General features: G+C 43.3%; 3 protein-coding genes and 1 pseudogene across 8 annotated transcripts in view; 2 read left to right on the forward strand and 2 right to left on the reverse strand.

The window, feature by feature from the left end:
- LOC118395416 (uncharacterized) overlaps window positions 1–4,015 on the forward strand; it is a 5,695-nt gene extending 1,680 nt beyond the window's left edge. Inside the window, exon 2 of the mRNA XM_035789216.2 lies at window positions 1–4,015. This exon is cut by the window's left edge and continues 143 nt beyond it. Coding sequence (XP_035645109.1) covers window positions 1–912 — 912 coding nt within the window. The 3' untranslated portion in view covers window positions 913–4,015.
- A 12,945-nt stretch (window positions 4,016–16,960) lies between these two features.
- LOC118395528 (pericentriolar material 1 protein-like) lies at window positions 16,961–53,151 on the forward strand. Of its 6 annotated transcripts, none has more exons than XM_052464578.1 (40): window positions 16,961–17,071; window positions 21,365–21,488; window positions 22,290–22,541; window positions 24,359–24,682; window positions 25,332–25,502; window positions 26,242–26,361; window positions 26,704–26,884; window positions 27,017–27,126; window positions 27,509–27,797; window positions 28,077–28,269; window positions 31,739–31,945; window positions 32,067–32,233; window positions 32,339–32,565; window positions 34,882–35,018; window positions 35,208–35,337; window positions 35,538–35,723; window positions 35,985–36,166; window positions 36,362–36,568; window positions 37,513–37,780; window positions 38,644–38,789; window positions 39,356–39,585; window positions 40,614–40,785; window positions 42,832–43,151; window positions 43,525–43,689; window positions 43,852–43,908; window positions 44,446–44,618; window positions 44,894–45,022; window positions 45,764–45,899; window positions 46,070–46,222; window positions 46,581–46,684; window positions 47,046–47,180; window positions 49,547–49,777; window positions 49,894–49,950; window positions 50,357–50,459; window positions 50,755–50,900; window positions 50,980–51,055; window positions 51,355–51,557; window positions 51,754–51,846; window positions 51,992–52,115; window positions 52,345–53,151. In XM_052464578.1, the coding sequence occupies exons 2-40, from the start codon at window positions 21,384–21,386 to the stop codon at window positions 52,368–52,370; spliced, it is 6,435 nt and encodes a 2,144-aa protein (XP_052320538.1). In that variant the 5' UTR covers window positions 16,961–17,071; window positions 21,365–21,383; the 3' UTR covers window positions 52,371–53,151. The 6 variants fall into 6 exon arrangements, with proteins under 6 accessions (XP_052320538.1, XP_052320539.1, XP_052320537.1 ...); XM_052464579.1 differs by lacking the exon at window positions 16,961–17,071 and adding an exon at window positions 17,598–17,622; XM_052464577.1 differs by lacking the exon at window positions 16,961–17,071 and adding an exon at window positions 18,036–18,210.
- Window positions 53,152–53,408: 257 nt separating this feature from the next.
- Window positions 53,409–59,001, reverse strand: LOC118395418 (acid ceramidase-like). Its single transcript, XM_035789218.2, has 14 exons — window positions 58,840–59,001; window positions 58,665–58,711; window positions 58,281–58,371; window positions 58,098–58,184; window positions 57,894–57,972; window positions 57,696–57,770; window positions 57,512–57,557; window positions 57,157–57,301; window positions 56,934–56,988; window positions 56,756–56,837; window positions 55,191–55,322; window positions 54,370–54,493; window positions 54,204–54,260; window positions 53,409–54,035 (listed from the first exon to the last, which is right to left on the reverse strand). The coding sequence occupies exons 1-14, from the start codon at window positions 58,903–58,905 to the stop codon at window positions 53,946–53,948; spliced, it is 1,176 nt and encodes a 391-aa protein (XP_035645111.1). The 5' UTR covers window positions 58,906–59,001; the 3' UTR covers window positions 53,409–53,945.
- A 56-nt stretch (window positions 59,002–59,057) lies between these two features.
- On the reverse strand, window positions 59,058–99,422 carry LOC118395420 (protein FRG1-like; annotated as a pseudogene).
- Between the last annotated feature and the right edge of the window lie 44,757 nt (window positions 99,423–144,179).

Below are 144,179 nucleotides of genomic sequence, written 5' to 3' on the forward strand. Positions count from 1 at the left end.
GTGACAGTGCGCAACCCTAAGAAGAAGGCGTTTGGCTTCCACCGCTTCTTTGACAACATAGAGGAGCATGATGGCCAATGTAACCAACTGCTACCAGACCAGGACTTACCATACTACGAAGTGGGCAATCTGAATGCTGCAAAGTCTGAGAACCTACCGCATGATGTCCGCAAAAACCACACAGGACACAATAACGAAAGCAACATAGACCGGATCATTATCAGCCTCCAGTCAGACCGTGTGTTGGACAGAATCTACGTGACCCAACATGATCATCACAGAGGTGCTTTTGACCCCCAGCACACCTATCGCATCAGTAAGGGGTTGATCAGTATCATCCGTAATCTGGACCTGGATGATCTCCTGGAGCAGACTGGATACTCACTTCCTTGTCCTTCCTCCATGGACACACTTAACGAAATGAGACAGCTCGAGTCATCTGGCTTTGGTACACCTCCACCTAGACACGGCCTCCATCTCCTTCACTGGTTCGCCCACAACTACATCAAATTCAACAAAAAGGGTGAAATGATGACAGTGAGCAACCCTGAGAAGAAGGTGTTTGGCTTCCACCGCTTCTTCGACAAAATAGAGGAGCATGATGGCCTATGTAACCAACTGCTACCAGACCAGGGATTACCATACTACGAAGTGGGCAATCTCCATGCCCCTGGGTCTAGGAACATACCGCGTTATGTCCGCAAAAACTACACAGGACACAATGACGACAGCAACATCGACCGGATCATTATCAGCATGCAGTCAGACTGTGTGTTGGGCAGAATCTACGTGACCCAACATGATCATCACAGAGATGCTTTTGACCCCCAGCACACCTATCGCATCAGTAAGGGGTTGATCAGTATCATCCGTAATCTGGAGCTGGATGAGCTCCTGGAGCAGACTGGATAGTCTTAAGACGTTTCCCACCTGGCCAACGCGCATTTCGACAGAGGCATCGTACACATAATTATTCTTTAACCTCATTTCTAATGGTCAAATCCAAGATCTCTAACCGAATGATTTATTTTCTTACAAATGTATACTAGGCATGGGTATGACATCGTGTCTTCGATATTCCCCATACATTATATATTGTAGGAAATTATGAATGTTTTTATTTAGATAAAGGGCCTTGTTTTCAGATGTTTCACATCCTGCCACGTTTATTTTGTTATTTTTCCCCAACCATTTCACCTGTGTGGTGGAATTGCTACCTTTAACTAATAATGAGGAGAGGAAAAGTCAACAATCAATCAAGGTATTACTTTGATTAAAAACGTATTATAATCAGGAGGCTGGTCACACCACCCACGCAGGTGAAATGGAGTGGGAGCCTCCTGTACAGAGTACAGGAACATTTATATATTCAAACTACCCTGAGCAAGCATCTGCAAAACACGTGATCCTATGTATGTGTTTGTGTGTGTGAGGGGAGGAAACCGGGTGAAAAGGTTGCCTCAGTCTTTCGCAACTGAGAGAGGACAACAGGAGCCAGAATGACAGGGAGTCACTCCAGATATACTTCCTCTATGTATGGTCGTACTGGCCACACACACAGAACACACACACACACACAAAACATGAATATTTTGCCCAGAAACAGGCTCCAAATAGATGAATAGCTTTATTACTGGTGTGCAGAATATAACACGTTCCTCTGTCTCCAGTTAAGATAAAAGGAACCAGTGCGTTTCTGTCAGATCTTGGCTGAGCGCCCAGGTATCATGGGGTCATTCTACACACACAGAACAGCTCGATCGGGCCGCTTATTAATACACACACACACTTTTCTATCTTATATGAGTTACTTTCTTTCATCTCAAGCCCAATGCCTAGGCTTAAAGAATGATATTTTAGTACACAAGCATTAGTAAGGTTCAACAGAAAATGCCCTCACACCTGCAATAGTTATTGCCACACTAGTCGGAACTAGGAAACTGTAGTTATACACGTGCTGCCAGTAGTCATTGTAAATCTTAGTGGGGAAAACAAAAAATGTTTTCGTAGATGCATGCCAGCAAAGCCACTACACAACACTAAACAATACATTAATTGCACTATAACGGTGAAAACGGTGACCGCAACTGTTTGGGCCCTACATAAATCTGTCTCACCAGCAGTCCCAACACAATACCACTGCTACACCTGGCTATCAGCGGAGCCTTGTCTGGCAGCAAAACAGTTAATTCAGCCTCATTTACTGACTTAAAAAAAACATAGCTGATATGGCTGACTTGCTTAAACAAATGTGGTTTCTACAGACAATTAAGATGTACAAACTATGGCATAAGAGGACGACAAGCGGATGAAAGGGAATCTGTAACTTCGATTCAGACATTAATGAGCGAGCAAGGATGGACGTAGTCAATACAACTATTTGTTCAGCACTTTTGAAATGTACAGCGACATAATCCAGAACATGGGCACTTATTGCAGTAATCTCCCTGTACACCAAGTCAGAACCGTAGGATAAATAAAGACAGCTTATAAGCAGACAATGAAAGCTCTTACAATATTTTATGATGACATTTTTCAAAAACAGGCTATAGGCTACGTGTGCACCAACAAGTCAGAACAGTAGGCTAAATTATGAACAGCTTACTACACAACATACACTTAGTATTACTTTCTTAGCTGCAGGATACATATCTCCCTGTCATATTACATAATTTATGCAGCAGCATACAATACATTTTTTGACTCACCCTGTTCTACTGTGATCACTGGAACAGGAAGGTGGCGGGGTGGTCCTTCGTGGGTAAATTTTGTCATCAAAGTCTGGCATTCTCTGAATGTATGGTGCTTTCAGACAACTGGGGGAAAAACAAATCTGAATCATTACGCCAGCCAGTGATCTTCAGGTTGGAGCTCTCTAAAGAGGCCCAAGTTCCCGACTTGGAATTCCGAGTTTAATGACTGTTCAAAACGTATTTTCCCTGTTGGAGCTCGTTTTCCCAGTTGTATTGAACTCACTGAAGTCTGACATTTCCCAGTTCTGAATTTCCAGTTGTTTGATTGCGGCAGACGTCATGCTGGACAGCAAGGCCCATATTGAATGTTTATCCTTTTAAGCTTGGAAAATAAACCCTTAAACTGAGACTTGGACTACCCACCCACTACACTGAGTAGCAGGCTTGTGATTGCTTCGCAGTTAGCCACTGATTCCTTCCAAACCACTTATTGTTGAATTTGTCTAATTCCAACTTGTTGTGTAATGTTAATGTCCAATGGCCGATGAGCACCGTTGAGTTTTATCTATAATTTCTCTTCATAATTTCTTTTCATATGACAAGGATTGAAAAGGATTTGCAAGTCGATTATTGACTTGATTCATGATGATGACTGCTAGCTTGCTACTAAGATCTTGAAAGTATGATGTTGTCATGATCAGTCCAATCAAAGCTATGGTAGAGATAACGTGATTTGACGTCATTTTATCTGTGGCCCATGACCTTGAGCCTTCTTGGATGGGCACCTATAATGTAACTCTATGGCAGCATCGAAGGGGCTTGAATTTTCAAGCTCTCCCCGTAGATTTTGCTGTGATGTGTTGTCCCCATGAGTGACAGAACACTGAGCTAATCAAGGCCGAAACTAGAGAACATTTTCCGCTGGCTGCCCCACCACCACAGACTGCACTGAGCTAGGCTGAAACACCTGCATTTTGGAGCTGCCTTGCTCAAGAAAGCAAAAAAAGAGACCATTTTTGTATGCGGATTTATTAACAATTAATTTTATTTACATTGTTTGCAAACTGATATGTGACACATATCAATGCCAAAATAACATGCAAAACAGCATGTTATCACATGCATGCTAAACAGGTGAGTCTCAAAACAGGTGGTTCTCTGCACCACCTGCCCTGAATGACAGGTTGCCACTGCGTGCTGCATTCAAACAATTAGCAAGTCAGAAATGTCTGAGTTTCCTAGTTCCGACAAGCACGTGAACACGGCATAAGTGTGTGTGTGTGGAGAGATAAATGTTTATAATAAAATAATTGATTAGTTAATGAGTTGTTTTTTATTTCAAATGTTTAGTACAAAATGTTGAATGTATCAATAACAGTCTCAAAACATTCCAAAAGCAATGACCGGGAAATTCTGGTTTCTAACGTGAAAACATCAACACCACACTTTGAACAACAGCCTATACTGTATTGTTTGACCATTATATCATTATTCAAATTAAATAAAAACTTATTTACATAGAATAATGTTTTACAAAAGTAAATAAATGATCAATTTATCTGAAACCTGGGTAGTTCCCACCAATTAGGTGCCTTTTAAGTAGTGTAAATCTAATTTGATAACTCACATGTTCAACTTAACTCCTTAAAGTCTAAGGGGCCCCGGTGGAAGTCACACAACCAGTGCTGGACATGGAGCCAACATGGAGAACCTAACTTGCTATTTATCGAACTTTTCTATCTCTGCAATTTTGTGTTTGCCAAACTCACGGAAGCTTCTTGCTTACCAAGATCTGTTTTATTTCAGTAACTGTAACTAAAGTCTAAGGGCCCGGGACTGGGTTTCTACTAAGCTAACATATGGAATTCTTTTAAGATGTTCATACCAAGGATCATTTAGCTATTTCATTTTTATGTATCAAAATATATTTCGGAAATTATTTAATGAAACATTGAATTTGGCCTAACTGCTATTAGCCCATATAAACACATGATTTAACAGATTCTGACATGGAAAAACAGTCAAAAATAAATCTAAAGGAGTTATGTATTTGAAGTGTCTGTGCAATATCTGAGAGAGATAAGAAAATTCATTAAAAAAAAACAATAATTAGTGTAATTACCCATATACCTTTCACATGGAAATGCCTTATTCACTTCCATTAAGTTTTTCGTCCCGGTACAGGGACACATTCAGATGAGTCCCATGACGCCTTGTGGGGTTGTAGAGCAAAACACCATCATGCTCATGAGAGTCTTATCTTTCCAAACAGGGATCATATGAGTTGGGACGCTACAGATGTTTTCGTGAGAAGAAAGATTTCTGGGATGTTTCCTGGTCTGATAAACCCCGCCGAAGCTCTGCCACCTTCCACCACAGACGTGGAAGGCCGACATCGGAGGATGGGATAGATTGAGACGCAGCCCGTACCAAAAAAATACACATCACATGCTGACAGACATGCTGACAGACAGATTTTGATGGGGATGAAAAAATAACAATAACACTTTTCCCATCTCAAGATGTTAAATAAAAAACAATATGATAGTGACTATTAAGTGCCAAATAAGGTAACAGGGGTGACACATTCATCTTAAATCAGCCATAAATCCCCTTGTGATGCTTTTACACTATGATTTGACTATTAGATGTTAATTTGACTATTAGATGAAATATAGAAAAATATAGTTACACCATATTAAAACAAGAGTTCAGCTCACGTAACAGGGTTGACCTTAAAATGAGGGTTCCTTAGAGTGAATCACTAATAAAAAATAACTTCTGAAATAACTTTGTCAAAGCAACCAAATAAATAGGGCTTTACAATGATGGTGAAAACTTGGAGAAATATTGGGGTTAAGTGGGTTCAAATCTTCCTAGAAGTCACACATGATGCACAGAGGGACATACAGTTGAAGTCGGACGTTTACGTAGACAAATACATTTAAACTCAGTTTTTCACAATTCCTGACATTTAATCCGAGTAAAAATTCCCTGTCTTACGTCAGTTAGGATCACCACCTTATTTTAAGAATGTGAAATGTCAGAATAATAGTAGAGAGAATTATTTATTTCAGCTTTAATTTATTTCATAACAATCCCAGTGGGTCAGAAGTTCACATACACTCAATTAGTATTTGGTAGGATTGCCTTTAAATTGTTTAACTTGGGTCAAACGTTTCGGGTCGTCTTCCACAAACTTCCCACAATAAGTTGGGTGAATTTTGGCTCATTCCTCCTGACAGAGCTGGTGTAACTGAGTCAGGTTTGTAGGCCACTTTTTCAGTTCTGCCCACAAATTGTCTATAGTTGAGGTCAGGGCTTTGTGATGGCCACTCCAATACCTTGACTTTGTTGTCCATAAGTCATTTTGTCACAACTTTGGAAGTATGCTTGGGGTCACTGTCCATTTGGAAGACCCATTTACGACCAAGCTTTAACTTCCTGACTGATGTCATGAGATGTTGCTTCAATATATCCACAACTGTACGTAAACATCTGACTTCAACTGTATGTCAAAATGCTGAATTCTCGCAATGTAGCAAGTCTTTCTCCATATTAAAAAATCAGATTTATTGAATTTTCCATGTGATCTATGATATATTACAGGGCACGTAATTTAATGTAACAGGCTTAACAATTCAATATTCATGCACAAAATCTACTTAAAATATCAAAGGGATGCAAAAGGCACTAATTTCATGGAACGACACACCTACAAGATGAATGATCCAGAGTTGATTTGCTTTCTTAACAGTCTTGTCCATATCCTGCTTCTTATTCTCATCTCCTGACAGAAGATCTGTGTCTTAATTGTCTTTCTTCTTTCCACCATCTTCCTGTTTTCTTTCTTTGTGGATGAACAGCATATGCCTGTTGAGGTTAACCTTGTAATTGAAGCTTTTTCCACATTCTCCACATTTAAATGGTTTCTCTTCCATGTGAATCATTATATGTTTGGTTAAGTCACTCTTTTGCTTGAAGCTTTTCCCACAGTCACCACAGGTAAATGGTTTCTCTTCCGTGTGAGTCAGTAAATGAGAAGTTAGGTTCCTCTTCCTGTTGAAGCTTTTCCCGCAGTCAACACAGCTAAATGGTTTTTCTCCTGTATGATTCTGGATATGATCAATGAGGGTCTCCTTGCGATTGAAGCCTTTCCCACAAAATCCACAATGAAATGGTTTTTCTCCTGTGTGAATCATTTTGTGTCTGTTCAGGGTCTGCCTGCGAGTGAAACTTTTCCCGCAGTCACCACAACAAAATGGTTTCTCCCCTTTCATCTTTCCATTTTCATTCTGTTTTCTTTCTTTGTGGACAAGCAGTATATGCCTGTTAAGGCCAACCTTGTGATTGAAGTTTTTTCCACAGTCACCACAATTAAAAAGTTTATCTTCTGTGTGAATCACTATATGTTTGGTTAGTTCTCCCTTCAGCTGAAATCGGTTCCCACAGTCTCCACAGCTAAATGGTTTCGCCTCTGAATGAATCCTCAAGTGCATCTTCAGTCGGCCAACCTGAGTGAAGCATTTGCCACAGTCAAGGCAGCAATGAGGTTTTTTAGACGTGGTGCTGATTTTTTTAGATTTCCTCAAAGGTTTGAGATCCAACAGTTTAGAGTCACTCCCTCTGTCCTCCACAGTCTGGGTCTGGGGAATATCACATTCACTATTCACACAAGGAGGAGCGAATATGAACTGTATGATGTCAGCCTCCTGTTCCTTCTGCTGCCCTACCTCGTGACTGGTCCTGATTTCCTTCTGCTCCTCTTTAATCTGTGTGGGCGCTGTGCCCTCCTGTCCCAGACTGGGGCTCCAATCCTGCGCACAGTGCTGCTGCTCAGGTGTAACGTCCTCATCGGAGACAGCGAGAGAGAACTGGAGGGAGTTTATTTTACGTAGTTTTATCTCCGGTGTGATCCGCAGCAGTCTCTGAAGCCGGTAATTCTCCTGTTTAGAACGGGAAATCTCCTCCTTGTACCCCTCTACCATTTTCTCTACTACGTCAAAAATCTCCACTGCAGCCACCATTAAACGCTCACTAACAAACACACTCAATGACTGTAGTTTAGACATGTTTATAAAACTGAGAGTTCGGTATTCAGTTCACTGCATCTAAACCCACGCAAAAAATATGCCTGGTGCAAAATCGAAACAATCTTCCCCCTAATTCTACTTCCGTGTTGTTTTCTTCTTTTGTGTTTGTCAGCGGTTGGCTTGTCCCAAAAAAGACAACAGCGCCCCTAGCTGTTATATAATAATGGAATTTATACAATGGGGGGTTCTAATTCTGAATGCTGGTTAAAACCGCATTCCAGCCGGTGTCTATTCCACAAAAGAAATATATGATGTTAAAATGCCTATGTACTCTGTTCCATCTAATTGAGCAATCCACTGTTTCATCAGCCCAGCTAAGCAATTTATAAACTTGATCTCCACTATAAAAAGCATCTAGACATTATCTCACATTTCTTTTAGACTAACATTTTGTTTTAAACTGCAGAGATTTGTATAAACCTTTCTGTCTGTCTCTCCGACATTTGCAACATTGAATATTGAAACAAATTCGATCTCCAGCTGTCTTATAGTAATGCATGTGTTGGGAGTCGGGACAAGACAGACAGGAAGCGTTTCTCAGCCAGTCGAAATCATGAATCAGCTGTTATCATTTTTATGGATTTACACAAAGAAATGTCAATTGAAAAAAGGTCAAATGATACGAATGTCATCTAGTTTTAACCGAACCGATAGAATGATTGACCAGCCGGCTTCGATAGCAACCCTAGATTTGTGTCGGGACTATATCTCGTGGAAGGATCAAATAGTATGAATAAATTAATCAAAATAATATTGTTAATGAAAATATGTCAATCATTATTTTAATATGTTGGTAACCTGTTGTTTGGAGGATATATTGGAACGGTTGGCCGGACCTCGACTTCATCCCGTGCCTAACAACACCAGTGCCAATATATCCTCCAAACACCGGCTTCGAGGGCAATATCACTTAAATATCCAGTATGCAGTAACAGATAAGATGAAACATTATGAGGCTGTAGAGATGCCGTTGAAATACAAACTATTGGGAATAAAAAGTCTGTACGTCAAACCAGATGGGTTATTGAGATGAGAATTAACATCCTTTCAGGAAATGCACTGGGGTAATAATAACCAGAGTTGATTATCTTGAGATATTGAAGAATCCTAGTACCTGGCTCTGCAACGTTCCACTCATTGTACTCCGTCTTTGGCATATTACATAGGGTACAAGGATAGCCGAACAGAGAATGGCAAGCAAGCTAGAAAAATCTCACACATGCTGGTGAAAAACAAAATAATTATGACTTATGATCATTATGATGTTAGATTAAGAAAGCAACGGTTACACCTACGTGCCACAGAACCATAAGGAGATCTTGTCTGCTTCATGGTTAGCCCATTTCTTTGTAAATCAACAGATACTGTGGAAAACAATGGGTCATTAAAATGACTGGTTTGATCAAAGTAAAGGAATTAAATCTGGAAAGGAGTGTGGATTGTTGGTACATGAGTGCACATTTTTAGCTCTGCACTATCACACATGTTTCTAATCAAGTACATGATACGTGGTTAATTAGTTGATTTTATTCGCAACATCAGTTATTAATAACATCAGTTCAACATTCTCTCATCACCCATGAGATATATTCCAAAACCAATGACCATGAATTTTCGTTTCTAAAAACGTGAAAATATCAACATAACAGCTGCGTGACATTCCTCAGAGCAGGACTGGTTTCCCACAATACTCTGCACTGTTTGATAATTACAGTGCCTTGCGAAAGTATTCGGCCACCTTGAACTTTGCGACCTTTTGCCACATTTCAGGCTTCAAACATAAAGATATAAAACTGTATTTTTTTGTGAAGAATCAACAACAAGTGGGACACAATCATGAAGTGGAACGACATTTATTGGATATTTCAAACTTTTTTAACAAATCAAAAACTGAAAAATTGGGCGTGCAAAATTATTCAGCCCCCTTAAGTTAATACTTTGTAGCGCCACCTTTTGCTGCGATTACAGCTGTAAGTTGCTTGGGGTATGTCTCTATCAGTTTTGCACATCGAGAGACTGAGATTTTTTCCCATTCCTCCTTGCAAAACAGCTCGAGCTCAGTGAGGTTGGATGGAGAGCATTTGTGAACAGCAGTTTTCAGTTCTTTCCACAGATTCTCGATTGGATTCAGGTCTGGACTTTGACTTGGCCATTCTAACACCTGGATATGTTTATTTTTGAACCATTCCATTGTATATTTTGCTTTATGTTTTGGATCATTGTCTTGTTGGAAGACAAATCTCCGTCCCAGTCTCAGGTCTTTTGCAGACTCCATCAGGTTTTCTTCCAGAATGGTCCTGTATTTGGCTCCATCCATCTTCCCATCAATTTTAACCATCTTCCCTGTCCCTGCTGAAGAAAAGCAGGCCCAAACCATGATGCTGCCACCACCATGTTTGACAGTGGGGATGGTGTGTTCAGGGTGATAATATAATAATATATGCCATTTAGCTGACGCTTTTATCCAAAGCGACTTACAGTCATGTGTGCATACATTCTACGTATGGGTGGTCCCGGGAATCGAACCCACTACCCTGGCATTACAAGTGCCATGCTCTACCAACTGAGCCACAGAAGGACCACATGAGCTGTGTTGCTTTTACCCCAAACATAACGTTTTGCATTGTTGCCAAAAAGTTCAATTTTGGTTTCATCTGACCAGAGCACCTTCTTCCACATGTTTGGTGTGTCTCCCAGGTGGCTTGTGGCAAACTTTAAACAACACTTTTTATGGATATCTTTAAGAAATGGCTTTCTTCTTGCCACTCTTCCATAAAGGCCAGATTTGTGCAATAAACGACTGATTGTTGTCCTATGGACAGAGTCTCCCACCTCAGCTGTAGATCTCTGCAGTTCATCCAGAGTGATCATGGGCCTCTTGGCTGCATCTCTGATCAGTCTTCTTCTTGTATGAGCTGAAAGTTTAGAGGGACGGCCAGGTCTTGGTATATTTGCAGTGGTCTGATACTCCTTCCATTTCAATATTATCGCTTGCACAGTGCTCCTTGCGATGTTTAAAGCTTGGGAAATCTTTTTGTATCCAAATCCGGCTTTAAACTTCTTCACAACAGTATCTCGGACCTGCCTGGTGTGTTCCTTGTTCTTCATGATGCTCTCTGCGCTTTTAACGGACCTCTGAGACTATCACAGTGCAGGTGCATTTATACGGAGACTTGATTACACACAGGTGGATTGTATTTATCATCATTAGTCATTTAGGTCAACATTGGATCATTCAGAGATCCTCACTGAACTTCTGGAGAGAGTTTGCTGCACTGAAAGTAAAGGGGCTGAATAATTTTGCACGCCCAATTTTTCAGTTTTTGATTTGTAAAAAAAGTTTGAAATATCCAATAAATGTCGCTCAACTTCATGATTGTGTCCCACTTGTTGTCGATTCTTCACAAAAAAATACAGTTTTATATCTTTATGTTTGAAGCCTGAAATGTGGCAAAAGGTCGCAAAGTTCAAGGGGGCCGAATACTTTCGCAAGGCACTGTATATTGTCATTCAAATCAAATAATACTTTATTTACATAGAACGTTTTACAAAAGTAAATATCTGAAACCTACATGAAGGATGTGGAGTTCATTTGCTTTCCTAATAGTGTTGTCCATATCCTGCCTTCTTATTCTTAAACCTATTCCCCCTCAGGAGACTGAAAAGATTTGGCATGGGTCCTCAGATCCTCAAAAGGTTCTACAAGTGCACCACCGAGAGTATGGTTGCATCACCGCCTGGTATGGCTACTGCTCGGCCTCTGATTGCAAGAATCTACAGAGGGTAGTTAGTACGGCACAGTACATCATTGGGACCAAGCTTCCTGCCATCCAGGACCTCTATACCAGTATACCAAAAATTGGCAAAGACTCCAGTCACCCTAGTCATAGACTGTTCTCTATGCTACCGCATGGTACCGGAGCACCAAGTCTAGGTCCAAGAAGCTTCTAAACAGCTTCTACCCCCAAGCCATAAGATTACGGAACATCTAATCAAATGGCTACCCAGACTATTTGCATTGCCCCCCCCACACCTCTTCTACACGGCTGCTACTCTCTGTTATTATCTATGCACAAGTCACTTTAATAACTCAACCCACATGTAAATATATTACCTCAATTACCTCGACTAACCGGTGCCCCCGCACATTGACCCTGTACCGGTACCCCTGTATATAGCCTCGCTCTTGTTATTTTACTGCTGATCTTTAATTATTTGTTACTTTTATTTTTGATATTTTTTATTAAAACTGCATTGTTGGTTAAGGGATTGTAAGTAAGCATTTCACTGTGAGGTCTACTACACCTGTTGTGTTCGGGGCATGTGACAAAATGTGATTTGATTTGATCTCGGCGATTCTATAGTAACGTCAACCTGAGTTAAAAGGAAATTTGACATTTCCAAATAAAACCATGGTTTCACCCGTGAAAGTTCAGATCCTTTCCTTGACACTCCCACCCAAGGTGTTCTATAGAAACAGCAATCAAAAGTTGCATTGATGTTATTTGTCCATTCTGTGAGACATTTTTGTTTCTGATCTTGTGTGCAAATGTCACATCCATAACACTGGAATTGCTCCTCTGTCTCAACTGTCTTTCTTCTTTCCATTTTTGTCCAGGTTTTCTTTCTTTGTAGATGTTCATGGTCTTGGCTCAATTTGTTTCTAAAGCTTTTCCTGCAGTTACTCTCCTGTGTGTTAAGAATAACCTTGGCCTGTTAAGAGTAACCTTTTCACTTAAGCTTGTCTCACAGTCACCACAGCTAAAGGGTTTCTCTCCTGTATGAGTCCATATAGGCCTCTTCAGGGCGCCCCTTAAGATTGACATTTTTCCCCCCACTGAGGTTTCTTTTAGACGTGGTGCTGGGTTTAGTGCTGGGTTTTTCTTCAATGGAGGGTTTGGAACCCAACGGTGGGCTGATGTCAAGTCCTACTGGGTCGCTGCTTGCGGCTGATCTGTGGCTGGAGGCACAAGAAAACATGAGCAATGTTCAGAGAATGTCATTTAAAAACATACTCGTTCCGTTCTCAGGATGAACAAAACTCTCTCTATCTCGTTAAAGTGCCCACTAATTGGCCACACCTGATCTAGAAGTGCTTGTTTCCTTTGAAATGGGGTTTGTGTGAATCGACTGAAATGAACAGCTTTGTATGAGTTACAAAGACGTGGCAGGCAAGCTCCATCCTGACGGCGCAGTGGACTATAGAGAAGAGAAGATCATACTGATCTCACTGATGCCGTGTCACAATTCAAAAATGTATGTTTGTATGACTAATGCCTAAGCAAATTAAATTCCGTGTGTACTATCTTTGCTTGTTATTACATGTTTTGTTGAAACATGTTCTCAGAATGTTAATTATTTTCAAATAACTTATAATTTCCATTCTCAGAACGTTACTGAAACCTCACAGGAAAAAAACTTTCCGGGAACCACAGTAAAAAGTTCTCAGAACCTCCCTGTTTTACTTCCATTCTAAGAATGTTTAAAACATGTTTTTTTTTTTACCGGTCAGGAAACGTATGGTTTTGTTCTCAGAACCAATAGGAAACCAAAAAAAGGAACCAAATGTGATAGGTGGGTAGTAGCTGTTTAAGAAAACTGAACCATGGATTACAGCTTCTCTTGGCCCATAGACCACTTTCAGGGTGAGGAACAGTCTAACATCAAGTTGTAAAATACCGAACTACTTATTTAACATCCTTTCAGAGAACTTACTGGGGTAATAATAACCAGAGTTGATTATCTTGTGATGGAAAAAAATTCCACTCAAGTGAATATTGATGCAAAACAAAACAAACACCAATTAAATTAAGAAAGCAACATTCACACCTATCATCCACAGCACAATGAGGAGAAAAATTATGTTCTATGTGATAAAACATGTTCTATGGTTATTTATTTGTAAATTAACGAAGATAATATATTGTGGAGTTTTGGTGCGTACATAAGTTCTAGGGAGATTCTCAATTGGGCTTCTCAAGTCCGTCCTCTCCTCGACTCATCCATCCTCCTCTCCTCTGTGACCCAGAAACTGAGGGGATTCGATTAATGCCCCAGGTGAACCCGGGATAGCGTTGATTGCATGCCTCATGACGCACAAGTGGAGACACCTCTCCTCGCTTACCTTTTTCAAAAGGAGGCGAGGAGAGGACGGAGGTGAGGACGCGAGGAGTCAAGCACCCAATTGAGATTCTCCCGTTGTTTGCATCCCAATTCTCCATACTTCTCTCAAAGTGTGCACTTGAACACTCCCCATAAAGGATTTCAAAGCATTGAGTTGTTGAAAGCATTGGCTGGAAGGAGTTTCCATCATTATCAAATCCATCAGGACTCTGGACTCTAGAGAACATAACAGAACAGTGTTCCTCAATACATTCCCGGGGGATCCCCAGGGAGTGCACATTTATGTTTCAGCCCAGCACTACCACAGCTGTTTCTAATGAGGGACTTGAGTCAATGATTGGTTCATTAGTTCACCCCCCCCCTCCTTTCCCCTGAACATTATAACATGTTTAATATATTGATTACATCAGTCTTGCCATTCTCTCACAGCCCTGAGAGACATAAAAAAAAAACATCCAGGAATTCCTGTTTCTAATAGGGTGAAAACATCAATGTACTTTGAACAACAGACGTGTGAGTTTCCTCACAGACCAGGACTGGTTTCCTACAATACTCTGTACTCTTTGACCGTGAAATTAAATCAAAATAATTTGACAAAAGTATATGAATCACACATACAGTACATTTATCTTAAACCAACAACATGAATGGTCCAGAGTTGCTTTGCTATCCTAACAGAGTTGTCCATATCCTGCCTTCTAATTTCCATCCCCTGATCTCTGTCTTCCTTGTCTTTATTTTATCCAATTTTGTCCTGTTTTCTTTCTTTGTGGATGTTCTATATAGTACTGTCCCGGTTAAGTTAGTGTCTGAAGCTCATCCCACAGTCAACACAGCGAAATGGTTTCTCCCCTGTACCTTTGCGAGTCTGCATATGCACAGGTGGGTTTTCCTTGAGTCTGAAGCTCATCCCACAGTCAACACAGCGAAATGGTTTCTCCCCTGTACCTTTGCGAGTCTGCATATGCACAGGTGGGTTTTCCTTGAGTCTGAAACTTTTCTCGCAGTCAACACAGTTAAATGTTTTTTTCTCTCTCCTGTGTGTGTCAGTAAATGAACAGTTAGGTTCCCCTTCTTGTTGAAGGGGCTTCTCTCCTGTGTGAATCAGTGCATGTTTGGTTAGGTCTCCCTTATGCTTGAAGCTTTTCCCACAGTCGCAACAGCTAAATGGTTTCTCTCCTGTATGAGCCCATATATGCCTGTTAAGGGTAACCTTCTGTCTGAAGCTTTTCCCGCTGTCGCCACAGCTAAATGGTTTCTCTCCTGAGTACAAGCCTTTTAAGAGAAACCTTTCGATTGAAGCTTATCCCAGAGTCACCACAGCTAAACGGTTTCACTCCGGTGTGACTCCGGATATGCTCAGTTAGGTTCTTCTTGTGTCTGAAGCTCTTCCCACCAACATCACAGCTAAATGGTTTCTCTCCTGTATGAGTCTTTATATGCTCATTTAGGGTCCCCTTGAGATTGAAGCTTTTCTCACAGGAACCACAGCTAAAGGGTTTCTCTCCTGTATGAGTCTGTGTCCCCATGCGATTCAATATTTTCCCGGTGAGAGTTTTTGTTAGACATGGTGCTGGGTTGGGATCCAATGGTGGGCTGCTGTCAAGTTCTACTGGATTGCTGCTTGCGGCTGATCTGTGGCAGGAGACATTGTCTTGGTTATCTGGAGGGTCACAGGGATTGTCAAGGTGGGTCACAGTGACAAAAGGTTTGAGATTCACTGGTTTAGAGTCAGTCCCTCTGTACCCCAACGTTTGGTGAAGAGTCAAGGACTGAAGGCGATCCTCCTGATCACATTCATTTTTTCACACAGGGAGGAGTGAATATGAACTCTATGTCAGCCTTCAGTCCCTGAAGCTGTCCTACATCCTGACTGGTCCCGATTTCCTCCTGTTCTTCTTTAATCTGTGTGGGCTCTGTGTCCTCCTGCCCCACACTGGAGCTCCACACCTGCTCACAGTGCTGTTGCTCGGGGGGGGGGGTCCTCTTCCTCAGGGACAGCGAGAGAGAACTGGAGAGGGTCTATTCTATATTGTTTTATTCCAGGTGTGATCCGCAGCAGTCTCCCTAGCCGATCATTCTCCTCTTCAAATTGGGAAATCTCCACCTGGTACTCCTCTACCACTTTCTCCATTACTCCCAAAATCTCTACTGCAGTCACAGTTAAACGCTCACTAGCAAACACACTCAAAGACTGTAGTTTAGACATCTTCAGTGGATTGACAATCCCTGGTTTAGGGTCACTCTCTCTGTGCTTCCCCATTTGGGGAAGAGTCAAGGACTGAAGTTGATCCTCCTGATCACATTCACTTTTCACACAGGGAGGAGTGTATATGAACTCTACGAGGTCAGCCTCTAGCCCTTGAATCTTCCCAACCCCCTGACTGGTCCTGAGATTCTCCTGTTCCTTTTTAATCTGGATGGGAGCTGCTGCTCAGGGATAACCTCCTCCTCAGAGTCAGCGAGAGAGGAGTGGAGGGAGTCTATTCTACGTTGTTTTTTTATGGTGTGATCTGCAGAAGTCTCCGTAGCCGGTCATTCTCCTCTTCAGATCTGGGAATCTCCTCCTGTTACTCGGCGAAGACTTTCTCTACAACGTCTAAAATCTCCACTGCAGCCACTGTTAAACGTTTATTGACAAACACAATCAAAGACTGTAGTTTAGCCATTTTCAAAGGACGGGTAGTTCGGCATTCAGTCGAAAACAAACTCGCCTCGATTTGCAGATTTGCTTGCGTTGCCGTCTTCTTTTGAGGTTTATGCGGGTGGCGAGCCCAGAAATAGACAACAACGCCACCCGCTGGATGGTGTTTTGAGCTGGGCTAGATCAAATAATAAAAAAAGCAAATTGGAAGGGTGATATTGTGAGTGTGATGTAAACGGAATCAATATAATAATCTCCCGTATATAGTAATAGTTCAGGTGAACGATAAGGCTGTACAGATATCGTTGAAATAGAAACAATTATATTGGGCATAAAATAACAGACTTAGCAGGAGAGAAGATGTTACCGTGTCATTCTGTTTTCACTATTTTACAACTTGATGTTAGACTGTTCCTCGCCCTGAAAAAGGTCTATGGGCCAAAATAAACTGTAATCCATGGTTCAGTTTTCTTTAAACAGCCACGACAAACTTCAGCTAACCTTAGCAGTGGTGTAAAGTAAGTCGTTTTTTGGGGGTCTCTGTACCTTACTTTACCTTTAACTTCACTACATTCGTTACATTTTGAATGCTTAGCATTACAGGAAAATGGTCTAATTCACACACGAATCAAGAGAACATCTCTTGTCATCCCTGCTGCCACTGATTTGGCGGACTCACTGAACACATGCTTCCTTTGTAAATGATGTCTGGGTGTTGGAGCATACCACATGGCTATCCGTAAATAAAATAAAAACAAGTAAATGATGTCGTCTGGTTTGCTTTAGTCCCAATCAAAACTCGCCTACACCGATGTATGCTCGCCTCCAATTCTACTTTTGCGCTGTCGTCTTATTTTGTGTTTTTCATCGGATGGCGAGCATCTGGCTTGATGGAGTTGTAGAAAAGTTGTAAATTGGTGGTCGGACACATTATTCTGTAAACTTAAGCAGATCTTGCGGTGTTTTTTTTATACTTCTCTACAGTCTCAATGTATTATTAATATAGATTTTAGGGATAAAAAAAAGTTATGTGTATGTGCGTGGCAAACTTTCAGCTCAGATGATAAGGGTAGGTTCTATTGATTCACAAAGGGGTCTGTTTGGTTATCATATAATTACAGCTAGTAACAGTTTGAATATGTACACGCTTCAATGACACTAGTGTGAGTGAATACTGTAAGTCATTGGCCAATTTGATTAAATTGAATGAAACTTGATCTGTTCAAAATTAAACTTTTAGGCTAAACACTGACATTCTTGCAACGTAACGTACCAATAATGAACCATCCGAGAGGCCAAATAGTACCTTATTCAATAGGGGTGCCATTGCCTATACATTTGTCCAACAATATTGTACATACGATTACAGTCACTTTGATATACTCATTACATATCTGTGTGTGTGCATTTGAGGAAAAACATAACCGTATTGATGAGGTTCTCTTGTGCAAGTAGCACTACTGTTTTATATCACTCCGCCTCCTTGAACAGGGAATATAATGGCTGACACTGGACCGATAATGTACATTGACTGAGGGGATTCATCAACAACACCGAAACGACATTTATATTAATTGAGAAACCAGCCTTCTCATGTCTCTTAGAATGAGCCGTTGACCATAACGTGTTACGATAATTTCTCAAAAAACTCACTGAGGTAATTCATTTATTTCCACTACTTTTATTAGCCAAGGCAAGTGGCTAGTTCACCACCAGCTAGCTAACTTAGCATCATCACGCAGCTCGCTATCAAGTTAGCTACCCCCTTACCCAAAACAAAACTAGGTTGGTGCTGTATTTTCGAGGAGTCATGATAAGCTAAATGTATTTAACCAGCTACGTGTACTCATTTTGAAACCGCTATAGACAACAATAACTAAGTAGGTAGCTAGCTATCTTGTCAGGCCGTGAAATCTTGTTTGTTTTTAGTTGGCCAGCTAGCTAACGTTACCTAGAAAGGTCACGTTAGCTTCTAACAAGTTGACGTTACCTACGCCAGTGCCAGCAAGGTATTGTAATTCCTAACTAACTGTAATTCCTACTAGCAAGTGACAGTACCCCCCCCCCCCGAATTGAACATCAGCTTTTGTTTTGAATATCAATTGTTCAAACTTTCCAAGGGCAGTGAATGCAACAATTAACGTTAGTCAGACTTCAACGTATTTTCCATTATCGGAATTTCACTCCCCGTTTTCGCCGGGGAAGGTAGGGGAGTGGGGGGGTTCAAGTGTTACCATGGCGTTAAACTTCATGTTGCCAAACCGTGACAAAGCAAAATGTAAAATAGTCTAGAATTGCATAGCTACATTTTGTATCCCAAATGATGAATAGGCTGCATCGATTTGTCCCCATACTTTGTTACGTTAGACGTTCTCAGAGGGGGGCTAGTTGTTGCTAGTGACAGTTGGCTCCTGCGAACTCACAGAAGTGGAGGGAATTTCGTAAACTTGACCGGGAATTCTACACCGCAGAGGTCTACACCGCAGAGGTTTAACGCAAATCCATCTAGACTAAACCGCGCCTTTTGTCGTGAAGTTGGCTAACTACTGTTAGTCATCAAGAAACCCTAACTCAATCCGCTACCTCTCCAATAGCAAACCAACCAATTAATAGTGGGTGACTGAATACACCGCACAGGTACGTAATCGATAGGTAAGGTAACGTTATTGAAATCGGTAATGTTTATTACTATTAGCTATGTCATAAATAAGTCATACACTGGTTTGTGGCAAGCTAGTGGCGGTGTGTTGGATTGTTAACGTTATGCTTCACATGTTATGGTTTAGTTGACTCTAATACTTGTCCTATGGGAAAGGTCTGTGAATGTTGACTGTTGCTTAGTTGCAGGAACATTCCTCCGAACAAGGCACGGTTTCGGACTGGAGGCTGTTTCTGAAAGCAACAAACACCTCTACATTCATGCACTCTGTTAATGTCATAACGAATGTCATAACGATGTAGATAATAAGGAAACACACCTCTGTATATTTTCCATTTGGAAAATGTGTCCCAGACAACGTGACCTGATATGTTTTAATTTGCTGTCAATTTGAGAAATGTTCCTGAGCTATAATGTTATGCATTGTGTGTATAACCCATTAGGACGTCCACTCACGGTGCTCAGAATGACAAACATTTTGATGAAGGTATTCATCTTAACAGAACATCCAACTCCTTTAATGAAGCAGACACTAAAGCATTATTTTCAAAAATGTGCTAAAATGCAATTTTTGGGAAAACAACACTGTTACTAACAGCGATCTCTGTTAGAAACTTAGGTTGCTAATATAACTGGGATTTGATATGAAACCCAACGGGAGAGATGCTGGTTTAAATGGCATATGAGGAATTATTTTTATAAAAATAATTGCTTCCAAGTTTCTTATGGTCAGATTTTTTTTCTAGGCTGCTTTGTAGCAAGGTAAAACATGCCACATAATATGAATAAAAAGTTTCAGGTTTCAGACAATTATGTATGTTTTACAAATGCATACTGCCACCAGCTCACATTGCCAAGTGGTGGGTGACGCAGTATTAATATGCCTACTGTTACCTTTATACTTAAATGGGAGGTGCGTTGCAATTGCCAGTTGAGAAATAAAAATGTTAGATATTTTTAATTGTGGCAATCAAAACCGTTTTGAACGGGTGACTGCGTTAGAATTGTTGCCCAATGACTGGTCTTATTAAAGGACATGTTTTACTCCAGCAACAACGAGCTGAGGAGCTGCTGCAGCTCTAGTGTTGTCTGACAAGCGTTATTTTGCTCAAAATAGGCTCTGTGTGCAGGTAAGAAATGATACATTACAACCAATGTTCCCTCGTTTTCTTCGTCACTGAGCAAATTTCAGGTCTGCTGAGAACAAAGTTTGAAAGTTGTGAAAATTTTGTGCAACTTCCAACACGCTGTTACTCTGAGCACTGAGGTTGTATCTGCTGTAAGTTAGTTTTAACAGTGGCCATGTGTGTAGGTATCTGTGGCTATTTGATCATAATGTAGGCCTGCCCGAGTGGCCTAGCATAAAAAACAATGACACAAATGCGTCCAAAAACATTTTAACATGCAAATAGCTGTTCTCTCTCAGCCTACAGTAGCAGCCAATGTGTGGTATTCAGTGTAGGATTCCATGAGACTTTTGGGGGAAAAAACATGCAGGGCTTGACAATAACCTCTTTTATCTACTTGTCCTTCAGACAAAGTGACTGAAAATGCTATTTGATGCAAGAAAAGACTTTACAAAATAAAATGCGTTATTGTCATACCATTTTTACAGAGAATCAGAAATGATGATACCCTCTGCCTATAGGCTTGAATAAGCTAAGTAGCCAGTCTCAATTTTCTTTTTATACACACGTTCATGTTGTTACTCTTGTGGACAGAGTACATTGGAGGTCGATCATGATTGACCGGTTGGTGACCACTGCTCTGGAAGGTTGAGTGACGTTATCTGTGAGCTGATATTTCTGTGCCACAGTCCCGGGGGAGCAGACCCCAATTTTATTTCCACTAAATGTAACAAAATAACCTAATAGACGATTAGCATGACCGTGAAATGTATTTCCATCAATTAATATAAAGCATTATTTTTGCACTGGGAGGATTTTATTTTATTCTCCTGCTCAATTTGGCTGGCAACAATTTTTATCTGCTTCATTTTGTTAATTGTCCTAAATCCAACAATTACCAGCTAATGGAAAACCTGGTGAGTGTGTGAGTAAATTAGTTGTTTACAGTATGCCAGTATGAAAGAGTCTCCAGTCCAAATCCGTTCTATAGTGTTGACTGACGATGCATGTCAACGACCCAACAGGTGCGGAGCGGAGGAGGACATGGCAACAGGGGGCTCCCCCTTTGACGACTGCGCAGACGAGCAGGAGCTTCATAACTGGACCGTTACCAACGGCAGCAGCCTGGAGGACAGGCTCAACAACATGGTACAGAGGAGACAACGGCTGTGTCCCAAATGGAACCCTATTCCCGACGAAGTGCACTACCTTTGACCAGGGCCCTATGGGTCCTGGTTGAACGTAGGGTACTGCTGAATAGGGTGGCATTTGGGACCATTGAGAATGGACACTAAAAGGCTAAATCCTAACTGGAGATGTGCGAAAGTAACAAAAATCTTTGGTTGCATAAGTAGTTTGTGGATATATAGCCCCACAGTGGAGGTGTCATAATACCCGTAAAGCCTAGAGGCCAAACGGGGAAATGGTTCCAATCATTTTTCCACCATTCATCTACATAAAACAGTCCTTATTTGACGTGTTTCTAAAAACCCTTCTGTGGAAAAAATGAACGGCGCAAAAACAGTTGGAACTATTTCCCTGTTTGTCCGCTAGGTTTTACGGGTATTATGACTCGCACTGTGGTATCTACAGCTTTAGTAAGGATTCATCCCTTCACTGACTAGCTTTAGAGTCTTTCAATCTACCTACAATGCTGGCCAAAGCAAGACATGGATTTGAAATGGTGTATTACATGTAGTGTGTCCTCTTTGGGCAACCATGATGTGCAGTACATGGTATTACATAAAACACATGTATATGTCGATATGAGCTTCTGTCCTTTTCAACTCCAGGTTGAAGTTTCCCCTAGGTAAATGTCAAAGATCAGCTTCCCCCTCCCTCAATCCTAACCTGAACCATTTGTGGGGAGGAAATGCAAAACTGACCCAAGATCAGTGTTTAGGGATAACTTCACCCTACACCCCTTTTGAGCTCCCTGTCCCCCCTCAGGACTGGGGCATCCAGCAGAAGAAGGCCAACCGCTCGACGGAGAAGAACAGGAAGAAATTCTCAGCCGGCGGCGTGGCGGAGAGCCGATTGACCAATGACATCTCCCCGGAGTCCACACCTGGCACGGGGCGGAGAAGGACGAACACCCCTCACACCTTCCCCCATGTCAAGTACACCACCCAGATGTCGGTGCCCGATCAGGCCGAGCTGGAACGTCTCCGGCAGAGGATCAACTTTACTGACCTCGATGAGGTGAGAGGATTCTCCCTAGAGTTTTCTGAACTATGCATTTCTTAGTGGATTCATCTGTGATTGTTGGTGTCTGGAAGGGGGGGTAATAGTTAATCCGGAAATGTGTAGAGTAGTGATGCACCGATATGACATTTTTGGCCAATACCGATATCCAATATTTTCCTTGCTAAAAGAAAACTGATCCCGATAATAAAAAAAGAAAAAAAAGTTTATTTAACTAGGCACGTCTATTAACTAGGCACGTCTATTAAGAACAAATTCTTATTTACAATGACAACCCACTGTTCCTAGGTCAACTGCCTTGTTCAGGGGCAGAAGGACAGATTTTTACCTTGTCAGCTCCGGGATTCGATCTTGCAACCTTTCGGTTACTGGCCCAACGCTCTAACCACTAGGCTTCCTGACCGATAACTAGGGTTGCAAAATTCTGGTAAATTTCTCAATTCTCAGGTTTTCCTGGTTGGAAAACTCCAGGAATAAGCAGTAAATCCAGGAATCTTCCAACTGGGATTTCTGGAAAACTTGGAATTTGATTTTGCAACCCTACCGATAACTGATATTTTAAATGTTTGTGGCATTTTAAGCAGTCTAGTTAAATAGTTATCACACACACGGACCCATCGGTCTAAGGCACTGCATCTCAGTGCAAGAGGCATCACTACAGTCCATGGTTGGAATCCAGGCTGTATCACATCCAGCAGGTATATTTCACTGGTCATCCCCAAAGCCAACACTTCCTTTGGCCCCCTTTCCTTCCAGTTCTCTGCTGCCAATGACTGGAACGAATTTCAATCTCCCTTATATCTATCTCCCTCTCTAACTTTTAAGCATCAGCTGTCAGGGCAGCTTACCGATCACTGTACCTGTACGCAGCCAATTTGTAAATGGCACACCCAACTACCTCATCCACATGTTATTACTTACCCTCTTGGTCTTTTGCACCCCAGTATCTCTACTTGCACATCTATCACTCCAGTATTAATGCTAAATTGTAATTATTTCGCCCCTGGACTATTTATTGATCACCTCCCTTCTCTTCTACATTTGCACACACTGTATATAGATTTTTCATTTGTTTTTCTATTGTGTTATTAACTGTACGTTTGTTTGTAACTCTGTTGTTTTTGTCGCACTGCCTTGCTTTATCTTGGCCAGGTCGCAGTTGTAAATGAGAACTTGTTCTCAACTGGCCTATCTGGTTAAACAAAGGTGAAATAAAAATCATAATAAACATCTGGCTGTGGTTGGGAGTCCTACAGGGCAGCGCACAATTGACCCAGCGTCGTCCGGGTTTGGATTTTACCTTTTGAGTTGTCTCGCTGAACTTCTCTTACTCTTTCAAATGACTGCTTGACTTGTTGACTGCTCGATCCACACAGCAGACGTTTTGTGGGCTAGGTTAGGAATGCTGTGTTGCACGTGTAGCGCAAAATTTTACATAGCGTCAGTATGTCATGTATCTACATTATATAGGTATGCACGTCAGCTTTGACATCGGCGGTGAACTAGACATCGGGCCGATACCGACGTTGGCATTTTTAGCTAATATTGGCCGATTCAGATATATCGTGCATCCCTTGGGTCAATTTCACCAAAGATGTTGTGGAAGGGTACTGTTCTTGATAATAACGTGCACTTGTTGTCTTTAGGAATGTGAATAGTTAAACTTTCTGGTTAAAGGTTCTGCTGCGTTCTGTTTCATAGTACTGGAATTTCGTCTGGAAGCCAGGTTACTGGAATATAGACTGGAAGCCAGGTTACTGTAATATAGACTGGATTCCAGGTTATGACACATTCCTCGCTCTCTGTCTTCTCAGAGGAGCGTCGGCAGTGACTCCCAGGGCCGTGTAACAGCAGCCAACAACCAGCGAGAGCTGGCGGCGGAAAACAAAAAGCCCTTCAAATTCCTGCCGCTTCACGTGAACACCAACAAGAGCCGGGAGGCGCCCTCAGCCTCGGCCCCCACAACCCCCTCCGTCGCCGCCACAGCCAAAAAGCAGAGCCCTGGCCTGGGTCTCAGGGACGCGTTCACCCCCTCCCAGCCCAGCAATGACACCCCCAGGCTAGGTAGAGGGGCCGAGAGAGGGCTCCTTCCCCCTAGGGAGGATGGGAGAGGAGAGCTCAGCATCGACAGTAGCCAGGTAGGCAACGTCTAGGCACTTGGGATTACTGAAGGATTAGGGCTTTTCAGGACGTATTTTAGACTACACATAGACAGTGTATGTTTTGTTTGATCAACTACATATTGCACAATGCAAATGATTGAAGTTTGTAGTTTCAATACTTAGTTAAAATAGAACAGACATAGGACAATGCATACGATCACGGTAGTTTAGTTGTGGGTAAATTTGTTCTACTCAGTAACCCATTTTGGACAAATCTATATAAATAGCATACCTTGGAACAGCATTTTCACCATTTAGTATGCTTGCACTGAACTGATCGTCCTGTACTGGCTGCAAACGATCACATGGCGTGCTGTGTTCTCGCTCCTGTAAAAAAATAAATGGTATAACAAGGATGGGAGCCTAGGTGAGCAAGATGACGATGAAAGCAGTGTGTATTGAGGGCAATTTTAAAAATATGCCACCACCGCAGGTTCCCAAGTGAGTTCTACCCTCGTTTAGCTCAGTCTGCAGTGAGCGGCCTGGTATCTGCACTCTCACACCATTTCTCTGTCTTGCTCTCTCTATCATTTACACTCACACATGCTCTTTCTCTCTGTTGTCACACTATCTCATACACACCCTGTCCCTCACACACCCTCACATTCTCTGGTGTCCCTGTCAGGTGGTGAGCAAGCTGGTTCAGATCCGGGAGTACATCGGCAAGGCCAGCTCCATGAGGGATGACCTGGTGGAGAAGAAGGACATCCCGGCCAACGTGGAGCGCCTCACCCACCTCATCGCCCACCTCAAGGAGCAGGAGAGGTCCTACCTCCGCTTCCTGCAGAAGATGCTGGTCAGTACAGTACGCTGGCTTATCCCGGCTTTCTCACAGTCTCTCTGTCTCGTTGTTTTTCTCCTTTTCTCTCGCTTTGGCTTGATCTGTCTCATTATTTACATTTAAAAACATCTCTTTTGGCCCATCTCTCTTTCCATCCTGTCATTTAAGGATGAAAGGGGCTGTTTTCGGAAGACTTTTAGTTTCAATTCACTTTTTCTATGGTATTGATAGTAAAAACAAGCTAAGCTAGCCTTCTTGGGCTTTTGCCTGTTAAAGAAGCCTGCAGTCCACTGCTTCTTTCTCACATTGCTGTTGATAGTTCAAGATGTTGTGTTTGGGAACTTTTCACTGCACCCTGGTCATGTATTTTTTTTATTTTTATGCCAAGTTGGCTGAAACACGCCGACAAGACAATCATGTATCTTGTTCCATTTGGCAGACAAATCTAGGACATGACACGCATTGCTTCTGAACTGCTGGATGGCACGTGTCATTTGATCTTGCTATCAATATTAAATGGGTTTACCCCTCCTCTGGCATTTGTGAGTAATTATCAGCAGTCCTTCTATTTTCATTATTGTATACTCATTTTATCACTCCAACCACTGTTCAAGTATTACATTGAAAGGGAAGGAAATGCTTGAGGAGACCTGGTTTCCATAGCCACTAAAAAGTCAGTATAGGTCAGGCCAAAGAGGGGGCCCGTGCTTGCAGTACATGCCTACTATTTTACTGACCGCCCCCTCTTCTGTAGGCGAGGGAGAACGAGGAGGACGAGGCAGGAACACTGGACTCTGCCGTGGGTTCAGGCTCATTGCCAGAGAGCGCCTCCCTCAACATGGAGGTGCGCTCCTCGGACGTCTCCAACGCCACTGTGAGTAGCCTATCCTTTAGTTCTGACAGCCCCTTCTGCTTCAGCTATTTTTTTTCATTTTTTTTGTTCAATTATTTATTATTATTATTTGTTTTTGTAGTAGAGGAGTTTGGGGATTTGCATTACAATCTCTACCAGATAGTAAGACGCTGCTTCTAGAAGTAGACACCCAAGCAGACTGAGGCTAATCGTATTGCCCACCATCCCTCACTCTCGTCATTCCTTGCTCTCCCTCCCCCTCCCATTGCCGGTGTAACACCAGGAAGTCTGCGCGGTCAGCTTCTGACGCACAACCAGTTTTGCTTGTGCTGGCGATTTTTCTAATGTGTGTGTCTCCAACAGGGCCGTGTTGCAGGCCGCAGTGAACAGAAGGAGGAGCTGGAGAACTTGAGGAAGCAGCACGAGCTCCTGAAGAAGATGCTGGAGCAGCAGGAGCAGCTCAGGGCTCTACAGGGCCGCCAGGCAGCACTACTGACCATGCAGCACAGCTCTCAGCACGCCTCCCACACCATGGCTGACACCGGTGAGTCACGGGCCATATAGAGAGGGCGCATGCAAAGGAGCACATACACTGACTGGACACACAGCGCATATACGGAGCAGGTAGCTACACACACACACATACTTAACCTTTTTCATTTGGTGTGTGTTCCAGTGCCGACAGAGACCACAGGCAGTGTGTCAGGGCTGAGCATCACCTCGGAGCTGAACGATGAGCTGAACGACCTCATTCAGCGCTTCCACAACCAGCTGCACGACTCCCAGGTACCAGCATCATAGAATACTGGCTCGTATTAATTAGGGCACACTGTAGCCAAAAGTATTAGCGTTTTCTTCTGTCTGATGCCTAATGAATACAACCCTGGCAAACATCAAAAGGTAGCACTTTACGCCACAGGCTGATGTGGTAAGAACAAGGTATTGTTACCCCTCTATTACAGACGTGGTGTATAACCCTGTAACTAGAATGATTACATGAAGGGATAACTGTGCAAAATGAAGTCTTCATGTTGAGTAATTAGAACTTGTTACCATGTTATTGTCACTTTATCCCGTGTGGTAATGTGAAGTGCTACCCATCAAAGTAATATATGCTGAGTTTATGGTCATTCACCTACTAACATCCTGTGTGCCTTTCCTTCCTCAGACCAAGGCAGCAGTCCCAGACAACCGCAGACAAGCCGCGAGCCTCTCCCTCTCCCGGGAGGTCTGCCGCTCTCGCTCCTCCCAGCCGTCCCCTCCTCCCCGCTCTGCCGCCTCCTCTTTCCTCCGCCCCCCCCCTCTCACCTCCCTGACCTCCATCAGCCTTACATCGGCCTCGGCGGCGAGCGCCAAGCTGACCAAGCTGCAGGAACTGCAGGACAAGAAGCAGACCATGGACAAGATCCTGCAGGAGCTGCACTCGCTCCGTGACCAGACCCTCAACAACAACTCCTGTAAGTTATGGTTTGTCTCTGTAACTGACTAGGAGAGTGTTAACACCGTCAGGGATGGAGGGGGGTATTTTATTATTTTGCTTACTTGAACACCTGCAACTGCCATTTCCTGCAATCTAGAGCAAAACATTGCCTTCAATCATAACAAACTTATGTTTTCTTTTTTTTTGTGGCGCAGCTCCCATCTTACATTCTTTGGGGAGAACCCTGGTGCATATGATAGGAGCTTGTAAGTTTGCTGTCGTGCATGTGTGAGTAATGTGTGGGTTGGTCCCTCAGGTCGCAGCGCCAGTATGCCCCTGTCCTCTCAGCATAGCCTGGCTCTGGGCGCGGACCCCTCCTCGGACCGCCCGTCTGCCCTGTACAGAGAGCCCAACGGGGCCTCAGCCATAAGACGGGATGCCTCCACCTACCACCCCTCCACACACACCCAGCAACCCCAACATGAGGACGCCCCAGCTGACAAACTCCGGTACTAAACTCAAACTATTATTATGAAGAGTGCACATCACACCACAGTTGTATTCATGGGGCAACAAAAGGAAGAACTGACAAACGCAGAGGGACTTCCTAGACTTGCCCAAATCAAGTTTTATTGGTTGCATACAAATATTTTGCAGATGTTTTTGCGGATGTAGCGAAATGCTTGTGCTCCAACAGTGCAGTAACATAAAAAAATTCACAACAATACACACAAATCTCTAAAAGAATGGACATGTATAAATATATGGACGAGCAATGTCCGGAGTATGTATGTACACTACCGTTCAAAAGTTTGGGGTCACTTATACATTTCCTTGTTTAAAGAAAAGCATATATTTTTTTGTCCATTAAAATAATGTCAAATTGATCAGAAATAGTGTTGACATTAGTCATTTACAACATTAACATTGTAGCTGGAAACAGCTTTAGTCCATTTTTTATAATTTTTTTATCTACAGAGGTCCATTATCAGCAACCGTCATTCCTGTGTTCCAATGGCATGTTGTGTTAACTAATCCAAGTTGATCATTTTAAAAGGCTAATTGATCATTAGAAAACCCTTTCGCAATTATGTCAGCACAGCTGAAAACTGAAGATTTCGTACAACGCCGTGTACTATACCTTTCACAGAACAGCGCAAACTGTCTCAAACCAGAATAGACAGAGTGGGATGCCCCGTTGCACAACTGAGCAAAGAAGACAAGTACATTAGTGTCTAGTTTGAGAAACGGACGCCTCACAAGTCCTCAACTGGCAGCTTCATTAAATAGTACCTGCAAAACACCAGTCTCAAGGTCAACAGTGAAGAGGTGACACCGGGATGCTGGCCTTCTAGGCAGAGTTGCAAAGAAAAAGAAAAGGGGTTTTCTAATTAAACAATTATAAACTTGGATTAGCTAACACAACATGCCATTGGAACACTGGAGTGATGGTTGCTGATAATGGGCCTATGTAGATATTCCATTAAAAATCAGCCCTTTCCAGCTATAATGATCATTTACAACAACAATGTCAACACTGTATTTCTGAGCAATTTGATGTTACTTTAATGGACAAAAAATGTGCCTTTCAGAAACAAGAGAATTTAGAAGTGAACCCAAACTTTTGAATGGTGATATGTGTACAGTGCATTCGGAAAGTGTTCAGACCCCTTTTCCACAATTTGCTACCTTACAGCCTTATTGTAAAAGGGATTAAATAGTCCCCCCCCCCCTTAATCTACACAGAATACCGCATAATTCATTACAAAGGAATTATTATTTTTTTGTTGACATTTTGCAAGTGTATTAAAAATAATGAAAATATTACATATACTTAAGTATTCAGACCTTTTAGTCAGTACTTTGTAATCGCTGCCAAATCTCCTTCAACAGCCTCGAGTCTTCTTGGGTATGACGCTACAAGCTTGGCACGCCTGTTTTTGGCGAGTTTCTCACATTCTTCTCTGCAAATCATCTCAAGCTCTGTCAGGTTGGATGGGAAGTGTCGCTGCACAGCTCTTTTCAGGTCTCTCCAGAGATCATTGAGCGGGTTCATGTCCGGGCACTGACTGGGCCACTCCAAGACATTCAGAGACTTGTCTCAAAGCCACTCCTGTGTTGTCTTGGCTGTGTGCTTAGGGTTGTTGTCCTGTTGGAAAGTGAACCTTCGCCTCAGTCTGAGGTCTTGAGCACTCTGGAGCTGGTTTTCATCCAGCTTCTCTCTGTACTTTGCTCTGTTCAGCTTACCCTCGATCTTGACTAGTCTCCCAGTCCCTGCCTCTGAAAAACATCCCCTACAGCGTGATGCTGCCACCACCATGCTTCACCGTAGGGATGGTGCCAGGTTTCCTCCAGACATGAAGCTTGGCATTCAGGCCAAAGAGTTCAAGCTTGGTTTTATCAGACCAGAGAATCTTGTTTCTCATGGTCTGAGAGTATTTAGGTGCCTTTTGGCAAACTCCAAGCGTGCTGTCATGTGCCTTTTTTACTGAGGAGTGGCTTCCGACTGGCCACTCTACCATAAATGCCTGATTGGTGGATTGCTGCAGAGATTGTTGTCCTTCTGACAGGCTCTCACCATCTTCACAAAGGAACTCTAGAGAGCTCAGACTTGTTGGTCACCTCCCTGACCAAGGCCCTTCTCCCCCGATTGCTCAGTTTGGCCGGGGGGCCAGCTCTAGGAAGAGTCTTGGTGGTTCCTAGCTTCTTCCATTTTTAAGAATGATGGAGGCCACTGTGTTCTTGGGGACCTTCAATGCTGCAGATACTTTTTGTACCCTTCCCCAGATCTCCGCCTCAACATAATCCTGTCTCGGAGCTCTACTGGCAATTCCTTCGACCTAATTACTTGCTTTTTGCTCTGACAACTGTGGGACCTTATATAGACAGGTGTGCGCCTTTCCAAATCATGTCCAATCAATTGAATTTACCACAAATGGACTCCAAGTTGTAGAAACATCTCAAGGATGATCAATGGAAACAGGATGCACCTGAGCTCAATTTTGAGTCTCAGCAAAAGGTCTGAATACTTATGTAAATTATGTATTGCGTGTAGACTGAGTAATATTGTTGTATTTAGTAAATTTTACAATTGGGGTAGCAGGGTAGCCTAGTGGTTAGAGCGTTGGACTAGTAGCCGGAAGGTTGCAAGTTCAAATCCCCGAGCTGACAAGGTACAAATCTGTTGTTCTGCCCCTGAACAGGCAGTTAACCCACTGTTCCTAGGCCGTCATTGAAAATAAGAATTTGTTCTTAACTGACTTGCCTAGTTAAATAAAGGTAAAAATATATATAAAAAAATAGGACTGTAACGTTTCAAAATGTGGAAAGTCAAGTGGTCTGAGTACTTTCCGAATGCACTGTATGTGATGGGATGTATAGACATTGCAGATTGTATAATATTCTATCCACATACTTTCTGCAATAGTTGAATAGGATGGCATTGACTAGAATACAGTATATACATCTGAAATGAGTAAAACAGTATGGAAACATGATTAAAGTGACCAGTGTTCCATGTCTATTGGGACTACCTGGACTTGTGTGCCGGAATGAATACAACTCAGTGCCGATGAAGCAAAGGAGACTAGTAGAGGGAACCAACTCAGACTATTAGCATGCACCCTTTCTTTCTATCTCTCTGGTACCGGCAGCTGAAGATCCATACTGCACTGTTCTTTCAGACAAACTCTACCATCCATCACCCTTATCCCTCTTATTCATTCATCAGTTGGCGCAGCAATAGATCCAATTAGTCAAGTGTCTCTCCTTCATTGATTTCAGTTGTCCGTGTATCAACCTTGGTCTCTCTCCCACATTCCATTTCTCCCTATTCATTCCCCCACATTCTCTCTGAAAGTTTGAAATTTGACTCAAAAGAAAGACTTGGGGGGTGCACACTTTGGGCAGAAGGCCAATCCAATGCTTTTAAATCCTTGAGGTGGAGACATTTAAAACAGAATCCCCCTCCCACCACAGGAAGCTGAAGGAGGTGCACAAGCGTTTGAATGAGCTGCGCGAGCTGGTACAGTACTACGAGCAGACATCGGACATGATTGTGGACACGGTCAACGAGAACGTGAAGGAGGAGGAGGAGGAGGTGGAGACTGAGGAGGACGGCTCCATGCTGGAGACCATGTTCGACTCTGAGCAGGAGAACCGCCGGCCCCCCATCACAAACATCAGGTACTTAAGGGACACAGAGTTGGGTGAAGTCATTATTACTCATTAGAGCTGTTTATTAGTGGGCCTTGTACATTTCTGTTACTAAGCATCATTCGAATCCATCTCTCTTTCCCCTGGTCAGAAACCCACAGCATTCTGGGAACTGGACAGAAATGAACAGTCTGACCAACGGCCGAGGAGGAGGCAGCACCAACAACCATGCTGACGGCAGGCTCAACACAGAGTGTGAGATCAACAACCGCTCTGCAGCAGCCAACCTCCGCAGCCTCAACATCCCCTCAGCCATAGGTAGAGCAACGCACATTACATTCTGTACACCCCCCCCCCCTGCTGTTTTCACACATACACACAACCCACTCATCTCACTAACCCTGATTTCTCTGGCTCCACAAGAGTGCCAGTACAACCGGCCCTACAACCAGGTCAATGACGACGATGATGACGATGCCCTGGAGGATGAAGAGGTGCGGGGGGCCAGGGGCCGGGACAGCGAGGGCTCAGGGTCGAGCAGGAGGAGCAGCCTGGGGAACGATGACGCAGACTTTGCCCACAAAGTTCACCGGCTGCAGACGGCCAAGCAGAAACTACGGCAGCTCCAGGAGCTGGTGGCCATGGTGCAGGTGAGAGGACTGACTAGAAGCAGAGAAACATAGCATAGTGCAAGTCAGTGGGACCAATAGGACCCATCTCATCCCAAAATTTGACTCAAGTTTGCCAAAAAGCACCTGGATGATCAAGACTCTTGGAAGAATTTTCTATGGACAGATTATTCAAAAGTATAACTTTTTGGATGGCATGGGTCCTGTGATACCTGGCGAAAACCAAACACTGCGTTACAAATTAAGAACCTTAAACCAACAGCCAAGCATGGTGGTAGTGTGATGGTTTGGAAATGCTTTGCTGCCTCAGGACCTGGACTGCTTGCCTTAATGGAAGGAACCATGAATTCTGCTCTATATCAGAATTCAACAGGGAACTGTCAGGCCATCTGTCTGTGAGCTGAAGCGCAGCTCGGTCATTCAGCGAGACAGTGAGCCAAAATACACAAGTCGACATGAAAATGTCTACAAAAATAGAGGTCGACCGATTTATGATTTTTCAACGCCGATACCTTTATCTAATTATTGGAGGACCAAAAAAAGTCTACCGAATAATCAGACCATTTAAAAATATATCTATTTTTTTTACATTTGATTTATTTGTAATAATGACAATTACAACAATACTGAATGAACACTTTAACTTAATATAATACATCAATAAAATCAATTTAACCTCAAATAAATAATGAAACATGTTCAATTTGGTTTAAATAATGCAAAACCAAAGTGTTGGAGAAGAAAGTAAAAGTGCAATATATGTAAGAAAGCTAACCTTTTGAGTTCCTTGCTCAGAACATGAGAACATATGAAAGCTGGTGGTTCCTTTTAACACGAGTCTTCAATATTCCTAGGTAAGAAGTTTTAGGTTGTTATAGGACTTTCTCTCCATACCATTTGTATTTCATTAACCTTTGACTATTGGATGTTCTTATAGGCACAATTTAGTATTGCCAGTGTAACAGTATAGCTTATGTCCCGCTCGAACCAGGAACACAACGACAACAGCCACCCTCGAAGCAGCGTTACTCATGCAGAGCAAGGGGAACAACCACTCCAAGTGACGTTTGAAACTCTATTAGCGCGCACCCCGCTAACTAGCTAGCCATTTCACATCGGTTACATCAACCACATCTCGGGAAGTCATAAACAGCGCAATGCTTAACGCACAATGAAGAGCTGCTGGCAAAATGCACGAAAGTGCTGTTTGAATGAATGCTTATGAGCCTGCTGCTGCCTACCACCGCTCAGTCAGATACTTTTATGCTTGTATGCTCAGTCAGATTATGTGCAACGCAGGACATGCTAGATAAACTAGTAATATCATCAACCATGTGTAGTTAACTAGTGATTATGATTGGTTGATGGTTTTTTGTAAGATAAGTTTAATGATAGCTAGCATTTTATCTTGGCTTACTACATTCGTGTAACAGGTAGTCTCCTTGTGGAGTGCAACGAGAGGCAGGTGGTTATAGCGTTGGACTAGTTAACTATAAGGTTGCAAGCTTGGATCCCCCGAGCTGACAAGGGTTCTGCCCCTGAACGAGGCAGTTAACCCACTGTTCCTAGGCCGTCATTGAAAATAAGAATGTGTTCTTAACTGACTCGCCTAGTTAAATAAAGGTGTCCAAAAATACCATTCCGATTTTAATCGGTCGACATCTACTAAAAAGCAATACATTTTGATGTTGTGGACTGGCCTAGTCAAAGTCCAGACCTAATCCCAATTGAGATGATGTTGTGGCAAACAAACGAGCAGTTCATCCCACAAATGTCATGGAGTTACAGCAGTTCTGCATGAGTGCATGAGTGTTCCAAAATTCCTCCACAGCGATGTGAGAGACTGATCAACAACTACAGGAAACATTTGGTTGGAGTCCTTGCACAACCAGTTGAGTGAAGGGGGCAATACATTTTTTCAAACGGGGGCTTTGGGTGTTGTATAAGTATGTAATTGTTGTGTTATTTGTTCACTCAGGTTCCCTTTATCTAATTATTAGGGTTTGGTTGAAGATCTGCTAACATTCAGTGCAAAAAAACAAAAAAAAAAAAATATATATATATATATATATAAAGCAGATAATTTAAAAGGGTGCAAATACTTTTTCACAGCACGTGCGAGTAAGAACATATCAACGCACACAAATAAGTCAATAATACAAAATAGACCACATGGTACAGAATCTAAAATGACCATGGTGCAGTTGACTGGTCTAGACAGTTCAGAGTGGAAGAGGACCCTTTTACAGTCCAAGAAAATAAAGAGCTGGAATTTGAGCCGTTGAAGACGGGCAATGGCCTTACGGAATAGTAACCATGTGACTTTCTGTCTCCCAGAGTGACGATACAGACGCCACCACGGCCAACGAGGACGAGGGCCTCCACCAGCAGCCCAACAACACCAGAGGTGCTGCTGCTGGCTCCTCCTCTGCAGCCAGGAGCCCCAGAGACCTCACCCTCACAGACAAAGCCAGGTTCGGAGACTCACTCACACCCATACGGAGCACTAACACACACCCGCGGTAGAAGCCGTTGAACCATCATAAGTGTATGAAAGTACCTCCGTCTATTTATATCGGAGTGAGTGCATTTCTGCCTTTAAGCGTGTGAGAATTACACCGCCGGTGATTCTGTTTGAATCTAAAATAAGTTGTGTGTCTCAGGGAGAAGCTGTATGAGGAGAAGCTTCGTCAGCAGCAGCAGGAGTTGCAGCAGCTTCACGAGGAACGCCAGCGGCTGATGGAGATCCAAGACCAGATCCAGGACCTGCAGTGGGCCTGCCCCGACCTGCAGGTAACACACACTGAGCACACCACTCTATTTCCTGATTGATTGTGTTGAAAGGCTTTGGTGTCAGAACTTGTTTCTGACATTTTAACCTTAGTGCTCTATTTCGGGAATAGGGTGTTATTTGAGAGAGCCTCGCTCTTCCTCTTTCCTATCATTATCTTGCATACACGCTCTACCTCTCCCTCCCATCTTCTCCTCTCTAGTCGTCGGTGTCCAGCAGCACAGTGAGTCAGCAGGCCCTGATGAGGAAGGTCCCGGCTGCAGCTTCCACCCCAGCCCCTCCCCCTGCTCCTGCTGCAGCCCCCAAAGCGACTGCTTCTCCTGCCGCCACCGCCACGCTCAAACCCACAGCCCAGGCCGCCGCGAACGCCTCTGTCACCGACAACGAAGTGGGTTCTTGATTTGTTTCGATTTGACAGGGTCAGTTCACAGTAACGTCAAGGATCGTATGCACATCCCACAAACTTGATGGCTCGCCAAAATCATACAGACGACTTGTAATCACCCGCTCAGTGCAAGGCTTTTCCTGAGGGTTAGCATGACCGAGTTAGCCATGGCTGGATGTCAGGGAGCTGTATAGGAGTGTGTGAGTTATCATGCAGATGTAACCATGAAAATAACAGCGCTCATTTACCTTCATGTTTCCCCAGCAGCTGTGGTGTGAGATGCGGCGCCACCAGATCCTGCGGGAGGAGCTCCGCCAGCGGAGGAAGCACCTGGAGTCCCTGATGGCCGAGCACCAGAGGAGGAGCGGCCTCAGCGACTCCCCCTACAGGATGGAGGACCCCGAGGGTCACGCCGCCGCCACGCAGCCACTCAGCAGGGACGAGAGGTGAGTGAAGCGTCACCCAACCCCCCCTAGATTCAGACCCCCAAATAATCGGGTGAATTCCATGATATGTAGATATGAAAGCATGTGATGGCTAAAAAGCATCAATCTACTTCGATCTGATACATTCAGAACGCTTTACGAGGTATCGGTGTCGTCTCTGGGTTGGGCCTTAATTGACTTTGTTACCCTCCTCAGGACCATGGCCACATGGGGCGGCTCCACCCCCTGCCAGCTGGACGAGGACTGCTACCCCTCTGAGTTGGGCGCTGAGGAAGAAGAAGAAGAAGAAGAGGAGGATGATGATGAAGAAGAAGCCGGAGCAGAGTCCAGCTCCAGTGATGACCTGCATTGCTACTCCACTAGGAAGCAGAGATCCTACAGCAACAGGAAGACACTGGGCAGGTCTGTGAAAGAGGCATACAAGGAAACCCATTGTTTTTCAATTACGCATAAATATACAGGGCACAATAGTCTTAACCTCAAAGTCTATTTGATATTGAATTTTAGGAAACCTTTAGGTATAAAAAAAACTAATATACATCGACACATATTTAACCCCGTATTTTTTGGGGGCACAAAACTGCCTTTGTGCTTCCATGTGTGTGTAGGGGTTACCTTCAGATGAGTCACGTGACACTTGTGGAGGTCGTAGAGCAAAGCGGAGAACACCAACGCGTTCGGGAGTCATCTTTCCATCGCAATAGTTTGTAGGCCAAACCGTTCCGCCGCCACAGACGTTTTCGTGAGAAGACCAATTTCCGGGACGTCTCCTGGTCTGACTGACAACGCTGTGGCTCAGCCACCTTCCACCGCAGATGCGAAAGGCCGACATGAGTGGATTGAGATGCAGCCCATGCAAACTGATATCACTAGCTTAAACTGACCGATTTTGATTTTATTTTTACATTTTTTTTTATATATACATTTTTTATTAAAAAAAGATATATATTTTTTATTACGGGTTCGTTAATAGACTCTTAAGGATTAATCCATTGTAGTAGTGATATGAGGGGTTAGGGTTAACCTTAACCTAACTCCAGTCCAAGAGATACTGAGCCTGCAGGCTTTTGATCCACCCCGTAGGATTCTATTGATATGGTTAAATACGGTATTTGTTCGTATTCTTATTTTTTACCGTTCCTTATTGTTGTTGAAGGAACCTGCAAGTATGCACTTCGTTGGACGATGTATACCATACGTAGCCCCCCGTACATAATACAAATAGAACTTGAATCTTGGCATCATGAAAGTTCTGTGGGGAAAATTGGCTCTTGCATTCACAGCAGCACCCACAACTCGCTGGACACCCAATAATACATCACTCTCTCTTCGTTCTTTTTCTCCAGCAACGTTCTGAAGCCGCCCCAACAATTCGCATCCGAAGCTAGTGGCCGTCCCTCTCCCCGTTCTCGAGGCAAACAACAGCAACAAGCCCACGGTGGCGTCAGCATCGGGGGTGCCAGGCGCCAGGAGAACCTACGCTGGGCGGCCGAGCTGTCCTTCCAGGAGGGGTCTGGGTTGGCATCACGCCACTGGCAGGAGCAGGTGGGCACACTACAGAGGCAGCTGGACTTCAGCACCAGCATGTGTCAGACCCTACTGCAGGATCAACAGGTTGGTATAGCAGTTGGCTCACACTTCAGTCACCTCACAACAATACATAGGCTTATCTCAAACGTTTGACATGGTTGAGGCGTGCCTGATTTAGCTTGTCAGGTACGAGGCTAGCTGGCATGAGGAGTTTGCACCATTTTTGTTCTTTGTAGCATCCGAGCTAAATTAAGTACCTCAAGTATTTTTAAATGTTTGGAGTACACATCCGATCCAGGTCTGAATTCTCTCTTACCAAATGAGGTACTTGAGGTTTGTTTAGCTTGGCTGGCACGTGGAGTTGGTTTCCATTTTACATAACCCAGCTAAGCCAAATAAAGTACAACAGGTATTTCAAATATTCTGGATATGATGTATTCACCCCCTGGTCTGGTTCACCTGACCCTATAGAGAAGGTAGCAGCAATATTTGTCATTTCTGCTCACTTTCCTTTCTGTTCAACGTCTATTACGTTTTCATAAAGTAAGTTAATAAAGAAAATGTATTACTCACGTCAGTCTTGTGTTAGAGGTGCCGAAATGGATTTTCTCCACGTTGTCATTGATATAGCACGGTGGCGGTGACACTTATTAACCTATAGGGCATGGTGTTGCATTTATTCAGTGTGTGTCGTCCTGATGGAAATGCCAACGCTGCTATTCCTTTGTAGAAAACAGCCGTTGGCTTGAGTTCCTATTTGACTGGGTGTCAGAACTTGTATGTGGAAACCAACTGACGGACAGGTTCATGAATACCGTTCTGTTCTCTCTCCCCTCTTTCTCCTGCCCTTCTCTCTCTCTATCCATCTTTCAAACTAACTTTCTCTCTCTACACACACACATTCTTTCTACATCCTCTCACTCTTCTACCCGTTTCCCCCCCTCCAGACGCTGTCCTACATGCTCCAGACCCTGCTGACAGGACCGCACAACGCGCTGCCCAACAACCTGTCCTCCCCCCAGGTTCACCTGGTCATGCACCAGCTCAGCCAGTGTTACACACAGCTGGCCTGGCAGCAGAACAACGTCGAAAGGTAGACCGAACACACCGCTACAGACCAATAAAAAATCGACTAGAAAAACGTATTCAAACGCTCTTCTCCAAAGCGACTTACAGTAGTGAGTGCATACATTTTTGTACTGGTCCTCTATGGGAATCGAACCCATATAACTCCTGCACTACAAGCGCCATGCTCTACCAACTGAGCCACACGGGACCCATTTGACACAGATGATGTACAACAAACATTGCACCATATTTTAGCAATATACTGCAGCTAATTCTCATCTGAAGTCCCCAGAAATGTTACTAATATGTTAATGTCACGGGCTGAATGTACTGCATGAGGGATATTATCAGCGTGTATGCCAGACCTTACAATTCAGTTTATGAACATTTTATTTATTGCAGCTTTGGCTTGTTAGGTTCACACGCATGTCATGTCTACGTTAATGTATAGTTCTAAATGCATAGTCAATTAACCGTGATTGGCTATCTGCAGTATATGTGAACATAACATCAGGCTTAAACATGACTTGTGAATACATGAATGTGATTTAGGTTTTAACACTAACTTGCCTGTATCCTGTTTGTCCCCAGACTGAGACTGGTGCTGAGCGACCTGCTCCGTCAACAACAGCAGCAGCTGTCTTCGTCTTCAGGTCAGCAGCCCCAGAACCAGGGCTCCACGTCCCGGGACTCCGGCAGTGCCTGTCCCCCCCTCTCCCCCACCAGCCTCTTTCTCCCCTTCACCACCTCCATGCCCCCCTCTGTCAACCAGGCCCTCAACCTGCCTCCCGGCCTGGCTGGATTCTCGCCCTTCTCCTCCGGTACGCCTTCCAACACCCCTTCAAACTTCCACCCTCCAATCTAATGTTTTTAGATCCTTCCTCAATGTTATGAAGTATCTGTTTTTGTGAGTGACGGTTTTCTCAAAGGGATGTAAAATCCATGAGTATACCCCGACTATACCGAACATACACCCCAGCCTGAATGGGGCACTCTCTAAGGTGTTGAAAGCACTCCACAGGGATACTGGCCCATGTTGACTCCAATGCTTCCCACGGTTGTCAAGTTGGCTGGATGTCCTTTTGGGTGGTGGACCATTTTTGATACACACTGGAAACTGTTGAGCGTGTGAACCCCAGCAGCGTTGCAGTTCTTGACACAAACCGGTGTGCTTGGCTCTTACTACCATACCCCGTTCAAAGGCACTTAAATTCTTGCCCATTCACCCTCCGAATGGCACACATACAAAATACATGTCTCAAGGTTTAACCTGTCTCCTCATAGCTTTCACCTGATCAGTCTGTCATGGAAAGAGCAGGTGTTCAAATGTTTCTTTCAGGGACTGGGTGTGCAAAAATGTATCAATTGCTTTTGTAATAATGTCGTAGAAGGCTTCTACAAACACCTGTCACCTTGACCCAGTTCATTTCAGAGGTTAGCTTTAGAAATTGAGAAGATCTGGCACAGAGGACATACTGGAATACTAGGAGAAATTCCTGATTTGATACACTTGTAACAAAGTTGTTTCCAGATCACAATATACACAGGTTGATGTTTGTCAGTCTTGTCCAGGAGGCAGAACTGAGCTATTTTATTTTTTTATAGATTTTTCTCCCCCCTTAAATAAGCCAGTCAAAATGGTCTATATTGTAATAATTCATAAGAGCTTTAGGTCTTAATTTAAGGTTAAGGTTAGGCATAGGGATAGCAGTTGGGGCTTTGGTCACTAGCTGCCACAGCCGCACTCTGTAGATCTGCCTCCAGAACCAGATTCATAATGGAAAAACCGCTAACCTGCACAATATACCTCAATATGTGTGCTCACTTAATTTATTTCTCTCCTCCACAGGGTTTAACTTCAACCCCCTGTTCCCTTCTGCTATGGGTGAGTTCCTTCAGAGTGCTGGTGGCCAAGCCAGCCCAGACAACCAACAGCAGCAGCAGCTGGATCCCAACACCTCAGAGTACTTGAGCTTCCCCCCGCCCCTACAACGCTCCCCACTCAACACTGTAGACAAAAGGTGTGCCTAGTGATGGGAGGAAAAAATCCATAGTTGCATGTGGTGATATTATTTTTGGACAATAATATCAACGTTTGACTCCCAAGTATCGATTTTGTAAAATCGATGTAGGTTGCGTTAGCTAGCGCTAGTCGGCTGTACATGTGCCCAAAACCCCAGTATTTTTCATGTTCTGTCTTTTAAAAAAAAAAGAAGTAGTTAGCCAACATGTTTTCAGCACTTCTATTTCCCTGACTGATCAAAACGAGTTTTCTCATGCTCTCTCTTGTCCCTCTGTAGCAGGCATATAGTGAGCAATATGTTTGGAACATCAAATCGCAGTCGAATCGCAATACATATTGTATCGTGATATCGTGATGTCCCTGGCAATTCCCAGCCCTAGTGTGTGTGTATGCAAAGAATGAAAGGCATACAGTGAGGGGAAAAACGTATTTGATCCCCTGCTGATTTTTGTATGTTTGCCCACTGACAAAGAAATGATCAGTCTATAATTTTAATGGTAGGTTTATTTGAACAGTGAGAGACGGAACCACGAAAATATGTTATAAATTGATTTGCATTTTAATGAGGGAAATAAGTATTCGACCCCTCTGCAAAACATGACTTAGTACTTTGTGGCAAAACCCTTGTTGGCAATCGCAGAGGTCAGACGTTTCTTGTAGTTGGCCACCAGGTTTGCACACATCTCAGGAGGGGTTTTGTCCCACTCCTCTGCAGATCTTCTCCAAGTCATTAAGGTTTCGAGGCTGATGTTTGGCAACTCGAACCTTCAGCTCCCTCCACAGATTTTCTATGGGATTAAGGTCTGGAGACTGGCTAGGCCACTCCAGGACCTTAATGTGCTTCTTCTTGAGCTACTCCTTTGTTGCCTTGGGTCATTGTCATGCTGGAAGACCCATCCGCGACCCATTTTCAATGCCCTGGCTGAGGGAAGGAGGTTCTCACCCAAGATTTGACGGTACATGGCCCTGTCCATCGTCCCTTTGATGCGGTGAAGTTGTCCTGTCCCCTTAGCAGAAAAACACCCCCAAAGCATAATGTTTCCACCTCCATGTTTGACGGTGGGGATGGTGGTGTTGGGGTCATAGGCAGCATTCCTCCTCCTCCAAACACGGCGAGTTGAGTTTATGCCAAAGAGCCCCATTTTGGTCTCATCTGACCACAACACTTTCACCCAGTTGTCCTCTGAATCATTCAGATGTTCATTGGCAAACTTCAGACAGACATGTATATGTGCTTTCTTGAGCAGGGGGACCTTGTGGGCGCTGCAGGATTTCAGTCCCACACAGCGTAGTGTGTTACCATTTGTTTTCCCTTGGTGACTATGGTCCCAGCTGCCTTGAGATCACTGACAAGATCCTCCCGTGTAGTTCTGGACCGATTTCTCATGATCATTGCAACTCCACGAGGTGAGATCTTGCATGGAGCCCCAGGCCGAGGGAGATCGACAGTTCTTTTGTGTTTCTTCCATTTGCGAATAATCGCACCAACTGTTGTCACTTTCTCACCAAGCTGCTTGGCGATGGTCTTGTAGCCCATTCCAGCCTTGTGTAGGTCTACAATCTTGTCCCTGACATCCTTGGAGAGCTCTTTGGACTTGGCCATGGGGGGAGTTTGGAATCTGATTGCTTCTGTGGACAGGTGTCTTTTATACAGGTAACAAACTGAGATTAGGAGCACTCCCTTTAAGACTGTGCTCCTAATCTCAGCTCGTTACCTGTATAAAAGGGAGCCAGAAATCTTTCTGATTGAGAGGGGGTCAAATACTTATTTCCCTCATTTAAAATGCAAATAAATTTATAACATTTTTGACATGTGTTTTTCTGGATTTCTTTTGTTCTGTCTTTCACTCTTCAAATAAACCTACCATTAAAATTATAGACTGATCATTTCTTTGTCAGTGAGCAAATGTACAAAATCAGCAGGGGATCAAATACTTTTTTCCCCTCACTGTACTTCATTACTACTTAGTTCTGTTACTCTCGCACAAAAAAAAAATCCTTCATTAGTCCAACCTTCTTTCTCTGTCTGTATCCATCCCACCAGGCCCCAGAAGCAGAATGAAGGAAGCAGCAGTCGTGGCCATGAATCTGGCTGGCTCAACGTCTCCCAGCCGCCAGCTCCTATCAACGAATCCCCCTCCCCTCTACCCTATAGAGGGGCTAACATCCCCCGGCCCCAGGCCTTCGACCAGGCCTCCCAGGAGAGCTTCAGCAGCATGCCGGACCCAGCTGACCCCACCACCGTCACCAAGACCTTTAGGGCAGGACGTAAGGTCTCTGCCCAGGCCTGCCTGGCCTCTCGCGACAAGACGCCCAACTCCAAGAGGAGGACCCGGCGGGCCAAGGGACACCACAAGAACATGGGTACGGGGACAGTGTCGGGACATGCAGTGGTTTATATTGAGAGCTTTTTCTCTAACTTGACATTTTCCTTCCTCTCCGGCAGCTCAGTTAGGATGGCCGGGAGGTAACTTGCTCCAACCACCACCACTGTGTAGCACCTGCCTGTTGATATATTTAAACCCTAAGAATAGATATTTGAAGACCTCTCAATATTTAGGAGATGAGCTGAAATGGTATTGCTCAAGGCGACTTGGTCAACGCTATCTATGCAATAGACGAATGCAGAAGGTTTTATTTTTTAATAAATTATGTGTAAATGTTTTTCTGTTTTTCACACATTCTCCCCTCGATTTGTTTTGAATGTTTCTCTTTCCTTGCTTGTGTGTATCTCCAGGAGTGGAGAGTGACAGCGTGTCCAGCACGGCCGACTTTGTCCAGGAGAGGGCGGCGCAGCCCCATCGTCAGCGGGATCAGAACCAGAGCCTGCTGGACAAACTGACCCAGGAGAAACTGGACAGCAAGACCAAGACCGGCAACAAGCCAAACGACCTCTCCTCCGGTACAAAACCTTGACCCGATCACACCACACCTTGTGCACTCACATCTTTAGTTTAATTATCATTTTTTTAATTTGGTTTATGTCCTCACCTTTTCGTAATGTGACCACATTTTACATTTATTTATGTCGTCACTTTTTTGTTGTTGTTGATTTTCCTCACAGCGTATGCTTGGAGAACACCTTTCCTTTCTAACAGAATTGCATGCACTGAAGTGCCAGGTAAACTCACTCCTAGCACACAGCTAAGCACCAGCTAACACTGATTGTCACTGATTGAAGTTCTGAGGTTTTAAAAAAAACTATTTTTGTTTAATATCGGTCTTACAAGCAACCTTTAACCTTAATCTCTGGCTTGATCTAATATACTTGGCATTCTAATTGGCTTTAAAATATATATATATTTTTTAATGCAATTGCTTTTTCTTTCACATTTAAGAACATATAACCTGAAATCTGGTACAATTATTGGATTGTACAGTATCATTGCCTTTGAATAAAACCGTACATTGCTCTTGGAGAACTACTCGGTGTGCAGGCTTTTTCTTCAACCCTACTCTTGACACATCTGATTCAGCTAATCAAGGTCCTGATGAAGGTATGTTTCAGCAGGGCTGGAGCTAAAGCCTGCAACGCCACCGCTTCACTACTGGATGGAAACCTGAGATTATATCCCCAATAGACTGCCACATATGACTGCTTCTTATTACTTGCGACAACATCTTCTAGAGTGTCTGTCTTGCGGTTTAACACCTCCAGGTGCCAGCAGTGACTTCTCCCTGTTCGAGGCCCTTAGGGAGACCATCTACTCAGAGGTGGCCACACTCATCTCCCAGAACGAGTCGCGGCCCCACTTCCTCATCGAGCTCTTCCACGAGCTGCAGCTGCTCAACACCGACTACCTGCGCCAGAGGGCACTCTACTCCCTACAGGTGAACACGTCCGATTGAGGATCTTGTGCTGATCCTGGACCAGCACGCCTACTCTGAGACTGTAAATAGTATTTCATACAATATATGGGTGAAGTTCATAGGAATGGATACAAGCCACAAGAAGCTGCTGATAAAGATCTGAGGGGTTGAAATGTTGTCGATAAATTACGTAGGAGTGTCGAATGTTTATTTTTTTCTCATAATGTACAGCTCCTTGTAACCTTCCTTGTTGTTGGATTCTCATGTTTAACCATGTCTCTGCTGTTGACCGCTAGGACATAGTGACCAGGCACTTGACGGACAAGAGTGCAGCCGAGGACCAGGCCTCCCTGGGTCCCGTGGCCTGGGCGGCCGGCTCCCAGTCAGAGCTCACCCCAAGTGAGAGCCTGGCCACCAGCGACGGGGTGAGACAGACTGATATACGCACACAGGGATATATGCACACAGGCATATATATATATATATACACACACACCTGCTGCCTCATTAAATCAGTTGGCTGTCATATCTCCCACTCCCTCCTATCTCTTTTCAAATTTTCCCCAGCTCTCTTTTCTCTGGCTCGCTCTCTCCCATAGCTCATTCTCGACACCTCTCACTTTCTCTCAACATCTCTCGCTCTCTCCAGCCATCCATCTTCAACACTCTGCCCATCTATTTCTCTCTCTCGCTCTCGCTCTCTTGTCTTTGATATCCAGTGTTCCAGTTGTCAGAAAGGCTGTGCCTTGCAGCCCATCTGTCAATCTGAGCGAAGCGTTGCAGTTGCTGCCTGCCGGACAGATTAGATGTGTGGCTGTGCAGGTCTTTGTTCTAGCCCAGGTCCCCGGAGGTTTTGCTAAATTAGAACCATCCCTTTTGTAAATCACTCCTTTGTTCCCCAGTGATGGATGAGATGCCCGATTCCCCATGTTAGGAGAAAAGGATCCAAGGGAAGATGCTCTACCCATTGTTTTTAGTCTATTGCATCCCTCACTGATTTCACAGGAGAGAACCGGCGCGAAATACGTCAAGGGAGTTTAGCAGAGCTGTCTCCGAAATGAATCAGTTTTTTTCCCCCCTCGTTCGAGACAATGATGGATGAATGGGTTCTCATTTTGGAATGGTCCCCCCTTTTCTCTAAATCCCTTTTTACCTCTGTCTCTCAGGACGTGTCGGTGAAGAATATCCGGGTCATCAAGCATCACGACCCGAGTAAGAGGCGGAATGGCGCAGAATCGTTGGAGAACGAGAGCACCCTGTCCACCACCTCCAACCTGGAGCCGTTTGCTAATGACGATTTAGGTAAAAATAAAAAAAAAAGCGCAATCAAACATGCACACAGTGCTCTAATATACAGCACATTAGGTCAAATGACAACTTTAGCTTGTGGTAACTTTACGTGAATGTATTATCCCTCATTGCTCTTCTAATATCCTTCTCTTGCTCTCTCCTGCCCCTTGCTGTGCTGCCAGGTAACACAGTGATCCACTTAGACAAGGCTCTCGCCAGGATGAGGGAGTATGAGCGCATGAAGCTCAAGGCTGAGCTTAGTCCCAACACCACTGCTGCTACTGCCTCTGAGGCCTCTGCTAACTCTTCTGCTAGCGCTGCTCAGCTGCTGGAAGGTACACATCTCTCGCTCTCTCTCGGCGGCTCTCTCGCTCTCTCTCGGCGGCTCTCTCGCTCTCTCTCGGCGGCTCTCTCGCTCTCTCTCGGCGGTGCCGGCACGTTCGAGTCGAGACGTCGACCTCGCTCTCCGATCTTGTGGTCGGAGGGTGTGAGCACTCCCACTAGTGGTTCCAAGTGCAAAGCACTTTGGCTGTTTGCAGTCTCATGTAGAGGCTGCGAATTGTGCCATCTCACCCTCTTAGTAAAGAAAAATTGGACGTGGCAATGGTGTGCTGAGATGTTTAGTTTTCATTGATGCCAGCTTACAAAACGCACACCTCAAATGGGAGATAATAAGTGTGCATGTGTGTAAAGGTGCGGGAGTCTGGTCAGGTGACGTCCACTGTCCCCAGATCGACACCCAGCAGCTGGATCGACAGATTAAGGCCATCATGACTGAAGTCATCCCCTTCCTCGAGGTAGGACACTCAATACTGTCTCCTCTCCATATATACTAGGGGTGGTCAATACTTATCCTGGAAAGCTACTGGTCTGGATGTGCAGGCTTTTGTTCCATATTTATTCTACATTTGGAGTGAAAGTCGAAATATTCTTATGTTATGTCTTGAGCAATGATTCACATTATGTTCTAGGAACAGACATTTTCACGCTTGGCAATGTTAAAAGCCCTTGTTTCTGCCTTAGCCAACCTGTTGATGTCCCAACAAACAATTTGACAAAGCAAGCATGCTTGAATCCAGCAGCACTGTGGTACCCAGGCTAGCAATGTAATATGTTGATAAAGGCAAAGCCCTGAAAGAGGTTGTTGTGGTCTGTCAGGAGCACATGGACGAGGTGTGTTCCTACCAGCTGCTGACGTCGGTGCGGCGCATGGTGCTCACCCTCACCCAGCAGAACGACGAAAGCAAGGAGTTTGTACGCTTCTTCCACCGACAGCTGGGAGGCATACTGCAGGTATAAGCATTTTTTTCCCACCTTTATTTAAGCAGGTAGGCTAGTTGAGAACAAGTTCTCATTTACAACTGTGGCCTAGCCAAGATAAAGCATAGCAGTGTGAACAGACAACAACAGAGTTACACATGGAGTAAACAATAAACAAGTCAATAACACAGTAGGGAAAAAAAGAGTCTATATACATTGTGTGCAAAAGGCATGAGGTAGGCAATAAATAGGCCATAGGAGCGAATAATTACAATTTAGCAGATTAACACTGGAGTGATAAATGATCAGATGATCATGTGCAAGTAGAGATACTGGTGTGCAAAGGAGCAGAAAAGTAAATAAATAAAAACAGTATGGGGATTAGGTAGGTAAATTGGGTGGGCTATTTACAGATGGACTATGTACAGCTGCAGCGTTATGATATTATAGCAAAGTTAGGGAGAGGTTTTCCCCATTGCGACTCTCAAACCTCAAATTAGTCTGGTAACTGTTTATTTTGGTAGAATAAGAGCTGAAAACGTCCACCCGAACAAGTTAACAAAGTGCAAACTAACGTGTGTGTGTGTGTGTGTGTGTGTGTGTGTAATATACACTGCTCAAAAAAATAAAGGGAACACTTAAACAACACAATGTAACTCCAAGTCAATCACACTTCTGTGAAATCAAATTGTCCACTTAGGAAGCAACACTGATTGACAATACATTTCACATGCTGTTGTGCAAATGGAATAGACAACAGGTGGAAATTATAGGCAATTAGCAAGACACCCCCCAATAAAGGAGTGGTTCTGCATGTGGTGACCACAGACCACTTCTCAGTTCCTATGCTTCTTGGCTGATGTTTTGGTCACTTGAATGCTGGCGGTGCTTTCACTCTAATGGTAGCATGAGACGGAGTCTACAACCCACACAAGTGGCTCAGGTAGTGCAGCTCATCCAGGATGGCACATCAATTGCAGCTGTGGCAAGAAGGTTTGCTGTGTCTGTCAGCGTAGTGTCCAGAGCATGGAGGCGCTACCAGGAGACAGGCCAGTACATCAGGAGACGTGGAGGAGGCCGTAGGAGGGCAACAACCCAGCAGCAGGACCGCTACCTCCGCCTTTGTGCAAGGAGGAGCACTGTCAGAGCCCTGCAAAATGACCTCCAGCAGGCCACAAATGTGCATGTGTCTGCTCAAACGGTCAGAAACAGACTCCATGAGGGTGGTATGAGGGCCCGACGTCCACAGGTGGGGGTTGTGCTTACAGCCCAACACCGTGCAGGACGTTTGGCATTTGCCAGAGAACACCAAGATTGGCAAATTCACCACTGGTGCTCTTCACAGATGAAAGCAGGTTCACACTGAGCATGTGAGAGAGTCAGGAGACGCCGTGGAGAACGTTCTGCTGCCTGCAACATCCTCCAGCATGACCGGTGTGGCGTTTGGTCAGTCATGGTGTGACGTGGCATTTCTTTGGGGGCCGCTCCATGTGCTCGCCAGAGGTAGCCTGACTGCCATTAGGTACCGAGATGAGATCGTCAGACCCCTTGTGAGACCATATGCTGGTGCGGTTGGCCCTGGGTTCCTTCTAATGCAAGACAATGCTAGACCTCATGTGGCTGAAGTGTCAGCAGTTCCTGCAAGAGGAAGGCATTGATGTTATGGACTGGCCCGCCCGTTCCCCAGACCTGAATCCAATTGAGCACATCTGGGACATCATGTCTCGCTCCATCCACCAATGCCACGTTGCACCACAGACTGTCCAGGAGTTGGCGGATGCTTTAGTCCAGGTCTGGGAGGAGATCCCTCATGAGACCATCCGCCACCTCATCAGGAGCATGCCCAGGCGTTGTAGGGAGGTCATACAGGCACGTGGAGGCCACACACACTACTGAGCCTCATTTTGACTTGTTTTAAGGATATTACATCAAAGTTGGATCAGCCTGTAGTGTGGTTTTCCACTTTAATTTTGAGTGTGACTCCAAATCCAGACCTCCATGGGTTGATACATTTGATTTCCATTGATAATTTTTGTGTGATTTTTGTCAGCACATTCAACTATGTAAAGAAAAAAGTATTATTATTATTTTAGTGTTCCCTTTATCTTTTGAGCAGTGTATATTATCCAGAAATATTGGTTCAGCCATTTTAAAATAAGTAGTATCAGCAAAGATTTGTATAACTAAACCAAGATAGGCTGTGGTCTGTCATTTCCAATGGGAACAAATGAGCCATAGTGGTCTGAACAAGCAAGGCTGGGGGCAGAGCCAAGCCAAACAGTTGTATGGGTGTGCAGCTTTCTTAGATTTTCTCAACACCTATACTGTCTATTATCTAGTGCTGTTTTAGCTTAACGTTATTGTCAAATTTGAGCCCGAAGTTTCTCCCTCCCCCTCAGGACTCTCTGAATAAGTTTGTAGGACGTACTCTAAAGGACTGTGGCGAGGACCTGCTGGTGGAGATCTCTGAAATCCTGTTTAACGAGCTGGCCTTCTTCAGACTCATGCAGGACCTGGACAGCAACAGCAGTAGTACTGCTACTATAGCTAACTCCCAAGCCAGACACAAGAACCACAGGAGACAATCCCCTAATAATAACCAAGTCAAGCGTGAACACAGGAATAATGAGGTAGGTGGGCGGGGATAGGGGTGAGTGTGTTTTCATATTGGAAGTGTGTGTGTGTCATTCGATCTGACTAAATAAGGGAATACATTTCAAGACTGAACATTTCCATCTACTTTCAGGAGAACAAGTCGCCGGCGGTCGAGAAGTCCTTTTCCCCAGTGTATCTTGAAGACAAAGTGAGGAAATCAACATTCAACATCGGATTTTCTAGTGCGGTTTCAAGCCAGATCTCTCTTTTTAGACTACACATCGTGTAGCACAGGGGTGTCAAATTCATCAAATGTTATATTTCTTTGTCGTCAAACTTAGCAAAAAAATATACGTTTTTGGCATTTTCGACCCTCCCTAAATGTGTAGCTTTAATTTCAGTGATTATTAGCTGGACACTGTATCAATGTAGGTCCATTATAATTTTACAGTTTCAATTTGGTTTAGTTATTTGAAAGTATATTTAGATTGTTTTCTACTCCCCAAAATGTTTAATAAAAAAAAAGGTAATTTGACACCCCTAGTGTAGTCTAAAGGTTGGGGTAAAGGATAGTGGAAATGTCTTAAATAACTTTACATCTCACTCTGTGACAGGATGAAGACGAGACGGAGCAGAAAGAGACCGAGAGGAAGGACAGCAGGAGCAGCGAGACCTCTGAGATGGAGGACGATGGAGAGAGTCTGCCTCTCTCTATTAGTGAGTGAACACTACAATACGAGAAGCCACAATTAGCCTAAACGCTTCTCTGCAAAGTGAGTTAGTTCACCCACAGCAAACATAGCTAGTGACCGTAACTACTAGAGGAAGCTTGTGATCGACTGTTCTGCAGGTTCACAATGGAGGATTTGTTGTGAATCTTTCTGGTCAAATCGTTACAACTCCCGCCAATCTATTTCCAACCAAGTAAATCCCTACTAGGATTTATGACGAGTGCCACACCCTAGACTAGTCTTCTCCCAGTGCTTAACCCTTCATGGTTGTTCTTTGCCAGGTCTGTCCAAGGCGGAGACCCAGGCCCTGACAAACTACGGCAGTGGGGAGGATGAGAACGAGGTGGAGGAGATGGAGGAGTTTGAAGCTGAGCCCCAGGACGTCCAGACCTCCCTGCAAGCTAGCAATGACGGAGTCGAGCAACGGGTTAGGACACGTGCCCACACACACTCAGTACACACACTTCCACTAGACTCTCTAGTTACCATCTTCTCCTGTATTTCAGGGAGCAGCAAATGAAGTCCCAGCAAATGGAAACCGAGAGACAAAGTCAGACCAAGAAAGCTCTGAGAGTAACGATGGTAAGAACGCTCACTGTTGTGTTTTCTGTCTCTTTAGTTTTTAGTCAACCACAATACTACCTGTTTTTCTTTTCATCTACCTTTTGCTGTGTACATAGTCCACATTTTGATAAATGGCTGTCGGATGTTTTCATTATAGCAATGTTTGGTCTGATGGATGCCTGTGTGTTTTCAGCCCCTCTGATTCTCAATTAACCCCATTCCTCCCCTATCCTTTGTCTCTCCCTTCCTCCTTTTTCCCTCACCTTCTCCTCTCCATCCTAAACTTTCCTGCTTGCTTATCCTCCCGCCCCGCCCAGTCAAGAGCAGTAAGTCCGAGTCCATCGAGGTGGTGGACTCCCCAGAGGAAGAGGGGGAGGGTGTGGAGCACAGGAGGCCAGAGAGGGAGAGCCAGGGAGGTGTGGCCTCAGCCACCACCAACTACCAGGAGGGCTCCCACTCCCAGGGCTCAAACAGCAGTGGCAGCCCTGACACAGAGTCACCCGTCATGGTCAACATAGATGTAAGACCACTACACAGGCCTATGGTCCTTTTTTAAACAAAAAAATCTATTTAAAAAGTTGATTGATTTTTATATATATATATATATATATAAAATCAAAATCAATTTGATTTATTTTTGTATTTATTTTTTAAATGTATTCCAATGTCTTTATTACATTTCCAAACTTTCTAATGCTTTCATTTAATTCATGCAGGAGGTGGGATCAGGAAACACGAGCCAGAAGTCCGACGAGGAAGACTTTGTCAAAGTGGAGGACTTACCCATGCAGCTCAGTGTCATATGTGAGGTGGGACAAGACAGAATGACTCCATTTCCCCTGTTATCAATACGTCCACTTCCCTTTTTCCTCTTCTTACAAACTCTGATCATTGGTCTTGTGAAATCGAATAATGTGTGTGTGTGTGTGTGTGTGTGTGTGTGTATATGAACAGGAAGCGCTCCAGAAGAGGATAGTCGAGGAACAGCAGAATAATAATCTGTCTGCTGAGATCCTCAATGGGAACACTGACACACTGGCTGGACTAGTGGGCAATGGACACACACTCAAAGAACCAGGTAGGTACAGACCGTGCCTAGTGAAATTATTCACTGTCTGGCAGAGTTTTATGAAACCAGTAGAGTGCAACTTCTTAACAGAATGTCCAGGTAAATAAATGTATGTTGCAGAACTGATATTATTCTGTCATGTAAATGTTGGCTATATACTATTGTATCCATCTCCTGTGTTTGCGATATCTCCAGGAAGAATGATTCTTCTACTTTTTTTTTCTCATCTTTCTTACAGAAACGATAGGTGCACAAAGTGCATGAAAATAATCTTGCACGAACATTGTCTGATTGACCACTACAGAATCATCCTAAAGATGTTCAGACTCCTATTTGTACTTGATTGATTTATTGGATGGGGAGACAATGTCATGACGTGTTAGTGACTGAGCGTCACTTGAAACGGTTAGATCAACTAAAACTGTAATGTAACCAACACTTTTGTTTATTTCTACTCCCAAGGCTGTATCTATGAAGCACATCAGAGTAGGAGTGCTGAAGATCTAAGATCAGTTTGGTCTTTTAGATAATACATAGTGTATGGACAAGTTGGACCTGATCCTAGATCAGCACCCCTGCTCTGAAACGGTTGATGCATACTGCCCCTGATTCCTGAATGTGTTCTGATTTGTTGCTAATTTGGGGTTTTAGGGTGGGGTTTCTCTCAATCAATGCTGCTGTTACAAGCCTCGTTTGAATCCTCTAAGTCTAGTAAACGTGTTAAATCACCTTAGTTCTGTTTGTCATTTTGAATGGTTTTATTTGTTCTGTCTTCTTGGCCTCGTTTAATTCTCTCTCGCTAGCTCCCATGCTTTTTTAAAGCATCTGACGCTTTGAACTCGAACTACATTCAGCCTGCTGGTGAGGCGTTTCATCCTCTTTGGCTGTAACGACCACATTGTCACCTAATTTCCTCATTTCATGGGGCTGTCGGTCATCTTTACATGTTACCTTTTTGTAGGCATGTTGACATTTTGTTTTGCTTGTTTCTTGGGGCAGTTTCCCACTGTATGTAGTTAAGAATAAAATGGAACTTTGCAAAGCGGTGGCTTGTCTTTAACTAGTGTAGTTTACTTGAATGCAAATAATGTGAACTGATTGAACTGCTTTCATGAGGCCAGTTTATTCCTGGGCACTTTCTCAATTGGGTGAAAATCACCCTCTTCTCTGATTTGTATAGAATTGGTTAATGAGGTCTTTCCTTGTTATCCCTACCGCAGTAGAAAGGCTAATACATGTTAATTTGGAACAATGCAGTGAGGTGCCATTTGGCCTATATAGAAATGAAAGTACAACTGAATCCAAAGTTTACATGATTTTATCATCTCAAACAAATACATCCAGTATCTAGACTAGTGTTAGGCTTTCAAGGCAATTGTAATTTGTGCGTATAGGAGTCATGAGTGCAGCAGTGAATTTTTTTCAAACAAATGGGATCACTCTTCAGAATAACCACGGGTATGTCATCTTGTAACTTTACAGGCATGATTTGGAAATGTTAAGTGCACATTCAATCACAGGTGTTTTGGGTTGCTTGTATGACAAAGCTATTATAATCCTCAATGTCATCTTTCAAAATACGTTGCCCAACTTCTTGTTGCAAGTTCAAAATGTATACAGAGCTGTGAATCAGAACATGAGCTCTGTTACTGTACGTGCTTATTAGTGCCCACGGGTTAAGCAATTGAGGTTGAGGCAATATTTGGATCAGAGCAGTTAGTGCAAAGACTTGAAATATGTACAACATGATTATCCAGTTTCTGAATCAGTTAAGCCCATCTCCCCACCACTTCTGTGCAATAGATAATTTAGAAACCGATCTGAGGTCTGTTGGAGGCTTCACCAGGGCATGCAGGGGTTGGGGCAGTCACGGATGTAGGATTCCAGTTTGCCCTCGTTCACATCCATCAACGTGGTGTATGTGGTCAACTGCAATGACAAGAAGTCAATGTCACTCGGGTATGAAATACATCTAATGCATAAATCCTGTCAGTATTTTTCAACAGTATTGTTGAAAAATACTGACAGGATTTATGCATTAGATGTATTTCATTTCAATTGCGAAAATGGTTGATACTACAGTAAATAAGGACTCACCTTGTTCAAGACTGGTTTTGTCGACAGCACGTCATACACAGTCTTCAGTGAGATGTTCTGAGGAGAAAGTGAAATAATCTTAGCACTGATTAAATTTGTACAGGAAATATAATGTAAGGAGCAGAGCTGACCCTTTTTGGTCAGCCATGGAATGGTTGTAACTCACTGCCTGCATGGTCTGGTTCATACACTTCATGGCTGGAGTCCTTCGGTTGTCCAAGAACAGAGGCTCCTTCCAGTGATCGTAGTTGGTTTCCAGAACGTACCAGCGGCCCAGCTTCAGCTCAATCCTTCACAACAGGAGTATAATGTTTCCTGATTAAATCAAGAATATCTAGGCATACCAGTGAGAGGCGTCACTACCTATCCGGGTTCGATCCCGGGCTGTGTTGCAGCTGACCGGGAAACCCATGAGGCGGCGCACAATTAGCCCAGCGTCATCTGGAGTAAGGGAGGGTTTGACCGGCTGGGATGTCCTTGTCCCATTGCACTCTAGCGACTCCTTGTGGCGGCCGAGCGCATGCACACTGACTTTGGTCGCCTGCTGTATGGTATTTCGTCCGACACATTTGGTGCGGCTGGCTTCCGGGTTACGTGAGAAATGTGTCGGAGGGGTACGCGCGGCTCTTGACCTTCGCCGAATCCGTATGGGAGAAGACTAACTACCACTTGGATATCACAAAATTGGGGAGAAAGTAAAACCAAGAATATCAGAGACATTTCAGATTCCCCTTTTGTAGTGTTGAGCACATCCCTGAATGTTTTACAAACCAAGTGTTTTAACAATGACTTGTGATGCAAGGTGATCTTGGGCATCATCTACATTCATAAGTTAATTTGTCCTCTAGAATTTCCAAACGCATAAATGTGGGAAGCCTGCCCATCCAGTATTTCTCCATGACACAAGTTAGAGACCCCTGCTGCACTAGACATGTGTTATTGATAGGGTAGTTGAAATTGGATACTAATGTGTTTTTAAACACTCACTCCCAGATGTCGAGGCTGAGGACTCTGGAGCGGGTGATGACACAGCCCTGGCCCGTCTGGTTCCCTCCCAGGATGAAGTAGGCCGGGGCCAGCAGCTTGGTCTGGGCCAGAAGGTTCTTTGCCTCCTCGTAGCTGGACACACACAGGGTTAAAGAGAAGGTGTTTTTGTGAGACCAAAGAAATGTCAGTTTCAAAATGCTGGTCTTGAATGTGCTCAAATTTTCCTCCATAATAGAGCCCTAATCTCAGATTCCACTTCGCTAAGTATTGCCATCATATTAATTTATGGCTGGGGGCAGTATTGAGTAGCTTGGATGAATAAGGTGCCCAGAGGAAACTGTCTGCTACTCAGGCCCAGTTGCTAATATGCATATTATTTGTAGATTTGGATAGAAAACACTGAAGTTTCTAAAACTGTTTGAATGATGTCTGTGTATAACATAACTTATATGGCAGGCAAAAACCTGAGGTTTGTAGTTTTTCTACTCTGCCTATTGAATATAGTTTATGGGGTCAAATTGCACTTCCTAAGGCTTCCACTAGATGTCAGTCTTTAGAACCTTGTTTGATGCTTCTACTGTGAAGGAGGGATTGAGTCAGGTCTGGCAGAGTGGCATGAGCATTAGCTTGAGTTCCATTTGCATTTCTGAAGGCAAAGGAATTGTCCAGTTGGAACATTATTGAAGATTTATGATAACATCGATTCGACATGTTTCTACGAATGGTAACTTTTTTGACTGTCTGAACTAAGCGATCGTGCATTTGGATTACTGCGCTAAACGTGTGTACAAAAAGGAGGTATTTGGACATAAATGGACTTTATCGAAACAATTCAAACATTTATTTTGAAACGGATTCCATTCTGATGAAGATCAAAAGGTATGTGAATATTTATAATGCTATTTCTGACTTCTTGACTCCAACATGGCGAATATCTGTACGGCTTGATTTGTTGTCTGAGCGCTGTACTCAGATTATTGCATGGTTTGCTTTTTCTGAAATTGACACAGGAGAAGTATATCTAATATTAAAGTTGAGTATTTCTGTAAATTGATGTGTCTCTCTGCAATATCACCAGATGTTTTGGAACTACTGAAAATAATGTACCAATGTTAACTCAGATTTTTGTATATAAATATGAACTTTATCAAACAAAACATACATGTATTGTGTAACATGAAGTCCTATGAGTGTCATCTGATGAAGATCAAAGGTTAATGATTTAATTTCTCTCTGCTTTTTGTGACTCCTTTGGCTGGAAAAAACAGCCATTTTCTGTGACTAGGTGCTGACCTAACAATCGTTTAGTGTGCTTTCGCTGTAAAGCCTGACACTGGTGAGATTAACAAGTTTCTCTTTAAAAATGGTGTAAAATACTTCTGTTTGAGGAATTTTAATTTAGATTTCTTTTTTGAATTTGGCACCCTGCACTTTCACTGGCTGTTGTCATATCGATCCCGTTAGCGGGATCAAAGCCATAAGAAGTTTCAAAGCAAGAATATGTATTACCTTCAATAAGAAAAAAAGAACAGTCATTTGATACTTCCATGAAAGTAAAACGATACCTGGTAGCATTCTCTAAGACGGAACGAGTGAGGAAACTCATCCACATCCCATCTCTATGCCCCAGGATCCACTCCACGATCCCTGAGAGAGGACAGACACACTTAACATTCCCCGCTCCGCATTCATCACAGGTCTATAATGTACTGATTGAGAGACCGAGAGTCTTGGGTAGCTCACCAATGTATCCGCCATCAAGGCTGAAGCGCTCATTCATGGTCAGAGTGAAAGCATGCTTCAAAGAAAATGAGAAATGTTAAATTACTGTCTCAACTACCATGATATTAAAACAGATGTAAGAAAGCAATTTTGTCATTGGTTAAAAAGAGCACTTCAGCGTCACGTTCAAAAGATAATGTTGATCTCTTCCATTTATGCCTGCTGAATGCAGACTGGAACTCACCGGCTTGATGCCAGTCAACATGCCCACGTAGCCAGCAAAGTTAGTGGACTTGAAGACAGTCTTGTTGCCTCTCTGGAAGTCGATGTTGACCACCAGAGGCTTGAGTTTCTCTGTTATTAACCAGGACCTGTTTTTCATGTCCCACCTGGTAGAGAAAGAAACAAGAGCATTACTTTCCAGAAAAGAAAAGGTGTAGCAACTGGAAAAATGTGAAAAATGATTGGTTAAAGAGGTATCATTCACCTAAATTACAAATGCACACATGATCTAAAATCAGTGACTGACTAGCAATTTGGGTTTGTAATAGCTCCTATCAACACAATGCGTGGTAGGACCCTTCATGTGACATTCTTACCCCATGAATAGTCCAAAGTCCATATTCCGCCCATGGATAAGGTTACCTATGACAATGCAAGGAGGAACCAAAATGTTGTGTGTACATGAGAACTTCAAGCGTCACATCCTACCACGATGACATGTACTTGCTGCATGACTAAAGTATTGATTGAAATGTGTCATAACAAACATGAGCTACTTGCCATTTGAGTCCTCTGCCACTAGAGAAGTGCACACCGTAAAGACCTCATAGAAGATGTTGAAGAGGACAACCTCGCCTGGAGTGATACATGTATAATAAAATCAGAATAGAGGCCGATGAGACAGAAACTAGAGACTGAATGATAGTGATGTTGTGGCCATGGGTTGGAATAAGGCAATTGTGGGTTAATGTATATTACCAAGGGGAACGCCGGAGGTGGTCGCGATTCCTTTTATTTCCTCGTTGAATGGGTAGGGAAGGGTATTCACTATCAAAGGCTGCAGAACACAAAACCATGAGTCATGGATCAGAAACAGTTACATGATTAAATCAAACGATAATTGAAATTATTTCATGTGACGAGGTGTAATCGTTTTCCAGTGAAATGACCAAACGCTCTCACCAAGTCCTTGTCGACCAAATCTATCAGTTTCCCACTAGGAACCAAAGCATTTGCCAAATCCCTGATAGCTTGGATCAAGGTGACCAACTGAAGAAAACCAGACAAATAGTCAATAAGAAAACAGTAATGTAAATACATTTATGTAATTTAAATGGATACAAACAAGACATGTAATACTCTCACCTCAGCTTTTTTGTCAGTCATGATTAGCTTCCATCTTTCGCTGGGGGGCAAATCCAGGTCTATTGTGTACCAGGTGACAGACCCTTTGAATCTGATCAAAATCGTGACATGATAAATGTTAAGATTGATGCATAATGACATTGAGGACACTTTACTATCCCCTGAAAAGTGGTATTACACAATATTGTCACGTGAGATTCATTTTCATGACAATACGCACCTGTTATAAAAACACTTCCTGTTAACCTTCCATAATGTATACCGCCTCATGCATGAACTTGTGCCAAGTGTTACACAATGTATGCAAGTTGTTTAGATGTTATGGACATTTGACAGCACCTTGGACAACCAGCTAACATACTCTAACTAATGGCAAATACTTACGTTGGACCTTTGGGAGGGTACATGCCCGTCTGACATTCTTCGGTATACTGTTAGAGGGTGAAAGAAAGAAAAGCTTTGTTCATGTGCAGACGCACTTTCTAGCTAGCACTCAGGCTAACTAATATTTGGCTGACAGTTTACGATTACAGAATAGTCATTATTTGGATGCACTTACCGGTGGTATAAACTGTGTCGATACTCCAGATAACGACACCAAGAGAATACAACAAAACTTATCCATATTGTGCCCCGTTTGTGTGCGTGAAGCTTCTCCCGACTTTTAGTCCGCTTCAAAATACGGAAGTGCATGCTTTCCTCGTGATTTGAGAGGAGCGTACCATTACACTATAGGCAGGCGGCTACAACAGATTTTACACATGGCATGTTCTCTGATTCAGATACAATATTTGTTTTCTTTATGTCGCGTATTAAAAATATAAGTGGTTAAGTGTATAAAAAGGCTCCTACTGATGTGAAATTATATACATATTTCCTCCCACCCCTGATACTGGTACATTCCTGATTGTTATACTGAAGTGAAACAATGACATGACTGGCAATTTAAGATCAATGGAGTGGGATAATTGTAGTTAAAGTTCGTCACAGGTTACTCATAAAACAACTTTAAGGGGTTGTGACAATTGACTTTTCAAAGCTAATTCGCTTGTCAACAAAAGCTGTTCAAAATAGGTTGAAAAGTATATGAGGCGTTGTCATATTCACACCTTGAAGCTGTAGGGATAAGTGGGGTACGTGAGCTACATTTCTTTTTAAACACAATTAATAATTTGACCAAATATTTAGAAAGAGGTAATAATTTCATGAAGTATGTGAAGGAAGAAACCACATGGGGAAAGTAGTAAGCAAGTTAGGTTCAAAAAACAGATTTTGAACTAGTCAAATTAATTTGTTTTAGAGGTTTCATGATGCTTGTATCAAAACCAAAGTAAATAATTTTAAGATTGTTCTATACATCAGTTGGGGTCTCTATTAGCTTCAATATGAGGTCATAAAACTGGCATTAAAGTGCACCCTTGTAGGTGTGTGGGCTAATATTGTCCAAATGTTTGTTTTGGAATAAGTTGAAGAGCATTTTCTTCCCAGGTGTAATGCAACCCATTACTGCTGAGATATGAGGTAAAAACAGGCCTTGGCCTATGTTAAAAGTACATAGTGTTTGTTAGGTCTTAAGCCTGTGTTAAAATATGCATAAAATGATTAAGACAAAACAAAGTGATTGTGTTGAATTGTGTCTGGGAAATAAAGATAGATATGGTTGTAAAAGTTAGTGATATTTCATTCCGTACAGACATTTTTCAGTTGGCTCAATTTACCACATACCCAGGGTAAGTTTTGCCAAGAGAATGTTTAATAAGCTATGTTTTAAAAACTGTATTTTTTTAAACATGAATTCTGATTATTTCCAGGGATACACAACATCCTGAAATATATGTAGATATCTTTGTTAGAAAGAAAGAATACTATATTTCCCTTGATGTAGTGATGCTGAAAGCAACAACAAAAAAATCAACTTACCCCACTCTCCCTACAGTATTGCCTAATACACAAACATCAATGGACTGTCCCAAACATCTAACAGATCTACTGATCTGCTGTTTTTTAGGGCAAAACAAAGATAGTGGTGGTAGGCATGTTAGCAATGATTTACAGGGAAATTGGTCACTGGGTAATCTCTCAAATACAATCCAGTTCACCATAACCACTACTGCTGTTTATTATCTGAGATGGGAAACTCAGTGAAACACAGTGAGACATTAACACGTGATAAGACACGGAAGGACCAGTCACACGCCACTACCAAACACAAAGAATAACATCACGGAACAGAAATCTAATCACAGGTGTAGTGAAATGCTTATGTTCCTAGCTCCGACAGTGCAGTAATATCTAATGATGATACAAACCCCCCCCAAAAAACATGCAAATCCCCCAAATAAAATAGTTAATAAATATTAGAAAGAGCAATGTCAGAGTTCGGAATATAAATAACAATGCATTCTCTGGGGCATAAACCTGACGACTATTATCAATGACAAATGTGTATACAAATGTGTATAGAGCAACTTACACTCGCAAGTACCGTGCCATTTCATTGACGTAAACAGTCCTGATAGTAGATACATACAGAGTGCAATAGGCCCTCTAGCAGTGGTTACAGTCTGTCAGTGGTTTATGATTCACGGGCAGCGCTCTGTTCATGCAACACGCTCTGGGATGCTAAGCACTACATCACAATGACGGGCTCAAGGGCAGCCATTATCGGCACGTCAACATGATGAGTCCATTTCCCCCGTGTTTTTTCCTCCTCTAAAATAAAAAACGATGGAAAGGGGGAAGATTTTTTATTTTTTTTAAATGGAACACGAAGTTGAGGTGGGAAGAGGAGAAACGGAACACAATGACAGCCTTGTTCACGCTTAGCTCTCAGAACTTAATGGGCCGCCGTGGGCCGTAAAAGCGGCAGCGGTGGTTCCGTTCTCGTTCCCATTTCCATCCCCGTAGCGTTGGCCCATCAATCGGCCTTTTAAGGGAGCGGGATTGATGAGGTGGCGCCCCTACGCTCCCCCCACCAGCACCCTCCTTGTGCATCCGGGCTTGTGAATTAGTTGTCAAAATCTCGCAGAAGCAGAGTGGAAGGTTGTCAGATGAAAATGGAGGGAAATCACTGTCTGTCTACGGAAGGTCACAGAGTTCATCCCATCCACCTACCCGGCTGTCTTTTCTACATAAAATGCCCCCCCCCCTGTGAGAATTGGTAGGTGAAGTTTAAAGGAAAAATCCACCCCAAAACTTTGTCCATTGTTGACATAGTCCCAATATGTTTTGCATGTCAACAGTCAAGTTGAAGATATAGAACTTTCAACAGATATGCAGCCAGTATGAACAATTTCGGTACTGCACAGTAGTTTAGGATAACAGTCCACTGTTGATCCTTGTTGGGCATATCTGACAAAAAGGTCTGTCTTAACGTTTTCATAAATGCATAAAACATTGTCGTGATATAGAGCAGGCCATGGCATTTCCGATACCTTTACCATTACTTATGTTCATTTGGACAAGATCAGCCGTACAACAGGGGTTTACAACCTCTAGACTAGAGAGCATGGAATCACAGCCTTGTACGATTGCCGCTGCAAATGTTGCTGCCACCGTGAGTGTGATTTAGGCCGACAGACGGTACATACACGTAGTTGAGCTCGCAGTTCTTCACGTTGCCCCTGTCCTCGTCGGCAATGTCGTCGTTTCGCTTGACCTCCCTCTCCGCGCATGACCGGATCTGTTCATCATCATCATCGAGAGAGGCAGAAGGGGAGAGGGGCAAAACACAAAACAGTTGCATGTTGAATAGCAATATCCTGCCCCCCCCAATGTTCGGAGACATTTTGTTTTTTCATCCCGTCACCAACTTCACACTGCCCCAGTGGGATGTAATTGGGATGTAATTTCTGTAGTATAGATGGGGAGGGGTGGGGTTATGGAGCGACCTTGTGAAATATATAAATCACCTTAACCATCTCGCCATCCCCCGCCAACTTGCCCTTGGCCTCAATGTCCCCACATTCACTGTACGAGATGAAACAGCTATTTGCTGCCATGAGAGACATTTTTCCCTGGAACGGGGGAAAGAGAAAGAAATTAGTAAAAAAAATAATTTTTAAAAGGAAGACAAACAGAAATGAAGAGAATATTTGACAGATGAGTTTCACCTCGCGAGGTAAAAGCTCATATTGCAGAGAGCGTCAAAGCTTTCACTCCGAACCGCATCAACAAAGCAACAAGCTTGTGAGGAAAACGAGGCTTATCTATATTTTGGGTTACTATGCAACAAGTTCTATATGAAATGGCATTATATCACAGTCTTTGTATGCATCGACTTTGACCATTTTTTGGGGGGATTGACAGTTGCTTCACTCACGTCCTGGAAAACAGGCTCCCACTGTTCGCAGGAGCCGATGGCGTCGGAACGCCCCACCACGACCCCCTCTGAGGTGATCCCTAGATACTTCCCGTAGCCAGACTTCAGGGCTACCCTAGGGAGAAAAAACACAGGAGAACAACATTCATGCCTGGATACTGGCAGGTTGATTTGAGTGTCTAAACTTTTCCAAAGATTATTCAACGATAAAGACCATTTGAACAACAGACGTGATGCTCCTTTATAACGTTCCCATTTAAATCCAATTTTGTATTTATAAAATTGTAAACCTGCAGAGACTGTAATTGTTCTTCCAAAGTCTATTATAACTCACCAGGGGACACTTTCTATTCAGATTTGGAGAGAAGAAGTCAACATAAAATGTGCGTAGGTGATATTTACTCCTTTCATACGTACCTAGAGTCTAACAGCTTGATGGCAGTGAACTGCTCCGGGGGGGGTCTGGCCCTTCATCATCTGGAAAATATCAAAGAAAACATTTCCCTTTTAAGAGTCACGAAACCCTGATTGATATTCTAAAATCAGAGCATTTTCACTTTTTTATTTTCCTTATTTTTATCCGAGAGGTTTAATGAGGATTAAAACTAGACGACTCTATTATCACTTCAAACATTTGGGAGCTCGGCTCTGCCGACATTCAGAGTGTCGAAACGTCGGGCACGATTAGCATTTCTCACATTCTCTCGCCAGGGTTGTGATCTTGGGGAAGAAAAATACATCTGTTTCAGTGGTAGCAATACAATGCATTTGATCTAGAATATATTAACGTACAATAATGATGTGTCATTCTGAGAAACAGGCCATTTGCATAATTTCCTCTACCCTTGAGACGTACTGACGTAGAGCCTTCATGTTTTACTAATGCTTCATGGTCCTTAATAACACACAACCTCGGGCTACACAATGTTGCTGCAGTGTGCTAGCGATCGCCTACACCCAACCCTACTCTCAAACCCAGACCTCAAATCTTGCGTAATTGCGTCAGATGCTCGATTAGGTTCTTGGGGAGATGTATGAGAACAGATACTATAAGACTAAAGAAATCTCCACCCCCTTAAAAAAAGAAACTCTCGGCTAAAGGCTCCCACCCTTTCAGAAAATGTTCCACTTGAAATCATTGCCCCAATTTAAGCACCACCCTAAATGCGGTGACACCCTGTGGAGATCGGCCACTCTCAACTTATCGTTTGATTGGTCAATGGTGGTTGGTTTTGGGTTGAAAGGTTACAACTTCAGATGTTCTAAATAGAATGAAATGCCTTTGTTCTCTCTCTTGTCCTGTATCCAGTCCATGGAGGAAGATTGCATGATCAATTCTCCTTTCCTAGACTTCTAGGTCTCTGGCTTAGTAAGCCTTTCTTTGTTCACGCGTTGTCCTGCAAGTTCACCTTGGGATCTATATGCTTGGAAAATATTGCCTAATGCTTGCTTGTATATCTTTATATTCATTATCTTTATGGAGTCGTATAAACATTTTAATAGGTTAATTGCTTACTCGCGTGTGCTGTGTACTGTATATTCACATAATACATATTATCAATATATATTACTGGCCATTATAGCTTCATGCCCTAGTGTCCTTTTCTTTCTCCTCAGTGATGGATAAAAGTTGTGGATGGATTTCTACCCTATTGCTTTGTCCTGCCAGATCAGGGGCCATTTATGAAAGGAAGCTAGTTAATCATACCGAGAAACACACTCCGTAAGGATGTGACCATCACAGGTTCTCACAACTTTAGGGAAAGATAAGGGGGGGTCTGTCAATTTCAAGGACAGGCTGATGCAAATGTAAACCACACCTCTGTGTGCAATCATTGGGCATTGGGATAGCAAATAAATTCCCTAGGCTCACATACAGTGGGGCAAAAAAGTATTTAGTCAGCCACCAATTGTGCAAGTTCTCCCACTTAAAGATGAGAGAGGCCTCTAATTTTCATCATAGGTACACTTCAACTATGACAGACAAAATGAGAAAAAAAATCCAGAATAAAATCACATTGTAGGATTTTTAATGAATTAATTAGCAAATTATGGTGGAAAATAAGTATTTGGTCAATGACAAAAGTTTCTCTCAATACTTTGTTATATACCCTTTGTTGGCAATGACAGAGGTCAAACGTTTTCTGTAAGTCTTCACAAGGTTTTCACACACTGTTGCTGGTATTTTGGCCCATTCCTCCATGCAGATCTCCTCTAGAGCAGTGATGTTTTGGGGCTGTTGCTGGGCAACACGGACTTTCAACTCCCTCCAAAGATTTTCTAAGGGGTTGAGATCTGGAGACGGGCTAGGCCACTCCAGGACCTTGAAATGCTTCTTACGAAGCCACTCCTTCGTTGCCCGGGTGGTGTGTTTGGGATCATTGTCATGCTGAAAGACCCAGCCACATTTAATCTTCAATGCCCTTGCTGATGGAAGGAGGTTTTCACTCAAAGTCTCACAATACATGGCCCCATTCATTATTTCCTTTACACGGATCAGTCGTCCTGGTCCCTTTGCAGAAAAACAGCCCCAAAGCATGATGTTTCCACCCCCATGCTTCACAGTAGGTATGGTGTTCTTTGCATGCAACTCAGCATTCTTTGTCCTCCAAACACAACGAGTTGAGTTTTTAACAAAAAGTTTTATTTTGGTTACATCTGACTATATGACATTCTCCCAATCTTCTACTGGATCATCCAAATGCTCTCTAGCAAACTTCAGACGGGTACTGGCTTAAGCAGGGGGACACGTCTGGCACTGCAGGATTTGAGTCACTGGCGGCGTAGTGTGTTACTGATGGTAGGCTTTGTTACTTTGGTCCCAGCTCTCTGCAGGTCATTCACTAGGTCCCCCCGTGTGGTTCTGGGATTTTTGCTCACCATTCTTGTGATCATTTTGACCCCACGGGGTGAGATCTTGCGTGGATCGAGGGAGATTATCAGTGGTCTTGTATGTCTTCCATTTCCTAATAATTGCTCCCACAGTTGATTTCTTCAAACCAAGCTGCTTACCTATTGCAGATTCAGTCTTCCCAGCCTGGTGCAGGTCTACAATTTTGTTTCTGGTGTCCTTTGACAGCTCTTTGGTCTTGGCCATAGTGGAGTTTGGAGTGTGACTGTTTGAGGTTGTGGACAGGTGTCTTTTATACTGATAACAAGTTCAAACAGGTGCCATTAATACAGGTAACGAGTGGAGGACAGAGGATCCTCTTGAAGAAGTTTCAGGTCTGTGAGAGCCAGAAATCTTGCTTGTTTGTAGGTGACCAAATACTTATTTTCCACCATAATTTGCAAATAAATTCATTTAAAAAATCCTACAATGTGATTTTCTGGATTTTTTTTCTCATTTTGTCTGTCATAGTTGAAGTGTACCTATGATGAAAATTACAGGCCTCTCATCTTTTTAAGTGGGAGAACTTGCACAATTGGTGGCTGACTAAATACTTTTTTGCCCCACCATGTTTCTCAGACCACAATAGTCAGACAGACAGTTTAAATTCTAATTATATTCCATCCCCTAAAGCAGGCCTATATCTCCCCGTGACCCTTGACCTTACAGAGGGCATTCACAAAGTCTCCTGCATCCAGTGACTAAGCATATTGAGGTCTTTTCTCAGCTTGAGAGGGCTAAACTATTCTAGACAGGGTTCCTTCTTACTGAAAATCCCATAAAAATGCAGAAACATCATCTCTCTGTCCGTGTAACTCAATTTTGCTTTCATCTCATTTAAATGAGCCTGCCTCCCAAGTTAGAGCCTCACCAAGGGAATAGGAATAGTTCACGTTTTATTCTCCTGGCCGTTTTCCCTCTTTCTCCCTCTTCAATGAAAAACCGTGAGCTGAATCCCAGGTCTGCGTTTCTGTCTTTGGGGGGTGGATGGGTTTTATTGAACATTTCTCAAAACATCTGTCGCCTTAGGGCAGAGAATTTTTGCCTGAAAACTCCCATTTAGACTAGCTTGGCTAGTTAGGTTAGGTGTTCCACCCCCAAGTTGAGGCCTTTTCCCTGAGGCTCAGGGGCTGGTGTAATGGGGGTCTGGCTTGCTAGTCAGTGGGGCTAACAGTGGGGAGATGAAGCATATCGTCTGTGAGCCTGGATTCAAAGATGTGATTCAAGCACACTTTGGCAATATCCCTCTAACTTGTCATGCACGCCAACTTTGAATGGTAAACATACAATCGAAATGGTTGGTGCCGATCTTTCCCGTTCATTTTAGATTGTGGACTACACTTTTCACCTTAAACTACCCAGTGGGTCTGGATCTATTGTGGACCCTAGACACAATACCACTTGGTGGTATGAAAAATGTATATGTTGTGCTGAAGAACTATGCATTTAAGAGGCAAAGAATCACAATGACATTAGGTCAATGATACTCATTTGGATCTTGATATCCATAAACCATGAGACGAGAGAGAGCTCTTTGCCGTTACCTTGTTGCATTCTAACCCATCACAGAGCTGTGCAACACATTTCCTCAGAATATTTCATTGTCTTCCTACCTCTGCAAATGGAAGGGCACCATAAATCGTAGCGAGCACCAGATTCATATTGATGATATCCAATAACGTGCTTGAGAGGACAAAGAAATAGATTAATGCCTGGTGTGTGTGTGTGTGTGTGGAGGAGCAATTCCAGCTTCCTCGCTAAAACCATTACCCGGCAAGCTGTGCAGAAATGAATGTCCTAATAGCTTCTGGAACAACATAGTAGTTCAGTTCTCCCTTTCATTTTCCGTGTCCACTCTCTCAGAGTGTGATTTCAAATTGATTTAGAACGAAACGCTAAATCCTATACCGTTTAGGACAAAATTGGTTTAGATTTCAAAACGCTTGGTACCGCACGCAGGCAGCCATCGAATGCGGTGGTCATCGAAAAAGCAAGAAAATAAAGTTGGAAGAAACAATTAGTGAACCCCCCAATCTCCACAATGACACAAAAAATTCCCGGCCACTTTGCCAGGCTAATGGAATGTGACGTCCATTACGGCTCTTTGGTTTCCTCACTTCGTATTGGAATTAGAATGGAGCATGAGAAAACTGGGCTTCATGGGGGAGATTTTCTTCCATTCTCTTCTGGGACTCATTAATTCCAGACGATTACCAGCTCCATTTGCTCTGTCTATAATGCCGAAAAACAGAATCCAACACAGACCCCAAAAAGTGTATTTACATTTTTTTGGTGATATCAAATTGATACTTACAGTCTTGGAAATCACTGCAATTCTCTTACAGACTCCGGTGAGAAGGCCATGCATCCTCTGAAACACGACCCCGCCAAGCCGCACTGCTCGCTTAACATGGAAGCCAGCCGCACCAATATGTAGGAGGAAACACTGTACAGCTGGCGACCAAAGTCAGCATGCATGCGCCCGGCTGCCACAAGTCGCTAGAGCGCGATGGGACAAGGACATCCCAGGCGGCCAAACCCTCCCCTAACCCGGATGACGCTGGGCCAATTGTGCGCTGCCTCATGAGTCTCCCGGTCGCGGTCGGCCCCCGACACAGCCCGGGATCAAACCCGGATCTGTAGACCGCTGCGCCACTCGGGAGGCCCCGATGCAGACAATTCAAGTAAATGCAAGTGACATGCTGGGCAGGCTTGCATTTCAAAAACGACTTTATAAGAGGGAACAATCAACAGGACCACTTTATATTTCTCTCTCTCCTTCATTTCAATCTTGTCAGTTCGAATTGCAAAGTGAAATCATTTAAGAATTTACAGCCATTTTAGAGTGACTCATTCTGACAACTTGAGTGAAGTTGCCATCTAAACGGTTGCACAAGACACCACACCGTCTTGACTTAAGCAGATTAAGTTCACAAAACAATGTGTGCTCAAGCTATCAGTTGCGCGACCATACCTTACAATAACCAACATTTATGATAATCATAATGTATGATGATAATAAGTAAATCAAGTTCCAATTGAAACTACGGTCCCATTAGTTTTTTTTTTTGAGACATGAAGATGCCTTTAGTTTAGTGGGCCAACCTGTTGAGTTGTGCAGACCACCCAAGTTGGTAACATTGGTGCAAGTCACTTGAATCACAGTTGATTTCAGCAGCTGAGCTGCTAGTGATGCGACAGAGATGAGGGGATTCAAGAAGTGTTTTGGCGATAGCTTGCCAAACTACCTTCTCAAAGCTCCTGCAACATCTGGCTGACATTTAACTGTGTCTGTGGTTACTAGCCTGGCTCCACAGCTACACCAGTGGAAGAAGGCAGAGGGTGATGATGAATGGCACATTCGGCCACTTCTGGTGTGCCACAAGAGGGCGTTGTCTCACCATATCCGTTTATCCTTCACATGTCCAACCGAAAAGTTCAGTGACACTGGGTATGCTGATGATGTAGGGCTGTCCCGAGCCATATACAACTAACCAGCATCCAGGAGGACTTTTCCAGGCAAAAGCAGCTGGAAGAGTGGGCCACATCCAACAACCTGCTCCTAAATGGAAAAAAAGTCTGTGGAAATTCAGATATGTTATTATTGAGACCATCCACAACCCGCATCACTAATCCTAGAAGGACAGGAAGTACCAGTGGTAACAACAACTAAATATATCAGTTTTCATCTAGACTCTAACCTCAGTGGTGACACACATGTGGAGCAGTCAGTGAGGAAGGCCTCAAAATGCCTGCACTTTTTGAATGGTCTTGCCAGAAATGGCCTACCCACTGAAGATCTGGTCAGTCTATACTATACTGGTCAGACCTTGTCTGGAAAACGGTGGAGTGCTGTTAGTTGGATGCAGTAAAAAGCAGCAGGCCCAACTAGACAGGGTGCAGAGGAGGGCCTTGAGGATCATCTCCAGAATTGGAGCAGTCCAACCACAGCTCCCCTCGCAGTGCATCTGGCAAGGAACATGCACACTCTCGAACAACCCCTGCATGACCCGCTCCCTCTAAGGGAGGTGACTGCACCACCAGGCTGCTGAGAAAGACAGTCCTGTGTTACTGGCCGTATTATAAAACAACAAAAACACCACTCTACCCACTGCTGTCAGACTGTACAATAACTTTAGCTCTTACAGACCTAATCTTAACCATTCAGTTTGACCACCATGAAAATAAATGTCAAATATATATATATGCGCACACACACACACACACACAGTGGGGAGAACAAGTATTTGATAACCTGCAAAATCAGCAGTGTTTCCTACTTACAAAGTATGTAGACGTCTGTAATTTTGATCATAGGTACACTTCAACTGTGAGAGACGGAATCTAAAACAAAAATCCAGAAAATCACATTGTATGATTTTTAAGTAATTAATTAGCATTTTATTGCATGACATAAGTATTTGATCACCTACTAACCAGTAAGAATTCCGGCTCTCACAGACCTGTTAGTTTTTCTTTAAGAAGCCCTCCTGTTCTCCACTCATTACCTGTATTAACTGCACCTGTTTGAACTTGTTACCTGTATAAAAGACACCTGTCCACACAATCAATCAAACAGAATCCAACCACTCCACAATGGCCAAGACCAGAGAGCTGTGTAAGGACATCAGGGATAAAATTGTAGACCTGCACAAGGCAGGGATGGGCTACAGGACAATAGGCAAGCAGCTTGGTGAGAAGGCAACAACTGTTGGTGCAATTATTAGAAAATGGAAGAAGTTCAAGATGACGGTCAATCATCCTCGGTCTGGGGCTCCATGCAAAATCTCACCTCGTGGGGAATCAATGATCATGAGGAAGGTGAGGGATCAGCCCAGAACTACACGGCAGCACCTGGTCAGGAATGGGAGAAGGTCATGTGGTCTGATGAGACAAAAATAGAGCTTTTTGGTCTAAACTCCACTCGCCGTATTTGGAGGAAGAAGAAGGATGAGTACAACTGTTACGAATCCCTTTTGGCCCGACAGTCTAGGGGGGATGGTAATGAGACCCGTAACATAACTCATGCAAATTATTATTGTGACAAAGTAAAAGTGTGAACGAAATAACCACGACAACAGAAATCTACCGTCAAACTCCAGGTTTATTTATAAACACACGGTAATGGGGGGAGCAGGAAAAGGGGCTGAGCTGGACCCAAGGAAAGAAACAATAAGTATTCAAAAACACCCCTAAGCTAGACTAGCCTACTTTAACAACAGCTAACTAACTAACCAAAAATACAGTGGGTGGTCCGCCCAGTTCTAACTAGTGTATTTAACAAAGTTCACCTACGGGTAGTGTATGCCCATGGGCGACTTGTCTTGGTTTCCCCCTTTTCCCACCAGCATCAAACAAACACCATAACCAAAAACAATACTCACAGGTGCTATGAGGTGCTTAAACAAAAGAGAGGTTAAGACACAAAGCGAGAGTGAAACACAGAGACCTACAAACATGGCATTTACAGAGAGATTGAGCTCTAGAACAAACACATGATGGGGTTTTTAAACCATGGGGAAGGAACTGTGATAGGGTAGGAAATAGGAGGAGGTGTGTCTTCTGATTGATGATTGATTGTTGACTGATTGGGGAGTGATGATTTTCACCTGTGAGGGGAGAAGGAGAGAAAAGAAACACACACACAGGATACACACACACACAGGATAACTGTATCCGTAACAACAACCAAGAACACCATCCCAATCGTGAAGCATGGAGGTGGAAACATCATTCTTTGGGGATGCTTTTCTGCAAAGGGGACAGGACGACTGCACCGTATTGAGGGGAGAATGGATGTATTGCGAGATCTTGGCCAACAACCTCCTTCCCTCAGTAAGAGCATTGAAGATGGGTCGTGGCTGGGTCTTCCAGCATGACAACGGCCCGAAACACACAGCCAGGGCAACTAAGGAGTGGCTCCGTAAGAAGCATCTCAAGGTCCTGGAATGGCCTAGCCAGTCTCCAGACTTGAACCCAATAGAAAATCTTTGGAGGGAGCTGAAAGTCCGTATTGCCCAGTGACAGCCCCGAAACCTGAAGGATCTGGAGAAGGTCTGTATGGAGGAGTGGGCCAAAATCCCTGCTGCAGTGTGTGCAAACCTGGTCAAGAACTACAGGAAACGTATGATCTCTGTAATTGCAAACAAAAGTTCCTGTACCAAATATTAAGTTCTGCTTTTCTGATGTATCAAATACTTATGTCATGAAATAAAATGCAAATGAATTACTTAAAAATAATACAATATGATTTCCTCGATTTTTGTTTTAGATTCCGTCTCTCACGGTTGAAGTGTACCCATGATGAAAATTAATTATTTCTAATCGTTCCTGATGTGTGGAGACATTTCACTGCAGCGAATGTAGAAGGAAAAGCTGTGTACATTTGCAAATACTGTCTTATGTGAAGAATGCAACAAAGATGCAGAATCATCTGGCCAAGTGCATAAAGTTTCCTCAGTGCTCACAACAAGCAACCTCTGACAAAAGTCCCTCTACTTCTAATCAAAGTGAAAATGATGAATCAGACACCTTGTCGATATTAACAGCTCATGGTCCTCCTGGAATCAGAAGTTTTTTTTAACTCAATAGCGAACGTAGTCAGAAATGCTGGGGAATGTCTTGCTCGAGCTGTGTATGCAACTGGTTCACCTCTGATTCTCAAAGGCAATGTGTATTGAAGTGTAATGTTCTTCGCCCAGCATACACCCCTCCAACCAGACATGCTTTATCTACTCATTTGCTAGATACAGAGTTCAGAGTTCAAGTGAAGGTCAAGAAAATCAGAGAAAGCAGACCGTATTGCAATCATCTCTGATGGGTGGTCGAATGTCCGTGGGCAAGGAATAACTAACTATATCATCTCCACCCCTCAACCAGTATTCTACAAGAGCAAAACAAGGGACAACAGACACACCGGTCTCTACATTGCAGAAAGCAGTCATCAATGACTTTGGACAACAGAAGGTATTTGCACTGGTGACAGACAATGCTGCGAACATAAAGGCTGCTTGGTCTAAAGTGGAGTCCTACCCTCACTTCACACCCAATGGCTGTGCTGCTCATGCATTGAATCTGCTTCTCAAGGACATTATGGCACTGAAAACAATGGATACACTCTACAAGATAGCCAAGAAAATGGTTAGGTATGTGAAGGGTCATCAAGTTATAGCAGCAATCTACCTCACTAAGTGAGAAGAATAAGAGCACCACATTGAATCTGCCCATCAACACCCGTTGGGGTGGGGTTGTCATCATGTTTGGCAGTTCCCATGAGGGGAAGGAGTCTCTCCAAGAAATTGCCATATCACAGTCTGCCGATATGGACAGCCCCACCAAGAGGATCCCCCCTTGATGATGTATTTTGGGAGAGAGTGGTAAGCAGCCTGAAACCTATAGCAGTAGCCATTGCACAGATTTAGGGAGACAATGCCATCCTGTCTGATGTTCAGACCCTGCTTGCAGATGTAAGAGAAGAAATTCATACTGCCATGCCCACTTCACTGTTGCTCCAAGCAGAGGAAACTGCAGTTCTGAAATAAATCAAAAAGTGTGAACACTTCTGCGTGAAGCCCATACATGCCGCAGCGTACATGTTGGACCCCAAGTATGCTGGCAAGAGCACCCTGTCTGGTGCAGAGATCAACAAGCCATATGGTGTCATCACTACCGTGTCTCGCCACCTTGGGCTGGATGAGGGCAAGGTACTTGGCAGTCGGGCGAAGTATACTTCCAAGCAAGGGCTTTGGGATGGAGATGCAATATGGCAGTTGTGCCAACATATCTCATCAGCCACCTAGCGGGAGGGACGTTGTGGATCTGAGGGTCTTTCCCCTGTTGCCTCCATCATCATACAAATCAGAGCGCAACTGGTCCTTGTTTGGGAACACACACACCAAAGAACACAACAGGCTGACCAATACAAGGGTTGAAAAATCGGTGGCCATTCAAGCAAATTTGAGGCTTTTTGAGCCTGACAACAAGCCATCCTCAACCAGGTTGGAAAATGACAGTGAAAGATGAGGCCTCAGAGTCTGATGTTCAGAGGTGGACATTGAGGAAGTCCAGGGAGAAGACATGGAAGCCTGAGAGGAAGACAACCAAAGCTTTAGTTTCTAGATTATCATTATACAGATGTCTGTTGAAAACATTTTTTGGGAGATGCGATGGATCATTGGGAATCATTCAATATTTCCTTTCTTTTGTTGTTCAGTGAAATCATCCCATGTGAAGAGTCAAATCATTTAATTAAAGTTCAATTCGTGACTAAATAGTTGTATTATTTCTATTGGAATGATTTAATAATTTGAAATGATGTCTACTTATGATAAGGTAAAAGGTTTATGTTTGTCTCCATATGATATGGTAAATATATCCAATGCAAAAAAAACATCTACATTTAAAATGGTATTAATTTGCATATATTTTTTTGTTAATTCCCAAATATTCCTGTTAATTACCACCTCTGAATATTCCCCAAAATGTGCAACCCTACTCAGTACTGTCTTGTACCCCAAAGATTTGTGTTAGGGGTAAATCCATTTAAACAAAACTTTCCATACATGTTTACCCATGGAAACATTTATCAGAAAGTGACTTTTTGAACCTGAATGCCAAAACATTCAGGAGATAAAGGGGCTCAAAGTTGACACGTTGCACATCCCACCATACCATGAGACATCCATGTCTTCATCACTGGAAAAGAAAAACGGTTCATTTAAAAGCTGTCAAACGATTACAAAAAAAGTTACTTTCTGAGCACTTCTACAAAGGGCAAATACGTATGGAAGGTTTACTTTAAATCAAAAGGGGTGCTGTCAAAAAAAAAAAATTTCCACTACGTTCAACCTCCCTCCCTGCCCCCTGGTAACAGGTGGAGCAGGAGAGTGAGAGCTGTAACAGGGACTCGACCCCCAGCTCATGCGGTGCAGAGGTGAAAGCCTAACGGACTGTACCACAAAAGCCTCTGGGTTGAGGCAGTACAACGCTCCCATACGCCACTTACTCAAGCATAACATTCTGATCATGCCCCACACACACATCACCAACACTTCAAAATGAACCCTATCGACTCAATGACGTAACAAATGGGAAAAGGTCTCTCGAAACACGTCCCCCTGTCCAATCAAGTAGCAAAACAACCTAGTATGGCATACAGCAAATTGTGTGCATCATCATCATGCATTAATGACAAAACACATAACACCCTACTCCCTATATTATTGTGCACTACGTTTGACCAGAGCTCTATGTGACTTGGATTAGAAGTAGTGTACTACAAAGGAAATATTGGGTGAATTTAGATAGTCTCGCACTTTTCTTACCTTGATGTGGTGCACCAACTGTGAAAAGACCAGTATCCAGGGCATGGATGTAGGAATTAGTCTGCATCTTTTTTCTTACCTTGATGTGGTGCACCAACTGTGAAAAGACCAGTATCCAGGGCATGGATGTAGGAATTAGTCTGCATCTTTTTTCTTACCTTGATGTGGTGCACCAACTGTGAAAAGACCAGTATCCAGGGCATGGATGTAGGAATTAGTCTGCATCTCTATTGCAACCGTTCCTGAAATCTCCCCAAAGCCACTGATACACCACCATCCACCTAGAAAGCAGAAAAAAACATGATTGTTTGCTACTTTGTGAAGTATCATAAGAACCCTTTTCAACTAGCTAGCTACCAAGAATGACCAGCAAACAACACCCACAATATCCGGTTTATCTTGTGCATCGTCCCTTTTTCTCTTCTTATCCTTGTGCTTCTTCTTCTTTCTACAAGACAATTATGGATCAACATTAGCAAGGTCAAATTGGGAAAAAGGAAAATAGCAAACAGTTATCTAGCTAACATTAGCCAGTAACTAACTGTTAATGCCTGGTCAGAGTCGATGAACGATAGCTAGTTTGACAGCGTTATTAGCCAGCTTGATTCGCCATCTTCCACACAAACAAATATTGAATTCGATGTGGAGGAATAAACTCACCCCTTGTTAAGTCCTTTCAAAACAAGTTTTGTTATTTTCACTTTGGAATAGTCAGCCATATCTTCAGATTATGGGAAACTAGCTAGCCACCAAGCTAACAACATAAACAAACGAAAACAACATGCGAGTACGGTGGCTGTCGAGGTAAAAACAAATATCAGTTACCAAACGAGCGACATCTGTTCTTTAGAGAATATATTAACATTGTATGTGTTCATAAAATACATTGACTAATGCCTTGTTTGTTTAGCAGCATTTTTTTTTGTTCAATGTAAAAGGTGATGTGTTACTAATTATGTGTTACTAAGTGTGACAGAGTCGTACACGCTCTATATAAACTCACAGTAATTTAATGGGTAAAGGAAACCACCAACATTTCTTCTAGGTTACTATGGTCATTGGTTGCACTAATTGCACTGTTTGTCTACATAACCTGGTTCAAGCATTCATGACATTACCCTGAAGAAGGCACAGTGATGCCAAAACGTTTGTGGTTTACCCAATACATTACGCTGAGATTATATAGAGGGTTTGTGACTATTTTCTATAGCCTACAGTTTTCTTGCTGTTTCAGTAGTCAGCACCTATACGAACATTTTTGGGTGTGCAACAGCTCATGCTTTTCACTAGACTAAGTGTGCCAGAGAATCACACACACGTGCACTTTAAACTTGCACACACTCACAATATCACCCCAACTCCACACACATCCATTCATGCCGTAGTCAAGGAGCAGCTTAAGTGGCCATGTTTAGAGTCTCTGCACAGGCTCACATAGAGTGTATCTCTGTAAACTACCCGAGCCCAGGCCAAGGCTGGCAGTGAGTGTGAGGGAAATTGACTCTCCGTCTCCTGGCTCAGAGGAGTACTGGAGTTTGGCTTTTCTCTCAATAGACTGTGTGTCTGCTGTCTCTGACCAGCAAATTACTGTAAATTACTACCCAGACATTGGTTCTGTTTTTTCATTCACCAAGACTCCTGGAGGGGCTGAAAGAGAGCATGAACACAGACCAATGCATGCACGCGCGCGCACACACACACACACACACACACACACACACACACACACACACACACACACACACACACACACACACACACACACACACACACACACACACACACACACACACTCTCTCTTATGCACACTCTCACACACTGGCACTCACACTCTCTCTTTCACACACACAAAGTATCTCTCACTCACACACACTCACACACAAATTCATTCTACTTCAACGAACACGCATATGTGTGCTGCTCAACATCACACAATGCGCCAGAAACGTGAAACACTGACTCCACCGACTGCTAACAGGTACATGGCATGTGTCAAATTCCTGCACCAATTCCTCCCAGAGTCTTCATTGAAACAACCAACATGTGAGCCATAGCAAGTATCGACCTAGGTGAGAGGGGTGCACTCAAATTAAGGTTTATACTAATGGCACCCCATTAAGGAAGAATAGGCCAATCAGGAAGCCTGTGACAGGAGGTAATAAATCATTGGATGACAGTGTCAAGAAGTAAAATTAATGAGACAGAAGCCTGCCCTTTGTGGTGAAGCAAAGCGCTACCAGGCAGCGGTGTTTCTCAGAGCTGAAAAGTCACACACACAAAGTGGAGAGACTCAGATGATGTGGGATCACTGAAGTCAATTAAATGCTTTCAGTGATGATAAATGGTCATTTTAGAGAGTTGTATAACTTACGATCAATCAATCAAATGTATTTTATCAGCAGTTGTCAAAGTACTTTAAAGATACCCAGCCTAAAATCCCAAAGAGCAAGCAATGCAGAGTCAGAAGCACAGTGTCGAGGAAAACTCCCTAGAAGGCAGGAAGCTATAAGAAACCTAGAGAGAAACCAGGCTCCAAGGGTTGGCCAATCTTCTTCTGGCTGTACTGGGTATAGATTTAAGACAAATCACATATTTTGTTTCAAACTACTCTACTCTATCATATTAGCTAGTATAGCCATCATACCAGTTACTAGTGATCTGCAAGGACATGCCAGGGTGCAAGCAATATGGTGGAATTCCCTCACACCCTTCCACTTACCTATAGTTTGGAAGGAAATTAAGACATTTGATTGGATCACAGCCCAGTAACATTTCTCAAATGGGAAGATTGTAGTGAATGTTCTCTGGATGTGAGACTTAAAAATGATTCAGATATATTGCAGTGATAACAAAATGTGGTTATAAACATTACTGCTTTTGAAAATGTTTGCAATGTGTTTGAGTAAGTGGAGCGAGTAATCCCAAATCAATTTGCAAACATGAAAGTTAGTCTTGTTTTCATAAATATTTTTTGACAATTAGAGTCATTTGCGAGTGTGAACCAAATGAGAATCAAGATTTAAGCCTCAATTAGCCGAACGCTCGGACAAAACTAAAGATGTCGCTGGATGGAAAGAGAAGTCACTGCATCTTAGATTTGACTGGTTTTGACAAAGTTATTCAATCGGTTTCAAGCAAATACACAACTGAAGACGCTCTCTGTGGAGGTTTAGATTGACTGGGTCCCAAATGGTACAGTGTTCCCTTTGTAGTGCACTTCTTTTGACTAGGGCCTATAGGGCTCTGGTCAAAACTAGAGCATTACAAAGGGAGTAGTGTGCATTTCGGACTCTTGGTAATTGAGCTCTGTGATGTTCCCTTTCTGTCCTTAAAATGCATTTGATCTAATAAGTCCTCCTGCTCCATTAGCTGCCTTTCAGCTGTGAAGGAAAATTCATCGTCCTTTATGTGGCCAAGACCCAAAACAAGGATAACAAAAAAATTGCTTTAGGAAATAGTGTTTCAGAGAGAAGAGATGTTTGTGGCATTTTAGTTTGACTTCCAAGCGTGAAGGGATTGTGAAAGTAAACTATGACAAACCATTGAAAGTTAATGTCAAAGTGCACGCACGGGCATGAGCACCCACAAATATACACACGCACGCACCACAGTAAACTATGAACCCTATGATGGTGGCTATGCACACAGTGAGTAGTTAAACGCAGAGGAAAGCAATCCCATTTGTAAAATGATGAGATTGACCAGAGGTGTTCCTAAATTACAGCTATCCAGTAAAAAGCCTCTAGAGGACTGAGTGTTCCGTCAGATAACGGCAGACAGTTCGAGACGTCTCAATTGATAGGAACTGACATGCAAACACTCCCCTCTCTCTCCTTCTCTCCCTCTACCGCTCTCTCTCCCTCCTTGTTCCACTCCTTCTCTCCCTCCGTTCCTTTCCCCCAAACCATTAGCACTACAGTCCCTCAACTCCTGTTCAGTCTGCCTTGCAAACATAAGTGCCATCTACTCTCCCCCGCAACCACCTCCCTCCCTCCTCTCTCTCTCCGCTGTCACTCAAACCCTTCCTGTGAGGACTCGGGTGATTCAGGGTGAAGTGACTGACAGCGACCGAGCAGGTATCCCTGACTCCCTGTTAAGTGACGGCGTGCAGTTACGCTCCCCTATGGGCCCCTCTCACTTTGTCAATGTCACCGTGCCCCGCTGACGGCTGCTCTTCAGGGATTACCAACTCCTGTAGCGCTCTTTAATGTGGGTGACATTGGTGAGACGGAGAGAGCTTGAGTAACAGATTCTTAAGATGTGGTCCCGAGGGGCCCACTTAGTTAAAAAAAAAAATGACACAGTGATGTCATCTCCTGGCCGGATGGTGGTGGTGGTGGTGGAGGGGTGTCTTTGTCATTTGAGAGGGGCGTAACCCCTGGCCTGATTATTATAGTAGCTGTTGGGGATTTCCCAACCTATGGATACATGGCCCAGTCCAAAAACAACCCTTAGCCTCTAAATCAAAGGCACTTTCTGTAGACCTGAAAAAAAGTGTGTGATTATTCCCACAATATGGTAGTAGCTTCACCTTGCACTCTTTGGTAGTTTGGCCCACTAAGATGTACATGCTAAAATCGCCACTGCTTAAATTGGACAGATTTTGGTCAGAGATAGCCCACTAGGTACGTGTTCAACTATTTCAACTATTTATCTATTTTTGATTTACATTTGGTTGAGTTGTCAACTAATGTGAATTCAACATTAAATAAATAAAACAATTTGCCAGGTCATTGGATTTAGGTTAAAAGTTGGGCATAAAAATGGATATTCCCTTATGTTAACTTTTTTCATGTCCAATCATTTTCCCACGTTGATTCAACGTCCTCGCAGAGATTTTTTGGGGGGTGTTGAAATGAACTGGAAACATAGCTTCGCCTCTCTCTGTCAGTACCAAGCCTTCCAAAAAGATAGAAGAGGACAGCAACACAAGGGTGGACCCTCAACCACAGACTCTATGGGTTGGTCTCCCAGACACAGAGGAAGCCTAGTCCTAGACTAAAATGAATGTTCAATGGAGATTCACCACTAAAAATAATTCATCTGTGTCTGGGAAATGGGCAATATAAGCATAGCAAGCTGTTAACCATGCGGCAAGTTATTGACTTGTGTTGTGTTAGTGTAAATTCACTTCTGCAAATGAGAGTGCAATGGAACAAAAAAAAAACTCCAGAAATACACACCTGTTCAAAAGTTTGGGGGTCACTTAGAAATGTTTTTTTTTTGTCCATTAAAATAACATCAAATTGATCAGAAATACAGTGTAGACATTGTTAATGTTGTAAATGACTATTGTAGCTGGAAACAGCTGTGTCACGTTCTGACCTTAGTTTCTTTGTTTTGTCTTTGTTTTGTATGGTCAGGGCGTGAGTTGGGGCGGGCAGTCTGTCTGTTTTTCTATGTCGGTTTCTGTGTTCGGCCTAGTATGGTTCTCAATCAGAGGCAGGTGTCCTTAGTTGTCTCTGATTGAGAATCATACTTTAGGTAGCCTTTTTCCACCTGTGTATCGTGGGTGTTTATTTTCTGTCTTTGTGTATGTCGCCAGACATGACTGTTTTGGTTTTTGTTCGTTCAAGTTATTGTTTTTGTATTTCAGTGTTCAGTTTTGATTCATTAAATATTACATCATGAACACTTACCATGCTGCAAATTGGTCCTCCGATCCTTCTCGCTACTCCTCCTTAGAAGAGGAGGACGAGATCCATTACAGGCTGATTCTTTATGGAATGTCTACAAAGGCGTACAGACGCCCATTATCAGCAACCGTCACTCCTGTGTTACAATGGCATGTTGTGTTAGCTAATCCAAGTGTTTTCATTTTAAAAGGCTAATTGATCATTAGAAAACCCCTTTGCAATTATGTTCGTATAGCTGAAAACTGTTGTTCTAATTAAAGAAGCAATAAAACTGGCCTTCTTTAGACTAGTTGAGTATCTGGAGCATCAGCACTCCTTTTTCTATTCTGGTTAGAGTCAGTTTGCGCTGTTCTGTGAAGGGAGTAGTACACAGCATTGTATGAGATCTTCAGTTTCTTGGCAATTTCTTGCATGGAATAGCTTTCTTTCTCAGAATAAGAATAGACTGACGAGTTTTCAGAAGAAAGTTATTTGTTTCTGGCCATTTTGAGCCTGTAATCGAACCCACAAATGCTGATGCTCCAGATACTCAACTAGTTTAAAGAAGGCCAGTTTTATTGCTTCTTTAATCAGAACAGATGTCAGCTGTACTAACATAATTGCAAAAGGGTTTTCTAATGATCAATTAGCCTTTTAAAATGATAAACTTGAATTAGCTAACACAACGTGCCATTGGAAGACAGGAGTGACGGTTGCTGATAATGGGCCTCTGTAGATATTCCATTAAATATCAGCCGTTTCCAGCTGCAATAGTCATTTACAACGTTAACAATGTCGACACTGTATTTCTGATCAATTTGATGTTATTTTAATGGACAAAAAAATAAGCTTTTCTTTCAAAAACAAGGACATTTTTAAGTGACCCCGAACGTTTGAACGGTAGTGTACATTTAGTTCAAGCTTCACTAAGCTCAAACAAAGCTAGCACTTTGTGTGTGGCCCCATGATGTCTGTGGGCCCTGCATTTCCAATTCTGTTTCAAGATAGAAGAGAGCGCAAATAAAAAGCTAATTAACGTTAAACTGAAGATGTGCTGTGCTGTATACTCCCAAGTGGAAAAACAGATTAACTCAGGAAGAAAAAGTGGTTCAGACGATAAAAGAAGTAAGAAGCAGTCCAGGGACTAGTGTTTTGGAGCGAGTAGAGTACTCCTCTCATGGTGTGCTGGACTGTGGCATTACCTGACTTCATGGGGCTGTACTTCTGGAAATTGACTACAGTCTCTAGTCATTTGTGGGGCTTATGGCAATTTGGCCTCAGGCTATGGAAGATGGGAGATCAGAAAATGGATAAACAGCCGTGAAATGTCCTTTCAGGACCTTGTTGAAGGTAACAGATAACCCATTTCCGCTTTGTTTCTCTCCCCACCCTTCCTTTTTTCCGCCTGTATTTTTCTTGACGCTCACTCGGAGCGTAGGGAGGACGAGAGACTGCACTCTCTGGGGACGAGTGTCGCTATCGACGCCGCAGGGTGGAAAACAGAGGTAACCACTTTATGGGTTCCATGTGAAGAGGTCAGATGTTGGTGATAGGGGAAAAAAACAGTAGTAATTCCCATAAGGCCAAGTGAGAGACAAGTCAACGGTGGTCTCACTTCGCTAGACATGCCATTTCACGGTGGCGCACCTGACAAAGCCATTTCAAACAATGGACTTGATGGAGAACTGACATATGAATGGCTGACAAACAAAGGTCCGTGGTGAAAATTGTAATCATCAAAATGGCTCCATCCATGGTAATGTAAAACAGGGTCGCTCCTAATTTTAAGGGTTCCTACACAAGGACTTCATTACACATTCATCATTCCAACATTATACATTCATGACAGTAGCCTACGTCAGTATTTCATAACTACTCTCATTCTAGGTGACCAAATGAGGGTGGCTCATTTCATTAATGCTTTTGACAACAAATGCACACCGATAATTGCAGTAGTAGTGACATTGATGTACAAAAATATTAGTTCCTCATATTAGTGGTTTGGAGAAAAACAGTGATTTGAGAAAATCCTTTTACAACCGTCTTCCCCGATTCCATATAGTACCACGGACCACGGTTAAATTTAGGCCTGTAGCTGGCTCTCTGTAATTACAAACTGTGCAGTGGACATTGAAGAAACCAGTCATTTTGGTGTCCAGTTTAAAGTAATGTCTTCCCTTCTCTTTGTCAGAGTACACTAATACTCCATTGGCCACACTAGTGACACTCTGGTTTCTCGCAGGTTACCCTGCGGTAGATGTCCGACAGTACGCATGCATACAAACAGACAGACAGGCCCACACTCCCCAGGTACACCTCAGCATGCCTTCTCCCTGGCAGGTGCTCGCTGTGTGGGGACTCTGAATGCCGTTGGCACACACTCCTGTTCCTGCTACACAACCCCCTCACCCTCTGTCACTCTCTCCTTCCCACCCTTGTTCCACTCGTCTTATGCTGGTCCCTCGACCCTTTCATCCTTCCAGACCTAAAGGTTGTGCTTCATCAGTTGTGAATGTTAAAGTGATTCATTTAGCAGCCAAATGGGTCTTGTTGCTGCTGGGCCAATGAGATTAGGCTGTAGAGTCCAGTCAAAGTGTGTGTGTGTGTGTGTGTGTGTGTGTGTGTGTGTGTGTGTGTGTGTGTGTGTGTGTGTGTGTGTGTGTGTGTGTGTGAGAGAGAGAGAGTGCATGTTTGCGTGTGTCTGTGTGTGTTTAAAATTCAGTTTCAATATTTTATCATAGTCTACCGTCACCCCTCTCTGTCACATGCCAACACTAGGGGGCAGTGCCACCTCATAGATACTGTACGTACTAACCACTAAGGGCAGTGCTATCTGAGTTCCTTGGGATGTCTCTACCCTAAACCCTAAATTTAAGCCTTACCCTTACCTTAACCATAACCATAACCACGTCTTACCTAACCCTCACCTTAACCATTTTACAATTCTACTTCAATGGGGTAGGGATGTCTCAAATCAAATCAAATGTATTTATATAGCCCTTCGTACATCAGCTGATATCTCAAAGTGCTGTACAGAAACCCAGCCTAAAACCCCAAACAGCAAGCAATGCAGGTGTAGAAGCACGATGGCTAGGAAAAACTCCCTAGAAAGGCCAAAACCTAGGAAGAAACCTAGAGAGGAACCAGGCTATGTGGGGTGGCCAGTCATCTTCTGGCTGTGCCGGGTGGAGATTATAACAGAACACGGCCAAGATGTTCAAATGTTCATAAATGACCAGTATGGTTGAATAATAATAAGGCAGAACAGTTGAAACTGTAGCAGCAGCACGGTCAGGTGGACTGGGGACAGCAAGGAGTCATCATGTCAGGTAGTCCTGGGGCATGGTCCTAGGGCTCAGGTCCTCCAAGAGAGAGAAAGAAAGAGAGAATTAGAGAGAGCATATGTGGGGTGGCCAGTCCTCTTCTGGCTGTGCCGGGTGGAGATTATAACAGAACATGGCCAAGATGTTCAAATGTTCATAAATGACCAGCATGGTCGAATAATAATAAGGCAGAACAGTTGAAACTGGGGCAGCAGCACGGCTAGGTGGACTGGGGACAGCAAGGAGTCATCATGTCAGGTAGTCCTGGGGCATGGTCCTAGGGTTCAGGTCCTCCGAGAGAGAGAAAGAAAGAGAGAAGGAGAGAATTAGAGAACGCACATTTAGATTCACACAGGACACCGAATAGGACAGGAGAAGTACTCCAGATATAACAAACTGACCCTAGCCCCCCAACACAAACTACTGCAGCATAAATACTGGAGGCTGAGACAGGAGGGGTCAGGAGACACTGTGGCCCCATCCGAGGACACCCCCGGACAGGGCCAAACAGGAAGGATATAACCCCACCCAATTTGCCAAAGCACAGCCCCCACACCACTAGAGGGATATCTTCAACCACCAACTTACCATCCTGAGACAAGGCTGAGTATAGCCCACAAAGATCTCCGCCATGGCACAACCCAAGGGGGGGCGCCAACCCAGACAGGATGACCACATCAGTGAATCAACCCACTCAGGTGACGCACCCCTTCCAGGGACGGCATGAGAGAGCCCCAGTAAGCCAGTGACTCAGCCCCTGTAATAGGGTTAGAGGCAGAGAATCCCAGTGGAAAGAGGGGAACCGGCCAGGCAGAGACAGCAAGGGCGGTTCGTTGCTCCAGAGCCTTTCCGTTCACCTTCCCACTCCTGGGCCAGACTACACTCAATCATAAAGTAAAGTTAAGTAAAGACTTAAAGGCTGAGACCGAGTTTGCGTCTCTGACATGGGTAGGCAAATGGAGCTCTATAGGACAAAGCCCTGCCTCCAGCTGTTTGCTTAGAAATTCTAGGGACAATTAGGAGGCCTGCGTCTTGTGACCGTAGCGTACGTGTAGGTATGTACGGCAGGACCAAAACAGAGAGATAGGTAGGAACAAGCCCATGTAATGCTTTGTAGGTTAGCAGTAAAACCTTGACATCAGCCCTTGCTTTGACAGGAAGCCAGTGTAGAGAGGCTAGCACTGGAGTAATATGATCAATTTTTTTGGTTCTAGTCAGGATTCTAGCAGCCGTATTTAGCACTAACTGAAGTTTATTTAGTGCTTTATCCGGGTAGCCGGAAAGTAGAGCATTGCAGTAGTCTAACCTAGAAGTGACAAAAACATGGATAAATTGTTCTGCATCATTTTTGGACAGAAAGTTTCAGATTTTTGCAATGTTACATAGATGGAAAAAGCTGTCCTTGAAATGGTCTTGATATGCTCTTCAAAAGAGAGATCAGGGTCCAGAGTAACGCCGAGGTCCTTCACAGTTTTATTTGAGACGACTGTACAACCATTAAGATTAATTGTCAGATTCAACAGAAGATCTCTTTGTTTCTTGGGACCTAGAACAAGCATCTCTGTTTTGTCCGAGTTTAAAAGTAGAAAGTTTGCAGCCATCCACTTCCTTATGTCTGAAACACATGCTTCTCGCAAGGGCAATTTTGGGGCTTCACCATGTTTCATTGAAATGTACAGCTGTATGTCATCCGCATAGCAGTGGAAGTTAACATTATGTTTTCGAATAACATCCCCAAGAGGTAAAATATATAGTGAAAACAATAGTGGTCCTAAAACTGAACCTTGAGGAACACCGAAATGTACAGTTGATTTGTCAGAGGACAAACCATTCACAGAGGCAAACTGATATCTTTCCGACAGATAAGATCTAAACCAGGCCAGAACTTGTCCTTATAGACCAATTTGGGTTTCCAATCTCTCCAAAAGAATGTGGTGATCGATGGTATCAAAAGCAGCACTAAGGTCTAGGAGCACGAGGACAGATGCAGAGCCTCGGTCCGATGCCATTAAAATGTAATTTACCACCTTCACAAGTGCCGTCTCAGTGCTATGATGGGGTCTAAAACCAGACTGAAGCATTTCGTATACATTTTTTGTCTTCAGGAAGGCAGTGAGTTGCTGCACAACAGCCTTTTCTAACATTTTTGAGAGGAATGGAAGATTCGATATAGGCCGAAAGTTTTTTTATATTTTCTGGGTCAAGGTTTGGCTTTTTCAAGAGAGGCTTTATTACTGCCACTTTTAGTGAGTTTGGTACACATCCGGTGGATAGAGAGCCGTTTATTATTTTCAACATAGGAGGGCCAAGCACAGGAAGCAGCTCTTTCAGTAGTTTAGTTGGAATAGGGTCCAGTGTGCAGCTTGAAGGTTTAGAGGCCATGATTATTTTCATCATTGTGTCAAGAGATATAGTACTAAAACACTTGAGCGTCTCTCTTGATCCTAGGTCCTGGCAGAGTTGTGCAGACTCAGGACAACTGAGCTTTGAAGGAATATGCAGATTTAAAGAGGAGTCCGTAATTTGTTTTCTAATAATCATAATCTTTTCCTCAAAGAAGTTCATGAATTTATCACTGCTAAAGTGAAAGACATCCTCTCTTGGGGAATGCTGCTTTTTAGTTAGCTTTGCGACAGTATCAAAAAGGAATTTCGGATTGTTCTTATTTTCCTCAATTAAGTTAGAAAAATAGGATGATCGAGCAGCAGTAAGGGCTCTTCGGTACTGCACGGTACTGTCTTTCCAAGCTAGTCGGAAGACTTCCAGTTTGGTGTGGCGCCATTTCCGTTCCAATTTTCTGGAAGCTTGCTCCAGAGCTCGGGTATTTTCTGTTTTACCAGGGAGCTAGTTTCTTATGAGAAATGTTTTTAGTTTTTAGGGGTGCAACTACATCTAGGGTATTGCGCAAGGTTAAATTGAGTTCCTCAGTTAGGTGGTTAACAGGTTTTTGTCCTCTGGCGTCCTTGGGTAGACAGAGGGAATCTGGAAGGACATCAAGGAATCTGTGTTGTCTGTGAATTTATAGCACGACTTTTGATGTTCCTTGGTTGGGGTCTGAGCAGATTATTTGTTGCAATTGCAAACGTAATAAAATGGTGGTCCGATAGTCCAGGATTACAAGGAAAAACATTAAGATCCACAACATTTATTCCATGGGACAAAACTAGGTCCAGAGTATGACTTGTGACAGTGAGTGGGTCCAGAGACATGTTGGACAAAACCCACTCAAGGATCCAGGATTGCAGAGACCTAACCACCACCAGCCCAAGCCAAGTGAAATTGCTCATGCACAGTGATTCATGTAGCCAGCCTGCCACAGAGTGTGCCACTGAGAATTAGGTAGCATTCCAAAGTAAATCATACTGAAATGTATTTGGGCTATGCATATCTGAATGTGTAATTCAGAGGAACATCGTTATATTTCAAGGAAATCTTATATGGCTTGTGATTGGAGTGTTGTGGAGCGTATGTAGGGGGTGCAGGACCAGCCACCTGGAAAGAGAGGAACTGGTTTAAAAAGCACACATGATATTCATTGAGGCCATTTTCAATGGCATAGGTACAGGTTGTAGGTGGTGAACAGAGTTTGTCTACTGCTGATTGTTATGAAAGCCACACAATCTGATTGTTCAGTTGAGGGTCCTGCTGTGATTATATATTGCAGTGTGGTAAGTTACTTCGACCTCGTAAAAAAATAACTAAAAGGTTTACATCAATTATTGTCTACATCCTATGGACATCATTAAGGTTTTGAGAAAATTACTGTGTAGGGTTGTGTTCAGAAGGGTAAACTGCAGCAAAAGGTTTTGCAACAGAATTTATGATCTTCCAATCAAACAGTCCTCCACTGTGGAAGGCCCTGCAATCACAAGCTTTCATTGTGTGTGTGTGTGTGTGTGTGTGTGTGTGTGTGTGTGTGTGTGTGTGTGTGTGTGTGTGTGTGTGTGTGTGTGTGTGTGTGTTAGGGTTGAATATTTTCAATATTTTCCAACAAATCTTTGAGCCTGATGAGCCATACATTAAATATGTTTTATGAGCCCTTCATTAACAACATTTAATGAGCCCAAGCCCCAAAAAGCCAAATAATTGTGCCGTTATCCAATACATATATGATATAGGTTACTGCACATTTTGCATGACAGAAAAACATAAAAGCCCATAGATGTAGCTAGCTATATGCTCTCTTTGGTATATAAATGAAACTTGCTCCAGTGGGCTAATCTTTTTGAGTGTGGACTGTATTACTGTACTGTATTATACTGTATTATGTGGACTGTATTACTGTACTATACTGTATTATAGTGTATTACGTGGACTGGAATCACGCACATCGTTCAAACCATGATAAAAACCAGAAGAGAACATGCAATTCTGGTGCAGCACATGCAGCCTACAAAGTTACAAGTATAGTCTAGCGAATTTCATTTTAATTTTGAAATATAACAGGGCCTTTCATAATATTTCCCCTAATGTTATTCGCCTATCGCCTCTTTCTCTCTCTATTGTTGCTTCGTTTCTTCCTCCCTTTCAACAGTTAGGCTAAACGAAATAAGTGAATCATTCTCATGACACCCTTGAATAATATAATGGAAGGTAAGAATTAGATGCAGAAGGTGTTCACTTCTCTACACAAAGATTGAATGGTTATGGGTCTGAATAAATAACTGCTATAGCCTACCGCCATTGCGTTCACTTCTCTTTCAAACTGCCCCTTGAGTTCTATTGGCTGCTGTAAAATAAATAGTCTATTGGTATAAGAAACGCAGCAACAAAAAAAAACAAGGTCCAGCAAGCTATTCTAGTGTAGCTTGTCCTGCATGGGGCTCCAAGAGCCGTTATTAATGAGCTAAATATAAGGCTAATACGGTGTTGAATGTATTACCTGAAAAGGGTAGGCTAGGACATCTACAGTATATATAGGTCTATATATCAATCTAGAACAGGAGTATTTATTTTTGAATGGAGTTGATGCGTGCACTGGTTTAAAGCAATGATTTTCGAGTGACTATTTTATTATTTTTCGAGGGCTATTTTAAAACTCTGCAGCGTCAATAAAAAAAAAGAAACAATCTTTACAATTCAACAACAAGGTGACCGCCGAAAGCCAGGGGAATATTGCTAGATAAGACTCACATTCGGCCTTTACATTACTGCAGCATAGACCATGCTGCAGCAAATGTAGGCCTACCTGTCAAAAGAACAAAAAAGGTTACCGTGAGACGATAGGTCTACATGTCTTGTGAACTGTGCTCCATACTGCGATGGGTCTGTCCCCACCCTGAGCGTTGATTCATCGGGCGGTGGAGAAGCCAGATTTAGACATTGCATATAATTTAACAGTTCCATTTCACGCTATGCTGCTCATATAAATAATTTATACAAATTTACCGGTTTCTCACAGTTATTTATCCCTGGAAAAGGGAGTGGTTTTGGACGGTAAATCCCGGTAAATCTCAGTAACCGGGTTCCCGCTATTCAACCCTAGTGTGTATTGCATGCATATACATGTGTGTGTGTGTGTGTGTGTGTGTGTGTGTGTGTGTGTGTGTGCAAACCTGGCGTGAAGTGAAGATACACTGAATGATTAACAGTATGTCAGTCTCATAGCAGCTGGAACATGATTCACATCTCTCTGCATTATAGATGTATGGGGAGGTTTAAAAATACACAGGTCGGTGAATAATTCAGCCCCTCCCTCTCACTCTGAGTGATTTTATCCTGAAATGTTTGTTTGTGTCCCAAATCCCCTATGTAATTAAAAATATTTTTTACCACTTTTTTCTCCCCAATTTCATGGTATCCAATTGGTAGTTACAGTCTTGTCTCATCACTGCAACTCCCATACTGACTCGGGAGAGGCGAAGGCCGAGAGCCGTGCGTCCTCTGAAACACAACCCAGCCCGGCCAAGCCGCACTGTTTCTTGACACAATGCTCACTTAACCCAGAAGCCAGCCGCAACAATGTGTCGGAGGAAACACCGAACATCATACACCATGTCAGCGTGCACTGCGCCCGGCCCACCATAGGAGGCGCTAGTGTGCGACGGGACAAGGACAAACCCTCCCCTAACTCGGACGACACTGGGCCAATTGTGCGCCGCCCCATGGGTTTCCCGGTCACGGCCGGCTGCGACAGAGCCTGGAGTCAAGCACTGGATGCAATGCCTTAGACCACTGCACCACTCGGGAGGCCCTAGTGTACTACTTTTGACCAGGGGCCATAGGGCTCTGGTCAAAAGTAGAGCACAATGTAAGGCTTAAGGTGTATGGGAGTTGCAGAATTTGGAAAAAGCAAAGGCTTTTAATTCTTGTGAAACATATGGACAAGGGCATGTCAAATTGGGTGTCAAATGAAGCTGAGTCTGTATTTGTAAGAAATTAAGGCATATATACATGTTTCAACCAATTTCCATCCTAAAAATTAGGAATACGCAAAGACTTTGATTTCTTTTTTAAACCTGTTGTGACTCTAGGGGCAGTATTTTAATTTTTGCATAAAAAACGTTCCCGTTTTAAACAAGATATTTTGTCACGAAAAGATGCTCGACTATGCATATAATTGACAGCTTTGGATAGAAAACACTCTGACGTTTCCAAAACTGCAAAGATAGTCTGTGAGTGAAACAGAACTGATGTTACAGGCGAAACCCAGATAAAAATCCAATCAGGAAGTGCCACATTTTTTAAAACCGCCTCATGCCAATGACTCCTAATATGGTTGTGAATGAGCTACGAATGAGCTTACGTTTTCTACGTATTCCCCAAGGTGTCTACAGAATTGTGACGTCTTTTTACGCATTTATGTTGAAGAATAGCCGTAAAGGACCACATTTAGCAAGTGGTCACATGATGGCTCCCGCAGAAAATCTTGCGTAAAGTACACAAGTAGCCATTTTTCCAATCGCTTCTTATGAGAAACCAATTGTCCCGACGGATATATGTGAAAAACACCTTGAGGATTGATTCTAAATAACGTTTGCCATGTTTCTGTCGATATTATGGAGCTAATTTGGAAAAAAGTTCGGAGTTGTAGTGACTGCATTTTCCGGTAGATTTCTCAGCCAAACGTGAACAACAAATGGAGCTATTTCGCCTACAAAAATTATATTTTTGGAAAAAAGGAACATTTGCTATCTAGTCTCCTGAGTGAAAACATCCGAAGTTCTTCAAAGGTAAATGATTTAATTTGATTTCTTTTCTTATTTTCGTGAAAATGCCATGATAAACTTGACAATCTGAGATGACAGTGTGATTAACAAAAGGCTAAGCTGTGTCTCAATATATTTCATTTGTGATTTTCATGAATAGGAATATTTTCTAGAAAGATTTATTTCCGCTGCGTTATGCTAATTAGTTTGAGGCTATGGTTACGCTCCCGCATGCGGGTTTGAGAGTCATGAGAAGTTTTTAAACAGGGTCAACCAGAAAACATCCACCGGAAAAGTCTAAAAAGGTATTAGAAACACATCAAAAGACAATCATGTTTATGTGAAGAACCCTGGCAACTAATATTAACACTCTGATATATATTTATTTTTATTTTTATCTGTCTTCTGTAAGTTTACAGTGGGGCAAAAAAGTATTTAGTCAGCCACCAATTGTGCAAGTTCTCCCACTTAAAAAGATGAGAGGCCTGTAATTTTCATCATAGGTACACTTCAACTATGACAGACAAAATGAGAAAGAAAATCCAGAAAATCACATTGTAGGATTTTTAATGAAACTATTTGCTAATTATGGTGGAAAATAAGTATTTGGTCACCTACAAACAAGCAAGATTTCTGGCTCTCACAGACATATAACTTCTTCTTTAAGAGGCTCCTCTGTCCTCCACTCGTTACCTGTATTAATGGTACCTGTTTGAACTTGTTAAAAATACAAAATATATATATTTATATAAAATACACCTGTCCACAACCTCAAACAGTCACACTCCAAACATCTCTCTGTCCCTGCACAATTGGTGGCTGACTAAATACTTTTTTGCCCCACTGTATATATGAGGGAGGAAAATTCACAGGAGTAACAAGTAAAGGTAGACCTACCAATTAGGTATTGTTTTTACTGATATAAATTTGGTTTGGTTTACATCTACTTTGTGCATAACACAAGTAATTTTTCCAACAATTGTTCACAGACAGATTATTTCACTGAAAATTCAATGCATCATAATTCCAGTAGGTCAGAAGTTTACATACACTAAGTTGATGGTGCCTCTAAACAGCTTCCAAATTTCCAGAAAAGTATACCATAGCTTTAGAAGCTTCTGATAGGCTAATTGACATCATTTGAACCTGGGGATGTACCTGGGGATGTATTACAAAGGCATACCTTCAAACTCAGTGCTTCTTTGCTTGACATCATGGCAAAATCAAAAGAAATCAGCAAGATCTCAGAAAGAAAATTGTCGACCTCCACAAGTCTGGTTCATCCTTGGGAGCATATTCCAAATGCCTGAAGGTACCATGTCCATCTGTACAAACAATAGTAAGCAAGTATAAACACCATGGGACCACGCAGCCGTCATACCGCTCTGGAAGGAGACGCGTTCTGTCTCATAGAGATTAACGTACTTTGGTGCGAAAAGTGCAAATCAATCCCAGAACAACAGCAAAGGACCTTGTGAAGATACTGGAGGAAACAGGTACAAAAGTATCTATATCCACAGTAAAAGGAGTCCTATATCGACATAACATGAAAGGCCGCTCAGCAAGGAAGAAGCCACTGCACATGGGGGCAAAGATCATACGTTTTTGGAGAAATGTCCTCTGGTCTGATGAAACAAACATAGAACTGTTTGGCCATAATGACCATTGTTATGTTTGGAGGAAAAAGGGGGAGGCTTGCAAGCCAAAGAACACCATCCCAACCGTGAAGCACGGGGGTGGCAGCATCATGTTGTGGGGTGGCAGCATCATGTTGTGAGGGTGCTTTGCTGCAGGAGGGACTGGTGCACTTCACAAAATAGATTGCATCATGAGGAAGGACAATTATGTGGATATATTGAAGCAACATCTCAAGACATCAGTCAGGAAGTTAAAGCTTGGTCGCAAATGGGTCTTCCAAATGGACAATGACCCCAGCATACTTCCAAAGTTGTGACAAAATGACTTAAGGACAACAAAGTCAAGGTATTGGAGTGGCCATCACAAAGTCCTGACCTCAATCCTATTGAAAAGGTGTGGGCAGAACTGAAAAAGCATGTGCGAGCAAGGAGACCTACAAACTTGACTCAGTTACACCAGCTCTGTCAGGAGGAATGGGCCAAAATTCTCAGAACTTATTGTGGGAAGCTTGTTGAAGGCTACCCAAAACATTTGACCCAAGTTAAACAATTTAAATGTAATGCTACCAAATACTAATTGAGTGTATGTAAACTTCTGACCCACTGGGAATGTGATGAAATATTTTAAAGCTGAAAGAAATAATTCTCTCTACTATTATTCTGATATTTCACATTCTTAAAATAAAATGGTGATCCTAACTGACCGAAGACAGGGACTTTTTACTAGGATTAAATGTCAGGATTTGTGAGAAACTGAGTTTAAATGTATTTGGCTAAGGTGTATGTAAACTTCTGACTTCAACTGTATGTGTAGTACAGATCAGGGACCCACAATGTAAATCCATTACCATAATTCTGTTACCAGGTGTAAATACACATATCCTGAGGCTGCATTTATTGTAGTTGGGGATTTTAACAAGGCTAATATGAAAACAAGGCTCCCTAAAAAAAATTGCCTATCGAATGTGCGACCCGGGCCGGCAAAACCCTGAATCATTGTTATTCTAACTTCCGCGACGCATACAAAGCCCTCCTTTCGGCAAATCTGACCACGACTCCATTTAGTTGTTTCCAGCCTATAAACAGAAACTAAAACAGGAAGCTTCCACTCTCAGGTCTGTTCAACGCTAGTCCGACCAATCTGATTCCACGCTCCAAGATTGCTTCGATTATGTGGACTGGGATATGTTCCAGATAGCGTCAAACAACAACATTGATGTATACGTTGATTCGGTGAGCGAGTTTATTAGCAAGTGCATTGGTCATGTTGTACCCACAATGAGTATTAAAACCTTCCCCAACCAGAAACAGTGGATTGATGGCAGCATTTGCGCAAAACTGAAAGCGCGAACAGTGGCAAGGCGACCGGAAACATAACCGGATACAAACAGTGTAGCTATTCCCTCCGCAAGGCAATCAAACAAGCTAAGAGTCAGTGTAGAGACAAAGTAGAGTCGCTATTCAACGTTCCCAGACAACTAAACAAATTCTTTGCTCGCTTTGAGGACAATACAGTGCCACTGACACGGCCCGCTACCAAAACCTGCGGACTCTCCTTCACTGCAGCCGACGACGTGAGTAAAAAATGTAAACTTGTTAACCCTCGCAAGGCTGCAGGCCCAGACAGCATTCCCAGACGAGTCCTCAGAGCATGCGCAGACCAGCTGGCTGGTGTGTTTACGGACATATTCAATCAATCCTTATCCCAGTCTGCTGTTCCCACATGCTTCAAGAGGGCCACCATTGTTCCCAAGAATGCTAAGGTAACTGAGCTAAACGACACTGCACCGCCCCCATCTGCCCTGTATCACTCACTTCTGACACACCATCACTTCCAGGTTGTGAGGGTAGGGTAGGTAACACCTCCACCCCACTGATCCTCAACACTGGGGATCCACAAGGGTGCATTGTGAGCCCTCTCCTGTACTCCCTGTTCACCCACGACTGCGTGGCCATGCACGCCTCCAACTCAATCATCAAGTTTTCAGACGGCACTACAGTAGGCTTGATTACCAACAACGATGAGATGGCCTACAGGGAGTAGGTGAGGGCCCTCGGAGTGTAGTGTCAGGAAAATAACCTCACACTCAACGTCAACAAAACCAAGGAGATGATCGTGGACTTCAGGAAACAGCAGAGGGAGCACCCCCTATCCACATCGACGGGACAGTAGTGGAGAGGGTAGCCTCCTCAGGAGGCTGAAGAAATTGGTCTTGTCACCAAAAGCACTCACAAACTTTTAAAGATGCACAATCGAGAGCATCCTTTCGGGCTGTATCACCGCCTGGTATGGCAACTGCTCCGCCCACAACCGTAAGGCTCTCCAGAAGGTAGTGAGGTCTGCACAACGCATCACCGGGGGCAAACTACCTGCCCTCCAGGACACCTACACCACCCGATCTCACAGGAAAGCCATAAAGATCCTCAAGGACAACAACCACCCGAGCCACTGCCTGTTCACCCCGCTATCATCCAGAAGGCGAGGTCAATACAGGTGCATCAAAGCAGGGACCGAGAGACTAAAAAACAGCTTCTATCTCAAGGCCATCAGACTGTTAAACAGCCACCACTGACATTGAGTGGCTGCTGCCAACATACTGACTCAATTCCAGTCACTTTAATAATAGAAAATTGATGTAAGAAATGTATCACTAGCCACTTTAAACAATGCCACTTCATATAATGTTTACATACCCTACATTACTCATCTCATATGTGTATACAGTACTCGATACCATCTACTGCATCTTGCCTATACCTTTCTGTACCATCACTCATTCATATATCTTTATGTACATATTTTTTATCCCTTTACACTTGTGTGTATAAGGTAGTTGTTGTGGAATTGTTAGGTTAGATTACTCGTTGGTTATTACTGCATTGTCGGAACTAGAAGCACAAGCATTTCGCTACACTCGCATTAACATCTGCTAACCATGTGTATGTGACCAATAACATTTGATTTGATTTGACACCGTCCAATCAATGGGCTTTGGTCTTGTATTGTGACGCTATGGAGTCAATATGGAAAATAACAGTTATGGCATTATGATGAATATCCTTTGTATTCTCCCAAGGTTGATTTTTTTTTTGACAATTGAAATGTTGAAGCAAGGTTCTGGACGACAGCTTCAATTATTTTCATTTTACATTCCTGTGACCGAGCACCTCTTTAGCAGTCCAGAAAATACCTGAAATCCTGGCTAGTGTCAGTACACTACAACTATAAAGATAGATTAGACAATTTTTAAGCCCCACTGTTCTCAGAACAGAGAATTGTCTTATCAAATCCTCATGTCAGAAGCATTTTCTGCAATTAGTCGATGAAATAGTAGTGTGGATCATCACATCCACTATTCAAAACAAATTACAGAGAGGTACTGCATTGCAAATGCATTATTCATCCCATTCTGAATCAGACACACAGCTAGGAGGTAGGTAGGCTCATTTGTATTTCTCTCTGTTGCATTTGAGATGATGCGAACATCCACTCTCACTCTAAATGTCAACGTTGTAGAAACCAAAAAGCATATCTGAGACAACTGAAGTGTTTAAATACTCGGGTTAAGAAACTCTTTCGATCTGATCTTAGATCACTTTTGATTCTGAAGTTGTATTCTGAGAGGACAGCTGCCGATAATGGGTTGGAAAGAGAGATGTAGAGAGAAGGAAAGAGAGAAAGAGGGAAGGAGAGAGAGAGAGAAAGCAAAGAGAGGAAATGGTGGGGAGTGAGAGGCAAGAAGGAAGACTAGGAAAAGGGAGATGGAGCGAGAGTGGGGGGAGGGGGTATTGAGAGAGGGAGTGAGATCGGGAATGAGAGGAGAAAGCGGAGAGGAAGAGAGTATAAGCTTTCTGCAAAATAAATAGTCTACTTCAAACAAAGCCAACAGAGAGGATGTGCTGTGAAAGGTAATGGTGTGAAGGAGATCCAATCTGACATAATTTGGTGTCAATGGGATTCAGTGAGTCTAATGTTTGGCTGTGTGAACCCTTTGCTTTGGACAAAACGCAATAGTGGTGTTATATGGACAGTACATGATGAAAACAAAGATTTAGAGCAAGGGAATTCCAGTAAAATAGGTTATCAGAATGTTTCATGTTTGATTAAAAATGTTTAATGTATTCCAGCATCTCCGCTCAATATTAGCAAGATGTTCCTAATGTTTGCTATTCTCAGTGTATATGAAAAGCTAACCTGTACTAAAATAGGCTATACTCTAAATCGCTATTCACAATTTCCCCACTGTGAGGGAAAACATGGGTGAGTTCTCATAAACCACCAGCAAAAAAGCCACAATTTACATGATGCTTATGAGTGCATTTCACACCACTTTTTGGATTATAATTGGATTTGTAAGGCTCATATGAATGTCCTGCTTAATATAGTGTTTGTGTCATCGTCGTAAACCAACTACATTATACTACAAAACACTTCAACTTCAATCAATAAAATGGTTGTAAGCTTTTAGCCTTATTCTATGTCAATAAGTGTTAGCATTCTAGCTAACAACTGCTGCATCCAAAATAGGCATTTTGCTATCACAGACAAACACAATCTTATCAGCTTTTCAAGCAATAATCTAAACAACATTGTAAGCCTGTGAGTTCCCCAAAAAGTTTAGAAGTAATAGCTACTTAAATATAGGCTATGTTGAATGGGCATAAATGGCGAAGGGCAGTTGGTCTCCTTCAGGGTGGCCATTGCAGGCCTTGTTTATGAGGTGAATAGCAACTTGGAGTATAACAAGGTTCTATGGTTACCATGGTGCAGCGAGGAAGCCTAGGCAGAGAGCTCTATAAATATTGAATATGTGTGTTTTTTTAAATTTTATAACCTTTTGAGGGTTTAGCTAAAATATCTGGTGGCGCCGCGGGGTTTATTCAAGATAGTCTTTAAAGAAGTAGAGTTTCAGATGTTTTCAGAAGATAGGAAGGGACTCTGCTGTCCTGAAGGAAGCAGGGGAAGCTTGTTCCGCCGTTGGAAATCGGCGAGGGGACTAAATGTTTGGAGTTCTTGCATTGGAATTACACTGAATCCTGCTGATATACTGTAACCACGCTATAACACAAGAAACATCAAGTTTAAATGCAGAGACTCTGAGATCATCTAGTCCTTTTGAAATCTCTGCTGCGCTGTACTAGCACAATGGACAGCACCCTACAGCTATGCCGTTTTGGTAATGAATATAGGCTACAAGATAGGCTGTTTGTAATTGGCATGTCTATTTGAATGCAGCCGTACACATAGCTGTTTTACCAAAATAATGCAAACTTAATCCTGAAAGTACTAGCCTAGTTATTCATGCATGCAAACAAAAATACGGAATAACAGTTTGGCTTAGAATACCGACACAACTGCAAATGCAAATTAATTTAACTAAACAGAACAGAGCTCCCAAGTAGTAGGTCTAGTAAACAACATATCAGATCTATAAAGGCATGACACAATCTCTATTTAGGCTAGTTACATTAACAGAAAACAAACGCAGTAAACAAAAGGCGAATGGGGATCCAAATGACCAAAACATGGCCTACAGCCTACTACAGTGAGATGCAGCCATGCACAGCTGTCTTGACAAATAAATAGGCCTCGGTCTAAATAAGCCTTCAAACATGGAAAATCATGCTGCTCAGTCATGAGTTCAGCAACACATTGTGATATGGCACAATACAGTTCTGTGAATCAAATTGGACCCAAGTAATGAATTTGGCAAGGTTGAATACCAGGCGTGTTGCTGTGTTCTAGATAAGTTGCAGGGGTTTGATGGCAGAAGCAGGGAGCCTAGCTACCAGAGAGTTGCAGTGGTCTAGATGGGAGATGACAAGTGCCTGGATTAGTACAGTTTTTTTACATTAACATTTTAGTAATTTGGCAGACTCTCTTATCCAAAGCGACTTGCAGTTAGCGACTTACATTCATCTTAAGATAGCTATGTTGGACAACCACATATCGCAGGCATTACAAAGTACATTCTTCCTCATTAACGTAGCTATCAGCAGAGTCAGAGTTAGAAGGGGGGGGATTCGAGGTGAGGAGAAGGATTATTTAAGACTGTTTGAAGCGGTAGGGTTTCAGATGTTTTCGGAAGATGGGCAGGGACTCTGCTCTCCTAGCTTCAGGGGGAAGCTGGTTCCACTGGGGTGCCAGGACAGAGAAGAGCTTGGACTGGGCTGAGCGGGAGCTGCCCTCCCATAGGGGTGGGAGAGCCAAGAGACCAGAGGTGGCAGAACGGAGTCCTCGGGTAGGGGTGTAGGGTTTGAGCATAAACTGAAGGTAGGGAGGACCAGTTCCTCTTGCTATTCTGTAGGCAAGCACCATGGTCTTGTAGTGGATGCAAGCTTCGACTGGAAGCCAGTGGAGTGTGAGGAGGAATGAGGTGACATGAGAGAAATTGAGAAGGTTGAAAACCAGGCCGGCGGCAGCGTTCTGGATAAATTTGCAGGGGTTTGATGGCACAAGTGGGGAGCTCAGCCAACAGCGAGTTGCAATAGTCCAGACGGGAGAGGACGAGTGCCGGGATTAGAACCTGCGCCGATTGATGTGTGAGGAAAGGTCATACTCTAAGGATGTTGTAGAGCTTGAACCTGCAGGAGCAGGTCACTGCTTTCAATGTTTGCAGAGAATGACAGGGTGTTGTCCAGGGTCACGCCAAGGCTCTTTGCACTCTGGAAGGGGGACACCGTGGAGTTGTCAACCATAATGGAGAGGTCTTGGAGCAGGCAGGCCTTTCCCTGGTAGGAAGAGCAGTGCCATCCTGTCGAGGGTGATTTGGAGGTATGGGCCGACATCCAATCTGACACGTCTGCCAGGCATGCAGAGATGCGTGTCACCCCCTGGGTGTCAGAAGGGGGGATGAGTTGAGCGTTGTCCGCATAGCAGACCATCTCCCATCAACTGCAAGGTTCCTTTAAAAAAAAAGTTACGTGACTTTGAGATTCTGTATGAAAAGCACTATTTAAAATAATACATTATTGTTATGGTTATATTTATTATTACTAGGACCCCTGAAAAGAAAGCCTGTACACTGTAAGTGCTGTAAATGCAACTTTGAAGTTTTTACAGTAATCGTGCACCCCCCTTGGGTGCACACTTTCTTTCTTCTTAGTCTGTTTTCGACTCTGAACCGGTGTGAATATTTGGGATGTGCACATGTACAGGTAATGCAGAAGGGCTTCAATATACAGTTGAAGTCGGAAGTTTACATATACCTTAGCCAAATACATGCTCCCAAGGATGAACCAGACTTGTGGAGGTCTACAATTTGTTTTCTGAGGTCTTGGCTGATTTCTTTTGATTTTGCCATGATGTCAAGCTAAGAAGAACTGAGTTTGAAGGTAGGCCTTTGTAATACATCCCCAGGTGCACCTCCAATTGACTCAAATGATGTCAATTAGCCTATCAGAAGCTTCTAAAGCCATGACATCATTTTCTGGAATTTCCAAGCTGTTTTAAAGGCAGTCGACTTAGTGTATGTAAACTTCTGACTCACTGGAATTGTGATACAGTGAATTATAAGTGAAATAATCTGTCTGTGAACAATTGTTGAAAAAATGACTTGTGTCACGACAAACTAGATGTCCTAACCGACTTGCCAAAACTATAGTTTGTTAACAAGACATTTTGAGTGGTTGAAAAACGAGTGTTAATGACTCCAACCTAAGTGTATGTAAACGTCCGACTTCAATTTGAACTATATGACGTGCAGTCAATCATGAACACGTGTTCAACCTATTTTGACAAATGTTTTTTTTCCTCTGTTACACACATCACAGATTGCCCACACACTCTTCAAAAGGTGTCTCCACCTTGTACAGTCATTGGTCTCCACCCAGAGCATACAATACCTCACTGTAGCAAACACACAGGTTACAGTGAGGTAGCTCAGGTGTGTATACAGCCATTGCTTAGAGACAGAGGGGAGGAGTTGCGGTGTGGTCCTTAGAACTGAACTTCAGTTACATCAAATTCCATGTAGTTATTTCACATGGCTATAGCCTTTACAAAGGGAACATACACTACACGACCAAAAGTATGTGCTTGTCGAACACCTCATTTCAAAATCATGGGCATTATGGTAATATGGAGTTGATTTCTCTTTCGCTGCTATAATATCCTCCACTCTTCTGGGCAGGCTTTCCACTAGATGTTGGAACATTGCTACAGGGACTTGCTACCATTTAGCTACAAGAGCATTCGTGAGGTCAGGTTACTCATGTTGGGCGATTAGGCCTGACTCGCAGTCGGTGTTCCAATTCATCCCAAAGGTGTTCGATGGAGAAGAGGTCAAGGCTCTGTACAGGCCAGTCAAGTACTTCCACACCGATCTTGACAAACCATTTCTGTATGGACCTCGCTTGGGGCACAGGGGCATTGTCATGCTGAAACAGGAAAAACAGCCCCAGACTATTATTCCTCCCTAACTAAACTTTACAGTTGGCACTATGTATTCCTGGCATCCGCCAAACCCAGAATCGTCCGTCAGACTGCCAGATGGTGAAGCTTGATTCATCACTCCAGAGAACGTGTTTCCACTGCTCCAGAGTCCAATGGCGATGAGCTTTAAACCACTCCAGCCGACACTTGGCATTGCGCCAAGGCTTGTGTGCAGCTGCTCGTCCATGGAAACCCATTTCATGAAGCTTCCAACAAACAGTTATTGTGCTGACGTGGCTTTCAGAGGCAGTTTGGAACTCGATAGAGAGTGTTGCAATCGAGGAGAGATGATTTTTACACGCTATGCACTGAATCACTCGCCGCTCCTCTTCTGTGACCCTCTGCGGCCTTACTACTTCTTGGCTGAGCCATTGTTGCTCCTAGACGTTACCACGTCACAATAACAGAACTAGCAGGGCAAAAACTGACTGGTTGGAAGGGGGGCATCCTATGATGGTGCAACGTTGAAAATCACTGCGCTCTTCAGTAAGGCCCATTCTATTGCCAATGTTTGTCAATAGAGATGTCATGTCTGTGTGCTCAATTTCATACACCTGTCAGCAACGGGTGTGGCTGAAGTATCCGAATCCACTAATTTGAAGGGGTGTCCACATACTTTTGTATATGTAGTGTAGTTCAACATACACTAACTCACTGCAGCAAACACACAGGCTAGAGGCAGATAAGGTGCAATAGCCATCGATCAGAGGGAGGGAGCAGTTGAGTTTTGGTCTTTATCCTGAATTTAATGTAGTTTAACAAGTTGACTCTACCCAGAACATACTATGTCTTTGTAGAGGTGGAGATGTGTCCCGAGGCAATCAGAAAATGTTAACCAATCACATTCTATCTGATTTACTGCTCTTGGGAAATAAATAGGCTTGTGGATTTAGTACCTGGTTTACTCATAATCTGACACACCAAGACATCAACACACAGAATTATATACAGTGCAAAATCATTTCTATACTGTATGTCTCATTCAATCCTACATAAGTGGCTTTAGCCAACACTTTGAAGAGATAGATATAGGCCTATATGAAACTGAACATTGCATACGTTGTCCATATTAGGACAGCCTCAGTGTCCGCAGGTTGTCCTAATATGAACACCATACATTGCAGACTGAGTCACATTGGCCACATTCCACTGGGCACACAGTGGTAGAATCAATGTTGTTTCCACGTCATTTCGTTGAAATGACGTTGAACCAACGTGGAATAGAAGTCTGTGCCCTGTGGAATGGTTCTATAAATACTCTACCAGTTATTTTCCCCCCTCAATCCTAATCCCATGGGAACTGTGTTGGGATTATACACAAAAGGCGCATTTTTGACATGGATTTGCATGTTTGGATTAGTAAAGCCGTGTAGTAGAAGCTTGCAGAAAGCCATCATCTTGTTCTGACATACATTAACGTGATGCTTGGTTCCCTTTTTATACATATTTTACAAACAGACGCTACTCATCTGAGCCGAGTGTGAAGGCCAAGGATAATTTCTGTTCTGAAAAAAAGAACTTCACATAAATATATTTTCTTGCGTCTATCTACGTGAGGCAGATGCAGGGGTCTCGAGACTCAATTATCAGCCTTGCAATAAAGCTCCTCACCTCCGACTATCAACCGTAAAAAAAAAAACGGACAACCAGATCAAATGGTCCAATTTGCATCTCGGACTCCTCAGAAGTGAGGAGATAGCGTGGATTGAGGATTCTTTGAGTTCTTGAGTGCTGTCCAGCTGTTTCTCTGTTTTGCACAACATGTGTTTTCCTTGCGCACATTCTGTACACATTTCCAGTCGATTCTTACTCTGCCCACAGCATATCCTTTCACAAATCACAGTGAACAAAACAACAAGTTGCGAATAGCAGGTGCCCTTTAGTAGGGCTGTGTTTATTCAAGCTACACCATGATATTCTCTTCTCCTTCTTCCCCCTTCCTTTTCTTTGACAAAAACATGCCAAATGTACTGTTCTGGGCGATCATGTATTATGCATCTCCACACACATTTGCTTATCTAATAGGAGCGTATCATCTCTGTTATTTAGGAAGTTTAGGGAAGAGAACACCCCTGGGCCTCGCCTGGTTCTCATCTTCAGATCTGGCTCATGATGTCACATCGGTCCTGGGAACGGGAAGCTACTCAGTGGCTCAAGGCGACGACTCTGGTCTCGTAGCGTAAAGTGACGAGGCTTTATGTTGCTTAAAGTTACAGTCTGCAATTTGAAAACAACAAAACAGGGTGCCCTCGATGCAAGGACTGACAGTCCATGACACCCAAGACATTGTTTGTTTACCTTCCTGTTTTTGTTGTTGTAAAAGAAATAGATCATATAACCTTTGAAATGATTAAACTCGTGAGGCATTTATGAGTTATATTCTTCAAGAATCATTAAGTAAATCTCAAGAATTTAAATGACAGTGAAAGAGCTTCGCTAATCCCATATTTCCCCTTTTAAACTCAGAGAGAGAAAAGACTGAAAGGCCTTAGCAGAGACAGTCCACATGATTGGGGTTTTGGTCCTCATAGTGCCTGTAGGGCGAGATAATACTCCCTGTATCATCACATCTATCTCTAGACTAAAGACACGCACCATATTGGCATTACAAAGGATGTTTCTTCCAAATCACTGGTTGGCATAGATCAAGGGCTGACGTCTGCGAAACGTAATAATTCGCTCCCGCATGAAACCTTTAAAAGGACAGTCATTTGTAGGTTAATTAACACGGGTTTATGAGAATATTGACGTATGTAATGTCTTTCTTTCAAATATTAAAAAGCTGCTAACCAGATTTAGTTTGAATGGGTACAGAATTAATAATTGTTCAGGGGGTTAGTAATTAAGCTAACATTGAAAACTCAGAGACCATCCCCATTAGCTGAGTTGCGAGTCACTTCCTTGGACATCCTCCCAGGCCAACATGACATTGCCAGCGTTTCCCAGTAACCAGTCTTAACAACGAGCACACCTCTGGGCAATACAAAGGGTTAGCTGTTCTCCTGGGCAGTATTTCTCAAACTCTTTGGTAGACCGAACAATGCACTGTTTTTTGTTCTACCTCACCAATAACAGCTTAACAGGTCATTGTGAAAGATCATTTGTTTTCGTTGAGTTACCTGGCAAAAGTACGATTTAAACACCTGATGTAACAAGTCAACTAATCACCTGATTCAACTAATCAATGCATCATCAAGCCCTGGGTTCAGCCAGGTGTGTTAGAGCTGGGCTAGAGTAAAAAAAAGCCAACCCAATGGATCCTGTTACATCAAGTGTATTCATCCATGCCACCTGGGAGGACAGGTGCAGTCGTCAGGACTATAGGCTGTTCAGCACGTACAGTAGTAGGAGTGGATTACTGTTTATTTGTGTGCAGTGGAGGGGAAAAGTCCCAGCATATGACCCAGCGCTGGAAATCACAGCCGGGAACAGAGAGACAAATCAGTGGAGCAGCATGGAGACGGTTGCATTCATCAATGATAGATGGGCCTCACTCCCAGCCAGCAGCCAGCACACTGTGGAGACCCACAGTACAGTAGAGCATGCTGAGAAGCACACAGAGATGCATTCACACACAAATACATAATGACCTATTCTTCTTGATTAATGGAGATCCCACTTTGGGGCCGTATCAGAAAATATCTGATGCACGGTGTCCATATTAGGACAGTCTTAGTATCAGCAGAAGGCTGTCATAATAGAGACACGGTGTATTTGTGCCATGGAAAACCATTATGTCCAGTCATTATTATAAAAGGGTCATCAGGTTGGAGCTGAGACCGGTAAAAGCCTCACGTTCTCCAGTATTTAATTTGTCATTGACTTTTGTGACTAATTGGCTTATCAACTCCTGTCAAAATTCCACCCCAAAATTATTTTTTGGTATTTGTTTCATTATATATATATATTAATTCATTAAAGGCTGTTAACCACTTTTCTGAGTCCTCTTCAGCCTCTGGGCACCATGGTGTCCATATTAGGACAGCTTTGACTGCTGAGACCGAGGGAGTTCTAATATGGACACCATGCTGGTAGAAGATGGTCTTCCTCTCTGAAGCAACTGCAATTCTAAAGTCTTGAATGAATTTTGAGGTGGAATTACTTCACGACAGCATGCCACACAGTAACAGCACTCCCGCGGAAGAAAATAAAGAAAAGAATGTGTGCAAGACAAGGAGAGGTCAACACCGCAATGCACAAAAGGTCAACTCTGAATATTCTCAAATGATCCTGCAATTGTTTTCCACACTCCAGTGAAATATTCCATGCTGCTGAACAGTCTTCCTACTCATTACCTAAGGCCCTGATAAAACTTTCTCTACTGATGCAAACTTAACTTAAGCAAATTAGCCTTGTTCGACTTCGAACACAATCTGTCACGCTGCAAATGTATTTGCTGGAGCTTAAAAATGGATGAATGACTTGTACCCACAAGATCTGACACCACAAATTAAGTTCCCTCAGGAAGAATAAAGTCCATCGCAAGTATTCATGTAACTTCAAGTAACTGCCTTCATGTAACTGTATTATTTGTGAAGAAATGTACACAACGTTTCAGGGTTTATCTATACTTAGAATCACGTGGAATACACACTGCCGCCCGGGAAAGGAATCTCCGGTAGTTAAGTAGATGTTTATCGTAGCGTGACAGGTACTTGCAGTGTGTCGTCAGGTTAATATGGGGATACAAAGCATCAGTTTCAGTAGGGTGGTCAGATTCTGCTCTGGGTGCATGTCAATGCCTCTGGAAAGGCTGCGGCCCAAATCACACCCTATTCCTACCATGGTGCACCACCTTTGACCAGAGCCCTGTGGTCTGTGTCCCAAATGGCACCCTATTCCCTAAATAGTGCAACCGAATGGTTGCCGGCTTGAAAACCCGAGCCGACTCGGTGAGAAATCTGCCGATGTGCCTTTAAGCAAGGCACTTAAGCCTGATTGCTCCTGTGAGTCGCTCTGGATAAGAGCGTCTGCTAAATGACTAAAATGTTTACATGTAATAGGAAATAGGGTGCTATTTGGGACGCACTCATGGAATTCCCCTGAGAGTGTGTTATATCTTAAAGATTTATGTTAAACCTATGATATATGATGAAATGTTAAACCTGTGATATGGGTTCATATGGAGGTTAGGACACTTCCAGAGTAAAAGGGGGCTAAGGCTAAGATTCTCAATGTCAGGAGGCTGTCCATGATAACAATAGAGCCCCACAGTGGAGGTGTCATAATACCCATAAAACCTATCAGTGAAACAGGGAAATGGTTCCAATCCATTTTTCCCACAGGGGATTTTAGAAACACTTCAAACGTGTACTTTGATACTAATTTGCATTTTCGAATCTGAGAGTAAATAGAACCAAATATATTGCTAAAAGTCACCTTCTCCTAGAGAGATTTTACACAGTCATGCCAGCGTAAGCCTACACGAAACACAGCCCTTATTTTATGGTGGAAAAAATTATTGGAAACATTTTTTATTTCACCTTTATTTAACCAGGTAGGCTAGTTGAGAACAAATTCTCATTTGCAACTGCGACCTGGCCAAAATAAAGCAAAGCAGTGTGACACAGACAACAACACAGAGTTACACATGGAGTAGACAATAAACAAGCCAATAACACAATAAACAAATCAATGACACAGTAGAAAAAACAAAGTCTATATACAGTGTGTGCAAAAGGCATGAGGAGGTAGGCAATAAATAGGCCATAGGAGTGAATAGTTACAATTTAGCAGATTAACACTGGAGTGATAAATGAGCAGATGATGATGTGCAAGTAGAGATACTGGTGTGCAAAAGAGCAGAAAAGTAAATAAAATAAAAACAGTATGGGGGATGAGGTAGGTAGATTGGGTGGGCTATTTTCAGATGGACTATGTACAGCTGCAGCGATTGGTTAGCTGCTCAGATAGTTTGGGTTTAAAGTTGGTGAGGGAAATAAAGTCTTCAGCGATTTTTGCAGTTCGTTCCAGTCACTGGCAGCAGAGAACTGGAAGGAAAGGCGGCCCAATGAGGTGTTGGCTTTGGGGATGATCAGTGAGTGTAACACTTCAGGTGTCGTAGGTGTGTGGAGTCAAACGCAGGAGACAGTGAGTGCAAAGCTGTGCGTCTTTAATAGCGCCAACGCATCCCAGGGTGCTCACAATAGTAACGGCCCCAAACACAGGGAATGAGAATGTACAACAGAAAACGTAACGACCAGGCACTAACACGTACTTCTAACAACAGAGCCGAAGGTTACACTGCAATAATCCCGCACAACAACCAGGCGGGCCGGCTGTCTAATAAAGACAAACTAATTAGCTGATTTAATCATGAACAGGTGCTACCACTAAACATACAAGGAGGGAGAGGAAAAACAATCAGTGGCAGCTAATAGGCCGGTGACGACGACCGCCGAGCGCCAACCGCCCGGGAAGGGGAAACACCCTCGGTCGGACTCGTGACAGTACCCCCTCCTGACGCGCGGCTCCCGCAGCGCGCCGACACCGGCCTCGAGGTCGCCCGGAGGACGAGGTGCAGGGCGATCCGGATGGAGGCGATGGAAATCCCTCAACATGGATGGATCCAAGATGTCCCTCACCGGTACCCAGCACCTCTCCTCCGGACCGTACCCCTCCCAGTCCACGAGGTACTGCAGGCCCCTCACCCGGCGTCTTGAGTCCAGAATGGCCCGGATCGTGTACGCCGGGGTCCCCTCGATGTCCAGAGGGGGAGGGACCTCCGGTACCTCACTGTCCTGCAGGGGACCAGCTACCACCGGCCTGAGGAGAGACACATGAAACGAGGGGTTAATTCGATAATAGGAAGGGAGTTGTAATCGATAACACACCTCGTTTATTCTCCTCAGGACTTTAAAGGGCCCTACACACTGCGGACCCAGCTTCCGGCAGGGCAAGCGGAGAGGTAGGTTTCGGGTCGAGAGCCAGACCCTGTCCCCCGGTACAAACGCTGGGGCCTCACTGCGGTGGCGGTCAGCACTCCTCTTCTGCCGTCCACTCGCTTGTCGTAGAGACTCCTGGACGGCCCTCCAGGTCTCCTTGGAGCGCTGTACCCATTCCTCCACCGCAGGAGCCTCGGTCTGGCTCGGATGCCATGGTGCCAGGACCGGCTGGTATCCCAACACACACTGAAAAGGGGACACGTTAGTAGAGGAGTGGCGTAGTGAGTTCTGAGCCATTTCAGCCCAGGGAATGTATCGTGCCCACTCCCCTGGCCGATCCTGGCAATACGACCGCAGAAACCTACCCACCTCCTGGTTCAATCTCTCCACCTGCCCATTACTCTCGGGGTGATAACCGGAGGTCAGGCTGACAGAGACCCCCAAACGTTCCATGAACGCTCTCCATACCCGAGACGTGAATTGGGGGCCCCGATCAGAAACGATGTCCTCCGGCACCCCGTAATGCCGAAAGACATGGGTAAATAATGCCTCCGCAGTCTGCAGGGCTGTAGGGATACCGGGCAACGGGAGGAGACGGCAGGACTTAGAAAACCGATCCACAATCACTAGAACCGCGGTGTTCCCTGAGACGGCGGAAGATCGGTCAGGAAATCTATGGACAGATGTGACCATGGCCGCTGTGGAACGGGGAGGGGTTGTAGCTTCCCTCTAGGAAGGTGCCTAGGAGCCTTACTCTGAGCGCACACTGAGCAAGAGGAGACATAACCCTTAACGTCCTTAACCAACGTAGGCCACCAATACCTCCCCTGAAGGCTCCCCACTGTCCTCGTCACCCCAGGGTGACCCGAGGAGGGTAGGACGTGAGCCCACCGAATCAGCTTGTCCCGAACATCAAGCGGCACGTACCTTCGCCCGCTGGACACTGAGGAGGCGCGGGTTCAGCCCGTAACGCCCGCTCGATGTCCGAGTCCACCTCCCATACCACTGGGGCTACCAGCTTAGAGGCGGGAAGGATGGGAGTAGGTTCGGTGGACCCATCCTCGGTGTCGTAAAGGCGGGACAGTGCGTCAGCCCTCACGTTCTGGGAGCCCGGTCTATAAGACAAAGTAAACCGGAACCGGGTGAAGAACATGGCCCACCTTGCCTGACGTGGGTTAAGTCTCCTTGCAGCCCGAATATACTCCAGATTCTGGTGGTCGGTCCAGATGAGAAAAGGGTGCTTAGCCCCCTCAAGCCAGTGTCTCCACACCTTCAGAGCTCTAACCACCGCTAGCAACTCCCGGTCCCCCACATCATAGTTACGCTCCGCTGGGCTGAGCTTCCTTGAGAAGAAAGCGCAGGGGCGGAGTTTTGGTGGCGTACCCGAGCGCTGTGATAGCACGGCACCCACCCCAGCCTCGGACGCGTCCACCTCCACTATGAATGCTAGAGAGGGATCCGGATGCGCCAACACGGGCGCCTCAGTGAACAGCGCCTTCAACTTGTTGAATGCCCTGTCCGCCTGTGCTGACCACTGCAATCGCACCGGGCCCCCAGCAGTGAGGTAATGGGAGCCGCTATCTGGCCAAAACCCCGGATAAACCTCCGGTAGTAGTTGGCAAAACCCAAAACCGCTGCACCTCCTTTACCGTGGTTGGAGTCGGCCAATTACGCACGGCCCTAATGCGTTCACCCTCCATCACCACCCCCGAGGTGGAAATGCGATATCCCAGAAAAGAGACGGCTCGTTTAGAGAACACGCATTTCTCAGCCTTGACGTATAGGTCATGCTCCAGCAGTCTTCCAAGCACTTTGCGCACCAGAGACACATGCGCGGTGTGAGTGGCCGAGTAGATCAGAATGTCATCGATATAAACAACCACCCCTGACCGCACAGGTCCCTGAGAATCTCGTCTACAAAGGATTGGAAAACGGCTGGAGCATTCTTTAACCCATACGGCATGACGAGGTACTCATAGTGGCCGGATGTAGTACTAAATGCGGTTTTCCACTCGTCTCCCTTCCGAATACGCACCAGACTATACGCGCTCCTGAGATCCAGTTTTGTGAAGAACTGCGCTCCGTGGAACGATTCCACCGCCGTAGCGATGAGAGGTAGAGGGTAACTATACCCCACTGTGATGGCGTTTAGACCTCTATAATCGATACACGGACGCAAACCTCCCTCCTTTTTCCTCACAAAAAGAAACTCGAGGAGACGGGTGAAATGGAGGGCCGAATGTACCCCTGTCCCAGCGACTCCGTGACATATGTCTCCATTGCCAACGTCTCCTCCTGGGACAGCGGGTACACATGACTCTTGGGAAGCGCAGCGTCTACCTGGAGATCTATCGTACAATCCCTTCCCGGTCGATAAGGTGGTAATTTAGTCGCTTTCACTTTACTGAAAGCGATTGCCAAATCGGCATACTCGGGGAATGCACACCGTGGAACCCTGGTCTGGACTCTCCACCGACGTGGCACCGATGGAAACTCCCAAACACCTTCCAGAACACTCCTCTGACCACCCCTGGAGAACCCCTTGTCTCCACGAAATTTTAGGATTGTGCCGGGCCAGCCAGGGAGTCCCCAGCACCACTGGAAACGCAGGCGAATCAATAATAAAAAAACTGATACGCTCCCTATGATTCCCCTGCGTCACCATGTCCAGTGGGACCGTGGTCTCCCGACCATCCCTGACCCTAATGGCCGGCTATCTAGGGAGTGCACGGGGAAAGGAGAATCTATCGGCACCAGCGGAACCCCTAACTTAAGGGCGAGTCCGCGATCCATAAAGTTCCCAGCTGCGCCTGAATCGACTAGCGCCCTATGCTGGGAAGAGGGAAAAAAGTGAAGGAAAGAGATTAAGACAAACATATGGCCAACAAGGGATTCTGGGTGAGTCTGATGCTGACTCACCTGGGGTGACCGAGAAGCGTTCCGCCTGCCATCTCTACTCCCAGACGGACCCCCAGCACCGATCAGACGTGTGTCCTCTCCGACCACAGTTGGTGCAGGAAGGCCTCCTCCTCCGGTACCCTCGGCGCAGCCCCTCCCAACTCCATCGGAATGGGAGCGGAGGGGCCGGGTGGTGGAACGCACAGGACCCTCTCTGAACGCCCGCGGGCAGCCAGCAGATTGTCCAGTCGAATGGACATGTCAATCAGCTGATCCAGTAACAGAGTGGTGTCCCGACACGCTAACTCCCGGCGGACGTCCTCTCGGAGACCACACCTGTAGTGGTCCATAAGGGCCCTGTCGTTCCACCCAGATCCGGCTGCCAAGGTCCGGAACTCCAGCGCGTAATCCTGGGCGCTCCTCCTCTCCTGCCTGAGATGAAAAAGTCGTTCTCCCACCGCTCGGCCGTCTATAGGGTGATCAAATACGGCACGGAAGCGGCAGGAAAACTCTGGGTAGTGCTCCCGCGCTGAGTCTGGGCCATTCCAGACTGCGTTCGCCCACTCCAGAGCACGACCCGTGAGGCAGGAGATGAGGACACTCACCCTCTCCGCTCCTGAGGGAGGGGGTCTAACGGTGGCCAGGTATAGCTCCAGCTGAAGCAGAAACCCCTGGCAACCCGCCGCCGCTCCATCATAAGCCCTCGGTAGCGTCAGACGAAGGGTGCTGGAGTCGAGTGATGGGGAGACCGGAGTCGGGGTGCCGAAGGTGGAGAGAGGAGACCACTCCTCTCCCATCGGTCCATTCTCTCCATCACTTGATCCATCGCGGATCCGATCCGATGGAGAATGGTGGTGTGGTGGAGAACCCGTTCCTCCATCGATGGGAGAGGGTTGGCTGCTGCTCCTGCTGACTCCATTCGATTTGAGTAGGTGCGGGATTCTGTAACACTTCAGGTGTCGTAGGTGTGTGGAGTCAAACGCAGGAGACAGTGAGTGCAAAGCTGTGCGTCTTTAATAGCGCCAACGCATCCCAGGGTGCTCACAATAGTAACGGCCCCAAACACAGGGAATGAGAATGTACAACAGAAAACGTAACGACCAGGCACTAACACGTACTTCTAACAACAGAGCCGAAGGTTACACTGCAATAATCCCGCACAACAACCAGGCGGGCCGGCTGTCTAATAAAGACAAACTAATTAGCTGATTTAATCATGAACAGGTGCTACCACTAAACATACAAGGAGGGAGAGGAAAAACAATCAGTGGCAGCTAATAGGCCGGTGACGACGACCGCCGAGCGCCAACCGCCCGGGAAGGGGAAACACCCTCGGTCGGACTCGTGACAGTGAGATACTGTATACCTTCTGGAACGTGTGCTACGGGTGGGTGTTGTTATCGTGACCAGTACCTGAGATAAGGCAGAGCTTTACCTAGCATAGACTTATAGATGACCTGGAGCCAGTGGGTCTGGCGACGAATATGTAGCTAGGGCCAGCCGACTAGAGCATACAGGTCGCAGTGGTGGGTGGTATAAGGTGATTTGGTAACAAAACCGATGGCACTGAGATAGACTGCATCCAGTTGGCTGAGTAGAGTGTTGGAAGCTATTTTGTAGATGACATCGCCGAAGTCGAGGATCAGTAGGATAGTCAGTTTTACTAGGGTAAGTTTGGCGGCGTGAGTGAAGGAGGGTTTGTTGTGAAATAGAAAGCCGATTCTAGATTTGATTTTTGATTGGAGATGTTTGATATGAGTCTGGAAGGAGAGTTTACAGACTAGAAAGAAACCTAGGTATTTATAGTTGTCCACATATTCTAGGTCGGAACCGTCCAGGGTGTTGGGCGGGCGGGCGGGTGCGGGCAGCGAACGGTTAAAAAGTATGTATTTGGTTTTTACTAGCATTTAAGAGCAGTTGGAGGCCACGGAAGCAGTGTTGTATGGTATTTAAGCTCGTTTGGAGGTTAGTTAGCACAGTGTCCAAGGAAGGGCCAGAAGTATACAGAATGGTGTCGTCTGCGTAGAGGTGGATCAGCGAATCGTCCGCAGCAAGAGTGACATCATTGATATATACAGAGAAAAGAGCCCTCTGATTTGAAAAACACTGAACTCTGTCTGCAAAGTAGTTGGTGAACCAGGCGAGGCAGTCATTAGAAAAACCAAGGCTATTGAGTCTGCTGATAAGAATCTGGTGATTGACAGAGTCGAAAGCCTTGGCCAGGTCGATGAAGATGGCTGCACAGTACTTTCTTTTATCGATGGCGGTTATGATATCGTTTAGTACCTTGAGCATTCTCTGCTGTGCATGGCCGGCTCGGAAGCCGGATTGCACAGCAGAGAAGGTACGTTGGGTTTCCAAATGGTCAGTAATCTGTTTATTAACTTGGCTTTCGAAGACTTTAGATAGGCAGGGCAGAATGGATATAGGTCTGTAACAGTTTGGGTCTAGGGTGTCACCCCCTTTGAAGAGGGGGATGACCGCGGCAGCATTCCAATCTTTACGGATCTCGGACGATACGAAAGAGAGGTTGAACAGGCTGGTAATAGGGGTTACAACAATGGCGGCGGATAGTTTTAGAAAGAGAGGGTCCAGATTGCCTAGCCCAGCTGATTTGTACGGGTCCAGGTTTTGGACTTTACAGTGTCCCAAAACATTTTGGAGTTAGAGCTACAAGATGCGAATTTCTGCTTGAAAAAGCTAGCCTTTGCTTTCCTGATTGACTGTGTGTATTGGTTCCTGACTTCCCTGAACAGTTGCATATCATGGGGACTATTCGATGATATTGCAGTCCGCCACAGGATGTTTTCGTGCTGGTCGAGGGCAGTCAGGTCTGGAGTGAACCAAGGGCTGTATCTGTTCTTAGTTCTGCATTTTTTGAACGGGACATGCTTATCTAAGATGGTGAGGAAATTACTTTTAAAGAATGACCAGGCATCCCCGACTGACAAGATGAGGCCAATATCCTTCCAGGATACCCGGGCCAGGTCGATTAGAAAGGCCTGCTCGCAGAAGTGTTTTAGGGAGCGTTTGACAGTGATGAGGGGTGGTCGTTTGACCGCGGACCCATAGTGGATACAGGCAATGAGGCAGTGGTCGCTAAGATCCCGATTGAAAACAGGGGAGGTGTATTTGGAGGGCAAGTTGGTCAGGATAATGTCTATGAGGGTCACCATGTTAACGGATTTAGGGTTGTACCTGGTGGGTTCCTTGATTATTTGTGTGAGATTGAAGGCATCTAGCTTAGATTGTAGGACTGCCGGGGTGTTAAGAATATCCCAGTTTAGGTCACCTAACAGAATGAACTCTGAAGCTAGATGGGGGGCGATCAATTCACAAATGGTGTCCAGGGCATAGCTGGGAGCGGAGGGGGGGTCGATAGCAGGTGGCAACAGTGAGAGACTTATTTCTGGAGAGGTTAATTTTTCAAATTAGAAGTTCAAACTTTTTCAGGTATAGACCTGGAAAGTATGACAGAACTTTGCAAGCTATCTATGCAGTAGTTTGCAACTCCTCCCCCTTTGGCAGTTCTATGTTGACGGAAAATGTTGTAGTTGGGTATGGAAATCTCAGAATTGTTGGTGGCCTTCCTAAGCCAGGATTCAGACACGGCAAGGACATCAGGGTTGGCGGAGTGTGCTAAAGCAGTGAGTAAAACAAACTTAGTGTTACGGATACAAGTATCCTGTGTGTGTATCCTGTGTGTGTGTGTGTTTCTTTTCTCTCCTTCTCCCCTCACAGGTGAAAATCATCACTCCCCAATCAGTCACCAATCATCAATCAGAAGACACACCACCTGTTTCCTACCCTATCACAGTTCCTTTCCCTTGGTTTAAAAACCCTGTCAGTAGTTTGCTCTAGAGCTCAATCTCTCTGTAAATGCCATGTCTGTAAGTCTCTCTGTTTCACTCTCGCTTTGTGTATTGACCTCTCTTTTGTTTGAGTACCTCCATAGCACTTTGTCATCACCTGTGAGTATTGTTTTGGTTATGGTGTTTGCTGGTGGGAAAAGGGGAAACCAAGACAAGTCGCCCATGGGCAATAGTTAGAACTGGGCGGACCGCCCACTGTATTTTTGGTTAGTTAGTTAGCTGTTGTTAAAGTAGGCTAGTCTAGCTTAGGGGTGTTTTTGAATACTTATTGTTTCTTTCCTTGGGTCCAGCTCAGCCCCCCCCATTACCATGTGTTTTCAAATAAACCTTGAGTTTGACGGTAGATTTCAGTTGTCCTGGTTATTTCGTTCACACTTTTACTTTGTCACAATTATAATTTGCCTGGGTTATGTTACGGGTCTCATTACCATCCCCCCTAGACTGTCGGGCCAAAAGGGATTCGTAACACTTAGGGAGGAGGCTTCTGATGTTAACATGCATGAAACCAAGGCTTTTTTGATCACAGAAGTCAACAAATGAGGTTGCCTGGGGACACGCAGGGCCTGGGTTTACCTCCACATCACCCGAGGAACAGAGGAGGAGTAGAATGAGGGTACGGCTAAAGGCTATCAAAACTGGTCGCCTATGAGCGTTGGGGTCAAAGAACAAAAGGAGCAGATTTCTGGGCCTGGTAGAATAGATTCAGGGCATAATGTGCAAACGGGTATGGTGGGGTGCGGGTACAGCAGAGGTAAGCCCAGGCACTGAGTGATGATAAGAGGTTGTATCTCTGGACATGCTGGTTATAATGGGTGAGGTCACCGCATGTGTGGGAGGTGGGACAAAGGAGGTATCAGAGGTATAATGAGTGGAACTAGGGGCTCCGCAGTAAACTAAAACAATGATAACTAACCTAAACAACAGTATACAAGGCATATTGACATATGAGAGAGATGTACAACAAGGCATAAAGTAATCACAGGTGTTGATTGGGAGAGCTAACTAAGACAACGGGTGAGACAACAACAGCTAATCAGCTAAAACAACAACAGGTAAAATGGCGATGACTGGGCAGAGAGGGTCGGTTAACTACACACAGAGCCTGAGTTCGCGGCTGGGGCTGACAGAATTTAAAAAAAAAAAAAACAGAATGGAGAACCGTTAATTAATTTCCCTGTTTGACCTCTACATTTTATGGGTATTATGACTCGTACTGTGGTAATCTATTCATGTTAGGACCCGACGTGGGTACATTTGTCCATAATATCAGTTTATGTTAGGATCTTGTAGTCGGTATCGTTATCAATTTACTGACCGCACGCAACTCTAGTACATTATTGGTGGGAACTTAGGCATGTGACTTCTCGCTGGGTTCAGCAATGAATGATAGCTTCCATCAGAGCAGCCCACACTCAGGCTCTTTATACCTGGTGGGGGGTGCTAATTCCTGGACTCCACACAATCACACCTAATGCTTCTCCACACTAAGTATGCCCCTCTCTTGAGCAGGGGGAGGTACCCCTAAGCAAAAACACCAAACGTGCAGGGGCACAACCCACTGGGCACACACTGTTTGAATCAACTTTGAAGGAAATTACATTGAACCAATGTGGAATAGAAGTCTGTGCCCAGTGGAAAGACAACATAACGGAGGGAATAGGAGGTACGGACAAACACACACCCATACAGACACACACACACACACACACACATACTTTTGACACCTATATCATGCAATTCTAATCCACAAGAGCCTATGCTACCTTATTCTTTGATTGTCACAACCTTCTCAGGTGTGTTGAACCTCCTCAAGTCACCACCTCTCAAAAAGAAGCGTCAACAAACAGTAACTGGCTCACATCTTCAAATTAATTGGTAATTAAGCCTACAGATGTCTGTCCACTTTCTACCTGCCTTCTTTCCCTCCCTTCATCATTTCCACCTGCCCGACTTTGCCTCCAACAATCTGTGTTTCCCTGCGTCCCCTGTGTCTCTCGCATTTGTAACCTTTCAGGATGCTAATAGTGGCAGGAAGACAGCTGCGAGATCTGAGAGAGCGAAAATAAAGAGCGAGAGAAAGAGTGTGAGTGTAGAGAAGGGGTGGAGAGAGAGGGAGAAAGCGAGGGGGAGAAAGAGAGAGAAACGGGTGGGAGAGAAAGAGAGAGAGCATGGACGAGAGAGAGAGAGAGCGAAGAGAAGACGATAGCAAAAAAAGTGAGAGCACATGGAAAGGGTATGATCCGACCCTGATCCCCACACCTGTCTCTTCCAACTGCTCCTTCCACTACATAAATCTGCAATTCAGCAGGCATTAAGAATGACCCCTCATTAGCGTTAATGACCCGTGCTTTGCTCAGATCCTAACAGTATACAGTGTAGCGACGCTATCATCATACAATCACATCACAATCACATACAATTATTCAAACACTATACAACACATTCATGTGCTTACTTTAAAAAAAAGTGAGTCTTGAACCAGGGGTGGCCAACCCTCCACCTGGAGATCGACTAGGTGACTCGTGTCGCCAGTTGTACAGTGTAGCCAGGGGTGGACAAGGCTCCTGAATTCTCCTGGGTCTGCACGCTTTTTCTCCAGCCCTTCCTGTTACACCTGATTCAGCTCATCTTGCGGGATGATAATTAGTAGAATCAGATGTGATACTGTAGGGCTGGATCAAAAGCCTGCACATTCCAGTAGGTCTCCAGGAGGAGGGTTGGCCACCCCTTGCCTTAAAGGTCAATTCTGTGACCTTCTCCGAACTGAGAGGATCGATGCGATGCTTGGCACGGTGTTGAAATAGATTGCTGTTTACTTTAGGATGGTCTTTCTCTCACTCAGTGAGAAAGGTCAGGAGACATTGTTACTACAGTCCATTCAGACCCCTTCACTCGTTCCACATTTTGTTATATTACAGCATTATTTTAAATGTATTAAATTGAGGACAAAAATATACATCTACACACAATACCCCATAATGACAAAGCAAAACCAGGTTTAGAAATGTTAGCAAATTTGTTCAAAATATTACATTTACATAAGTATTCAGACACTTCAATCAGTACTTTGTTGAAGTACCTTTGGCAGCGATTACAGTCTTTTGGGTATGATGCTACAAGCTTGGTACACCTGTATTTGGGTAGTTTCTCCCATTCTTCTCTGCAGATCCTCTCAGGCTCTGTCAGGTTGGATGGGGAGCGTCAATGCGCAGCTATTTTCAGGTCTCTCTAGAGATGTTAGATCGGGTTCAAGTCCGGGCTCTGGCTGGGCCACTCAAGGATATTCAGAGACTTGTCCCGAAGTCACTCCTACGTTGTCTTGGCTGTATGCTTAGGGTCGTTGTCCTGTTGGAAGGTGTACTGTGACCCTAGTATGAGGTCCTGAGTGCTCTGGAACAGGTTTTCATCAAGGATCTCCCTGTACATTGCACCATTTATCTTTACCTCGATCCTGACTAGTCTCTCAGTCCCTCCTGCTGAAAAATATCCCCACAGCATGATGCTGCCACCACTATGCATCACCGTAGGCATGGTGCCAGGTTTCCTCCAGACATGATGCTTGGCATTCAGGCCAAAGAGTTCAATCTTGGTTTTATCAGACCAGAGAATCTTGTTTCTCATGATCTGAGAGTCCTTTAGGAGCCTTTTGGCAAACTCCAAGCGGGTTGTCATGTGCCTTTTACTAAGGAGTGGTTTCCGTCTGGCCACTCTACCATAAAGGGTTGATTGGTGGAGAGCTGCAGAGATGGTTGTCCTTCTGGAATGTTCTCCCATCTCCACAGAGGAACTCTGGAGTTCTTTCAGAGTGACCATCAGTTTCTTGGTCACCTCCCTGAGCAAGGCCCTTCTCCGCTGATTGCTCAGTTTGGCTGGGGGGCTAGCTCTAGGAAGTGTCTTGGTGTTTCCAAACTTCTTCAAATTAAGAATGATGGAAGCCACTGTGTTCTTGGAGACCTTCAATGCTGTAGACATTTTTTTGGTACCCTTCCCCAGATCTGTGCCTCGACAGTCCTGTCTCGGAACTCTACAGACAATTCCTTCGACCCCATGGCATGGTTGTTGCTCTGACATAGACTGTCAACTGTGGGACCTTAAATAGGCAGGTGTGTGCTTTTCCAAATCATGTCCAATCAAGTGAATTTACCACAGGTGGACTCCAATCAAGTTGTAGAAACATCTCAAGGATGATCGATGGAAACAGGATGCACCTGAGCTCAATTTCAAGTCTCATAGCAAAGGGTCTGAATTACTTATGTAAATAATGCATTTCTTTATTAATACATTTGCAACATCTTCTAAAAACTTGTTTTAGCTTTGTGATTACGGGGTAAGGTGTGTAGATTGATGAGGGGGAAAAATCCTTTAATTTATTTTAGAACAAGGCTGTAACAACAAAATGTGGTACTACCTGAAGTTGTCCAATAAGAACAGCTTGCTATTGTTTTCAGTTGCAAATTGTTTCAAAATGTTTTGATACTGCGTGCCCTGATTATTTATTTATTTTTTATTTCACCTTTATTTAACCAGGTAGGCTAGTTGAGAACAAGTTCTCATTTGCAACTGCTACGTGGCCAAGATAAAGCGTAGCAATTCAACACATACAACACAGAGTTACACATGGAATAAACAAAACATACAGTCAATAAAACAGTAGAACAAAAGAAAAAAAGAAAAAAGTCTATATACAGTGAGTGCAAATGAGGTAAGTTAAGGAAATAAATAGGCCATGGTGGAAAAGTAATTACAATATAGCAATTAAACACTGGAATGGTAGATCGGCAGAAGATGAATGTGCAGGTACAGATACTAGGGTGCAAAGGAGCAAAATAAATAAATACCAGTATGGGGATGAGGTAGGTAGGTAGATAGATGGGCTATTTACAGATAGGCTTAAGTACAGGTGCAGTGTAAAATGCTCTGACAGCTGGTGCTTAAAGCTAGTGAGGGAGATGTGAGTCTCCAGCTTCAGAGATTTTTGCAATTCGTTCCAGTCATGGGCAGCAGAGAACTGGAAGGAAAGACGACCAAAGGAGGAATTGGCTTTGGGGGTGACCAGTGAGATATACCTGCTGGAGCGCGTGCTACGAGTGGGTGCTGCTATGGTGACCAGTGAGCTGAGATAAGGCGGGGCTTTACCTAGCAGAGACTTGTAGATAACCTGTAGCCAGTGGGTTTGGTGACGAGTATGAAGCGAGGGCCAACCAACGAGAGCGTACAGGTCGCAATGGTGGGTAATGTATGGGGCTTTGGTGACAAAACGGATGGCACTGTGATAGACTGCATCCAGTTTGTTGAGTAGAGTGTTGGAGGCTATTTTATAGATGACATCACCGAAGTCGAGGATCGGTAGGATGGTCAGTTTTACGAGGGTATGTTTGGCAGCATGAGTGAAGGATGCTTTGTTGCGATATAGGAAGCCGATTCTAGATTTAATTTTGGATTGGATGTGAGTCTGGAAGGAGAGTTTACAGTCTAACCAGACACCCAGGTATTTGTAGTTGTCCACATACTCTAAGTCAGAGCCGTCCAGAGTAGTGATGCTGAACGGGCGAGCAGGTGCGGACAGCAATCGATTGAAAAGCATGCATTTAGTTTTACTTGCGTTTAAGACTAGACGGAGGCCACGGAAGGAGAGTTGTATGGCATTGAAGCTCGTCTGGAGGTTAGTTAACACAGTGTCCAATGAGGGGCCAGAAGTATACAGAATGGTGTCATCTGTGCAGAGGTGGATCAGAGAATCACCAGCAGCAAGAGCAACATCATTGATGTGTACAGAAAAGAGAGTAGGCCAGAGAATTGAACCCTGTGGCACACCAATAGAGACTGTCAGAGGTCCGGACAACAGGCCCTCCGATTTGACACACTGAACTCTATCAGAGAAGTAGTTGGTAAACCAGGCTAGGCAATCATTTGAGAAACCAAGGCTGTCAAGTCTGCCAATAAGAATGTTGTGATTGACAGAGTGGAAAGACTTGGCCAAGTCGATGAATACGGCTGCACAATAATGTCTCTTATCGATGGCGGTTATGATGTCGTTTAGAACCTTGAGCATGGCTGAGGTGCACCCATGACCAGCTCTGAAACCAGGTTGCATAGCGGAGAAGGTATGGTGGGATTCGAAATGGTGAGTAAATCTGTTTGTTAACTAGGCTTTCGAAGACCTTAGAAAGACCGGGTCGGATAGATTTAGGTCTGTAGCAGTTTGGGTCTAGAGTGTCACCCCCTTTGAGGAGGTGAACATGCCCCAGGTTATTAACCTACAACCCTTCAAATATCAACTCAACAAAGGCGCCTTCTTATCATCTCTGCCTACTGTAATATCCTTCCTCAAAGAGACAAGTCCGAACACAGCTTTATCAGGGAACAGAGCGGCTCCCCTTCGAAGGCCTAGAGAACGTGTCGGTGCAAAGCGAACTGCACCCAGTTCTCTCAGGGTTTGTGTGCAAAACACCACAGCCGAGTCACTGTGGGAAAAGTGTCAACCATTGAACTGTGAGGAGAATGAAGGCTGAGGATTAGGCTCTCTAAACATGACAGCTCTGTGTGTATGACTGCGAACACACTGTTCTAATATAACCTAATCAATTATTTGACTGTTATATTAGACATCCTTTTCTTCTTTTTTTAAAAAATCTTCTTTTATTCATTTATTTTATTGCTTGTTTTTATTTTTGATCTCAGTCATGACTGTTTTAATGTAAAGTATTATGTCATTTTAAATGCACTGCAAATAAAGTTAGATGAAATGTGATACATTTGAACCTTAAGGCAACTGTAGTCTCAGAAACCCTATCCAGGTCCCCTTTCACACAATAATCTTTGCTGTCTGAAACTTGAATCGCAGGTTGCTGGTAATCTGTCCAGAATCTCTGTTCCTCTGTGCTCTCTTGTAATCTCAGCTCAGACTATAAATATGTATTTACTGTGTTTTGTGTCAGAGAGGCAGCTCTCCTCTCATCTCCCCAGAGTGGAGCAGCTCTAACTGGTCTTATCTGGCCTGGCTGCTGTCTGGATGGCTGGCTGGGTCCTCAGCTGCCACAGCGGGAGATAGATTCATCTGGAAGGAAACTTTACATGTTCAGGGGAGGGAGGAGAGGATGGAGGGATAGGTTGAGACAGGATGGGGGTGGAGAGGGTGAGAGAGAACAAGGTGAGAGCACGACACAGAGTGAGGATGGGGAGAAGAGCTAGGCATAAGGTGAAAGGGAGAGAGATAGAGACAAACAGAGGAAATGGGATAAAGCTTCAGCTCGGAGCAGTGTAACGAGAGGCTGTGCTGAATATACAGAACCAACTGATCTTTTCCATTTGGTTTGTTTTTTGTGCAATCTTCGATTAGTTTCATCATGTCTAGGGTTGCAAAATTCCAAGGGTCCTCCTTAATCAATCATGGATAGGCACAAATCTGTGCATAAACCATGCCTTTCCACGCAAAGTGTGAGATTTAGCAATATGAGCGTTTGCTTGAGAGTGTGCGTACATTTACACACAGCCATGACCATGCTTACACACAGTGCCATGTGGCGTAATAAGGGAACTGCTTGTCAAGCGTAGAATACGGAAAATATAGGTTGAAATTGTGAGAGCAATAATTCAATACTTTTTCAAATGAATTGTACTGTATTTCAATTGTGAATTTTTGACAGTCTATATATATATAATTGGTCCACATCAGTACAGTAATTTGTTCAATTAGAAAAAAGTGAAACCATTGTTTAAATACTATAAAAGGGGGAAATGGAATGAGAGATGGCTGATCTTACTTTGCTGGAAGATTTGGCACATGCTGCATTTTGCAGAGAGTGTGTTTTTCGAGCCACGTGGGACTTTGCAGAAAGTATAGATTGGCCCGTCAGATATTGATTCCCAAAACCAATCGCATAGAATATCTGTGAGGATATAAGACCTACTTCAAAAAGGCAAACGCATGCCATTCCGATGCACATCCAAGTGCTATCCACCCTCGTGTTTTTGGCAAAGGGCACTTTTCAAACGGGAGCTTTGCCGGATCGACATGTCACAGCCCTCCAATGAGCCAACGTTTTGGGTGAAATCCTCAGCAAAACGTACAGTAACACATACCATTTCCATACACCATCGCACACCAGGTTGAAGTCAAGAGGGGTTTCTTTGCCGTGATGCCATAAATGGGTTCCCAAATATGTACGGAGCAATAGACGGCGCCCACATCGCCATTCCAAGATGATTTCAACTTTGTGAACAGAAAAAAAAACTAATCCTGTCATAGCATGCCTCAAATGTATTCATAAATAAACACACTCTCCCACAGGACTGCTTGTGTTCAGTTAAAGGCTTTTAGAGACAACACTCTGAACTAAACAAGCTCTTCACTCTGAACGGCCCCGCGAGAGTAAATTACGCTCTCCATGTTTTGTCTCTGTGTAGAAACGCTTCATAATTGTTGAGGTGCTGCACTTTCAGGGCTGCCTGCTCTGCATGGTGCTCTGTGCTAATGTGTGTGTGTGTGTCTGTGCGCGTGTGAGCTGCCTGCTCTGCATGGTGCTCTGTGCTAGTGTTGCCTGCATCAAGGTGTTGCGACAGTCAACTCCCTGCTGTGGAAGCCACTCTGTATTTATGTCAATTTAACAAAACAACGCTTAGTTTTCTCCCTCCCAGGCTGCCGCAAACAACAACGACAATATTTCCAATGGAAAATGTCAATAACATAATATTGGATTGTAGTGAAGACCAGTACAGAATTTGTTTAGTGATATGTCATTGGCGTTAGAGAAGAGGAGAGTTCCTGGAGGAGGGAAATCCAATAGAGATGTAAATATCCCAGGAGCATCAGGGTCAAATCATCTCTGGACTGTTGGTCTGTTTGTCTGCTACAAATGAAAAGACGCCAGTGATATGTATTCATGCATGCGAAGGGAAGCCAGGCTTCTCCCCCCCAAAATTTGACCAAGATAAATAAAATAAAAAATGTCGTCTCTGTTTTATCAATTTCCTTCAATTCGCAATAGGCTGAAAACAGCTCCCCTCTGTCTCAGTATGTGTAGGCCATCTATCTGATGCTGTCTTGTCAAAAAGAGTATGACAGAAAAAGAGTATGACAAAAGAGTATGACTCTGGGAAGCCAGCGAGCATTTGGCCAATGAGCTAAAATGAGTGAGTGCAGCTGAGAAAAAAAGTTTCAAGGGAAGCCATTTGGGATTTGGCCTCAGACAAATCACATCACATCAGAAGCCAAACGTCATTTACAGAAGCAACTTGAATTCTTGCATCTCTTTGTGTTTTGTCCTCCGGTGGCTAGCTAGCTAAAATCGTCTCTTTCCTAAATGAACCATGGATGGAGATAGGGATTTGGACTTGTAGTTTTACTTCATTCTCCATACTGGACACCGATTATAACAGCGATTCTGATCCATACATTGTGCCCCATGGTCTGAGAGGATGGAAGTTCAACATGTAGCTAGATGTAGTAGGCCTAGCCCATTGCTGTCCATGAAAGGAAGTTAGGCTAGCTAGCAAGCATTTTAGCCAGGTAGCCTAGGACAACAAAAACTACACGTGTGTACTGTATGACAGAGTCATAGACCGTTTAGGCAACATGAAAGAGGAGGATGGCATTGGTGTTTCTCTAAAAGTAGGGCGAGTCAACATGTCTTTTCTCTACTTACACACACAGAAATCAGTACCATGGACAGCCACATCATATTTAGCTTACGTATGATTGGACAAAATTATTTTTGGCATCTTATAGTTGTCACTGAATTGGACTAAGCATAGGTGATTTGAGGATGTTGAAATGTCGAAGTTGAAATGGTGCTGGAATAGTGGAGGCAGCTCCTGTTGTTTTCTTTGCGACTAGCGGTCACTCCGTGGTTCTAAATCAATAGTTGTTTTAAGCAGTCTGAAAATGTCAGAAACATTACCTTACGTGACCGTGCTGTAGGTCAAACAGTTATGTTTTGTGGACTTCATCGGACAGATGTTGCTCTCTGGTTTTGTGATGCAACAAAAGGTGTGGTTTAATTTATTCTGCCACTATCTTAACATTATCTCAGCCTTAGGTCCATATATCACGGTGTCAAGGCATATGAACTAACAGGTTACAGAGCAAACAACTCAATTATCACAGAACATAGGTTGTAATATGTCTTTTTTTTTCGGGCGTCGCTTCCTGGGGGATTTTACCCACACACTGCTACTGAAAGACTCCGGAGATATCATCTGTGGATTTACAGTAGTGTAGTATTGTAGCATACCTTAGGGAATTGAATGATGTGTTGAGGAGATGCAGTCATCACCATATGAATTTGCCATTTGGCTCTATACTCCTGCATTTGAGAATGAATGTATTAGGCAACAGTACAGAATGTCACCTTTTATTTGAGGGTATTTTGATGCGTATCTGTTTCACTGTTTAGAAACAAATGCACTTTATGTATCGAGCCCGCTCATTTGAAAGTGTTAAAAGTATTTGTGATAAAGCAAATAATTGAGCCATCATCGTATAGCTAATGAGGCAACCGGTTGTTTACGTGAGTAAGTTTATGCTCAAACTGAGCTCACAAGACCTCTGAGAAGCTAAATAATTTTGACTAACGTCTCTTCATTATCATGATTGGGGTTGAGTGTACCATAGCTGCAGTGTAAATCTACTGTGGGAAGAAGAAATCAGAGACAGCGTTTACACAACAGCAAAATCATCACAAACTGCCTAGCTAATAAACTGGACACCGGGATATGCGCTAGTAGGTTCATCTGTAGCAAACAGGCACTCGCTGTGGGGTTGCAGAGAAGACTGATAAGACCTAGTAATATTTTATATCAATAGCAGTCAATATTAAGTCACCTTATTTCAGTCTCATCTGAAAGTTGTACATTCTTGGTTATCTTCACAAACCCTGGCTAACAAGTTGACTCAGCAATACAAAATCGGGGTTAATTATGTATTTACTAAATACCTAACTAATCACACAGAATTACATATACACAGAATGAATCATACCTTGATTACAAATTATGTCATAAAGGAAAACGTCCCTAGCGGACGGAACAGATATGACAGCTGGTTACACAAAGAAAAGGGGTCTGGGTTTGAGTGAAAGAGCGGGAAGACTGAAGAACAAAGGGAGAAGCGATGTCTCTATCGCGCCGTAGGCAGCTACTCTATCGTAAATACAGAATCTTATGCATTCTAAATTACCGCCCATTTGGAAAAGGAAAATGCAATAAATATTTACTCTGAGCTGCGCTTCAATAGGTTGGTGGTAGATGGAAGAACGTGTTGCCCAACAGAGTCCTTTGTCCCTTTAAGAGTGTCTCTGGTGGTGAACGGGAAACGTTGTAGTGTCGTCATTGTGTGGTAGACGGGATACTCTGTCTGTCCTCTCCTAGCTCACGTTTACAGAGGCCGCTGCTAACTCAACGGCTAGGAGGTATCACTTCTGTAGCGAATACGAGTTCAAAGTTCATACCATTCGCAACCAAAGCTCACGCTGAGGTTGGCTTTGTTCTGTAGTTATTATCTGAACCCTTCTGACATTGGATCGTCATCCTTATATACTCGGAACAGAAGGTTATATTTTCGTCAAGGGCTTATATAGTGGAGGGAGAAGGGTGTGTTTCATAGTTATAGCCCATGTCTCTTCACAGGGGCGGGTCACTGATTGAGCAGAGCCCTAACCTTATGAAAACCCAAATCTCTCATTTGTAAGCTAAAATTACATTTAATCTTGTCACCAATAATTTTATATTTAAACATTTGAATTGCACAACTATTCCATGTGATTCTGATAACTATAATGTGTAGACTTTCCCAGATACAGTATAGGTCATGCTGTCATCAGTCATAATGTCTCAGATGACAACCAAACTGACATCATATTCATTCTGTACCAACGCATATTTTCAACTGGTTCTATTACCGAAATATGGTTCCTTCCCCTCCACTTGTTTGATGTTCCCAGACTCTGTTTATCAAAGGCTATTCAAGAGTCCCTCTGTAGAGTCTAGAGAGAGGGAAGGGAGAAAGGTATTTATGGGGGGTGGGTCATAAACCTTTCCCACAGGCCAACTTCATGACAGATGTATATCTGTAGGATTTGTGTCTCTCTCCACTCTCCAGGTGTTCATGTATTTCTATAGAATCTATCTCTCCTCTCTGGTAGAGATGTTTTTTTTCTATAGGATCTGTGTCTCTCTCCACTCCCCAGGTGTCCATGTATTTCTATAGAATCTATCTCTCCTCTCTCGCAGAGGTGTATATCTATAGGATCTGTGTCTCTCTCCACTCTCCAGGTGTTCATGTATTTCTATAGAATCTATCTCTCCTCTCTCGTACAGCTGTATTTCTATAGGATCTGTGCCCATTGGAACAACCCAGTCTGCAGAATCAGGGGGATAAGCTATTTTCTTGCGGGTCTATGCCCAGGGAGACATATGTGCAGCAAATAACATCTGAGCAGCTTCCCAGAGCAGCACTGCTGTTCCTCCTCCTGCCAAAGACCTGTCAGCAACACACTGGAACTGGCAGGACAGACAGATAGACAGACAGAAGCTAGGAAGAGGGAGACACACACACACACAGTATTGTTTTACAAGCCTTGTGGGTACACACAATCTGAATGACAAGTGTGCATTTCATGTGACCTTTGCTCTACAAGTCACATCCTCAAATGGTTTCAGAATGGACAAAAACTCATTTTTTCCCCACTTGCACCATCACTCATAGCCTTCAGCTGGTCCAGTGTATTTATTTGGGTTCCCATTAGCTTTTGCAGAAGCAGCAGGGGTCCTTCCTGGGGTCCACAAAAAAAAACATTAAACATGACAAGTAAACAAAACACTGATCCACAAGGACAGTCACACAAATGTAAAATACAATGACTTGTTTCATGAAATGCACCCAGCTGTGATGAATACCAATAGTGAACTCTTTCTAAATGGCTTCTGATATGATGATTCCTGTAGCCTGTAAATGGGCGGTGTCAGTCTTGCTGACTGACCTGCCACAACGATTGGATCAAACAGGCTCTAGTCAGTCTAGTGAAGCAATTAGGATGTCGGTCCCCTCAGTGGACAGAAAGGGCCTGAGTGTGTGTGTGTCATTTCTTTCTGGCACATAACAATAAGCACTTAGCCATCTCCTGGGAGGTGTGCGAGTCAGTGTGCGTGCGCGTGTGTTTATGTCGTGTCGTGCTCCTCCGATGCCGCAGAGTTGCGTAATAACGAGGTTAGAGTGTAAACTCAAAGGCAAGAGGAAGAGCGAGAAGAGTATATAGAGAGAGAGGTGTATGGGTTTCTCTCAAGTCTCACCTTTAAACGTAATTTGTTATTTTTTACAGGAAACAAAGTGCTGTTAGCACCGCGGTAGAGCTACTCCTGTCTGGAAAGGACAAAGCTGTTACTCACAAAGTCAATATTTTTCAAATATTGGAAATTCTTCATGTTATTTTAGTAGGCCTTCAGGGAAATCACGGGCCTATTTGTCAGCCATACTTTTCCCTTTGGAGACTGTATAAACATAGACAAGTCTCTCGTGTAAAATAGATTTTTAACCTCAAATCGACTCACCTGAATAAATAAAGGCAGAAATAATGACAAATATTTGAAATAAGCTATTTAAAAAGGTTTTGTAGGTGGTGAGAAGCTTTCTCTCCGTCATTGCATATGTTTGACAGTGCTCTGTCTATTTTGAGTGGCTCTCAACTTCTCACAGCAGCCCACTCTGTCTGGCACAGCGACTCCACATATTCATATCTGACTAATACATCTTAAACTGTAATATCCGACTCCAACTTGGGCATGACTTATGGGCCCGCCTCCACCTCTCATCTGCCGTCAATTGGCACATCTGTCAATCAATCATCCCGCTGCTCTCTGTAACACTCGTCCAGTTATCATTTAGTTCCAGCTATTCTTCAGCAGCGGTCTATCATTCATCAGGATGGATGAACTGATTAACGATGATGCTCTCCCTCCTCACGGCATACTGCCCACTATACGTCTACTTGCACTGCATGTTGTCTTACTCTCTCTCACTCTCTCGCGCGTCTCAACGAGGAGCTTGGTGTTACAGCAGGCTTTCTTATTCCTAGCGTTGGGGTGAACATCCGTGTTCTTACCCAGCACTAATTAACACGCCTAGTGTGCTAGCTCATTACTACTGTATGCTCGCTGGCCCTGTTTGTATTGTGTGCTATGTTAACTTCCGTTGTACATAGTGTGCTATTGCTTATTGCTCCTCACCCTACAGGCTGTAGAGAGCTATGTTTAGCCTGCTACAGGTATAGCCATTACCTATTACTGCTTATGCACATATACCAATACTGTTAGCACAGCACTGATAGCAAGCACTGTTATATATTGTAATTGTATAGCACTGCTACTGCTATTACCACAGTGTAATATATATGATCTCCTCTTGTAGAAGCCGTGTGTGTCTGTTTTGCCTTGTGTCTGTTTGGTCTGTGGTAATAAAGTGTGTATTATATCATCCGTGTTTTGTGCTGGTCATTTCCATCCTCTTATACCTAAACTGACACCTCTTCCAGAGACCACCACAAGGTGGAGCTCTTTTTCACAACAGATGGATTAGTTCAGTGCAAGGCCACATTGAGTTTTGTACACTGATAAGAGGACCAGTACATATCACATGTTTCTACCACAGTGCAGCATTATCAGCTGTGTTACAACACATCGGCTTTGACTGTATCCCCCGTTGTTCCAACATCAAGATGAACCGTTTGATCCGCCGTTCATCTAAACCACTCATTTCAACTCTAATTTGTCTCTCTCATAATGGACCTGCCGGGGACTCGGGTGGCAGGTAGCGGGTAAATGTATCCCCTTTCTCTCTTTCTCTCTCTTCCTGTCTTTAAGCAAGTGAGATGGAATCCCAGGTCTACAGTGAGCTCTCCCCACGATCCAATGAGGCCCAGACCGAGTAGGGAAAGGGAAAGGGGGATGCCTAGTCAGTTGTACAATTGAATGCATTCAACTGAAATGTGTCTTCCCGCAACCCCTCGAAATTGGAGGGCTGCCTTAATTGCCCCGGGAACAGTGGGTTAATTGCTTTGCTCAGGGGCAGAACGACAGATTTTTACCTTGTCACCGCAGGGATTCGATCCTGCAACCTTTTTTACTAGGGTTAACTTGAAGAACCCCTCTCCCCTCCCCCCTCTCTCCTTGTATAGGTAATGAATGATGGGGTGATGTGGTAAATGATGAGAGCCAGACCTGTTGAGTTGCCTAATAGGGTGATGTGGTAAAACACGAGAGCCAGACCTGTTGAGTTGCCTAATAGGGTGATGTGGTAAAACACGAGTGCCAGACCTGTTGAGTTGCCTAATAGGGTGATGTGGTAAAACACGAGTGCCAGACCTGTTGAGTTGCCTAATAGGGTGATGTGGTAAAACACGAGTGCCAGACCTGTTGAGTTGCCTAATAGGGTGATGTGGTAAAACACGAGAGCCAGACCTGTTGAGTTGCCTAATAGGGTGATGTGGTAAATGATGAGAGCCAGACCTGTTGAGTTGCCTAATAGGGTGATGTGGTAAATGATGAGAGCCAGACCTGTTGAGTTGCCTAATAGGGTGATGTGGTAAAACACGAGAGCCAGACCTGTTGAGTTGCCTAATAGGGTGATGTGGTAAATGATGAGAGCCAGACCTGTTGAGTTGCCTAATAGGCTGATGTGGTAACAAAGGTGAAATCGACCACTACTGGGCCGTCTCTGGCACTAACGCAGTGGCCAAGTGTTTCTCCCCCCTCCAGCCGCCGTCCCTCAGGCCTCGGGGATGAGGGGGTGGAGAGGTTATGTGATCTATCACTACCACCAGAACAGGTGTGTAACACTTCAGGTGTCGTAGGTGTGTGGAGTCAAACGCAGGAGACAGTGAGTGCAAAGCTGTGCGTCTTTAATAGCGCCAACGCACCACAGGGTGCTCACAATAGTAACGGCCCCAAACACAGGGAATGAGAATGTACAACGGAAAAAGTAACGACCAGGCACTAACACGTACCTCTACAACAGAGCCGAAGGTTACACTGAAATAATCCCGCACAACAACCAGGCGGGCCGGCTGTCTAATAAAGACAAACTAATTAACTGATTACACATGAACAGGTGCTACCACTAAACATACAAGGAGGGAGAGGAAAAACAATCAGTGGCAGCTAATAGGCCGGTGATGACGACCGCCGAGCGCCAACCGCCCGGGAAGGGGAAACACCCTCGGTCGGACTCGTGACAAGGTGTGTGTGTGTGTGTGTGTGTGTGTGTGTGTGTGTGTGTGTGTGTGTGTGTGTGTGTGCGCGCATCTTACTGGGGCAGAGGATACGAAATATCCTTTGCTGCAACATTTATCATTTAAAACATCCAACAGCACTCAAAACAACAAGTCCCGATTCTTGGAACCTCTTGAATGAAGGCCCTGGTATCTGAGTTAAAAGTGAAACTACACCTTGTTACTACAAGGAGAAAGGCTTTGTTTCCCCCAGGAATCGATAAAGAGGATACGTGAGAATCTCAGGTGAAAATGTATATAATTTCTGACTTAATTACAGGCTTTTTTGCTGGTAGTACACGGCGCTACTCCTCCAAGATAGACTTTGCTCTGACGGTGCGTCCTATTTTTGGTATCTATTCCTATTGTGCACTACATTTGATCAGAGCCCAATGGACCAAGGTCAAAAATAATACACTATATACAGTAGGGAATAGTGCCATTTGAGGGAAGTCACCCAGAGAATGGAATATAGAGGACAATATAATAGTGTGATTATGGTAAAAGGAGGCATGTAGGTAGAACAGCCAACTGTAATGAATAATTGGATTCTAAGATTAATTTGTTTAGAATATAGACAATTCCTGACATAGAATGAAACATATTTGAGATTAATTCCTTATTGCGGAATATAAGCCAAGCTATCCTTATCAATCCCAATTCCTCAATGTACAGTTTGAGAAATCAGTGTCATTTCTTGTTTGAATGAGTACCACTTACTGAATACAATTAGCATTCCGTATAGTATAGTGGTGGCCATACATTCCGTATAGTATAGTGGTGGCCATACATTCCGTATAGTATAGTGGTGGCCATACATTCCGTATAGTATAGTGGTGGCCATACATTCCGTATAGTATAGTGGTGGCCATACATTCCGTATAGTGTAGTGGTGGCCATACATTCCGTATAGTATAGTGGTGGCCATACATTCCGTATAGTGTAGTGGTGGCCATACATTCCGTATAGTATAGTGGTGGCCATACATTCCGTATAGTATAGTGGTGGCCATACATTCCGTATAGTATAGTGGTGGCCATACATTCCGTATAGTATAGTGGTGGCCATACATTCCGTATAGTATAGTGGTGGCCATACATTCCGTATAGTATAGTGGTGGCCATACATTCCGTATAGTATAGTGGTGGCCATACATTCCGTATAGTATAGTGGTGGCCATACATTCCGTATAGTATAGTGGTGGCCATACATTCCGTATAGTATAGTGGTGGCCATACATTCCGTATAGTATAGTGGTGGCCATACATTCCGTATAGTATAGTGGTGGCCATACATTCCGTATAGTGTAGTGGTGGCCATACATTCCGTATAGTGTAGTGGTGGCCATACATTCCGTATAGTATAGTGGTGGCCATACATTCCGTATAGTATAGTGGTGGCCATACATTCCGTATAGTATAGTGGTGGCCATACATTCCGTATAGTATAGTGGTGGCCATACATTCCGTATAGTATAGTGGTGGCCATACATTCCGTATAGTATAGTGGTGGCCATACATGGCTTGTAAGTTCTCCTATTCAACAAAAAAATGATTGGTAGGATACCAACTTTCAAAATGTCACAATCAACATGACAAAAGGGAACACTGTTGATTTGGGGCTCATGTTCAGTAGGGATATAACGTTTTGAAACAGAGTGAAACGGAAAGGTATTACCTCAACTACTATAGGGCTCCCGAGTGGCGTAAATGTCATTATAGATCATTATCTATATACACAGTCAGTGTCACTGGAGCCCAAATCTGCAACAGCAGATTTAAAGGGGATTTTTCAACCCGGCTCTGCCACGGCATATAGTCATTACTATATGAACAACGTTACGTTTTTATCATAAACATCACAATTATCCAACACGCAAGATAGAACCAACACATTTTCATTTCATTTCCATCATAACTACTGTGCACTACAAACCTGGATGAATATGGACCAGCGATCAATGAATCCATTCAAATTCTATCAGACGGTGCGGGAAAACGGCAAGGTCAGTTGCGTAGAGTTAAACTCTGGCACGGTGTACGTTTTAGGATGCCCCTACTCCCTTTGACATAATGCCTATGACATATTGCCAGGGACCTATTGCATAGGAAATGGTTACTCAGCCTTTTTGCTAACGTATTCAAATGTGCCCACGTGTATAGTGGATAGCGAAAGGTTAACCTGTTGTGCCTGCACGTACATTGGTAATATTTTGCGATTCGAACAACGTGAGCATTTCTTCTGAAATAATGCAACCAGTTTACGTACAAAGTGTTTTTTTTTTTTGTCTGCAATATTCACAAAGCTTCACTTCTGCATTATAATAACATATCAACGTAACCGTTCCCTGTAAAGGATCTTTTAGGATAGCTAACGAAACAGTTTCTCCATTGTTTGGGATATGATTGCTGTACAAACCGAAACTAATTGTATTTTTAGGTACAATTTCTTATTTTGTATCCTTATCTTACCCCTACTTCCAAGCCTACTTGCTGTTTACTGCAGGCGAATATAACAAGAAATGTAGCCAATATTTAACGCTGATAAATGTGTAGGAGGAGGTGGGAGATGAATAGAAAGAACACAATACGGAAACAGTATATTGTAGTTACTCATCTTTTTTTGTATGAACTTTAAAACCTTTTAAAACTGATGTTGTCCTTCAGTGCTTTGGGCTAGACGCAAGTTGAACAAACCATGTTCTGAGTGAGGCAAGTTGAGTTAAGGAACTTCAGCTTGAACTAACAATGACTTACATTTAAACTAATTGAAGTACAGTTTAGCGGGATCTCGATCTGAAATTTAAAATAAAATGGGGAAAAAAAACAAGGCCAAGATGCAAGAATTTACTTAATTTCATCCATGCTTGAAAGAATACAAAAGGTGTAAGTGCAAAATGCTAAAAAGAGATTCGCAAACTAATTGAATTAAATACATTTTTTTGCTTCTATCTTGAGCTTTTGTTGAATTTGAGTATACTTTAAAAAAAAATAGTTTACTTACAAGCTAAATAACGTTTCCCTCTGAATAGGTGCGACATTGCATTCAATTTTAAATGGATTTCAATTTATCTGTGAAACTAAAGGCACTGAACATAAAGGAGAAATCCCATGCAAGGCCAATAATCCCAATGAATTCCTTGAAACACATTCAACATCACACAGAAATCACAAAAATAGAACTAACTTTATATTGACAAATGCCTTAAAAGCTTCTCAGCTGTATATATTTACTGTATATAAACATGTCACAGGAGGTAGAAAGATTGTATAAGTATATCACAATAGAACACATATTTTTGTCATTACTCTAGCCCAAATGGTCCCTTTTAGCAGATCATTGGTGTTCAACCTTATCAGTCCCCTGGTTGGTTTCCAGGGGTGACCTTCAGACACCATCTCCCCCCACTCTCCACTCATCAAAAGGAGTAGCCAGATAAGAGCTGACTGGGGAGGTAGAGTTTCCCAGCCTGCCCATAGAGATGGATAAAGGGCACATTTGTCACACGAGCCTGTTTTAGCAATGAAACGACGATAGCCCTCAATGCTGTCACAGACGTGATCAATGGCAAAGACGGGATTGCCCTCTTTCCATCTCTATGTGCCTGCCTCATACAGTCAAACATCCCATGGCCACACTGGCCTTCTCTATCTCTATCATAGAGGGCTTCACCGCCCACAGATTTAATGCTCTCTTCTGCCATCAAGGGAATATCCTCACATGGGCTACCATTGTAGTGTTCAACACATGACATTAAACAACATGTCGCTAGGTTACATACAACTAATATGTAAGCAAAAGTGACTACAATGGTTAAATATCAATATTTTAACATATTCTAATGAGACCACGCTGCAGAGACAACGTTGATCCACAAGGTCTTTGTTCACAGTGCCAGAACAAACATTGCATGTGACCTTGGGTTCAGATAACAGTCGGTTGAGCTCAGATAAGCTCAGCATGTTGGCTAATTAATTTAATTCAAGCTCATGAACACTTTGGGATTTGAACATCCTAAATTGATCTTGCAGGAAATCAATCTGTTTATTATGTAAAACTTTGTTTTGCCACATAACTTTATTTGAAACCAAAATGGAATTACAAACACAGCCAAGTTTCTGAGATAAAATGATCCACCTTTGTCAAAATCTATGAATAGTCAATTCCACCCAGGAGATAAACTCCTCTATTTGAATTAAAACATGGAGGTGAATGACATTATTTGGGATGAGGTAAAATGGAATGCTTTTTGCATGTGGGCGCACACTGTGAAAGTCAATGCAATTAAGATCAAATGAGAAAATGATGTGTTTGTGCTGATCGTCAATGTGGGACACCTGGAGATACTTTTGGCAGGCAGCCATTTTCTGGATAGAGATGACTTCTTCTCTCTATGTTAATGAACCTGGAGACAACTGATCAAAAGGACATGTTTTGACCAAACTTGGCGAGGGTTTAGTCAAGTTCACTGACATTTCTCCAACTGGGTTAGACGTTCTTTAACTCTCATGTAGCTAAAGGTAGAGACATACTGATTGTCACCCCTGGATTCTCCTCCGAATGGGATCTTCTCTGTGAATGCAATCATCTTAATATTAGGAGTCTATTCAGATAATGAAATAACTACTTGCTATTATAGCTGTTTAACTGTATCGGTGAGCCATTCACTTATCGTCTCGTATTACGTCAATATTTATACTGCTTTAAGAGGGATAACAGTCTATCGTCTCCTATTCAGCTCATAAACCAATAAACCAATAAATAAATGACACACGATGGTGCCTCTATGTCTAGAGGTAAGATGACAGTGGCATTAGACGACAGCTATTTCAACCATGAGATGAGGACAAATGAACCAAAATACAAATGGAAGCAAAAACAGATACATACTCAGTAAGATTAATAGTAATGATCGGAAAAGAGAGGGGGGGGGGGGTGAAAGATGGAGCCATGGAAAGGGCATGGTCATTTGGTTTAATATTAAAAGGATGAGGTTCAATTAATGACTTGTTGGTTGCGAGGAGCCCCGAAGCGGCGCACCAGTGGTCCTGATTTATTGTCAACGGCTGCTAGCGCGTTGACAGGTGATCTATCATGTGACTTTCTCCTCCATCAGTGTGCTATCCTGTTAATTCTGACTGTGAATTTCCAGAGTAAGGATTCCAATTAGACTACTTGTATTAAGAATGCCCGTGTTGGCAAGAGTATTGAAAAAGGCACAACTTATCTCCAAACTGGAAACTTAGAACATTGCCTCTTCTTGTCACCACACTACCATTTCTGGTAAAAAATGTGCCACCTGTTTATAAAACGTTTTGAATGTACTAAAAGCTACAGTCTGTGATTAAAAAACAACAACTAAAAAGGCCACCCATCGTTTGTTTTCAAATTGGACGTACCAATCCCAGACCGTTGCTTTAAAGTGCCTATTAGTGCATTTTATGACTTCCTACAAGTATTTAGTTCAGAGGCTCCTTTTTAGCTGGCCTTATGAATGCATAAAGGCAATATTTTTTTTTATTTCAATTGATTTGATTAGAATAAACCCCGTTAGCCAACTCCAATGGGGACAGCTAGTCTTACATTCATTAAGTATTACACACACACAAGGGATAATATGCATAATAAAACAGATCATTGCTACTCATGAGAAAAGTATACGTTTAAATATCTACAATGTATATAAAACGGGTGACTCATAGAAAAGCGTCTGGGTGTCATTGGCTGTCTTACACAGTGTAGCCTAATATAGTCAGCAGTGTATTCTGAAAATGATTCGATTCTAAATGTAAGCGACAATTCGGTGGGTACACCCGAAATAGGTCACAGAAGCACCTTGCGCTTTTCCTTCACCAATTACCTAAATCACCGTGGAAAGGCATCAAGGGTATCATGGATTAGGCAGTCATTGTAAATGAGAATTGGTTCTTAACCGACTTGCCCAGTTAAATAAAAGGTTAAACAAAAGAAATAAAAATATCCTGATCGATCTCCTTGTTTATCACTTTGTTGAAGTCTCATCGTTAGCTTTCCCCGTATTACAGTAGCTGTGTTTGGGCCAAAGGTTTTTCACTTTCTTTCTTTCCTTCCTCCATTTTCTCCTCTTTTATGATGAGTGGATTATGGGGGAGGCTGAGTGTGGTCCGGGGCTGAGGAAGAGACCTGCTAATTTACGCCCCAACAGTTTGTTACAGGGATATTCACCCAGTGGAGAGCTGCTGGGGAGATTGCTGCTGCACTTCACTAGGCTGACTCATAGCCACTGCTGACTGCTGTCATCGTGGACTTTCACAGAACACTTCAGTGAGATATTGTGGAGTACATTTTTTCAGCGGGTGGATCAGCTTTAATATTGTGGATAGATTGTTGCTTCCATCAATGTAATTGTCTGCATCATTTCCAATCCCCCATATCTTTTTTTTGGTAAATCTATCTATCTATCTATCTATCTATCTATCTACCCCCGCACACACATTTTCCTTTTAGAATATACCTTTATTATTCCCTGCAAACCCTACCACCCCTTCCCCAATTGGAGTAAACTAAGAAACAATAACACTTAGGCTTCTACCTTCACTTTATACATACTATACACATTTTACAGACACAATCTGTTTTACAATAGTTATATTTAGTTTGTTTTTAGTCCTGGCCTTCCTCTGTTTCTGATGTTCATCCAGTTTGATTTCTATTTGTGCTAATTCACAACATTTCTGAGCCTACACACATTTTACAGACCCCGTATGTTTTACATGACTTCTCTTGTTGTTATTAGTCCCACCCTTCAACTCCGTTCAACCCCTCCCATCTACCTCTTAACACCATTCATTTTGGATTTCTACTTGCCATATATTTTTCAACTGTGCTGTGATGCTTCACAAAAGTACTCACCCCTTTCTATTCTCATAGCTTCTACAGATTGTAAATTAAAGATAACATTTTTTGCTAAAATGAGTATTATATTATTGATCGATAGACTATGACTTTTCAAATCACCCAGTTTTGCTATCTGCAGCGTTAGTTCTATGTAAATGTTGCAATTCTTCAGCCATTCCTGGACCTGTGACCAAAAACAAGCTACATATGGACAATACCAAAATAAATGATCTAATGACTCTGCCTCCACACATCAAAATCTGCACAGCTGGGAAGATTGTATCTCCCATATAAGAATTTTGTATAATAATTTAAATTTAAAAATTTGAAGTTTTGAATCCGGCATTGTTTTGCGTGTCAATTCATAAACCATGTGCCATGGAATCGGCACATCAAAAATCTCTTCCCAACGATTTTGCAAATTATATGGCTCAGCTGTCAATTTTTTGGTCCTTAAATGAAATTGGTATCAACCATTTTTGGTCTTTAATGCAGGGCCCGAGACAAGTTCCTTCCTTTTCCCCCCTTCCGCCTGCCTCTTCCATTTTTGTGGTAATACTGCAATTAGTTGTTTGTAATTTTGGGTAGAGCAGACATTTCCATATGTCTGTGTTAGCTGCATGTGGGATATAACTCCACCAGTCCTATTTATGATATATTTTTAAAACATTATAAAAAAAAACATTTTTTTATCAATTAGTGTGTTTTAGTTTAACTACAATATTTGCTGTATTATTTATTCTGTTTCTTCAGGTGGATTAAACTGAAGTCACAACCAACTTTCTAAAGCTTGTTTAAAAAAGAACAATATTTTGGAGATGATTTCGTTTTATAATAACCGAAAGTGAGCAGGTGTAAATCTGAAAAAAGGGAAAAAGGCCATTCTTGAACATGTGGTGAGACATTGTTACTAATTTAGTAGAAAACCATTTCAGATTTAAGTATAACTTTTGTATGACTGATGCCTTTAGTGAGAGGTCTAAATGCTTTAAAATGTAATAATTTCTGCCCTCAGAATTCATATTCGTGATATAAATATGCCCTTTTAATTTTGTCTGGCTTGCCACTTGCCATTCATTTACATTACATTTAAGTCATTTAGCAGACGCTCTTATCCAGAGCGACTTACAAATTGGTGGATACACCTTATGACATCCAGTGGACCAGCCACTTGCATCTAAATCTTTTTTGGGGGGGAGAAGGGGGGTGAGAAGGATTACTTACCCTTACTTACCCTATCCTAGGTATTCCATGAAGAGGTGGGGTTTCAGGTGTCTCCGGAAGGTGGTGATTGACTCCGCTGTCATTCCAAATAAAATTGTATCTTTTTTTGTTCATATAATTTCAAAAGCAGGTCACTAGGTATAGGCAAAACCATAAGTAAATAGGTAAACTGTGATATGACCAAAAAGATAATCAGGGTGATTTTTCCACATAGAGACAAGTATTTTCCTGTCTATGGTAGCAAGATCTTATCTATTTTTGCTAACTTTCGATTAAAATGTTTTGGAGTGAGAATTTATTTCTTTCAGGATATGTATACTGAGTATGTCCACATCCCCGTCAGACCATTTTATTGGTAAACTACATGGCAATGTAAAAGTAAAACAATTTTAGTGACCCAATACGTAATGTAGTACACTTACCATAATTAGATTTTAATCCAGAGAGGTTAGGAAAAGTATCTAGATCCTCTATGAGACTGTGGAGGGATTCTCATTGTGGTTTTGAAAGAAAACATGAATCAGCGTACAATGACACCTTTGTTTTTAAGCCATGGATTTCTAATCCATTATTGTTGTATCTAATTTTAACAGCTAACATTTCCATTAAAATAATAAATAGACATGCCGATAGTGAACAACCTTGTTTTACTCCTCTTGACAGTTTAAAATTTTGATGTAGCCATTATTTACTATTTTACACCTAGGGTTACTATACATAACTTTAACCTATTTTATAAGAGATTATCCCAAATGTAAATATTCCAGGCATTTATATATAACCTACAGTCGTACTTTATCAAAAGCCTTTTCAAAATCAGATATGAAAACCAGGCCTGGTTTCCCCGATATGTCATAGTATTCTATTGTTTCCAGTACTTGATTGATGAATACTCAGGGAGAAAAAGGTGTAGATTCACATGCAGAGCGAGGCAGGTGTTTATTCCGCCTTTGCAGAAAGCAGGCAATGGTCATACACAGGTAGGCAAACAGGCAGGTGAATCAAAACTAAGACTGAAAGACTGGTTCTCACAAACGAGCTAGGAAAAGGCTTACTGGAGTCAAAACGAACAATAGCTCATAAAAGGCAACAACAGAATTAACTGAACTAAATAAGGAGCTGATAAGACCAGGTGAGTAACTAACACAGGTTAAATCAACGAACAAAAATGAAAGACAGGGCTACGTTCAAGAACACAATGAAACAGAACACAAGGTTGAGTAAGAAAATAAATACAGAACCTTTACACTTGTTTTATATCATCTCCAATGTATCGTCCATGTAAAAAAAAACTGTGATTAGAATGAAAAATATCTGACAATACCTTTGTAATTCTATGCGCCAAAGCATTTAGCTAGAATGTTTACACTGAAGTGTAAGTGGACTCCAATTTTTTAAATGGTCTGGATCTTTATATATACAACTTAGATCCTGTTTCAGTAAAAAATGAAATCAGGCGGCCTTGTTGTGTGTCCGTTAATCTACCGTTTATATAGGAGTGGTGAAAAGGTGCTAATAATGGTCCTCTGAATATATTTAAAAACGTTTGGTATACTTCCACGGGTATGCCATCCAGCCCTGGAGTTCACAGCCTTAAAGGCTTTAATTGCATCAAGAAGTTCCTCCTCTGTAACTTGCCCTTCACATATGGCACTGTACAGACGCTAATTTTACATTATTAATAGGGAAAAAAATCCATACAATTAGCTTCGGTTAGTGGAGATGGAGGAGACCGAAACAAAGACATATTCTTAAAGTGCTTTTCTTCCGCTTTCAAAATATCATTCGATGAATCATGTGTGACTCCATCATTTGTACATTTTCAGGTAGCATTTCTATGTTAAAGATTGAAACATTATTTTGTGCATTTTTCCCCATATTCCATTCAATTCACTCTATATTTATAATATATTACACTGGATCTTTCTTGAATAAGTTCCTTGATTTATTTTTGTTTTCCTCTAACTTATTCTGTGCCTCTATGGTACAGTTTGTATTGCTATCTAACTGTACTGTTAGTCCTTCAATTTCCTTTGTTAATATGGACTCTTTTGATCTCAATTGCTCTTGTTTTATAGATGAGTACTGAATTGCATGGCCTCTAAAGGCACAATTAAAAGTATCCCATAAAATAAGGGGATCTGCTGTACCTATGTTATGTCGGAAAAAGTCAGTTTTAAATTATTCTGTCCTAGTTAAAAACAAGTTATCATCCAATAGGCTTTGATTAAATTTCCAATATCCTCGCCCACGTGGACATTTTGTAAGAGTAATATATATGCCAATTATGTGATGATCCGACCGCATTCTATCCCCTATCAACACATTTTAAACTTTTGGTGCCAGAGAGAATGGCATAAGAATGCAATCAAGGCTTGATTAAGCCTCCACCATGTATATCTCACTAGGTCAGGGTATTTAAGCTTCCATATATCCACTAATTCCAATATATCCATGACATTCATGATTTCCTTAAGTGCCTGAGGGTGACAGTTTTTGTAGTGTGATTTCCTTTACGGTCTGTAGAGGTATTTAAAACCGTATTAAAATCCCCCACCATAATAATAGAGTCTAGTGTTGCTTGTAGAGTTGATACATTTTTATATATATTTTCAAAGAAGCTTGGATCATCATTATCTGGACCATATAGGTTAATAAGCCATAAGCCATATATTTTTATATATTTAAAATAATCCATCTACCGTGATGATCTGTTTGGACAATTTTTAATTAATATCATCACCCCTTATGAATTTCTTTGCCCGTGGGATAAATATATTTCGCCCCCCACCCCAGTCCTTTTTTCCACAAAACTTAATCTAAAATTGTTGAATGACTTTCCTGTAAATAGATATTATATTCCTTCTCTTTTAGCCAGGTAAATACTGAACGTCTTTTCTTATTATCTGCTAAGCCATTGCAATTATAATTTTCCTATTGTTTTAGGTGTTGAAGAAAAGTAGAGTTCTCTCCTAATCATCAAACTACTGTATTTGTGTCTATCACGACTCAGGATAAGGCCTAGATGCAGACACAGGTGGCGGATAGTTTGAATCTCAGAATATTTTGTTTTTTAACACAGGGTGCAGGCAAAGGGCAAGTCAAGGGCAGGCAGAGGTTCGAAAATCCAGGAGAGTCAGGCAGGTACAGGGTGACAGGCAGGCTCAGGACAGGCAGAAGGGTCAGAACTGGGAAGACTAAAAACAAAAACTTGAGACAAGGAAAAGGGGGGGAAAAAACACACTGGTACGACCTGACAAGACGAACTGGCAACGGACAAACAAAGAAAAACGCAGGTATAAATACACGGGGGATAATGAGATAAAATGGGAGGCACCTGGTGGGGGTAGAGACAAGCACATGACAGGTGAAACAGATCAGGGTGTGACAGTGTCAGTCTTCCCTTAGACAGACTAATCTTCCATTAATATGTGGGCTTTTTCAGAATATTCCTCAATTCGCTTTTAAACCTGCTAGACACCTAAGAGACAGCCTGGTAAGAGCAGATGAATATGTACCTCCTCAGCTTTTTTCCATCTAGCCTCCTCTCAGGTAATTTTCCATGTCATAATTGTGCAAACTGTGATGCAATTATTAAGGGAGATTTTTCTTCACTTCCATACAGCTAAGACAATGTATATCAGAGGTAGAATATCTTGTAAAACAACATTTGTGGTGTGGCTAATATGTTGGGAAGCCTAAGAGAGAACTGAAAGTCTGTATTACAGAGCACAAAAGCAACATCAGAACTGGTGACGTGATTCTCCTGTAGCCAGATACCTTAATGCGGCAGGACATGATGTGTCACATCAGATTCCAGGGCTTTTAGAAAATTATACAGCCAGCAAAGAGAGGAGTAGATAAACACTGGTTACAAAGAGAGGCATTCCAGCCAGCAATGATGAATCGGCCCAGAAGTGGCCCTCTTCCGGGGGGACGGAACTGTTTGAATCGGCCCGGAATCGGGTGTCGGACTCGGCCCCGAATCAAAATAATTGACTGCCCAGTACATCGGGCCATTTCCGTCTATCGGAATTCAGCTGAATTTAACGGCATCTTACCAGAATTCGGCATCTTACCAGAATTCCCCCCAAAACAGCCTGATGCAAATTTAAATAAATGGAGGAAGGAAACACCATACACCTGGTGACAGTGTCAGCGTGCATGTGCCTGTCCCGCCACAGGAGTCGCTACAGCGCGGTGGGACAAGGACATCCCGGGTATTGAACTAGCCAATCGGGAGACTCCATCCAAGGTTTTAATGCTTATCAACTGCCTAGCACAAAGTATCAAAATGCAAAAATGCAATTTAAACAGGACTTAAAGAATTGTATTTGATATTTGACCACAGAAACAATGAGAAAATATGGAAAAATACATATGATGAAATGTTAAATATATCTAGCAGCCCGTGTGACCATCTACCAGAGTGTAGCCCCCAAGAAGCAGTACCACCATTTCACGTCATCTATAAATATTGGTGAATGCCTTCTGTTAATCCAAACGCTGATGAAGCCTGTCGCCGAAACACGTCCGCTTGCTCTGACCTCAGCTTCTTTATTTAATTGTATTTATTTAACTAGGCAAGTCAGTTAAAAACAAATTCTTATTTACAATGACGGCCTACGAAAAGGCAAAAGGCCTCCTGCGGGGACGGGGGCTGGGATACAAAATATAGGACAAAACACACATCATGGCAAGAGAGACACCACAGCACTACATAAATAGAGACCTAAGACAACTACATACTGTAGCAAGGCAGCAACACATGAAAACACAGGATGGTAGCAACACTACAACAACATGGCAGCAGCACAACGTGGTAGCAGCACAAAACATGGCATGAACATTATTGGGCACAGACTACAGCACAAAGTGCAAGAAGGTAGAGACAACAATACATCACGCAAAGCAGCCACAACTGTCAGAAAGATTGTCCATGATTGAGTCTTTGAATGAAGAGATGGAGATAAAATGGTCCAGTTTGAGTGTTTTTTGCAGCTCGTTCCAGTCGCTAGCTGCAGCAAACTGAGAAGAGGAGCGACCCAGGGACGTGTGTGCTTTGGGTACCTTTAACAGAATGTGCCTGTCAGAAAGGGTGTTGTATGTGGAGGATGAGGGCTGCAGTAGGTATCTCAGATAGGGGGGAGTGATGCCTATAAGAGGGTTTTTATAAATAAACATCAACCAGTGGG

The sequence above is a fragment of the Oncorhynchus keta genome, chromosome 16 (genome assembly GCF_023373465.1).
Source record: "Oncorhynchus keta strain PuntledgeMale-10-30-2019 chromosome 16, Oket_V2, whole genome shotgun sequence".
Taxonomy (NCBI): domain Eukaryota; kingdom Metazoa; phylum Chordata; class Actinopteri; order Salmoniformes; family Salmonidae; genus Oncorhynchus; species Oncorhynchus keta.

Coding starts and splice junctions, on each gene's coding strand:
- LOC118395528 (XM_052464578.1), top strand. CDS start 21,384: ATGGCAACAGGGGGCTCCCCCTTTGACGACTGCGCAGACGAGCAGGAG. Junction 37,781..38,643: donor CCCTACTGCAGGATCAACAG/GTTGGTATAGCA, acceptor CCCCCCCTCCAG/ACGCTGTCCTACATGCTCCA. Junction 51,558..51,753: donor CCGTCATGGTCAACATAGAT/GTAAGACCACTA, acceptor TAATTCATGCAG/GAGGTGGGATCAGGAAACAC.
- LOC118395418 (XM_035789218.2), bottom strand. CDS start 58,905: ATGGATAAGTTTTGTTGTATTCTCTTGGTGTCGTTATCTGGAGTATCG. Junction 58,712..58,839: donor CGACACAGTTTATACCACCG/GTAAGTGCATCC, acceptor ACCCTCTAACAG/TATACCGAAGAATGTCAGAC. Junction 57,302..57,511: donor GACTTTGGACTATTCATGGG/GTAAGAATGTCA, acceptor TTTCTCTACCAG/GTGGGACATGAAAAACAGGT.